This window comes from Paroedura picta, chromosome 2, assembly GCF_049243985.1.
Source record: "Paroedura picta isolate Pp20150507F chromosome 2, Ppicta_v3.0, whole genome shotgun sequence".
Taxonomy (NCBI): Eukaryota; Metazoa; Chordata; class Lepidosauria; order Squamata; family Gekkonidae; genus Paroedura; species Paroedura picta.
Genome location: NC_135370.1, coordinates 169583947 through 169727162, shown reverse-complemented (window position 1 = coordinate 169727162; position 143216 = coordinate 169583947). Strand labels below are relative to the sequence as shown.

At 46.9% G+C, this 143216-nt stretch overlaps 4 protein-coding genes across 8 annotated transcripts in view; 2 read left to right on the top strand and 2 right to left on the bottom strand.

The window, feature by feature from the left end:
• The window catches only part of ASPG (asparaginase), a 92511-nt gene extending 75206 nt beyond the window's left edge, over window positions 1–17305 (bottom strand). The window contains exons 1-3 of one of the 5 annotated variants that reach the window (XM_077323804.1): window positions 17008–17305; window positions 2778–2907; window positions 1254–1365 (exon numbers count right to left, since the gene is read on the bottom strand). In XM_077323804.1, the coding sequence (XP_077179919.1) occupies window positions 1254–1365; window positions 2778–2907; window positions 17008–17167 (402 nt within the window). In that variant the 5' untranslated portion in view covers window positions 17168–17305. Of the gene's footprint in view, window positions 1–1253; window positions 1366–2777; window positions 2908–6258; window positions 6518–17007 lie in introns of those variants that run through there. The other 4 variants (XM_077323805.1, XM_077323807.1, XM_077323803.1 and 1 more) reach the window with 4 other exon arrangements.
• Window positions 17306–28405: 11100 nt separating this feature from the next.
• Window positions 28406–130409, bottom strand: TDRD9 (tudor domain containing 9). Its single transcript, XM_077323792.1, has 37 exons — window positions 129943–130409; window positions 105256–105362; window positions 99232–99332; window positions 96041–96262; window positions 93502–93624; window positions 92764–92844; window positions 90316–90483; window positions 82441–82544; window positions 73557–73618; window positions 72204–72258; window positions 71601–71685; window positions 70469–70526; window positions 64110–64214; window positions 60476–60573; window positions 59259–59390; window positions 57711–57876; window positions 56659–56722; window positions 55424–55487; window positions 54232–54276; window positions 53595–53648; window positions 52211–52327; window positions 51215–51322; window positions 49831–49931; window positions 49195–49368; window positions 46739–46850; window positions 45116–45328; window positions 42902–42991; window positions 41757–42017; window positions 39846–40010; window positions 39243–39313; window positions 38169–38278; window positions 37933–38029; window positions 37159–37297; window positions 36128–36246; window positions 32108–32180; window positions 29247–29492; window positions 28406–29129 (listed from the first exon to the last, which is right to left on the bottom strand). Exons 1-36 carry the CDS (start codon window positions 130086–130088, stop codon window positions 29403–29405), a joined length of 4080 nt encoding a protein of 1359 aa, XP_077179907.1. The 5' UTR covers window positions 130089–130409; the 3' UTR covers window positions 28406–29129; window positions 29247–29402.
• RD3L (RD3 like) lies at window positions 114920–119410 on the top strand. The gene is made up of 4 exons (XM_077323801.1): window positions 114920–115104; window positions 115818–116146; window positions 116708–117014; window positions 118769–119410. The coding sequence occupies exons 2-4, from the start codon at window positions 116077–116079 to the stop codon at window positions 119058–119060; spliced, it is 669 nt and encodes a 222-aa protein (XP_077179916.1). The 5' UTR covers window positions 114920–115104; window positions 115818–116076; the 3' UTR covers window positions 119061–119410.
• Window positions 130410–131331: 922 nt separating the features above from the next.
• Window positions 131332–141320, top strand: ATP5MJ (ATP synthase membrane subunit j). The gene is made up of 4 exons (XM_077323802.1): window positions 131332–131489; window positions 134272–134395; window positions 138809–138829; window positions 141137–141320. Exons 2-4 carry the CDS (start codon window positions 134272–134274, stop codon window positions 141157–141159), a joined length of 168 nt encoding a protein of 55 aa, XP_077179917.1. The 5' UTR covers window positions 131332–131489; the 3' UTR covers window positions 141160–141320.
• Window positions 141321–143216: the final 1896 nt, after the last annotated feature.

The following is a 143216-nucleotide window of genomic DNA, read 5'->3' as shown; positions in this document are numbered from 1 at the left end:
CTTTGTGCAGAATATTAGGTCCCAAATTGGATCCTGCTTATCGATGCATCCCTGTCATACCTCTTCAGAACCAAAGTTATGGCTGACACAGGGGGAAGCCAGCCTCACTGGCAGGGTCCGAGCAATGCGCTGAGCCGATTGCTTCAATGTGCAGTTCCATGAATCTTAAGCTAAGTTTGAAAGCTCATTTTTAAAAGGAAATGGAATGGAAACAGCGTGTTGCCGTGGATAATGAAAGCCAGATGTGTGACCTGCACAACCTGAATTGGTGTAGTAAGGAATGGAAGAGCCTGATGCATCCTGAGAAATCCAAGCTGGGGGAGGGAGGGTGTAAATTGATGTCTGCCAGTACATAGCTGATCCCTAAGGTCTATAGCAGTTTAGCTTGTAACGTAAAAAAAAAAAATTCTATGTGTAATATTATATCCTTTGCAAGGTCAATTCTGAGGGCATTTCCGCACATCTGTAAAAATAGCATTATGCCAGCTGAATGGCGTAACGCTAAAAATAATCATGGATCCTGGCCCCTCCTCACCTTTTTCCTGTTTCGCTCTTCTCTGCCACCTTTTCTTGCTTCTTACCCTCCACGTTGCCTGCTTGAAATGGCAGAAGAGAGCAACGTGGTTTATACGTAACTCACTTCCGCCTGTCAATCAAACCTGGCAGCCAATCCCCTTTCTTCATTCTTTAAAAGTCCCACGACAGCCGCTAATTTTTCTTGTAAAAAAATGCATACTTCTCCATTGAAACACCTATGCATCTAATCACAGATGCATAGCGCTTTTTGAACGCTACTCCATACTGAATCATGAGTCTTTTTAATTTTTAAAATTGATCTCATTCCCAATTTTGGGTGGCGGGGAGGTTTAGAGGCATGCTTTGTGCTACAACATTTTTGGGAAATTCTTTCTGGCATTGCCTATTCATTGCTCCAGGTTTAAAGAACTTCTTTAAAAGACGTTCCTATCCCCAGGAGGGGGGGCGGGAGGGAGGGGGGGCGGGGCGAAGGAGATGCCTTCCGCGCATTTTAGCATCCACAACATCCCTCCACTGGCTGCCTGCTGATTGCTCTCCATTAGGTAGTGCTACATAGATTGGTGAGTCCACTTTTTGGGATTCACCAACTAGCACTTCAAAATGGAGGATGTAGCCAGCTGCATGTTGGCGACGTCATACGGAGGGGCCGGAATATAACAACAATGAAAGGTAAGCATTGCACTATTTTTAACGGGTATGAAAATCCCCTGGAATACCTGTAGACACTGTGCAATCCTGCCCCAATCGGATGGGGTCATATTTGCAGAATCCAGCAGCGGAGAAAGTTCCGTGACTGTGTAGATTATTCTTTTGTTTTCTTTAGAAAGGCTGTCACGAAAACAGAGAGACAGAGAGAGAGAGAGAGAGAGAAAGAGAGAGGGAGGAAATGTTGCCGGGTGAGTATTTTTACACAAGAATTTTACACAAGAATTCTTACCCAAGAATCAATCCCGGCTTGCCAGATTAGAAGCTGCCGCTCTTAACCACTACGCCATGCTTGCTCTCTGATTGGCCACTGGAGATCCAATTGGCTGTGCAGATTTTTAAAAGCTGCTGTCACCACCGCATTAAGGATTTTTCACTGCTGTACTTTACATGTGTGAGGAAATATTTCTGAACTATTTTTTTTAAAGGCCTCCTGTTCAAGAGAGCCTTTGCGTGAAAATTCGAAACGTGGCTAATGTTATGGTATGCATAACCGTGTTTCTCTGACGTTTTCTGGTTGGGATTGTCTCCATCTCTCACGGCGGCCATTTTGTGGCTGGCTCTACCTCCTGCAGCAGCCAATCAGTGGTTGCAGCCACCACACTGTATAAGAATTCAAAGGGCCTCACAGGCCTGAATAGCTTGGGACCTCTGCACTAGAAATCTGGGCTTGGATGACTGAGTTCCATGTGCTCTAGACCAGGGGTAGTCAACCTGTGGTCCTCCAGATGTCCATGGACTACAATTCCCATGAGCCTCTGCCAGTGTTTGCTGTCAGGGGCTCATGGGAATTGTAGTTCATGAACATCTGGAGGACCACAGGTTGACTACCCCTGCTCTAGACAGTCTCTGTCTGTCCTCTTCTTCTAGAAGAACTTCCTTTTCTAGAACTTCCTCTTCTTCTAGAACTTCCGTTTGCGCAACGTCAATGCTTGTCAAAAGCCCCTTGAGCAAACTGAGGTTTTAAAGCAGGGGTAGGGGGCTCATGGGAATTGTAGTCCATGGACATCTGGAGGGCCTCAGTTTGACTATCCCTGTTTTAAAGGAAGAGGAAATGCGCTACGGCAAAGACTGGACAACACAGAAAATTCATTCATGGGAGCCAGCTTAGGAGTGCCGACATCTAATCTGGCGAGCCGGGTTTGATTCCCCGCTCCCCCACATGCAGCCAGCTGGGTGACCCTTGTCACAGCCCTGATAAAGCTGTTCTGACCGAGCAGTAATATCAGGGCTCTCTCAGCCTCACCTCCCTCACAGGGTGTCGGTTGTGGGGAGAGGAAAGGGAAGGCGACTGTAAGCCCCTTTGAGTCTCCTTTGGGTAGAGAAAAGCAGCATAGAAGAACCAACTCTTCTTCTTCTTCTAAAGCCTTTCAATAATGAACTTGGCAGTTTTTGTGAAGGAACTTCATGTGCGCCCTCCAACTTGGAGGACTCAGCTGGCATAACTTGCAGTCATCAGACGCAACGTGAAAAGCGGAGATACCACAAAACATCGCAGGAAGAGTCAGGACTCATGAAGAACGGCAACTACATACGGAAGCACCAAAGTGTCATATCCAATCCCGAGGCGGTGATACATTTTCGTCTCCGTGGCGTAGGCTACATCATGAAGGATCGGAATCTTCGACAGAGCCCCTGCTAACTTCTTAGCCTCAGGAGCAAGACCTGGGAAAAAGAAAGGGCAAAAGAGAGCCATGAAATTAAAACACACCCCCTCTGTTTCTGCAGCCTCTCACTGCAGGGCTCCCTTTGGTGAAGAAGAGCAAACTGGTAGCCAGCCCAGAGTGCAGGTACGGTTCGGTTCAGAAATCATCTGTTTATATTTCTCGGGCTGCCACTTCCTGTGCTGTGGAGGTGGCCTAGTGATGTCATATCCAGTGGGAGTGTCTGAGTGATGGGGGGGCATCATCTGGGGATGGAATCTGGGTCACTGTGGGTGGGTATTTCCTGCATTCTGCAGGGGCTTGGACTAGATCAGGGGAAGTCAACCTGTGGTCCTCCAGATGTCCTTGGACTACAATCCCCATGAGCCCCTGTCAGCAAACGCTGGCAGGGGCTCGTGGGAATTGTAGTCCATGAACATCTGGAGGACCACAGGTTGACTACCCCTGGACTAGACGACCCTGGAAGTCCCTTCCAACTCTATGATTCTATGTCACTTCTGTTGACATCAGACTATCGGTGGTGTGTAGGAAGGTATGGCAGGCTGACATCAGAGCAGTGGTTCTCAACCTTCCTAATGCCGTGACCCTTTAATACAGAGACCTAAGCCCAAGACGGTCCCTCTGAACAGGGGTAGACAACCTGTGGTCCTCCAGCTGTTCATGGACTACATTTCCCATGAGCCCCTGTCAGCAACCGCTGGCAGGGGCTCATTGGAATTGTAGTCCATGAACGTCTGGAGGACCACAGGTTGACTACTCCTGCCTCTGAACACAACACCACGTCTCTTCTCTATGTTTTGCTTTCTGCTTTCTCAAGGGGGAATGTGGCAGGCTTAGGAATTCTGAAGGGTCTTAGGAATTCCTCCATGGCTAGCAGAGGAAGAGTCGAGTCCGAGTGAGTGCCAGCTACCATGACAAAGAAATTTTTATTTTTAAACTGGCTGAATCCAGGGATTGCTTTCATACATGCACAGAAAAGACTGACACACACCTGAGCTGTTTGGAAGCTGTGGAGAAGGAGGCTCACACTAGATCAGTGGTTCTCAACCTTCCTAATGCCGTGACCCTTTAATATAGTTCCTCATGTTGGGGTAACCCCCAGCCATAAAATGATGCAAGGGTTCTTTCACAGAGATTAAACCAAAACTGACCAATGGGTCCAGACTAATTTTTTTAGCTTTCAGGGTTTCGCTGTCAGAGGACGTAGTTACAGGAATAAACAGCCTTAAAAGAGGATTAGACAGATTCCCGGACGATAAATCTAGAGGCAACCCAGTTTTCTGAAAACCTAGTGCTGGACTCCAGGAATTTAAAAACCGAGTGCAATACCAATCTACGCTCGGATGAGCTGCGTCATATCCTCATTGCAGTTATGCGTGAAGGACAACAGTCGGTGCCACGGAAGGCAAACGTTCCCCTGCAAGGGATGGCTTGCATTGCCACAGCATGTACCTTGTGACATTTCATCATCCCAGAAAAAGGATCGCAAGGGTCATGACGCGAAACGTGCTTGCAGTGTCCATAGTAAAGAGGACCAGGAACTGAAAACCTGCTTTACAACCTTCACTTTCCAATGGGCTTCCCCCCCTCCCATCCCCTGTCTGTAAACGGAAACCAGGTCTAAATGTCTCTAGCCTTGAAAATCCTAAGGGGTCGCTGTAAGTCAGCTGCAACCCGATGTTGCTTTCTGCCACCATCTGCAAGCAGATGAGGACACGTTCACTGTTTCTGCACTGGGAACTTTGCTGCCCTGGTTCCTGTACAGCAGTGGTCCCCAACCTTTTTATCACCGGGGACCACTCAACGCTTGACAATTTTACTGAGGCCTGGTGGGGGGGGGGGTAGTTTACTCCTCTACTCTCAACCACTTCCCTAACACTCTCTGATCACTATGGTAATGTTTAAACATCCCTTCAAAATAAGATACAGACACGCCACAGCAATGAACATAAGGAACATTTTATTTTCATGGGAGACTATGACACCCAAAGTGTGTTGTAAAGGGCCGGGAGGGGGGGGATGAAGTAAAGGGGGGGAGAAGGCGTCCTTTGCGGCCCACCTCCAATTAGTCGACGGACCACATGTGGTCTGCAGCCCACAGGTTGGGGATCGCTATTTTAATGGCTTTTGATTATATAATTATAGGGTTCAAGGGGCAAACTTTTGGGGATGCAACCTTTGTTTTAATAATGTACCCTGCTTTCAGTCCTGCAGGTATATATATTTGAATAAATGAATAAGGACAGACAGGGGACATTGCTGAGTGAAGAACCCCCCCACACACACACACCAATCCTCTGAATTAGGTGTATGCTAACTCTGTGCTATAAACAGCCATGTGCCAGGCAGAAATTCAGTAGTGAAGCTTTCTGTTGCACCTAATGGATTTCTGCCTCCCGTGTGACTCGTAGAGGCTGATTCTCTTGGCTTCTTTCCCCTTCTATGTATATTTGTGTATATGTATATATGGTCCCCCATTGCGGAGAAAGGTGGCGAATAAATGAGATAAGGAATTATTTGTTTGTTTGTTTGTTTTTATTTTTATACCACCCTCCCTTACGGCTCTGGGCGGTTTACATAAAACTTTGTAGAACATTTACCTAAAACATATAACAGATAGCAATCATGATATAACCTGCCAACCAGAACAGCATTCCAACAGAACAATAACATTGAAAATCCCTGGATGGTTTGACCTCTCAGTCAAAGGGGGGGACCTGTAGGTGTTTTGAGTCGGTCAGTCTCAGGCAAATGCCTGCTGGAAGAGCTCCCTTTTGCAGGCCCTGCAGAACTGTGGAAGTTTGGGCAGGGCCCTGATCTCTACAGGGAGCTCGTTCCACCAGGTGGGGGCCAGGACCGAGAAGGCTCTGGCCCTTATTGAGGTCCGACGTGCTTCTCTGGGGCCAGGGATCCGCAGCCAGTTGGAGGTGGCGGGGCCTAAGGCACTTTTGGGGGTATAGGCAGGGAGGCGGTCTCTCAGATACACTGGGCCCAGACCTTGTATGGCCTTAGAGGTGATTACCAAAACTTTAGCTTAATCTGGAATTCATCTGGGAGCCAGCCGAGTTGTCAGAGTACCAGCCGGATGTGAGACCTCCATGATGTCTGAGTGAGAATCCTGGCAGTGGCATTCTGCACCAGTCGTAGTTTCCAGATCTAGGATAAGGGCAGGCCTGCGTAGAGCAAGGCGGAGAAGTCCAGCCTAGAGGTGACCGTCGCATGGATCACTGTGGCTAAGTGCTCTGGGTCCAGGTAGGGGGCTAGTAGCTTGGCCTCCCGTGGGGATGGGTGGATGGGTGGGCAGCATGGCTACCCCGAGGGAAATGTGCCATTTGTAAGCCCTGTTGCTTACCTGCTTTATCGGCAGCTGTGCGAGCAACTTGAATCATATAACTCTGGAAAACACCATCGTCTGTCAATCACTTGGCAGGCTTCACAGCACTATGCAAATACCAAGTATTTTCCCAAGGATTTCACTGACTGTAACAAATGTTGCATTAAAGGCCTCATTAAACACTCCTCGAAATACAGTCAGGCAGTACATACTGGACTATCCAGTTTTATTTCACTGAGCTTCTCAAATCTGCCCAGAGCTTTATAACTTTGGGGCTTTATGATACCCTGAAATAGATCCTCAGCTTTTGCATTAGCGGAAGACGCTGCCACTGGCTGAACAAAGCAGGGGGAAAGAACTATTCATTTTATTTTTGTGCCCGCCTCGGCCTCTTCCGCACAGATGAACCAAAGGTCACAGCAACGCCTGGAACATTTAGAGGCCGGATCCGCACATGTTTATTTGCTAATGTGCCGAAGTTAGGAAAATATTTAACTTACAATCCGCTGGACGGTTCAGCCCAGCCTTTCTCAACTTTTTTTTTTTAACTTTGAGAAACCCCTGATACATTCTTCAGGCTGTGAGAAACCCCAGAATCACAGAATCATAGAGTTGGAAGGTACATCATGGGTCATCTAGTCCAACCCCCTGCACTATGTGCAATAGTAGAGCAGTATATAGTTGGGAAGCATAGCTGTGGACACGCCCTTCTCTTCCCACCCCCTCTAGGCCCCATTGGTCATTTTGGGAGGGGAGTGTGGGTAGACGTGACCGTACATGATCATATCGCCTGATGAATGTTTAACCAATGGTTAAAATCTACAAAAAGTGAAGTAACCCCCACACATTTGGGAAACCCTTCCAGTCAAGAAGCCCCCGGGTTTCACGAAACCAGGCTAAGAAAGTCTGGATTAACCTACTAGTGTCCTGCCGTGCTCTGTTGCCTGTCCATCATTAACTGTGGTTTATTGGTTGGTCCCAATTTCATTTTCATTTTAGGAGTTCCTCAGAAGTTCAGCCTTCAACCAGGCTAATCTAGATTAGAATCATAGAATCTTAGAGCTGGAAGGGGCCATACAGGCCATCTAGTCCAACCCCCTGCTCAACGCAGGATCAGCCCAAAGTATCCTCAAGCATCCAAGAAAAGTGTGTATCCAACCTTTGCTTGAGGACTGCCAGTGAGGGGGAGCTCACCACCTCCTTAGGCAGCCTATTCCACGGCTGAACTACTCTGACTGTGAAAAGTTTTTTCCTGATATCTAGCCTATATCGTTGTACTTGTAGTTTAAACCCATTACTGCGTGTCTTCTCCTCTGCAGCCAACAGAAACAGCATCCTGCCCTCCTCTTGCCCTTAAAGCAAAAGCAAAGAAAAATCCCTGAGTTGTCTCTCATTGACCATTTTGTGTCAAGCTGCAAGCCCGCTTCTTCCTGCTTCCACAAAGGGGAGCATTTGGCCTGGTGCACTTTGTCCGCCCCGGATTTGTGCTCCTGCATGGGATTTGTACTCCTGTACAGTAGCGATCCCCAACCTGTGGGCTGCGGACCACATGTAGTCCATCGACTAATTGGAGGTGGGCCCCGAAGGATGCCTTCTCCCCCCCCAGCCCTTTACTTCACCCCCCCGGCCCTTTACAACACACTTTGGGTGTCCTTGTCTCCCATCACTCCCAGATGGGACTATGTCGTTGCAGAGAAACAAGCTCAGGGTTCCCATTGATTTGTCATTGTCATGAGTTAAAATTTCCATGAAAATAAAATGTTCCTTATGTTCATTGTTGTGGCGTGTCTGTCTCTTATTTTGAAGGGATGTTTAAACATTACCATAGTGATCAGAGAGCGTTAGGGCAGTGGTTGAGAGTAGAGGAGCAAACTACCCCCCCCCCACCGGGCCTCAGTAAAAGGCGCTGAGTGGTCCCCGGTGATAAAAAGATTGGGGACCACTGCATTAAAACATACCTAAACAACTCAATTGTACCATTTTTGTAACCTTTGAGCAATGGGAAGGCCATTCAATAAAACAGGAGCGGCTAACAGAGAAGTCTGCATGGCATCTACCGCAGCCATGGCCTTTTTAGCCCTGGCTCCCACTGGGTGGAACGAGCTCCCAGGAGACATCAGCACCCTGGCGGAACTTACAGAGTTCTGCAGGGCCTGCAAGATGGAGCCGTTCCGCAAAGCTGAAGCCCGAGGCCCGCAGGAACACTGAGAAACCATCTGGTCCAGGCCTCCCTCCCCGTCCCTCGCCCCCCACGGGGCTAGCGGCTTTAATTAACTATTTTCAATAATTGCACCATTTTAAAGTCTTAACATAGCTTCTAATAATAAGGGTACGTCTTGGTTTTACGCGAAGGTTCCTAGTCGCAAGGGAGCCGAACAGAAGCTGCAATATAAACAAATGACAAAAATGCCCTAATGCCAATCTGAAAACGACAAGTGAGTCGTCACCAGGGTGGGTGAAGGTGGTCCCCAGGATATGAAAGCTCCCGATCCTTAAGGGTTGAGGGTAGCCTCGGAGCGGTTGACGCTAAGCACCCGATAGGTGTCAGGAATCAAAAATGGCTTTAAATGTTTCTCGGTGCTGCCCTACCTCACAGGGGTGGCCTGCATATAGCAGTTCTCCAAGCTAACACTGCATGAAGGTTGAGCGGACCAGCTCCTGAAAGGAATATACTCTCAGGCAGGGGTAGTCAACCTGTGGTCCTCCAGATGTCCATGGACTACAATTCTCATGAGTCCCTGCCAGCAACGCTGGCAGGGGCTCATGGGAATTGTAGTCCATGGACATCTGGAGGACCACAGGTTGACTAGCCCTGCTCTCAGGGATTAAATAATGCATTCCCAAAGGGGGGGGGGATCAGATCCCTCCTGGAGAGAAGCAGGAAACAAGTGCTATTGAGAAAACACCCTACAATCTTCTCTCCCATCTGTCCCGAGATCCAGAGAAACAAGTGCAGTTTATTCAGCAACAGACAGATAACAAACCATTGTCAAAGCTGCTTAGCCTCCCAGAGACAAGAGAACAAAGCGACAGACTTAGATACACGCAGAGAGCAGCAATGGATAACAAACAGCATGCCACGCTCTGGCCGGCAGGACTTCCTCCAGATGGGAAGGGGCTGACTATATGCTGGGTTTTGGCTGCTACAACAGTGATGGCACAGCCATGTCCCCGTGTGCATGCAGGCATATTCAGATCTGTGTTTCCCACTCAAACGAACGAGAATCGGTAAGAGATTTTCTAACACAAGTAGTTAGAATAATAGAATCATAGAGTTGGAAGGGACCTCCTGGGTCATCTAGTCCAACCCCCTGCACTAGGCAGGACACTCACAACCCTATCGCTCATCCACTGTCACCTGCCACCCCCTTGAGCCTTCACAGAATCGGCCTCTCCGTCTGATGGCTCTCCGGCCTCTGTTTAAAAACCTCCAAAGATGGAGAACCCACCACCTCCCGAGGAAGCCTGTTCCACTGAGAAACCGCTCTGTCAGGAACTTCTTCCGGATGTTTAGATGGAATTTCTTTTGAATTAATTTCATCCAATTGGATCTGGTCCATCCGTCTGGGGCAAGAGAGAACAGCTCTGCTCCATCCTCTACATGGCAGCCTTTTAAATACTTGAAGATGGTTATCAGATCCCCTCTCAGTCCTCTTCTCTCCAGGCTAAACAGACCAAATAGTTGCAATTTCAGTATTACGGAAACAGGGCGCTAAGAAGCTTGTAAAACGTCAGGGGAACCAGACTCAGATCCATTTTTTTCCCTTGCAGGTACCTAAAGATAAGGCCTTTATACAACCTAGCTTCTAGGGCAGGTCACTGTGAGTTCCTGCATGATGCAGGGGGTTGGACTAGATGACTCTGGAGGCCCCTTCCAACTCTATGATCCTAAATTTATTCTTGCTGGCCAGAGATTCAAACTGCGCATGATGCTGTATACAACACTGTACTCAAGAGCTATTATTTGGCCCTAAATGCAACCTCGCGGGCAACACCTCCCCTGATTTATACCTATATCTCCAGCATCAAGCGGCTTTAATGACAAAAGCATAGGATGCCATTTAAAAATAATTTCAAATAATTGTGTTTAATTAATTTTAATTGGATTAATTGAAATAATTTTTGATGGGTCTCTCGGGACTCAGCAGTCAACATTAGTTGAAAATATATTTCCGGTTATCTCCTGAAATGTATTTCTGCAGATCAAGTTCCTATTTGTGGCCATGGAAAGTACGGCCAAGTCACAATGCGCTTATTAGGGTTTTCAGGGCCACGGATGTTCAGAGGTGGATTTGCCACAGCCTGCCTCTCCTTCTCAACCCTGGACTTCCTTGCTGGTCCCCCATCCCAATATCAGCCAGGGTTCCTCCTGCTTAGCTGCCAATATCTAATAACTCAGGCTAACTTGGGTCATCTCCAGCAAGGCACCTGTTTACAAGATCCTATAAAACCTTCCAAATTTATCATAGAATCATAGAGTTGGAAGGGACCTCCTGGGTCATCTAGTCCAACCCCCTGCACTATGCAGGACACTCATAACCCTATCGCTCATCCACTGTAACTTGCCACCTCCTTCAGCCTCCACAGAATTAGCTTCTCTGTCAGATGGGTATCCAAGCCTCTGCTTAAAATTTCCAAAGATGGAGAACCCACCACCTCCTGAGGAAGCCTGTTCCACTGAGAAACCGCTCTACCTGTCAGGAACTTCTTCTGGATGTTTAGATGGAATTTCTTTTGAATTAATTTCATCCCATTCATTCTGGTCTGTCCCTCTGGGGCAACAGAGAACAATTCTGCTCCATCCTCTGTATGGCACCCTTTTAAATACTTGAAGATGGTTATCAGATCCCCTCTCAGTCGTCTCCTCTCTAGGCTAAACAGACCAAGCTCCCCCAACCTTTCTTCATATGTCTTGGTCTCCAAACCCCTCACCATCTTTGTTGCCCTCCTCTGGACACACTCCAGTTTGTCTACATCCCTCTTCAACTGGGGTGCCCAAAACTGAACACAGGACTCCAAGTGAGGAGTAACACGGTACCATCACCTCCCGTGATCTGGACACGATACTCCATTTGATACAGCCCAAAATCCCATTTGCCTTTGTAGCCACTGAGTCACACTGCTGGCTCATGTTCAATGTATGGTTTACTAAGACTCCTAGACCCTTTTCACACATGCTGCTGCCAAGACAGAAGGCCATATAATGTTGCCAGCGATCCTTTATGAGATTTAGAATTCATGAAGTTTTTTTTTTCAAAGACAGTTATTGAATCTGTATCAAATCCATGATATGAAGACTCTGCTCCATCTTTTTTTCCCCATCTCTGCTCACCCTGAACAAATTTGGGTGAAACCATTGCATTACATCAGCCTTTCTCAACTTTCTTACCGTTGAAAAAGCCCTGAAAGTTTCTTCAGGCTTTGAGAAACCCCAGAAGAGGCACGATTGTACAAAATATGTTTAATTACATAAGTTAATTAGCTCCCACCCATTTGGGAAACCCTTCCAGGGCCATCAAGAAGCCGCAGCGTTTCACGAAACCCCACAACAACTGCAAGGGTGCTATATAAAATACCTCTGGTAATGTCATGCCATTCTAATTGTTAGTTGGTGTGACTTATAGTTCCAAATGAGCTTGTTTATACATAATTGGGTGATGTTCAAGGGTCTATTTGAAAGGAATTCTAGGTTTTGTCCACATGTGCTGTCAAGAATAAGATGAGTATATATCCTACTTTACACAGCGAGAGATAAAAATATGGCATTCACTGCCAGAGAATGTTGTAATGGACACAGGAATAGCTGGCTTTAAAGGGGGATTAGACAGATTCATGAAGGATAGGTCTATCAAGATACTGGCCAGCACAGCTTGTGAATTGCAGAGATGCTTCCACGCTTGAGTGGAAGAAGAAGAGTTGGTTCTTATATGCCGCTTTTCTCTACCCGAAGGAGTCTCAAAGCGGCTTACAATCTCCTTCCCTTTCCTCTCCCCACAACAGACACCCTGTGAGGGAGGTGAGGCTGAGGGAGCCATGATATTACTGAAGAAAAAGAAGAAAATTTGGTTCTTCTGTGCCGCTTTTCTCTATCCGAAGGAGGCTCAAAGTTGCTTAGAATCTCCTTCCCTTTCCTCTCCCCACAACAGACACCCTGTGAGGTGGGGGAGGCTGAGGGAGCCCTGATATTACTGAAGAAAAAGAAGAAGATTTGGTTCTTCTATGCCGCTTTTCTCTACCCGAAGGAGGCTCAAAGTAGCTTACAGTCGCTTTCCCTTTCCTCTCCCCACAACAGACATCCTGTGAGGGAGGTGAGGCTGAGAGCCCTGATATCACTGTGGGTGAGGCTGAGTGAGCCCTGATATCCGTGAAGACGGATGGGGCAAGCAACTAGTCTCTTTTAATTATTGATTTTCACAGCTGGGAAAGTGTCTGTGATTAGTTACTAATGTGGACAGTTTTATTTCATTCATTCATTCATTCATTCATTCATTCATTGTGTTTGTTTACCACCCTCCCCTGAGGCTCAGGGCGGTTGTGAACTACAACCAAACTCAAAAGGACTGGTTGGCTGTTTTACCAAAGAATTATCATATGGTATCATATGGCTTAATCTGGATATGATGACACAGTTTACTAATTTGCCACAATTTGCTTTTGCCTTATATCTCCACAGTTCTGATGGTTGTTCGTTTAGACTGAGGAAGAGTGCATGCACTCGAAATCTCACGCCTTGAATAAGTCTTGGATGGTCTTAAAGGTGCTAAAAGGTAAAGGTATCCCCTGTGCAAGCACCGAGTCATGTCTGACCCTTGGGGTGACGCCCTCCAGCGTTTTCATGGCAGACTCAATACGGGGTGGTTTGCCAGTGCCTTCCCCAGTCATTACCGTTTACCCCCCAGCAAGCTGGGTACTCATTTGACCGACCTCGGAAGGATGGAAGGCTGAGTCAACCTTGAGCCGGCTGCTGGGATCGAACTCCCAACCTCATGGGCAGACAGCTCCAGACAGCATATCGCTGCCTTACCACTCTGCGCCACAAGAGGCTCATCCTTAAAGGTGCTACTGGACTCTATTTTTGTTGTCCTAGCCATGATGACGGAGAACGTCCACAGTCAGGGGTACTAAACCTCTGAACCTCAGAGTCAGGAGGCAACATCAGGGGTTGGCCCCTATGCCTGGTTGTTGTTCCTCCAGAGGAACTGGTTAGCCACTGTGTAAAACAGAATGCTGGACTAGATGAACCAGTGGTCTGATTCAGCAGAATTCTTCTTATGTTCTTAAAGATCCATCTTTAAGGTTCACATACAAGTAGAATAAATAAATAACCCTCTTTTAGAGTAGCATCTTACATTCAGGATTATACTTCCCCCTTACTGCTGCATATCCTCCCATGTTTTCCCTCAAGGTCCCCTGTCCCAAAGGAACATCATTTTGGGGAGTTCAGTTCCATCTTGCCACTGAAACATTAAAATTTATGCTGGGAGCCAGCTTGGTGTAGTGGATAAGAGCAGTGGTGTCTAAACTGGAGAACAGAGTTTGATTCCCTCTCCACATACAGCCAGCTGGGTGACCCTGGGCGAGTCACAGACCTGTTAGAGCTCACATATCTGAGGGACCGTCTGTTACCCTATGCCCCCCCAGAGCTTTGTGCTCTGCTGGTACCATCTTGCTTGTTGTTCCTGGCCCCAGAGAAGCTTGCCTTGGTGCAAGCAGCAGGAGAAGCTTGCCTTGCATGCGCGGGCGGGGCAGTTACCTTGCCGGTCCCCAGCCTCAGAAAGGTTGGGGACCACTGCTCTAAACAGTTTGGCCACCTACAGCAGGGGTGGCAAAACTGTGGCTCTCCAGATGTCCATGATTCCCATGACCATGAGCCCCTGCCAGGGGCTCATGGTCATTGTAGTCCATGGACATCCGGAGAGCCACCATTTGGCCATTCTTTCCCTACAGGGTTCCCATGAATCAACTGCAACTTACTGGCCCCTTTCGCCACCAACTATCTTATTGTTAGAATGCCTTGCTGGACCTCCAAACCCCATGAATATTTTAGTTGTGTTTCCCGTCCAAGGCGCCGGTTGACTGAACAGGAATGCAAGTCAAGTCCCGTGACACCTTAAAGGTGTACAGGCACAACAGCTTGTACCTTGAATCCAACTGTGTTGGTCTTAAAGGTGCCACTGGATTCAAACTTTGTTCTGTTGTTTCAGGCCAACCACAGCTACCCTCCTGCAAGCATGCGAGTAAGTCAAGTGGATGACTTAATTACTGACTTCCATGCACTAAAAGTGGGAGAGAAATGGCACAATTTAACCACCCTGCTTTGGAAAACTGTAGGCTGGCTAATATCAACACAAGCCGAGAACAGAATCGACAACGGCTGTCCAATAAAGATGCCTATTCAAAACAAAAATGAAGGCTCTCAAACTCTCTTTTTGTGGTGCAAATAACGCTGAGGAATGCCAAAACAGGTAGCTAGGTTTCTATCACATTTTCAGAACAAACCCTTCCTCACTGGCTATTCCTTTCCAACGAGCATAATGAATATTTCAAAGCCTATCTGCTTCTCTCTCTAAAGCAGAACTCTCCATTACCCTGGGAGCTTGAAGCCTATGTGATACTTTAAAGAGAAAGCGTTGTGCTCTGCAGATAGGCATCAATATTTGGAAAGTGTCTGTTGCACCACATAAAGAGACTATGAGAACTTTCATTTTTGTTTTGAATACAACTCTGATCTCGGCTTGTCTCTTGGTTGGATTGACAGTCTTTCTCCGGTTATTACCGGAAACAGATAGATCTCCCGCCACACACACACACACACACACACACATCACTTAATTCACCATTCAGTTGAATGTCTGTATGGAGCCTTCATGTATACCACTCTCCATAGGTAATCAGGAACCCAGGAAAAGTGATGTACAGAGACAACTTCGATTCACTCATTCGACTGACCATGTATGTGTGAATTTAAACCCTCTACCCACACACCCCACACATACTTGTCCCAATACTTCTGCATGGGGACTGCATTTGTCAACTAAAGGTAAAGGTACCCCCTGTGCAAGCACCGGATCATGTCTGACCCTTGAGGTGACGCCCTCTAGCGTTTTCGTGGCAGACTCAATACGGGGTGGTTTGCCAGTGCCTTCCCCAGTCATTACCGTTTACCCCCCAGCAAGCTGGATACTCATTTTACCGACCTCGGAAGGATGGAAGGCTGAGTCAACCTTGAGCCGGCTGCTGAGATCGAACTCCCAGCCTTATGGGCAGACAGCTTCAGACAGCATGTTGCTGCCTTACCACTCTGCACCACAAGAGGCTCATTTGTCAACTACCTCAGTCTAAAATTCAACACACAGATCTGTAGATGCATTGGATAATGCTCCACCTGTTGAATTTGTAATATGCCTGGAAGGAGTCTTCCAGAAGAATTTAAGCTTGGTTTTAACAAATGGAAGTTTGATCATAACAAAATCGTTTGAGGGGAAATGATTTCCTTATAAAATCTTTTTACTGGACTTTCAGCACTTTGTGTGTGAAGTCCCATCAAGTCACTTCCTGGGGCAACAAACTTTTATTACCCCGTAAATTTAAGTGAGCTCTAGCCCATGAAACCTTATGCTTAGAGCAACATCTTTTTGATCTTTAAGGTGCCACAGACTCGAGTAAAAATAGACTTAAAAGGAAGTCATATTTAGAATTATTACAAGCTTTTTTCTTTGATCTTTATGTCTGCTTATGAACCCTTGAACCAAACAGAAAAAAGAAAACCCACCACCTGTGATTGCTTATTTAAAATATACGCATTAACCTATCCAATTCCTGGATCTACCACAATGCCCATCCTTTTCTACAGTTTTTCTTGCCGGAGATTTCATCATCTGCCTGCTGGCCTGCACTATTGACACTGCTTATTGCAAAAATCGCTTTAAAAACATTAAAAGGAATTAAAGAGCCTGTGGCATGTTGGCAGGGGATGGGCAGACAGGTGGCAAAGTGGAGTGACCCCATTGCTGCAGGAAAACCAACAGGGCCCTGGGTGCCCACGAGGGTTGCCAGCTCCAGGTTCAGCAACACCTGGAGATTTGACCGTGGATCCTGAGAGAGCGGGTACTAGGGAGGGGAAGGAACTTGGGGGGGGGGGGAATGTCATGCTTCCCCCCTTCCAAAGCATCCATTTTCCCCAGGAGAAGTAAAATAAACATTTTAAGAAGAAGAGTTGGTTTTTATACTCCGCTTCTCACTACACAAAGGAGTCCGGAAGCAACCGTCCATCTCCTTCCCTTCCTCTCCCCACAACAGATACCCTGTGAGGCAGGTGAGACTGAGAGAGCTCTGACAGAACGGCTATGCAAGAACAGCTCTATCAAGACAGCGACGAGCTCAATCAAGCCCAGTTCTCCAGATCAGACTCCACCACTCTTAACCACTCCACCAACTAAATCCATGCACAGGATTTTTAGGGAGGGGGGGGAGCGCGCGTTAAGCCATACATCCCACCACCTTCGTGGAGATTCTTAATTCGCTCTCCCTCAACTCCTCCTTGGATGTTAAAACCTTTCTCCTATTGCTCAGAGGTTTGCACCGATTCAACGAGCAGATTGTGGCATCATCCATTTCATCTTTGGGGGGTTCAACCCCTAAACACGCCCCCCCTCGGCCTTGTTCACAAGCAAGCCACCCCCCCCGTGCCAGAGGTGGGTTGCCCCCTCTCCCGGGCGGCCTCCCGCCGCCGCCTGGAGGCTGGCCACCGCGGCGCGCCCCACTCACCCTCCGAGTGCGGCACCATCCCGATGGTGCCTCCCGTGTTGACCACCAGCACGCGCACCTCGATGGGCGACCGAGAGGGGGCCCCGATCGCCGGCAGCGGGCTGGACTCGGCGGACGAGAGGGCTCTGCCCAACACGCGGATCTGCCCGAAGTCGGCCATGACCGTCGGGACGCGCGGCCGGACACTCGCCCCCCCAGGCCGGCCGCGTAACGTGCGGACCCGACACCGGCTCCTGGCGCCGCCCCTTCCCGAGCCGGCCCGCTCTCATTGGCCGCCGCGGCCGCGCCCGACCAAGCCCCGCCTCCCGCGCCCTCGGTCTGCGGCAGCGCCGCAGGGCTAAGAAAAGGGCGGGAAGGCGGGCAACGGCGCCCCGGTCGCCTCAGAGCGCCACGGGGTTTGGGTCCAACGGCCCCTGGGAGGGGGGCCTCGAAGCCGGCTTTGGGGGTCGGGAAGGGGGTCTGAGGAAACGGCGGGAGAGGCGGCGTGCCTCGCCTGAGGCGGCCTCCGTGCAGGGCGGATGATGCGGGGGCTTCCCAAAGGCTCAGCTTGAAAAGAAAGGATAACATTAAAGCCTCCCAGGAGATTTGGGGGCGAGTTTAGACGCCCAATGTGCCAGCAAGGGCCGCAATAACAGCAGCAGCAATGAGGGTGATAGATTCCAGGGGGTCCCCGTGTTGGTCTGAAGCAGCAGAACAAATTTAGGGGCCAGGGGCACCTTGAAGACCAAGAAGGTTTGATTGCAGGGAGGAGGTTTCGTGGGCATGCATGCTTCCTCGGATGCAATATGATGGAATGGAAGTAAGCAGCTCATAACCTATAGGCGAAGTGTGAGGGTAAATTGACATACAGGATAATGAAAAAGGTTAACAGGTTCCAGAGGTAAATAGGAAGAAACAGCCATTTGGATTTGTTTCTGTTCACTTGAGATTGAATAGCATGGGAAACATCTGGCGTAAAATAAATATGTGAGCAACTAGGCAACCAAGTGCTGTCAGCAGTTACCTGAGGCCCTGCCTTTCTGCCCCCTGCCTGTCCTCGAAAGCATGGAAGCACCTAGGTCAGGGGTAGTCAAACTGCGGCCCTCCAGATGTCCATGGACTACAATTTTTGCTGTCAGGGGCTCATGGGAATTGTAGTCCATGGGCATCTGGAGGGCCGCAGTTTGACTACCCCTGACCTAGGGACATGATGTTCTAACCGCCCTTCAAAATTGCTCAGGACGGGTAACAACATCCATCAGGGAAGAAGCAACGGTTAGCAACGACTTCTAATCTGGCGAGCCGGTTCGATTCCCCACTCCACATGCAGCCAGCTGGGTGACCTTGGGCTAGCCAGAATCCTGTTAGAGCTGTTCACACACAGCAGTCCTGCCAGAGCTCCCTCAGACTCACCTACCTCTCAGGTGGGGCAAGGAAGAGAAGGCAATTGTAAGCTGCTTTGAGACTTCTACAGGTAGTGAAAGGTGGGTATAAAAAGACCCCTCTTCTTCAATAGCAAGAGATGTTCAGAGGTTGTTGCCTTCCTCTGTGTCACTATCCTTGGCAGTCTCCCACTGAATGTCACCAATCCTGCTTAGCCTTCATGGTCTGATGAGATCAGGCTAGCCTAGACTGTCCCATTCCACACACATTGGGTAATGCACTTTTTCTGTTTCACATAGCGGCAAAAGTACATTGAAAGTGCATTCATTCAATGTGTGTCTGGGCTTAGAAATAAAAACACAGATTGTACAACTTCCCAAACTGGTGATCTGCATTTTCAGAGCTGATATTCTATGGGGTACATAAAATGTACAGATACATCCTCAAAGCAGTTTGCTGGGAAGCTATTTTATTTGCCTGCTCTAGAGGTGGGAGAATACAACTGGAAAAACTGCAAAATAGGGCCCCAGCTGATTGAACCTGGGACCTGGGAGGAGGATACAAGATGGGAAGGGTGGGGAGAAAAGACCTCAGCAGGGTATAAAGCCATAAGAAGTAGTCAGTTTTCTTCAGGGCAACTGACCTTGGTAGTTTGTAGGCTAAATATCAGTTATTATTCCAGGAGATCTCCAGACCCCACCTGGAGGTTACTACTCAGCTTATTGGCATAAAGGCAGGCTGCAAACCAATAGGATCCTGAGAAAAATGAAGGGTTTCCCTTGGAGTCTGGTATGTTGTACTTCTGACAGTATATGGTTGAGTGGATACTCTGCCGGTGGTGCCCTTCATGTTCCACTAGGACCCTATTCACAAAACATCCTTTAGGATCAAATATTATTTCCAGCCACTGTGCTCAGATTCCTTCACTTTGAAAGCAAAGCCACTCGTGCCCAGAGAACATTCCAGCCCAGAGTCAAGGTGTCACTGGAATGCATAAAGCATTTCCATTTCCCCACCTCCAAGGCATGTTTACAATACAATCATATCTTTTGCTCCAAGGGATGCTTCATCAAGGCTACAGAAACCATTACCAGCTATAGGCAGCTGGACAACCCCAAAGTATCCTGAATTCAATAAAGGCAGCCTAAGATCTGATCCACCCAGGATGAGTCATCAAGAGGACATTTGAACCCATAATTCACGCCCGATCCAGTAACAAGTCTACAACTGCCCTACCTTGGAATGTCAGGTATTTCCTTCCTAATCTTCCTCCCAGATTTTCAAAGGGGACACCTTCAAACTGTCCAGTCAAATACAAATTCATACCTTGGACCAATCCCGACCCTGGGAAAGTGGGGTCTCAAGTCACTGGAAAATGTGGCAGGTTCTCCCACCGCTAAACCACTATAATCACCTCTCAGCTCCCTTTTTCCTCCTTGATTCTCTGTCACCTTGGACTTCTGCTGCATGGACTCCCTGTGGTTCTCAAGCCTCTCACATCCTTTGGGTGAGAAGGGAAAACATGGACACATCAGCTCCAAACAACCAACACTTTACTAAAAACAGAAAACACTGAACACTGACAAGCAAAAATGGGGAACTTATATGCATGCTCAAGACTCCTGCCACAAGACACACAATTGGCTCTTAATGGAAGCCTGTGATGGGCTCATAAGTCTGTTTGTTGATAGGCTAGAAATCAGGAATCGGTGAATCCCTGAATTCAGAATAACATTCTTTGCTTCAGGCTTGAGGTTTCTGAATGTCCACAGACACAACACTTCTTTTATTAAAACTTCCTTTAATATCATTTTACACTTCCCTTGGGAGAAATCCAGTATGTCTCAATAGGTTAACCACTAGTCTTTCGTTACAATTTCTTGTCTATAAAACACAATGGTGTTTTTAACATAATCTAGATTTATATTTATTCTGGATCTCCAAAACCGCATGTCTAATAACTTTTACAATCGACACTCACTTTAACTGTATCATACCATAAATATCCATGCCAGCCAAAACTGAAGTCATGACATTCCAATACCAATAATTTTTGTTTTTCAATAATGCCCATTCTTTCAACCGTAGAAACCAGTGTGCTGCAAAATATGTTTTAAAGTTAAATATTTTATATTTATTTATTTATCTTTATATGTTTGTGTTTCAACCTGGCTGGGCCCAGACTGCTCATCCGCTGGCAGATCCAAGGCTGGCAGAACCAAGACTACCTCTGCACCAGCGCTCCCTGGTGTCTGCTTTGGTAGTATAGCTACCGGCTTTACTAGCACGACATTATGTAAGAAAAACTGCCAAGAAATCTTGTCCCTCATGTTTTAAAGATCTGTCTGAGTAACAGAAACAGTGATTTATTTGTATACTTGTAAGAAAGCCCATTGTAATCAGGAATGCAATGGGTGCTAGGACCCAGGGAACACCGGGAGGTGCAGATCTCTCTCTCTCTCTCTCTCTCTGTGTGTGTGTGTGTGTGTGTGTGTGTGTGTGTGTGTGCATCGCAGCAAGAGGCATAGCAGGTAATCAGAGCTGGTTTGTAGGAGGGAAGCAGGGCTGGTGTGCAGTTTGGGGCAGCTCTCTCTCTGTTTGTCTCTCTCCCTCCGTTGTAGCAGGGGCGGCTCTCTCCGTGTCTCTCTCTTTCTGTCGCAACAGGAGCCATAGCAGGGCTCGTGCTTAGGAGGAAAGCAGGGCTGGTCAGCAGCTTGTGGCAGCTCTCTCTGTGTCTCTCTCTGGCTCCCTTGCAGCAGGAGTGATAGGAGGGAATGAGGGCTCGTGTTTGGTCTGGCAGGGCTCTGTGTGTCTCTGTCTCTGGCGCGTCTGAGAGGAATGTGGCTAGCGTCCAGGGAGGGAGGGAGCTGTAGGGGCATGGCCAATCAGGGTGCAGCCAGCAACTCGGACAGCTGGACACGTTCCACCCCCAGGCTGTTTCACAGAGGAACCATGGTTAAGGATAAAGCTACCTCATCCTTGTTGTCTTTTCATGTCAGATGTCCTACACTTGATTCCAAACTGACCATTTCAACATTTAAAAAGTCCAAGTATTGATGGTTGCTTGCAGCATCTGCAAATGAAAATTTTAAATGGCAGAACTGGGAGTGTTTCTTGTATTTCTCCCCTGTGGTATCACAAATAGATCAGGACTTCTCAACAGGTGCAAACTGAGCAGAATTAATCACCAACCATCAATTTTGCCCTGATAAGCGCTTAGCAACCTCCCCGTTTTCACAGGTATGAGGCAAACATGCAAAGCCAGGAAGTTTGTAAAGCCATGAGTAAATCAAAGAAGAGTTGGTTTTTATACCTCAATTTTCACTACCCAAAGGAGTCTCAAATCAGCTTACAATCACCTTTGCTTCCACTCCCACAACAGATACCCTGTGAGGTAGGTGGGGCTGAGAGTTCTGTCAGAACTATACTGTGAGCACAGTTCTAATAGGACTGTGACTAACCCAAGGTCACCCATCGGCTGCATGTGGGGGAGAAGTGGGAAATCAAACCCAGCTCTCCAGTTTGGAGCCCGCCAATCTTAACCACTGCATCAAGCTGGCTCTCTTTAAGCACATAAGTGCTCTGCTAGATCATATCAATGTATTCCAGCATCCTACCTTACAGTAGCCAACTAAATCCTCTGGAGGAGTAACACAAGGCATAGAGGCCTAGACCTTCCCCTGATATTGGCCCCTGACTCTGGGATTCAGAGGACTGGTGCCTGTGAACGTGGAGATTCCATTGGGGTTCCACTCGAAAGCACCAAAGCCAATTAGCATTCTGGCAAGGGCATTTTGAGAGGGTGGGACATAGGGAGAGGTCACATTGCACGACATGTTACAAATCCCTCCAAATCTCTATGGTAAAGACCACAAGGGTGGGCAAAATCCTCCCCCCGCCCTTTCCCTCTGCGAGATCAGAGCAAAGCCAGTGAGTGTGGAAGGCTGCAAGGGGCAGCAGGCACCCTAGCAAACCTAGCTTATGTCCCATGAGCTCTTTGTAATTATAATTGATAGCAGTGACACACAACATGGATTTTTACTCCCAGCAGCGAACACTGGCAATCAGTTTCCACTTTGAGCTTCCTGTCATTAGTTCTGGGGTATAACTGGAAGGGTCATAAAACGGAGCTCTTCCACCAGGTCTATGGTTGAGGCTGGGGTCTGCGAGGTAGAGCGTGCCCCCCTGGGGAGAGGGTCCGAAGTAGGCTTGTGCGATTCAGCTGCTTCGGCGGCCATTCCCTCCGGGCGCAGCCAGCACCGCACCGCGGAAGGGGGAGGGCGACACGGGAGGCGGCGCAATGGCGGGTGCAACCACACAGGCGTGGAGTTACGTGGTTGAGCGCACTGCCACGCGCGACGCCTTCCCCTGATGCGCCCGGAGAGAGAAATAAATCAAATAATAACAACAACAATAATAATAGCCTCCAAGCTGAAGCGAAGACATTCTAGGACTGTTCCCACAAAGTTCTTTTGCTCAGGAGCAGTCTTTTTGACAAGTGTCTACCTGGTATCCTGACATATTGATGTGCTGTTGAGCTTTGCCCTCACCTTGCTGTGATCTCTCCTAATCCTGCTTTGTGATGACCTCCACCTTGAAAAAAAACCTGAAGAGTTGCTGCCAGTCAGAGTAGACCAGGGTGGCCAAAATGTGACTCCCCAGACATCCATGGAATACAGTTACCATGAGCCCCTGTCAGCATGGTAATTGTAGTCAGCCCATGCGTGTCTGGAGAGTTACAGTTCAGCCATCCCTGGAGTAGACGATATCACCAATTTAAGCAATTTTCCTTTCTACAATGTTAGCGGCTTAGCCTTGAGGGCAATTACTCTAGCCTTGCCCACTCCACAAGATCAATACCATCTGCCAGCTTAGGAAGCAGGGCTCTTCTGCCAAAGAGTTAGTTACCTGGGATTTCTCTTCCCCACAGCCTTCTACCATTTGTCCATGGACTCCACTGTACTCTGTGCCCCCCTCCCAACCAATGGTGTTTCCATTCCAAGTCAGACAATGGTGTTTCCATTGCTGAGCAGCAGCACCCCAGCTCGAGCCTCTTCTGCGGTGAGCCCCACAAGCTCTCATGGCTCAGAGAAGAGCTCCTCAACCACTGGAGCTGTGGAACCTGGGGATCTGCTGGAATTATAGCTCATCTCCAGGATAGAGTGGTATGTTTGGCGGCTGTGGGTTTCATCTCCCCCCCTCTTCCCACCTCCCTTTATGAAATCTGAACTGGGAGAAGGGATAGGTTTTGAACTGTTTTCCCACCGTATCTTTCCTTTTCATTGTATTATGATTATTATGATGTTTTTATGCCGGGGGTTTTAATGGGGGTTTTATCCAGACTGTTGTAACCCAACATTTGGGAGTGACAGGTAATAAAATGAATAATTAACAATAACAATAATGATGAAATCAGTTCCCACGGAGAAAACGGCTGCTTTGGTGGGTGAGCTCCATATCATTATACTCCACTGAAGTCCCTTCCTGCCCCAAATCCCACCCTCTCTTGGCTCCAAGTATTTCCCAACCTGGAGCTGGCAACCCAAATTACAGCGGATCCCCAGGGCACAGGTTGGTTCCCTTGGAGGAAATGGCAGCTCTAGAGGGCAGGCTGTATGACATCGCATCCGCAGTGAGCTGCTTGCCCTCCCTCAACCTCCGGCAACCCCAAGAATTGCCTCCCAGCCTCTATGAATTTCCAAATCAGAGTTGACCTCTCCAATAGGAGCATGAAGTGTGGCGCTGTCCTTTGTGATAAGCTGTCTCTAAGCCAGGGTTTGCCCATCACTTCAAACTGCAGTTTTGGTCTTGTGTTTGCTGCTCGTTCTAATCTACTGTTGTTGCTAATAAGAAAAAAAATATTTCCGCGTCTGCACACACTTGACAAGAGTTTGCGGGATTTGTTCTGTAGCTCTGTTGGTAGGGGAAGGCACCGATTGTGTGAATGGCTTCCAACCAGCGCAGATTGTTCGCGGTGGCATTAAAGGCTACATCACAGGCAAGCATGAAGGCAAAGCAAAACAAACCGAGGACAGCGTCCAACTCAATCAGAAGAAACTAGAGAAATGAGGAGAGACAGAGGCCCAGCGGGAAGGAGGTCACTTTCAAAAGAAGGGTTCCCAATCCCCTGCGCTTCATAATGGCAAAACAGAAACAGAGTGGAAAAGGATGCGAGCTACCTCACCCTACCATACTTTCACCTCTAAGGCTCAAGACGGATGTGAGATTTTGAGAGCCGTGGGGCTGGTTTGAAAATGCAGCTCCCGATGGCATTTCAGTGCGGGCCTCCAGATGACCTCTCTAAGCACTTTTGTGGAAGCGTTACAACAGTGAAGCAGACAAGTTACAGGTTCACGCACAGTGACATTTCCCAGTGTAAGATATATAACGTTAAGACAGGGGTAGTCAACCTGTGGTCCTCCAGATCTTCATGGACTACAATTCCCATGAGCCCCTGCCAGCAAACGCTGGCAGGGACTCATGGGAATTGTGGTCCATGAACATCTGGAGGACCACAGGTTGATTACCCCTGACATAAGAGATGCCCTGCTGGATCAGACCTGCGGTGTATCGAATCCAGTATCCTGTTTGGCACTGTGGCCAGCCACACAAGAGCCCTGACCAGCGGTTCATCTGGTCCTGCATCCTGTCTCACTCAGTGGCAAAACAGTTCTTCTGGATGGCTTCCCATGATGTTGCCTCCTGACTCTGTGATTCAGAGCCTGACTGCTTCTGAATCTGGAGGTGCCCTTTAGTCACCATGGCTAATAGCCACTGATAGACCTCTCCTCCATAAACCTAATTCCCGTTTACAGTGGTCTATGCCTGTGCGGCCATCACTGCATCCTCTGGCAACGAATTATGTTTTAATCACTGTCTGTGTAAAGAAGTATTTCCTACAGTCTATCCTGAGTATACTGCCCATCGGTTTCCATGGCTCCCGATGAGTATTTGGGAGAGAGAAAATTTAATTTGCCAAGCCTGCCTACTTCAAGGACAAGTTTATATACCTTCATCCTGTCTCCCCTTAGTCATCTCTTTTCTGAATGGAACAGTCCTGGGTTCTTCAGCATTTTCTAGTAGAGATCATCTTGTTTGCTCTCTTCTGTACTATTTCCAGCTCTGCAGTTCAACAGCAAAGCATTCACAGAGGTGAGGGTCTTCCCTCTGCTGCTACTAAAATCCAGAGGTTCATTGGGGTTGCCAGCCTCCAGGGGGGATGTGGGAATTCCCCAGATCCTCTCGACTACAAAGGTCAATTCCTTGGGAGAAAATAGATGCTTCAGAGTGTAGACTCAGTAGCTTTGTAACCCAATGAGATCCCTTTCCCAGGATTCATCTTCTAATCCCCAGGAGTTTGCCAATCTGGATTTTGGAATCCTAACCCCCAGCCCCCCACCCCCCACACACACACACCTAGCAACAATGCTTTTGGATGTGGAAGTTCCTATTCAGTGGCCACTGATGGGCCTATTATCTAGGAATCCACCCATAACATAACATCAATGTATCTGAAGTATGCATGCACAAGAAAACTTATACCCACAATTAAACTGGTGCAGTGGTTAGGTGTGCCAACTTCTAATATGGCGAGCTGGGTTTGATTCCCCACTCCTCCACATGCAGCCAGCTGGGTGACCTTTGGTATACTACAGCACTGATAAAGCTGTTCTGACTGAGCAATAATATCAGGGTTCCCTCAGCCTCACCTACCTCACAGGGTGTCTGTTGTAGGGAGAAGAAGAGGTGATTGTAAGGTGCTTTGAGACTCCTTCTGAAAGAGAACAGTGGCATATAAGAACCGACTATTCTTCTTAGCCTTAAACGTGGACTCAGGCCACTGGACTCAGATTTTGTCCTGTGGCAGCAATAGGCTAGCATGGATTTTTGGAGCATCCTTGGAACAGCAAGATAATCAAATTACTAAGTAAACCCAAAAGGCCCACCAGGGGGCAACAGATTCCAAGAAATGAGGTATGATAAAATTAAAGTGTAAGTGGTCCTCCTGTCTGGAAGAATCTTATCGGGCTCCCCTTGCCTAGGGCACAAGGTACAGAGATATTAAAAGGACATATCTAGGTCTGCTATCAAGTCAGCCTATCCTTGAACAAAGTTGATGCAAATTGATTTTTAAATCTTTAGTACGGTCTCTTCCTGAGGGAGGTCTTAGGTCATGAAGGGATGAAACAAATGTTTGCTCTGAGCCACTTAAACCACGGCTTTCTGTGAAGAGCAGAAAGCAGTGGTTTAAATGGTTCCGAGCTATATAAACCCCTGCTTTCTGCTCCACATGGAAAGCAGAGGGGAGCAAAAATCAGCAGTCATGACCCCATACAAACCAATTCAACCCACAAACCAAACTCATTTGTATAGGTTTGTGGTTCAGCAACAAAATGACCATCCCTAGTCACTATGCAGAAGCCAGCAATAGCAAAATGCCTCTGAATGTCTCTTACCCTGAGAACCCTAAGGGGTTGCCATAAATCAGTTAGGACATATGGCACTTTCCAACTGGGATCTTTTGGGGGGGTGGAGGAACTGGTCTCAATTTTATTTGTTTTAAATGTTTATATGCTGCCATTAGACCCAGATAGGATCCCCCATGACAGCAAACATCAGCCTTTAAGATATTTTAAAATTAAAACATTTAACATATATGTTCAAATACATATGCACGCACAATAAAAATACATACACGGAAGCACACAACCAGCAAGGCAGCCAATAAAGGTTCTGTTGGAGGTACTCCAAGCAAAACATCTAAGTCTTCACTTGCGAGTGGAATGATGACAGGAGGAGGCAGATGGATCTCCTTGGGAAGAGCGTTCCAAAAAGTTACTTTTTCAGTTTGCCACCCATTTAGCTTCAGATCCTGTGAACCTTGAAGAATCTGAAACAGTTTTTTCTCATTGAAAAACTGAAAATTGCTTTCCAAGATGGTCTATGTTGAACCCAAGTGTGGAAGTGACTCCTCCTGACAAATCTCTTACAAGTGACTTGAAGACACGCTGGTTGAATCCTACAAAGTTCTCTGCAACAATACTTAATATCTAAGAACAAGTCCTTAAGCGAAGTCACCTTGTCTGGAAGTCTGACTCCTTAACCTTAAATGCGAAGAGAAAGATATGCCCTCAAAGTCACATGCAGCTTATGGTTACCCAGCATAGGGTTTCAACGGAAGCTGAGCAGAGATGGTTTACTATTGCCTTCCAATGAGAATCAGCATGGTGTAGCGGTTAAGAGCGGTGGCCTCTAATCTGAAGATCTGCACCTCCACATGCAGCCAGCTGGGTGACCTTGGGCCAGTAGAAGAAGAGTTGGTTTTTATACTCTGCCTGAAATCTCAAAGTGGCATACAATCACCTTCTCTTCCTTTCCCCACGACAGACATTCTGTGAGATATGCAGGGCTGAGAGAACTTCTGACAGGACTGCTCTGTGAGAACAGCTTTATAAGGTCTGTGACGAGCCCAAGGTCACCCAGAAGAAGAGTTGGTTCTTATATGCTGCTTTTCTCTACCCAAAGGAGGCACAAAGCGGCTTACTGTCGCCTTCCCTTTCCTCTCTACACAACAGACACCCTGTGGGGTGGGCGAAGCTGAGAGAACCCCTGATATCACCACTTGGTTAGAACAGTTTTATCAGTGCTGTGGCAAGCCCAAGGTCACCCAGCTGCTGCATGTGGGGGAGTGCAGGATCAAACCCAGATTGCCAGATTAGAAGTCCACACTCCTAACCACTACACCAGCTGGAGGAGTGAGGAATCAAACTCGGCTCATCAGATTAAAAGCTGTCATTTTTAACCGCTACACCATACTGGCGCTTTAACTAAGTCACAGTTCTTTCAGAGCTCTCTCAGCCCCACCTATCTCACTGGGTCTCTGTTTTGGGGGGGAGGAAGGGAAGGCAATTGTAAGCCACCCTTAGACTCCTTCAAGTAGTAAAAATAATAGAAAAACCGCCCAGCTCTTTTCTTTCTGCTTCACAGCCAAATTTATATGTAGATTTTCAACACAAAATCACCAAGAGACAGTATAAATGTTCAATAACTTTATTCTGGATAACAAAACTATAAGTTGTTACCCAGCCAGTAACAAAAGGCAAATAACTGGAACCGGCATACAGTAACCCAAAAGCAAAAAGGAAATATCAACAGCCATACAGAAAGACAAAGGATTAAAACGCAAGCTCCTTAGCTGGAATTATCAGTTTGGTCATTTGAAGAACAGTTAAATGAGCTACCCACAAACAGAATCTTCTGAACTATAGCAAAATATGCTTCTTCCTAAACCTTTAAAGAGAAAAGCAAGGACCAAACTTGGCAAAGTACCAAAGGAGTTAAGATCACCCATGTCTTTCCTCTTTGTTAAAGGGGAGAGAACAGGTATGATTTTGGGCTTCTCAAAGGCAGCATAAGACTTTTCTGGAGGTGCCATTTGCCCCAGGAGAGGTGTACATTTCCCCCTTTCTGGATAAACAGTGCTTCAAGGGGACCAAACAGATCAGGAAAACAGCACAGAACAGCCAAATCCTCTTTCTCCCACGATTACCATCCCTAAGGAATCTCCCTTCCTGAACTGCTATTTAGCAAAGTTTCAAGAGAAGGGAAATGAGACATCAGGAGGACCAGCTTTATTCCCCAAATAATCCCAAATCAGGTTTGATGGACATACTTGGTTTTTAAAGGTCAAACTGATGACAGATGGGAAAAGATACAAACTGAGAACTTTGGATGCATTGCTTAAAACTGGGGTAGTCAACCTGTGGTCCTCCAGATGTTCATGGAATACAATTCCCATGAGCCCCTGCCAGCGTTTGCTGGCAGGGGCTCATGGGAATTGTAGCCCATGAACATCTGGAGGACCACAGGTTGACTACCACTGGCTTAAAACATTTCTCGCATTCCTTTTGCACCTGAACAAAGAGGACAGCGAAAATAGTCAATGTTCTGAACTCACAATACATTTATTAGGCAATATGTTCTGTCCATTTCAATGGGATTTCCTTCCAGGAAGTGTGCTTGGAATCAGAGGCTCAGGCGTTCAACAGAATCAGCTTGTGCAACTGGTAGAGGGACGCATTCTTCTCTCGCACATCCACTTCAGACTGTTCGATGACAAACTTCTTCAGATAACGAAAAAATAAAATTGGAAAGGTGATTAACCAAATCCTAGAGTGTTAAAAGGTCATATCAAGCCATGAACATTTTTTAAGTTCTGAGAAGGAAGGAAAGCCCGTGGGGAAGGAGGATTGGGTTATGGGGAAGAGATCATAGCTTTCTATGAGTGCTCACGGCCTCCTTGAGTCTTTGCTGAAAGGGTTATGGGATACGGTGGCCAGGAGATATTGACCATATAAATAATCAGTCTTCAGAGTCAGTGGAAGAGCCCATGCTCTGGAGGCAGAAGGCTCCAGGTTCAGTCGGGGGCATCTCTGCTTTAAAAGGTTACCTAGTATCAAGGCCAGGACAGAGGAAATAAATATTGAACAAGCTGGAATTACTCAGGACATCTGTTCTTACCCCCCCCCAAAAAAAAGCATGACTGTAGTCAATTGGGATTGTTTTAGAACATGCCTGAAAAATGAGAACTGTTTTCTTTTATTCTTGTATTGCTTGCTACAAGGGTCCCCAGCCTAATGCCCGCGGGTGCCATGGCCCCTGCCAACACCTTTCCTGCCGCTTGTCAAATGTTTTTAGAAAGTGCGAGAGGCTCGATGGGCATTTGCAAAGCAGGATGTCCGACTGGCTGTGTGGATTAAATGCCATCCTGTTAAAGAGTTCCTGCCTGAAATGCTGAAAAGTTACTGTTATGGTTCTGCTTCCTCCCTCTTTCCCAGCGGCAAACAGAAACCCAATTTTCCGATGATCAGTATAATAGCTCATCAAACCCACTGCTCATGGCGCTGCCCCTCCCCTCCGCGCTGCAGCACTGGCCGCTTCAGGCTTCAGTGATCGCTGAAGCGCACCGGAGCACACAACCCTACTCATGGGTGCTTGGCAAGCTGTTCCACTCTAGTATATACTAACCATGCAGTTTGGCAGAATTGGCCTTCTGTGTATGTGTGCTCTCACGCAGCCCGATTTGAGTTCTACAACCTATCCCCCTCACCCCAAATCCTTGCCTTGTAGCTTTGCTGGCTCAGCAGGCAAATGTTCGAGAGCTAGCACGGGGTAGTGGTTAAGAGCAGCGACTTCTAATCTGGAGAACCGGGCTTGACTCCCCAGTCCTCCCGATGCAGCCAGCTGGGTGACCCGAGACCAGTCCCAGTTCCCTTAGGGATGTTCTTGCAGAGCAGTTCTCTCAGAACTCTCTCAGCCCCACCTACCTCATAGGGTATCTACTGTGGAGAGGAAGGGAAGGTGATTGTAGCCGGTTTGAGAGTCCCTCGGGTAGTGAAAAACAGGATATAAAAACCAACTCTTCTTAAAGAGATCACTCACAAATCATATAAATCCATTACAAATAAATGTTGTGCTTTGATAAAATCCACCCTTTCAGTTATTGACTAAGGGGCCCTTAATGTGCTACCTTGCCAGGCCACACTAAAACCCAGATGTCTTGATAGCGGTGGGTAATAAATCAAACCCAGTCTTCTGCACCTGCAGCCGGAGAGCCACAGCCCAGACGCAGCCCAAGAACAGAGTTGCTAGCAGTCCGTTGTCAAGCTGGGTACGAGCCAACAAGGGCAGAAGACAGAGCCTGATCTGAAAGCAAGCCAGGGGTCATGTCTGGGAGTCAGTGCTGGGGTGAGGGAGACACGTGGGGAGTGAACCCAGGTAGTGCTGGGGTTCGTAGAAGGGCCAGAACAAGATGCAGGAACGAGGGCACAGGAGACAGGTTACCAGAAGGAGACTCGCAGATCCATAGAGCAGGGGTAGACAAACTGCAGCCCTCCAGATGTCCATGGACTACAATTCCCAGGAGCCCCTGCCAGCGGTTGCTGGCAGGGGCTCCTGGGAATTGTAGCCCATGGACATCTGGAGGGCCGCAGTTTGACTACCCCTGCCACAGAGCAAGTCGAGGTTGTATCCCAGAAGACAAACCAGAAGAGCTTCGCCATGGCGAGAGAAGAGCCAGGAATCCAAGCGGAAGGGCAGGGAACACTGATTTGCACCTACAAAGAAGCTTAGGTCCTGGCGCCTTTTAAGTACAACCTCTCTGCTATAGTTAACAGCTTCGCGCTGCTTTCAGCTGCACCTGGTCCTCATCAGCAAGAGCGCACTCAGTTGTGCGCCATCTCGTTTGAGCACTCCACCTGCGCGCTGTCAAACTTCCCTGCTGCCACTGCCTCCAGCACCCTGGAGGACCCTCGGGGCTAGACAGTTGCAAGGACACTGGTACTTCCAGCAGTTGAGCCGTGGGTGACTCTCGGCTGGGGCCCGGGAGCCCCAACTCTAGGGGCCTCTGTAGGTCCCAATCCTCCTTGCCGTCTGACTCACTTTCTTCCTCTTTGTCTAGGGGCAGAGCCTTCTTACTGGAAGCTCCTTTGGCCACCTGGATGTCCTTTCCTTTCATCCCTGGTGGCAGGGGCATGAGAGACACAAAAGGCTGTGGATTAGCATTTTTGTGTGTGTGTAAACCTGGTATGGACTGAACAGACTGAGCAATCAGCTGATGTGTGCCATGTGTGAGCGCAGTAAATTCGACCGCTGAACGTGTTCGCAGCTATATTTGCAGCCTCCTTAAATGCGGCATCATGTTATTCTAACGGTCCTTCGTTGTTTTGGCAAATCTTACCTTGCCCCACTCGTATGGCTTTGCGTACCACTGAAGAGGAACTATTTCCCGAGGCTCTGATTTGCAAATCAGGCTGAGGAAGGGGAGGGGGGGGGAATACAAAAACAACGAGTAAGAAATGCACAATACAAGTAATCTCCTTATTCAGAGAACCCATTATAAATGCCAGTGAATGAGACCCAAGTACATTGCATTTCAGCATCAATATTTTCAAGAATCATGGCAGAGGTGTGTGCAGCTTTTCGTCTAGATGCTGGGATTTGGGCTGCATCCATGCATTGCTATGAACTCTGCCCTTTGCCAGAACTAAGAGCAGGTTTTCTGCACTGTTCTTTTTATCACCTGGGTGCCCATGTTGCTTCATCCCCCCCACTTTTCCTCACATTTTGCTCCCTCTTGTATTTCCCTGCACATTTAAACTTGAGGGAAATACACTGATGTAATATCAAAGCATCCATTAGAGGGAGAAGCACATCTGCAGAGAAGAAAACAACAACAAAGCAATATGGGCATACCAGCTGTTGATAAGTTTTCCAACACCAGCAATGAAGATTCAAATTTTGTGAACTACAAATGGGTTCAAGGGGCCTGATTGGCTGGTTTGGCAGGGAGTTATCATGTAGCTGTGGTTTGGATGCTGTGATACAGTTTACTCATGTAACAGGATTAACTTTTGCTTATATATTCCTACTGTTATGGCCAGTTCATAGTCTGACGAAGAGTGAATGCACTCGAAAGCTCACACCTTGAATAAATCTTTGTTGGTCTTAAAGGTGCTACTGGACTCTGATTTTATTCAGCAAGGAAGAGTGCTGAAGGCCTTGGTCGCTATGCCTTCTTGGCCCTCAAGGACCTGGTAGGCCCCTGTGTAAGATGGGATGCTGACCTAGATGGACTGCTGGTCTCATCCAGCAGGGCTCCTCTTAGATGTGAATGGATGCTATCTTGGCTTTTTTTTTTCCCTTGAAGGGAAGGAGGCCTAAACAGCTTTTGGGAATTAACCTGTCAGGAAAAGAGAATGTTCGGATGCCTCACTGTGTCCTTCTTTCTACATTCTTGATCCTGAGGGCTGGTAAAAACCAGTCCTCTCTGCTGGAAATTCTTGCCTAGCATATTCATCTGGACACAAGGAATCCATTTTTTGATCGTAGAATCATAGAGTTGGAAGGGGCCATACAGGCCGTCTAGTCCAACCCCCTGTCCAATCATATTTCGTTTTATTAAGCATAAAGATGACATTGTAAGATTACCTATGTAAACCCATAGGCCTCCTTCACAGGGGCTTGTAGGGCCAAAATGTATCAGGAAGCAGTCTCTGCTTTGAGATCAGATACAAGCACACCCCACACACATTCAATTATTCTTAGCACACTTCAGCTCACATTTGCGGTGCGTGCAGGGAAGAGAGAGCAATTGGTTTAGAAATCATTGGTACATATAAAGATATCTTGCACAGAGCATCAAACCCCTGATCAATCCAGCTCCAAATCAGTCTACTCTGATGAGTTCTTCCTGGGCATCAGGCTCCCGACACCTGACATTGAGAAGCTTTCAAATGGAGACTGCGGGGACTGATAAAGGAGGAGAGGATGGTATGTTCTTGAAGACCAGATTCAGAGATGAAGAAATGGGCTTTCTCCTACCCCCACCCTCAGCGCTTGGAGCAGCTCCATGATCCATATTTGTGCTTTGGGTGTGTGACCCTTCTGACTGTGAACCCGCAACACATATGAAAAGTGGCTGCACTGCAAAATAAGGGATGAGGCTACACAGGGGTGGGCGGTCTGTCGGAAAGCCTCTCTAGTTCGGATTAAACTGCTGGGCTGCCAGTGGCTTAAACTTGCACTATCGTGGCTTTGCTGAGAGAACAATACTGCCCTGACCTTATCTATTCAGGCCATCCGGACCAGGCAATCATTAAGATCCCACTCGACCCCTCGTGCTAATGCTTGTAACAAACCTTGGGATGTACAGGGATGTGCATTAATTCAACTACATATACACATCCTAGCCATATTTAGCATGCTTTGTCATGTTTGACAAGTTGATTCCTATGGACTCCCTGCCTGCCATCGCCTGTCTCCCTAAGTTCTGCAAAATACAGCACAGATAGAATTTAATTCATTCTGTCCAGAGCTGTTTTTCAAAATGCATCCTTTGCTCTTAAGTAGTGGTGACATATGGTAAATACAATTAACTTAAGCAATGCGGAAAAGGACGAGACAGAATTGCCCCGAATGCATGATGATGCATTATGTATTTTGTTTTTCCATCACTCTATTGTGCAAAGTAAAGCCAGTTTGGTGTAGTGGTTAGGAGTGCGGACTTCTAATCTGGTGAGCTATGTTAGATTCTGCGCTCCCCCACATGCAGCCAGCTGGGTGACCCTCGACTAGTCACGGTTCTGTTTGAGCTGTTCTGACCGAGCAGTAATATCAGAGCTCTCTCAGCCTCCCCCACCTCACAGGGTGTCTGTTGTGGGGAGGAAAGGGAAGGTGAATGTAAGCCCCTTTGAGACACATATGGGTAGAGAAAAGCGGCATATAAGAAGCAACTCTTCTTCTTCAGTAATATCAGGGCTACCTCACAGGGTGTCTGTTGTGGGGAGAGGAAAGGGAAAGCGACTGTAAGCCGCTTTGAGACTCCTTCGGGTAGAGAAAAGCGACATATAAGAACCAACTCTTCTTAAAAAAGAAACATACCACTCACAGCATCAGAGTGACTAGCAACATTTGAGATCAAGCTTTTCTTTTAAAGAGTGTCTGTGTCTGAGAGAACCACATCCATTTACTTATTATCCAGACAATAATTCATCAAAAGGGATGATACAGAGACTTGGAGCTTAAAAGATATGGAAGTGACCCCCTGAACACCTCCTGGTGTAGCCTCACTAATCATAGTAGCCTGCCCTTCCAATATGGCTCAGGGTGGGTGATGATATCATTTAAAGCAGTCATGGGGTTAAAAAATATAGACGGTCTCTAATTCCCCCAACATAAAGATCAAGGGGCGTTTCTAGAGTTTATGGAGCAGATTTTTTCTCATCTCCAGTGGTGAGTCCAACATTTCTTGATGGTTATTTGGGGCCTGGTGGAACTGCTCTGTCTTGCGGGCCCCAAAGAGCTGATTCAGAAGAAGAAGAGTTGGTTCTTTTATGCCGCTTTTCCCTACCCAAAGGAGGCTCAAAGCGGTTTACAGTCGCCTTCCCATTCCTCTCCCCACAATAGACACCTTGTGAGGTGGGTGAGACTGAGAGAGCCCTGATATTCCTGCTCGGTCAGAACAGTTTTATCAGTGCCGTAGCGAGCCCAAGGTCACCCATGTGGGGGAGCGTAGAATCGAACCTGGCACGCCAGATTAGAAGTCCGCACTCCTAACCACTACACCTAACACAAAGGTTCCACAGGGCCCTGATCTCTTTTGGCACAGCGTTTTACCAGGCTGGGGCTAGGGCGAAAAAAGCTCTGACCCTGGTCAAGGCCAATTTCATTCCCTTTGGTCTGTGGATGCTGAACAGATGTTCTCATGATCTTAGCATTCTTTGTGGGTCCTGAAGATACGCTGGTCCCAGACCGTTTAGGGCATTGAAGACTAGCACCGAAACCCTGAATCTGATCTGGTCTCCAGTGTGGAGCAATGCAGCTGGGGGAGCACTGGCGTCATCCGTGTCCTTTATCGTGTCCCATTAAGGACTTGTGCTGCTGGATAAAACAGCGGTTCTCAACCTTTTTGGTATTGTTGTTGTTAGGTGCGAAGTCGTTTCCGACCGAACGTGACCCCATGGACAATGATCCTCCAAGGCCTTCCTGGGGGGAATACCAGGGGAAGATATATTCAAAGATCGGTACCCCAAACCCCAGTCTTGTCAATGCCTTCAATGAGTGTATTTGCTTGGCTCAATGAAACTTTTACTAAAATTAGAGTTTATCTCATGGCCTAACAAAAATTCTCACAACCCATAGTCACTAAAGATCGAAATGATTTAATGAATGGGAAAAACACTAAGAAAAGAGAGCTTACCTTAAAAGGTTCTGGCGAGCAGCATTCTGTAAATGAGCAATTCTCTCTTTACCCAAATGTAACAAACCGTTAGGCCCATCACAGGCCAACTTGTTAATAGCCTTCCGTAGGATGTTTACCTGCAAACAGAGAGGAGCTGTGTTTGAGCTATGTTTATGCTCTTTGAGCCAGGATTTTCTTGACAGGTTTCTTGACAGCCGTGGAAGGGTTTCCCAAATGGTTGGAAGTTAATTTTTTAATATATTCTTAAAAGTTGTTAAACATTTATTGGGTGATGTAACTATATATGGTCAATATTGACCCGCCCTCCCCTCTCAAAATAACCAATGAAGGGCCTGGAGGGGTGGGGAAGGGCCACAGGTGGGCGTGTACACTGCTATGCTTTCCCAACCATAACTGAAGGAAGTTTCAGCGGCTTCTCAATAGTAAAAAAGCTGAGAAAGGCCGATGACTGAGCCAAATGGAGAATTTTTAAGAAAGAATGTATTGTCTAACCAGAGTAATAATGGTTAGCGCATCCAAATACAATCCTGTTTCTGCTTTCACTGACTCCACACTGGGCCAGAATTTCCCCCTTCACATGCCACTGGTGGGATATTTTCCAGGTGGCTCTTAAAAAAAAAATCAGTAAGTGTATCACTAATGTGGAAACCACGTTCACTTCTGACACCAGTCATTAGCCACAACTAAGAGGTAGTGTGTTATGGGGATCAGACTAAAATCCAGTAGACTCAGGTTTGAATTCTCTCAGCTTAACCTACCTTGCAGGGTTACTGTGAGTATAAAATCGAGGAAGGGAGATTGATGTGAGCTGCCTTGGGTTCCCAGGGGGGAGAAAGATGAGGTTTACCAGAATTAAATAACTAAATCAATCTGCCCCAGGTGGGCATGTGCAAAACTATGCTTCCCAACCATATTCTGCACAATCGTGCTACCATTTCTGAAAGGCTGAAGAATGTGTCAGGGGTTTGTCAATGGTAAAAAAGTTGGAAAAGGCTGATCCAAAGAATGAATGTGTGTTTTTTAAAAACCTGTGTTATATCATCAGCAGTAATCTGCACATCAAATGAAAGTTCCATGTCATGGTCCGGAAGGACCGGGGTTCCAAGCGCATGGTTCCATCCCAGGCCACAAAGGACACCAGTGTACCTCCTTCTGCTCGCATCAACCCTAAACAAAGCACAGAACGTTTAAAGGTCAAGTGAACAGAAGATTGTTGTTGTTGTTGTTGTTGTTAGTTGCAAAGTCGTGTCCGACCCATCGCGACCCCATGGACAATGATCCTCCAGACCCTCCTGTCCTCTACCATTCCCCGGAGTCCATTTAAGCTTGCACTGACTGCTTCAGTGACTCCATCCAGCCACCTCATTCTCTGTCGTCCCCTTCTTCTTTTGCCCTCGATCGCTCCCAGCATTAGGCTCTTCTCCAGGGAGTCCTTCCTTCTCATGAGGTGGCCAAAGTATTTGAGTTTCATTTTCAGGATCTGGCCTTCTAAGGAGCAGTCAGGGCTGATTGCCTCTAGGACTGACCGGTTTGTTCACCTTGCAGTCCAGAACAGAAGATACATCTACTTTATGAGCAGACAATCTGGACAAACCTGATGCTTAACCATAGGTTAAGGTTTTTTTTCCTAACCAAGGTTAAACATGAGTGGGGGGGGAGAAGAGAGGTGCCCCGTTGCCTCTGGACAAATAGTCTCCTTTGGTAGGTTCAATACTGCTTTTTGGAGCTCAGGAAAGGAAGTTTTGGATGCAATTTATTTGTTGGGTCGATTCGTGGGCTAATGCTTAGAAGGGAGCACATACCTTAGATCTATCACAGGCGCAAACAGAATGCTAAGCAAAGCCGGCAACCCAGGAATACGAGGCATGACGGAGGTCTCCCTCAGCAACATGGTAGACCCTGTGATCAACAAGAACACGTCTCTTTAAGAATGCATCAACCTACAACAGGAAATGAAATTACAGCATAGAAACAAATGAGCGACAGTTTTGTTAATGCACGGTCACAGTTTTTTTAAAACCACTTACGGAATACCTACCTGTTGCGTTTACCGCGATGGACACAGCTACCAGCATTTGCTGAAATGAATCCTCAGGGGCATCATCAACAATCACAGAGTTGATGCTCTCTTTCTCGACCAAGACAGCTCTAGCGGGGGGGGGGGGAGGAATAATAACAACAATGAAGAGGTAGAACTGCTCTCCACCAGGGCCAGGGCTTCTTCGGCCCCGGAATACTCTGCCAAATGTGATCAGGGCCCTGTGGGATCTTAAACTAGCACTCTAGACCTTGAGAACAGGTGTTGGAACAGGCAATGTCTGGGGTACAAAGAAGAAGAAGAGAAGACCATGCAAAGAGTAGCAAGGTGCTTTGATAGGCTACTGAGGTCAGCACCTTCTTTCCTGTCAAGCATTGATCTTTTCTCTGTCTCCAGATTGCTACTGTGAGGACAATATCTCACTTCTTCTTGCAAGTTCTATGCTTAAGTGTTGTTCCCCCTCCTAGCTAATGATGTAGTTATGATCTTATCTCTGTCCTTCCTCTTTACTATCCGGTGCTGTTTAAACACAACTGCTCCACTGTACAGACAGGGTGGCCTTTCAAGGACCAATTATTGCCCCAGGAGAGATTAGCCATTAAGGCCGCTGGGGAAATTAAGTCGTCACTTTTGAAGCTGGCACACAAACCACGAGGATGGCCATTATTTCAGTGCAGGAACCTGCCTTTGTGTGCAAATACCAAGGCTAATTCTGCACATGGAAGATAATGCACTTTCAATGTGCTTTTGCAGCTGGATTTTCCTCTGCAGAACAGGAAAATCTACTTCTAAGGTCCATTGAAGTTGCATTAACCCTTGGATGCAGAATGGGCCCAAGACTCTCCTGTTGAAAGCAAAAAAAAAACCTCCCACTGACTGAGAAGCTCCAGAGACACACGGCAGTCCTTTATATCCAGAAATAATTGCTGGCTGAAAAGAGTGTAGATTTTTGCTGCTGTCGGGCAAAAGCCCCATATTCGAGCTGCATCTTAAGACATCGGGGATGGCCATTCCCAGCAGCAAAACAGGAAAGCCCCATGTTCCCCCACAAGACGCACAACAGCGCTATCCTACCTGAAGCGGGAGATCCTGGTCATGCTGCTGACTTTCAGATTGTACGGATTGAATGGACCGAGCAGAACTGCCTTTGGGAACAAGAGCAAGAGAAGTTGCAAACTAAATCAAATGTGGGGTGGTAGGTGAAATTACTCCAGGCCAGGCAAGATTCTGGAGATACTTGGTGGGGCGATCACCTGGGCATGAAATTGGGGTCACTGTGGGTGGGCAGGTAGTTAGCTGTGAGCTCCTGCATTGTGCAGGAGGTTGGACTAGATGACCCTGGAGGTCCCTTCCAACTCTGTAAGTCTATGATTGTATATATGAATGTACGAATACATACAAATATTAGTACTAAAGCGTAGGGGTCTGTCTGTGGAAAGGCTGAAAGGGGACAGGAGGGCTTCTTCTGACCCACTATCCCTTGTAGGAAAATTGGTCTTTGTGTATTTTTTTTTTTAAACTGTCCTTCTGTAAGTCATTTAAACTGGATTCAATCACAGATGGTTCCCGATCACTCCGTCAACAGTCGGGAAATATCCTCGTCATCAGGAGGGAGACCGATTCGCTTCGGACATGGTTCTGAAAACGAAAAACGAAGTCATACCCCTCTCAACTCACCTTGCAGTTGGGCGACCCCAGCCTATTGATGGTGCAGCCGTCCAGCAACGCTTTGATCAGGCGCTCCTCTTCTTCCTCTCTCGAGTTAGTCTCCGCAGCCGCAATGCTCTTCCCCTTGTTCGCATCCGGGTTTGCAAACAGCTGCTTGAGAGTTTCGTTGCTTAACTAACAACAGGCACAGGTGGGAAGAGAAAGAATGCTGAAGTTTTCCCCCTTTGTGGGGAAACTGAGGGCATCCTGAAAGGCGTCTAACGTGCTCTGGGTCCCTAGAGAAGGGGCAGTCAACCTGTGGTCCTCCAGCAACAAACGTAGGAGAGGAGAGTCACAAATGAACTACTTCTTTACACAGAGTGATTAAAACAGGGATTCCCAACCAGGGGTCCACTGGAGCTTTAGAGGGGCCAATGTCCTTTCCCTTCCTGCCTTGATGGACTTGGCCACAAGCTGGGGAACCAGCTACTTTCATTCTACCACTCCCCTCTCCAGAGCATGAGTGTTCTTTTGTGGCTTATGTGCATAAGAAGGGTGAAGCCTGCATAACTACTTTTGCCTTAAATCACCTGCTGCCTCTTCTTCCCCAGTCCTCCTCGAGTCTGCCTGTTAAAGTGGATGGTGATGTCAATTCCAGTGGCATATCACTTCAAGGAGCGGTGGGAGTGTGTGACACGGAGGTGTGGCCAGCTGACATCACTTGAAATCTGAAAAATTATTTCAGGGGCTCCACCAGGGTAGATTGCTTTAGGATGCTTTGGGCTGATCCTGCGTTGAGCAGGGGGTTGGACTAGATGGCCTGTATGGCCCCTTCCAACTCTATGATTCTATAGGTTGAAAAAGACTGGATTAAAAATGTGGAATTTGCTGCAAGGAGATGTGGTGGGGGCCGCAGGAATGAACAGCTTTAAAAGGGGATTAGAAAGCTTAATGCAGGTTAAGTCTGTCAATGGCTTCTAGTCATAGTCACTGAAGGGAACCTCCACATTCAGAGGTTCTGAATCCAAGTGGCAGGAGGCAAGATCAAGGAAAGGCCTCGGCCTCTATGCCTTGTCATGGACCTTCCAGGTTAGCCACTGTGTGAGATAGGATGTTGGATCACATGGACCATTGATCTAATCCAGCAGGGCTCTTCTTATGTTCATTTGATTTCAACCTCCATGCCCTGTTGTTTAGTCTGATCCAGAAGGGTTCTTTTGATATTCTTCTGAAGGCTTCAGCCTCTATGCCCTATCGTTGGACCTCCAGAGGTTGGTCACTGTATGAATTAAAGTCCTGGACTAGACGGACCACCGGTCTGATCAAGCCAGGTTCTTATGTTCATATGAAAGCCTCGGCCTCTATGCTGTTGTTGGACCTCAGGGGAACTGGTGGGCCACTGTGTGAGACAGCATTCTGGACTAGATGGAACATTGATCTGATCCAATAGTCCTCTTCTTATGTTCTTAAATTAACCAATGCTCTGGACCTGTTTGCATTGTTGCACTGTTGTACTGTTTATATTGTTTATACTGTTATATTGTTATATGGTTACAACTATTAGTATTATTATTGTAAGGTATTCAGTTGTTTATAGACTGTTTTATTTATTGTTCTTTGTTCCTATCTAAACTGCCCTGAGCCTTCGGGGAGGGCGGTATAAATGAATGAATGAATGAATGAATGAATGAATGAATGAATGAATGAATGGCAATGCGTTGCTGTGACCCGTAAAAGGTACATCTGCCAGTCCATCAATACAGAGCAGGAAGGAACCCAGACCCAACTCACCAATAAAGGCATTCTATCGTTTGGCCCTACAAAACCCAGCCTGCTTTTCCTTTGCTCCTTCCCCCTTCCAGTTCTACATTCTACATTAAATAATAATTTGTTAGAAAAACACTCCAAGATTTAGCATAACTTAAAGAATGTAAGGCATACTTTTGATTCATAGGAGTCTTCTGACAACTCTGCATAGCATTCTTGAATCAGTACGTCTCGGATATTCACTACATCCATAATCCCAGAATGCCGGTATATATCCACGTGCAAGACACTGTGCACAATTGAAAAGACCTTCACTGTCAGGGCACAGTGATGGACCAACGAAGCAAACCTCTGGCTCGCTGCATAGCTCCACTGCTCTCCGCAGACTAGAGACTGCGCAGAAGGCCGCATTCTGCGCACCTTAAATTCTAAAGCCTAGTATGCACAAAAGAACAAAAATGTTTAATTTCTTCCCCCCCACATCCCCCTGTGGAAATGGAAAAGAAATTCAATTTGAAAGATTAACAGGCTTGCTTCCCCCCCCCCCCCACTCAGGCTTTCAACAGAATTCATCGATTGTAAAATTGTATTTAATGAAATAAGCCACTTTTTAACCAAAGTGCCACAAGTATATTATTATTATTATTATTATTATTATTATTATATTTTGATTTATTTCCCGCCTCTCCCAGTGGGTTACACAATAAAACTCCACAATAAAACAATGTCCCCATTAAAACTATATATAACCTGGCAGTGAAAAAATTTCCCTATCCCCTAACCACTAACAACTGTTAATCGGTGCGCCATGGGGGTACAAAAAAAAAGATAAACATGTAAAACAGCAGCACAGAGAAAACAAAACATAACTAATTTCAAAATAAAGCCAAATGAAGAAGTGGTAGCACCAACAATAAAGCCTATTTCAGATTTCTACAGTCCAAGCCCTGTTCCAGGGGTGGCCAAACTGCGGCTCTCCAGATGTCCATGGACTACAATTCCCATGAGCCCCAGCCAGCAGAGACATCTGGAGATCCACAGTTTGGCCACCCTTGTCCTAGTACATTGCTTACTGCATGTCCCATCCTGTAGTGTAGATCAGTTTTCATAACCAGGGACCAGTCAACGCTTGACAATTTTACTGAGGCCCGGGGGGGGGGGTAGTCTTTGCAGAGGGACATCACTGCCAGAGCCCCTGCTCCACTTGCTTTCCTGCTGGCGCCCCTGTCTTCCCACCGCCCATGACTTCCCATGAACTGGAAGGCGGGCCTTTCCATCTGCAATTAAATTTCAGTACAAAGGGAAAAGAAAAACGTGACCTGGAAAGGAAGCTCTCGAAGGTGGTCTGGAGTTTCCCGCAGCTGGTGCAGCATCACTTTGGATCTATTGCCATAGTCTACGTAGAAAACCTGGCCAATAAGGCGAGAGCAGTTAAAAGACTGATGTTTCTTTCTAAGCACAAAAGGAAATGGGCAGGGGGCAAATGCAAGACATTTACTTATCGTTAAGTGCTGTCAAGTCACAACTCACTTAAAGTAACCCCCCCCCCAGATTTTCAGAGCAAGAGGTGAGCACACAGGTTTTTCATTGTCTTCCTCTGCATAGCATCCCATCCAAGATCTAACCGTGGGTGAATCTTACTTATCTTCCAAGCTCTCACAAGCTCAGTCCAGCCTTGGCTGTTCAGGCTGCTGCAAGCCTCCCACTTATGAGCCTGTTAAACATTTCAACTAGGAGGCAACAACAGGTGAAGGCATTTGACTCTATGCTGACTGGCTAGTTACAACACCAGCAGCTAGCATACAGGCAGAGAGTCCCCTACGGCAGTGGTCCCCAACCTTTTTATCACTGGGGACCGGTCAACGCTTGACAATTTTACTCAGGCCACTGGAGGGGGGGGGAGTCTTCTGCCAAGGCACAACACTGGGGCTGCCTGAGCCCCTGTTCCACTTGCTTTCCCACTGGCGCCCCCTGACTTCCCACAGAAGAAGAAGAGTTGGTTCTTATATGCCGCTTTTCTCTACCCAAAGGAGTCTCAAAGCGGCTTACATTCTCCTTCCCTTTCCTCTCCCCACAACAGACACCCTGTGGGGTGGGTGAGGCTGAGAGAGCCCTGATATCACTGCTTGGTCAGAACAGCTTTATCAGTGCCATAGTGAACCCAAGGTCTCCCAGCTGGCTGCATGTGGGGGAGTGCAGAATTGAACCCAGCATGCCAGATTAGAAGTCTGCACTCCTAACCACTACACCAAACTGGCTCTCAGCGGCATAGAGGGAGCTGTGGGGGTTTGGGATCGGTGGGATGAGGCAGCCATTATCCTCTCCCTCGGTGACACCTTTAAGATGTCAGCAGAGTGCCAGGCAGGCTGTTTGGCAGTGCTACCACCATGTGGGCTGGAGTGGTCCCAGCAGGCGTTCCCGCATTAGGAAAGTCAGGCGCTCCACCCTCCCTCTGTGGCACCTTTTAGATGGCCACAGAGTGCTGGGCAGGCTGCTTGGCAGCGCTGCCGTGTGGGCCGGAATGGTCGCAGTGGGAGTTTCAGCATAAGGGGAAGTCAGGTGTGTTAGGGAAAGTCGGGCAGCGAGGAGGCAGAGGCAGCACTGTGTGGGCATGGCTGGAAGCTCGGTGGCCACCACCTGCAACGTGTCCTGTGGATCAGCTCCAGCAGCCAAGCACGCCTGTGAGGTGAGGGGTGAGCAGGTGGCGAGGGAGGGCGGGAGCTGTAGGCGACGGGCCAATCAGGTGCAGCCAGCCGCACCCTGATTGGGCCTATTCAAACTCGGACACCCCGGACTTGCTCCACCTCCAAGCTGGTTTCACAAATATTAAGAGGAACCACGGATAAGATAAGAGGAACCATGGATAAGATAAGTTATTTTTGGACTTTATAATGGAAATCTGGTTTTAGATTGTATGTAATTTTAAATGTGTTGCAATCTGCCTGAGACAGGGCGAAATAGATGCACAAAGAATCAATAAACAAACAACCCTTTTAGGATCAGAAATATATTACACATGGAGAGGGGGCTTCAACTAGGGTTGAGCGCTTCGGACACCAAAGCGCCCAACCCTAGCTTCAACCCTCCCCCCTGCTACTGTTTTACAACCAAAAATGGTCCTTGGAGGACAGTATTGGGGAAACCCATGTGCTTGTGGGTTTACTTGTGGGTTGGGCAGACACTATAGACCCTCCCTCAGTTTTCAGCTGTCATCCTGATCCTAATCATGCACCACACATCCTGGAATTTAGGAGAACCTGCAACTTACGTGTTACATCTGGCAAGGGGTAGCAGGGAAACACGGACACAACCTGTGTATGCCACCGTGTGGGAAGAAAAGGCATTCTCTAAGATATCTCTCAGAGATATTTTGATAATGGTGGAATTCATGCGATGCAGTGTATTGGCAGATCTACTTCTTCTTTATAAGTTTAATGATTTGATTGTACGTCGTATTTATTGTATTTTAAGAATACAGATTAATTTAAAAAACAAGCAACAACACACTCTACCATCAGGAATGAAAATGATACCTCGACATCCTCCCCAGACACATACAGGATCTGGGCTCTGTAGTATTTTTCGTTTTCCCAGTCTGTAAACGGTGCCATGCAAACCAGGTCCGGATAGGGACGGATCGACAGAGGCTTTAGGTCTAGCTGGTTGATCTCGGTAGACAGATTTTTCAATAAAGTAATATTTTTTTCATCGATTCTGTAACCCCAGAAGTGTCCAACCTCCACCACCTGAAAGATACATAAAATATTTTGTAATAATACAACTTTTGTAACTTTAAATTGCCAGAAATGCACAAACCCAGACAAAGTCAACAAAAGAACAAAGAACCTGGCAGGATTCAAGACACAGCTCCAGTATGCCTCTGGTCAAGTTGACATATAGCCTCCCCACTTTGGAAGGGAACCTCCCCATTTTCCCAGGCACATTGGTAACACCCAGGTGTGAAACCCATCCATCGGACTCCAAGCCTTCAAGAACTTAGTCATGCAGATAACCTCCTCTCAACTTCTCTAGCTGCTCTGGACATGAAAGTGAAATTAAACAACCCCTTACATAGCAATCCCACGATCACCAAATGCTTGTTTCACTCCTGCAGAGAACACAGAAATACAAATCATGCATACAGTGAAACCATGGCAGGGCCCAAACGCCAACCAGACATTAACCTGTGCTGTAGTGAATAAAGTCCTTTTTTCTTTTTAAGAAAGCAGACTGTGCCCAAAGTGTCCCCCTGAAGCTCACTCATGCATGTAGGAGAGAGGACCTCTCTGCCTATACATAGAAAGCCTTTTTATTGTTATTAATTAACAGAATCACAGAGTTGGAAGGGACCTCCAGGGTCATCCAGTCAACTCTGAGGAATGCAGGAAATTCACAGCTATGTTCCCACCCACAGTGACCCCAATTCCATGCACAGATGATACCCTGTCTCGGGTGACCAGTTCCCAAACTGCTGGTAAATTAGCCAGGTCAATTTCAGTTTGGTGGTTGCAGAACCAAAGACCAGTGGACCAGGGGTAGGAAGTGGTCCTGTCTCAGACCCACACTTCCCTCTGCACTAACAGGACTGTATCATGAGAAACATCACCACAAAATGGCTGTCAGGTTTGGTGGGACCACTCACAAAATGGCTGCAAATGGAGGGCAATTATGAGAATTTGGGAAGACTGAAGCCAACTATAAGGAAATAATTATCTATGGAAAGAAACAAGAAGGCACCAGGAAACACCACAGCAGACATATTGGGGGCTACTGGTGCCATGTTGGTGATCAATGATCTAAACCAGGGATAGTCAACCTGTAGTCCTCCAGATGTTAATGGACTACAATTCCCATGAGCCCCTGCCAGCAAATGCTGGCAGGGGCTCATGGGAATTGTAGTCCATTAACATCTGGAGGACCACAGGTTGACTACCCCTGATCTAAACAATTCCAATGAGCCTCGGCCAGCATGCTGAAAGGGGATCATGGGAATTGTAGTCCATGGACATCTGGAGAGACACAGTCTGGCCACCCCTGATCTAGACAGTTTGGGGTCAGACCCATTCCCAGATGCCGAAGCCCAAACCTCCCATTGTTAGAATACCCCACTGCCACTCTCTGCAGTGGTATAGTTTCTAGTATAAGGACATCCCTACCTCTGTAACATTGATTGACAGATCAAGGCTTGTAATGGTCCGCAGTTTTTCGGAAGCACTGCAGAACTTTTGCACAGGAGCCACCGTATGCTTCTGAAAGTCCACCTTCACACTATACAAGGAAAAACAAATGCAGAACTGGTGAGCCAACAGCACAGAAGCTTCTTTCCAACTCAAGACGTTTTAATAACCCTCTTTTCTCTATCCGAAGGAGTCTCAAAGCAGCCTACTAACACCCTTCTTTCCCCTCCCCATGACAGGCAACTTGTGAGTTGGCGGGGCTGAGAGAACTGGGACTGGCCCAGGGTCACCCAGAAGACTTCCTGTGGAAGAGGAGCAGGGAATCAACCCTAGTTCTCCAGATTAGAGTCCACTGCTCTTAGCCACTATGCTGTGCTGGCTTTAAAAGCATTCTAGCATGATCCCATCTGGCTATCGTTTAAAGGAGACAACTGTTCACCATTACATCATTGCAGAAGGCAAAAATCATTTGAGAACAAGGGGAGAAAAAAACATTATTGATCTTTGGAATCATAGAATCATAGAGTTGGAAGGGGCCACACAGGCCATCTAGTCCAACCCCCTGCTCAATGCAGGATCAGCCCAAAGCATCCTAAAGCATCCAAGAACAGTGTGTATCCAACCTTTGCTTGAAGACTTCCAGTGAGGGGGCGCTCACCACCTCCTTAGGCAGCCTATTCCACTGCTGAACTACTCTGACTGTGAAAATTTTTTTCCTGATATCTAGCCTATATCGTTGTACTTGAAGTTTAAACCCATTACTGCGTGTCCTCTCCTCTGCAGCCAACAGAAACAGCATCCTGCCCTCCTCCAAGTGACAACCTTTCAAATACTTAAAAAGAGGGCTATCATGTCCCCTCTCAACCTCCTTTTCTCTGTTCCACCTGCTACGTGAATATCATGGGGGGGGGGGGAAGACAAATATATTTATATGGAGAGTCAGCTTGATATATAGTGATCAGAATGCTGAACTAGCACCTGGGGCACTCAGGTTCAAATACCAATCTGCCACAAAATCTCATTGGCCAACCATTCTCTCTCAGCCTAAACTCCTCACACGGTTTCAACTACAAGGGCAAAAGGGAGACGGAAATAACAATGTTGTATGCTGCTTTTGAGCCCCCCTGAGGAGGAAAACAGTAGCAAGTTTACACAGAATTTGCACAGAATTTGCTTTCTCTCATTTTGGACATCCATGTTATTTGTAAATGTCTTTTTCAATTACATTTTTAAAAGCAACAGTGCGTATTCTGTTGACTGCCTTGTTCCAGGCATCCACACTGCTCTTTCAGCTTTCACAACTTTACCCCCAGCTAGTCAGTTCCTACCACAAAGCGAGATTCCTTTGCTCTTCTTTTCTTATGGGCCTTAGAAGAAAAAGAAGAAGAAGAAGAAGAAGAAGAAGAAGAAGAAGAAGAGTTGGTTCTTATATGCCGCTTTTCTCTCCCGAAGGAGGCTCAAAGCGGCTTACAGTCGCCTTCCCTTTCCTCTCCCCACAACAGGCACCCTGTGAGGTGGGTGAGGCTGAGAGAGCCCTGATATCACTGCTCGGTCAGAACAGTTTTATCAGTGCTGTGGCAAGCCCAAGGTCACCCAGCTGGCTGCATGTGGGGGAGTGCAGAATCGAACCCAGCATGCCAGATTAGAAGTCCGCACTCCTAACCACTACACCAAACTGGCTCTCCTAGTAGAATAGGAAGTGGGCTCCGCAGCAAATACTATGGACTTTTTGTTGTTTGTTTTATTTCTATTGCTTCTAGGGGTGGGATGGGGTGTTCTGTGACATATGACTTTAGCTCCCTCTAGTGGTTGATGCAATATTACATTGCTTTAAAACCGGCATATCTCCCTGCAGGCTTTTATGCAGGAAACAACACTAGCGCTCAAGTGTGGAAAGTGAGAATGCAGAAAAGTCTTCTCTAGCACACATGGAACTCCCTCGCAGAATCCGACCTTACGTTTCACTTCATGTGCTGGATGTGTGATTCAAGCAATCAAATCTTTTTTCAAAGATTTGTCTTGGCATTTGCGTATTGTGCAATGCCACTGAAGCATAATTCAGTGCTCAGAGCACACTCCGCTTTCATTTTCTCACCAAAGACTGTTTCTAGTCATTCCTACCATAGCCTGAAAGAGCACAGACATGGACCATGCCTGACAAAAACCTCCAAAGCCACACGGTGGGCTGAAAAAGATTTTCAGTGGGCAGCGCTCCAACTCTGCGCTTAACTCCATAAACCAGCAGAATAAATAATGTAAACTAAGGAGCTATGAGCACATTTTTCATTCATTTGCAACACTGGCTCCAAAATCCAGCCTTGCCTTCGGAATCCCCCCCCCCCGCCGCCAGCTAAGAGTAGTGCAGTAACCACAACTAAAACTGACACACAAATCACTGCCCATTCTTTAGAGAATCCAACCCATCTGCATCATACCGTGTGTCCCGCACTATCACACTTATTCCCGTGTCCATGTTCTCTTCAATCTCTTCTGGCAAATGTACATTAAGTTCAAATTTATTCCGCAGTTGTGACATCTTCAGGCCCATATACACAGCAGGAAGTGTCTTAAAGCGTTCTGTTGGATTCCGGGAAAACTCCACAAAAGCTCTGTTTTAAAAGAATTTCGGAGGGATGTGACCAGAACTGACAAAATTGTGACAGTCCCCATCATGCTTCTAGAAAGAAGTATAATTCCAAAATTGAAACGCAGCTTGGAAAATTTCAGGACTTTTCACTTTAGAACATCACGCCGTAATTATCAGAAATGTCAAATTCGTAAGCAAAGACTAGCGTATAACTGCTTGTAATTGTCAAATAATATAGTCATCTTCAGGTATTTATTGATACGTTTCTAAGTACTCCACGAAGAATCAAAGGTGGCCTATCCAAAACATTATAAAACAGCCCAGAAGCATCACTAATCAACTTTAACATAGATGCCAGCACTCTAAAACTGAAGAACAGGAACAACGAATTGGCAGTATGATAAATCTTCTCAAACCAGCAAGCCACCAAACCTGAACACATTCATGTACAGTCAATCTTAGAAGACACTAAAAATTGACCTACTTTGTTCCATCATAAGAAATAGATTTCACTTGGCCACATTGTCTAAACATCGACTGCAGTTGTTTATAGTACAGGAAGCCGTAAGGGGGCATGCTCTTTAACTGTTTAAAACAACAAAACAAAAGGACGATCAATGAGTACAATGTTGTCATTTCAAAGCACATGAATCTCTGAGCATGTCAATATATACAAAGCCTTAGAAACTCACTGTTTAACTGACCACGGAAAGTGGTAATAAAAACTTCGGATAAGCTATGGAAAATCCAACTCTTCCCTTCCCTATGTGGGAACTTCTGACTCCCTGGCTCACAATCTATTATCACCCAAGGCTGATTCAGATTTACAGAAGCCATGTTCCCCCTTGCCCCCCTTAATCAGATGCATTCTGGGAATTTAATTTCCATGCACCAACCTAAGCCAGGTTGCTGAGTGCCTGAAAGAGGAGTTCCCAGCATGGAACTCCAGGGACATTGCTGAGAGAGCTCTTACAGGACTGCTCTGTGAGAACAGCACTATCAGGGCTGTGATGGGCCCAAGGTCACACAGATGGGTGTATGTGAAGGAGCGGGGAATCCAACCCAGCTCGCTAAGTTAGAAGCTGCTGCTCTTAACCACTCCACCATGCCGGCCCCTAAAAAGGTCACAGCACACTTGTGTCATTTGTAATGCCCCATGGTCTTTGACATGCTCCCAGGAAATTGGGATGTACAGCTCACGAAGTCACATAAAACTGCCTTATACTGAATCAGACTGCCTTATACTGAATCAGTTCACCAATGTGAACATTTGTCTAGTCCATGGTTTTTTCAACCTGAATTTTGTGAAACCCTGGCGTTTCTTGACAGCCCTGGGTTTCCTGAATGTGTGGAAGTTAGTTTTTTTATGTATCTTTAAAATTTGTTAAACATTTATGGGATGATGTGAATATACATGGTTGTTTCAACCCGCTCTCTCTCTCAAAATGGCCAGTGATGGGCCTGGAGGGTGTGGGGAGGGGCGTGGCTGGGCGTGTACACAGCTATCCTTCCCAACCATATTCCGTGTGATTTTGCCAATTCTGGGGTTCTTTGAAGCCTTATGAATGTTTCACGGGTTTCTCAATGGTAAGAAAGTTGAGAAAGGTGGGTCTACTCAGATTGGCAGCAGCACTCAAGGGTCTCAGGCAGGTCTTTGGCATCTCCAGCTGCCTGGCCCTTTTAACTGGACATGCCAGGGATTGAACCTGGGCCCTTCTGCATGCCAAGCAGAGGCTCTTCCACTGAGCCACAGCCCTTCTTGCTCACGTGAGGCATATTGTATATTTTGGCTCTGAAGCACAAAAAAGTGCAAGCCATAGCGGTGGTTATCACCTGCAGACTGGGCGGTCCGAACGAAATTCACCTACCAGAACTGTTGTTTTGGGATCTTTGCCCGACAGCTGCCTTGCGGCAATTTCTTCATCATGTTGCCCCAAACAAAAATAATTTGGGTAGAAAGCACCAGCCATTACGACCTGAAGAACCAGAGAGAGCAAAGCACAGGAGTTACAATTCTCTCATGGAGACCCACATTCTCCACTGTGGGGCTGTACTAGTGATTGTGAATCACCTGAGCCAACTGCAGAATTCTTCAAACAGGAAGGCAGCATATAAATCAATTAAATAAATATGACACCAACCAGATGATCCCACATTAGTCCCACACTGTTTTGTGACTCTCTCAGGCGCCCTTTTATGGGGATTCTATCGTGTGGTATTGATGTTACCCACCACGAGCCACCGTGTGGGAGTGGCGGGCTACAAATTTAATAATCTTAACACAGCCTGCGGCGCCGCGGGCACCGCGGACTAAATAAAACAGTAAGGCCTTGGGAGGCAGGATGTGTCCGGGATGAGGAAGGGTGTCGATTGGCCCCTTCCTCCGGACAGACTATTGGAGAGACCAATCGGCAGGCACGAAGCGCCTGTCGATTGGTCCCTCCGATTCCCCGCTGGAGCAACTGCGTGGGTGGGTGGGAGCGTGTCCCTTACCCTTCCCCCTTCTCCCCTTTCAAAGCCCATTTTTACAAATGGGCTTTGAAACTAGTAAATAAATAAAATATATCCCCCTGTATTGCTATGGCCCACATAAGGCAACAATGATAGAAATGATACCGTGCTTTGCCTTATTTCCCTAATTGTGATGGGGCTTTGCACACCAGACCCAGGATGAAAAGAAAAGGTGACCTTTTCAAAGTTCTTGTATCTTTAATTGCAGAAACCGCATGGACAACAAATGCTCATTAAATTGACATAAAAGCTATCTGTACGACTGTTAAAGTTCTTGTTTTGTTAAATTGCCAAGTCCGGTAGACAGTGGTCTTCTGTAAGTTGCACTCCACACGTGCAAGTTCACCTGATACCTGCAGAATGAAGCGCTGCTTATACACGTAGTCACGATCCATGGCAGGGGGCTGTGGGTTCACGTTCATGTTGAATTCGCTGACCCTCTTTTTCAACTCCTCGTACAGCTCAGCCACCTAAAAGAAGTTTTTCACTCAAACACCAGCTCCACCTTGGGGGAGATCTGGCAGCTGTTGGGGGCCCCTAAGGGCAAGACCATCTTCCCCGCCCATCCCATCGCCCGGAATGCCTTCCCTGCCCAGAGAGGCAAAAGTCCGGAGCTGGCGAGGAAGATCAGCAGGAAGACGTCGCTGGCTGCCTACTTGAAGCCGCAGCACATTAAGTGGAAAATGGCCAACAAGTATCCAGGCTCTGCAGGAGAGGGAGGCCTGCAGTGACTAAGGATTGGCGCAGTGGCCCACGGGCAACTGGATTTGGGAGGAATTTGTCAAGCCTGTTTGGTGGTTGTACTTGGAAGGAAGATCGGAGACAGAGCACTTTATGCACCCAATGGGAAATGGAGGGATCAGTCAGAACCTGATTGTACAGGTTCTCATAAAATAATAGAGTTGGAAGGGACCTCCTGGTTCATCTAGTCCAGGGGTAGTCAACCTGTGGTCCTTCAGATATTCATGGACTACAATTCCCATGAGCCCCTGCCAGCAAATGCTGGCAGGGGCTCATGGGGATTGTAGTCCATGGACATCTGGAGGACCACAGGTTGACTACCCCTCTGTACAATGCAGGACACTCACAACCCTGTCGCTCATCCACTGTGCCTGCCATCTCCTTGATCCTTCACAAAATTAGATACACCTAGGAAAGTTTGCTTGGTTTAAGAAGAAAAGGTCAAAACACTGTATTTACCAGCAGTCAGGCCTGGTTTGGGGCAGGGTTGGGTAGAAATGCCCCCGTTCCCACTACTAGGCCCCCTCTTGTCTGCCCACCCATGTGCCCCTCCCACCTCCCTATGCAGGAGGTAGGTGCATCTAGGAGTGCTGTTGTCAGCAGTACCAGAAAATGCTGATGATTTCTGCACCACCCAAATGTCCTTCTCCAGCAGGGCCTGGTAGCACTTCCAGCTGGGAGCACAGGTGATAAAGCACTAAAAAGGGGGTAGTGAGAATGCAGGCATCGGAGGAGATGCGGGAAGCTATATCAGCAGCAGTGGGTCCAGTTAAAACCCATGGGGCCCTGGCAGTTGGCCACATCTCAAGGTATGAATCTGTGGCCCAGGTAAGACCAATCCCACCAGGGCTCAAAAGCTAAGCAGGGTTGGCCCTGGTTCTTACTTGGATGGGAGACTGCCAGGAAATGCCAAACCTCGCGATAAGCCATCTGTGTGATATACATACACAGAGGGAGGGGGAACGGGGAGGGGGGCAAGAAATGTGCTCAGCTTACCTCTCTAATTCTTTTTATATGAATGTACTTGGAACGACCCCAATCAAGTTCATCCTGGGGGGAAAAGGGCAATTATTTTTTAAAAGTGTTTCTTGTAATTCACCAAAAAAAACTCCTATAGTGACCCTCCCTTCAAAGAGCCCTTCCGGAGTCCACCCAAGAACTTGGGATTCACAGCGCACTACTATTACTACAAGGGTACTGTGAGAATCCCTGATTACTCCCAATAGCCAGGCTTCTTTTTAAAAAGATAAATATAAAATCTATTTCATAAAAAAACAAGTTACAACTTATTGAACAGGATATAACATTACAAAACTCCCAATACAAAAGCCAATATAACATTCTAATACGACGTCAGCTAACGCAGGGGTAGTCAACCTGTGGTCCTCCAGATGTCCATGGACTACAATTCCATGAGCCCCTGCCAGCGTTTGCTGGCAGGGGCTCATGGGAATTGTAATCCATGGACATCTGGAGGACCACAAGTTGACTACCCCTGAACTAACAGACCAAGATCGGTTTATAATTGGTACTGCACTCACAACTGACCAGGCTTCATTTAGGAAAAGAAAGCACTTTATTGAAGAGAAGAGGATTAGATCATCATGGGGCCCTAAATCAAAGAAAAGCTAACCTTGGGATGTCTGAGCTTTCCTTTTTGCCGGCTTTCCTGCCACTCCTAAAAGTAACAAAGAGAAAAAAAAGATTTGATAAATACAGGATCATTTGTGCTGGGAAACAGAGACTCGAAGGCTGGCTTTCTCAACCAGGGTTTTGCAAAACCCGTGGGTTTCTTGACAGTCCTGGGCTTAGTCTGCACACAATAGATAATGCACTTTCAATGCACTTTATAAGTAGATTTTCCTGTTCCGCACAGGAAAATCCAGCAGTCAAAGCACACTTAAAGAGCATTATCCTATGTGTGCGGATGGGTCAGGTCAACCTTCCCCCCCAATGGCCGATGAAGGGCCCCGGGTGGTGGGAAGGGGAGGTGCCCCAGGTGGGCGTGCACACAGCTATGCTTCCCAACCGTTCACAATCGCGCCTTTTCTGAGGATTCTCAAAATCCGAAGAATGTTTCAGGGATATCTTAATGGTAAACTGAGAGCCAGTTTGGTATAGTGGTTAGGAGTGCGGACTTGTAATCTGGCATGCCAGGTTCGATTCTGCGCTCCCCCACATGCAACCAGCTGGGTGACCTTGGGCTCGCCACGGCACTGATAAAACTGCTCTGACTGGGCAGTGATATCAGTGCTCTCTCAGCCTCACCCACCCCACAGGGTGTCTGTTGTGGGGGGAGGAATGGGAAGGCGACTGTAAGCCGCTTTGAGCCTCCTTCGGGTAGGGAAAAGCGGCATATAAGAACCAACTCTTCTTCTTCTTCTTCTTCTTCTAAAAAAAAAAATTGAGAAAGGCTGCTTTAAGGTTTAAGGAACACATTGGCACAGGATCGCTACAAACAGTCCTCTCTATAAAAGCCAGGCCGAATATGCACACATTGGATAATCCACTTTCAATGTGCTTTTGCAGCTGGATTTTCCTGTGCGGAACGTACATTATCCACCGTATGCGTAACGGGCCACAGTCTCCTAGCCCAGTCTTCCTTTGTGTCTTGCCCTGCCGCTCCCATAGAACCTCTGTCCACATGACACACGCACAGAGCAAGCCAGTCCTGTTTAAATATTAGCAACTATCTGCCACAGCAACCGTGGCAGCAACCGTATCCCCCTCCCATGCTCTCAGCCAGATGGCAACACAATGTGCAGACCCTGAGGCTTGTTTAACCTTCCCTGGCATCCCTGCCCAACGGAGGAGGGGGAGATTACCTTAAATGCCATGACGAGTGCAATGCAATCGCTCTTGCTGTTTCCAGAAAAATGGAGCTTATTCCTGCAAGTCAATGGTTGTCACAAGCGAGTTTTAAAAAGGCGGCGTGTTTAAAAGTGTTACTGCTTTTAAGTATTAAGTATCCGTGGGTGGGGGGGGGGGGGGCTGCAAAAAGGAGCTCTTTCAACCAGGCATTCGGCTAAGACAAGTGAACAAGCCGCTAATAGCTGGCCAGAAGCCCCATAATCTGCACTGACAGAAAACCAGACCTCAATGCAGACAGACCAAACTGTTGTTTGTTACTGAATACTGTTATATCACACTGTTCATTGTTGCTGTTATTAAGTACTGTTGCTATATGTTTGATACAAGTTGCACTGTTAAGTAAGTTTTATATTGAATGTTCATTGTACTACAGTGCATATAAGAGAGTTATAACGTTATAACTCTTCTTCATAAGTGAGAATGTAAACCACCCTGAGCCGAAAGGGAGGGCAGTATATAAATGTGATAATAAATATTTGCTACTGTACTGCTTTAAAAAAAAAGAAGGGTAGGGTATCAAGCACGTTATAAAAATACATGGAGCAGGTCATGTTTCCTTTTTTATTCCCCCGTCAAAGGGGGAATAAACCCACCACCTACCGAGGAAGCCTGTTCCACTGAGGAACCACTCTGTCAGGATTTGGGGAAAAGGTTTTAAAAAAATCATAAATCAAAGCACACCGGGTGACACTGTACCACTTTATTTCAGAGGGGCAGCAATGCAAACTAAACCGGAATTTTAGGGGGCCTTAAACACAAGTTTGATTTTATTCCATCATAAACTTTTACGAGCTAGAGCCTGGATTCAATTCTTACTAGGCAAACCTTTGTATCTATGTAAACCTGATTCGCACTGGAGAGGAATAGATTATTCCTATGGATTTATTAAATGTGCACATGAATCAAAACAGTAGTTCTGAAGGTACTTTGCATATCGAAGTCTGTTTGATCTTAGAAGAGGTATTCCCACTTCCGCGAAAGAGAAAGGGAATGCCTCTTCTTGCTGGCGCTCCCTTCAGGTTTGTTTTTTTTAAAATACTTGTTGCCTGTCACATTTTCTCCTGGCCTTCCTTCCCTCCAAGGAATTCAGAATTGCATACATTCTTCTCTCTCTTCACGACAGCCTACTGAGGGGAGTTAGGCTAAGAGAGGGGGAGTATAGGAGAAGGCACAATCTCAGCAGAGCTACCTGTATCCATCCAGATGCTGCCTGAAAGGGATCGCAAAGAAGTTGTTCAAGGAAAGGGCTGCAGCTGTGGAAGAGAAATGGAAGGTTAATTCTGAGCGTCGGGATCCTGTTTTCCCATCACAAACAGACCCAGAGCCATTTGCAGATATTAATCAAACAATAGTAAAATCATATAAGTTATCAGAGAAACGAACATGTTTAAAAAATGCATCATTTCCCCTGCAGCCGGGATACTGTCTGATAAGGAAGGTGCCCATGAAAACGTCTCAGCCCATATGGGACAGAGCTTGTGAGTCACTCATGATGAGCCACAGAATTATGTCCTCTAATCCAGTGGTCCCCAACCTTTTTATCACCAGGGACCGGTCAACGCTTGACAATTTTACTGAGGCCTGGGGGAGGGGGTAGTCTTTTGCCGAGGGACGTCACTGCCGCCGTCTGAGTCCTGGTGCCCCTGACTTCCCACCGCCTGCTGCGGGGCGCTGCCAGCAGCAGCTGCGCAGTGCCACGCTGAGGGGGAGCCCCAGCCACGGTGGCCGCTGGAGAGCACCAAAGGTGAGCTGGCGGCAGAGTGGCAGGGCAGCAGCCGGGGAGGAGGAGCCGCGGCCCAGTACCGGCTGATCCACGGACCGGTCCCGGTCCCCAGACCGGGGGTTGGGGACCACTGCTCTAATCTACATACACAGCTTGTATATAGCAATGGAGGATGCTGAAGACTTTACTGTAACATACCTACCTATTGTTATCCTTGCACTGGTGGTGGTAGAAAGTGCCATTAAGACCCAGGCAAATTATGGTGATCTGCTAGGATTTTCTGTGACATTTCTCACGTGCTAAAAGTGGAGGAATTTTTTTTTTGGCTGCATCTTTCCTTCACACCATTCTGTACTCTCCCTGCTGTCAGTCTTCAGAAAATAAGGCCTCTATCTTACCTGGCAACTGTGCTTTGGATATTCTAGCAGTAAAACAAACCCCATCAAGTTAACTGGGCATTGTGGCCAATAGAAAGACAGGTTAATCACACTTACTCTCAAGTCCGCCAGCTCACTTACCTAATATGAGACATTCATCCAGGCACCCAAAGACGTTGCCAAGGACTATCAGTTTGCCAAGGTGCTGGTCTACAGGCAATTGTGCCAACACCCTTCCCAGGAAGGTCAGGTCACCATCGTAAGGATTTGCATCATCAGAAGGGATACCAACTGCAAGGGCTCCTATCTGTACCAAAAGAAAAGCGAGGATACTGACTGATTTATCAACAGCCAAGAGGACTGAAATTAAGTTTTTGCTTAGAAAAAGAAATATCCAGACTTTACTCCCACAACCTAATACTAGGCCTGCACAGCTAGTAAGCTACCAAGATAACCAAAAAGTGATTTGAGTAGTAATCATCCTTACCATTTAGTGGCTCTAATATTTCATTAGAGCCGCTGTAGGCGGAGCGTGTCCGGGATCAGTTTCCGGCTGTCCAGCCTGCACTTCCAGCTGGATATGCTCCATGAGCCAAATCTGGGCTGCCCAGATTCGGCCAGCCCCTAGAGTGCCCACCCCCCACAAGGCAGTCACAATGCGCTCAGGAAGCCTCGTGACCAGACACAGCCTGTCCACCAAACGGAGTGCACCCACACCGCCCTGTCCCGGCCACAGCTCGCCCTATCTGCCATCATGCTGGGTGGCTGCAGAGGGGTCAGGGGGCCCATGCCACAGGACTGGCAGTCTTCCACATCAACTGGCCCACCTGTCGCAAGTGCAGCGAGCAGGTAGGGCGACGGCATCGACGGGGCCCGCCACTAGCTCCTGTTGCATTCCCGAGTGCTACGGGCTTTCTGCCTAGTGTAGAAAATAGTTTCCAGCGCATTATGTGGCCTTATTCTCCAGGAACTCTTTTTAAACGTAATTTGCACTCATCTTTTAATGCCCTGATACGTAGACATTGGCTATCACCAATGCAGTCATGCTTTCGGGGCTGCCCAGTTAAAACAAGTCCATCTGGTAAGCATAATTACCCCTGTCTTATCTGATAAAGTTCAACCCCAATGACAATGCTTCCACTGCCCCCGTCAGCTGAGTCTAAGTGTATGGCATCCAAAGAAAGGTCCCTCTCAGTTGTGGTGCCAAAAATTTGAAACTCTCTCCCCTTTGTCATTGTCTCCTGCCAGCAGGTGAAGATTTTTTTGTCTTGCGTGACGCTTTATTGTCTCTTAATCTATACTGTCTGTGATTCACCAGTTTTCCTTCCCATGAAGTCTGCTGGATGATCTTGGGTCAGTCCCAGTTCTCTCAGAACTCTCTCAGCCCCACTTGCCTTACAAGGTGCCCGATGTGAGGAGAGGAAGAGACGGCGATTATAAACTGTTTTGAGACTCCTTAAGGTATAGAAAAGTGGAGCCTAACAATATTCTTTTCTTCCCTTCTCCCTGCTGGCCTTCTGTCTGTAAGTTGGTATGTTTTTACAGGTATTGTTAAATATTCTATAAACAATATATATATATATATATTTTAAGTGTTTTAATGCCTTGCTGTTCACAGCCTTGGAGACCCTTGCAGAAAGGCATTACAAATTTCTAAAACAAATTAACATGCCAAGGAAAAGCACCTACCTCCTTGAGCAGTAGAATGGTACGTTCAATATCACTGATATTGGGTGGGGACAGGGCTGTGGCCAGCAAAGCTCTGGGTTCCCCCATGTCAAGCAGTTTGACCTTCAGCACGGTACTCTCCAATGGGCAGCGCTGAATGGATTAAACAAAATGGAAACCATGAAACACACCAGTTAAGGATGGACATGATCCATATTTCTGTGGTTTGGTTCAGTTCATGATTGAACTATGAAGCAAACCACAAAACAATATGCCCGTTTACAAACTGAATTGGTCTTTAAACCCCTCCTTTTCTGCTACCCAATGCTTTTTGTGAGGAGCAGAAAGCAGGGAGCCATTTAAATCAGTTGAGTGGCAGGGAGTAGAAAGCAAGAGTTTAAATGGTTCAGCCTGCCTTCTCCTCCCTGCTGCTCAGCTGTTTTTTGTGAACTCAAAGCCATTTAAACTACTGCTTTCTGTTCTTCAAAACTTGCATAAAAATTAATGGAAGTTCATGGCAGCTCTTCAGTTTGTGAACATCGCTTCACAAACCCCAAACCAGCCAAAATCCATGATGAATTTTAGTCTGTGAGCCGGTTTTTGCCCATTCCTAATTAAGAAGGCTCATGACCAGGCTTTCTCAACCCTGGTTTCATAAAACCGTGGGGTTTCCTGACAGCACTGGAAAGGTTTCCTCAGTGGGTGGGAGTTAATTATTTTTTAATATATTTTAAAAATTTCTTAAACCTTCATCAGGTGATATGCCCATGTATGGTCATGTTGACCTGCCCCCCCCCCTCCCAAAATGGCCAGTGATGGGCCCGGAGGGGATGGGAAGGGGAGGGGATGGGAAGGCATATATGCAGCTACACTTCCCAACCATATTCTGCATGATCATGCCACTTCTGGGGTTTCTCAAAGCCCAAAGAGTGTTTCAGGGCTTCCTCAATGGTAAAAAAAGTTGAGAAAGGCTGCTCATGACAGTCAACCAGCTGGTGGGCATTAGCTACATCAGCCATTCTCAGTGGGGGCCATATACTTCCATCACTGTCTCGACAAACTGCTCTTGTAGGCTTCTGAAGCATGACCAAAACCTTCAATACCTGGTGGACCAGGAATGACAGTGGGAGCGGGAAGGAGGTGAGAATCTTCATCATGAGCAATGTGAGTATTATACCACCTCATACAAAAGCTATACATCCAGGCTCAAATACACAAACACTACAGGTGACGTTTACCGTCATCTCAGGGACAGAGCTGTCGGGTATGCAGTCTTTCCAGAAGTCCTTGTAGACTAGCCTGTAGCAGTATCCTTTCGAAACACGACCGGCACGACCTTTGAGCAACAGAAGCAGAATGTGCAATTTGTAGGTGGTTTTTATCACGTAAACAGGCATTTTTAGATTTTGCGCATCTAAAGCCAGTTTAGTGTAGTGGTTAGGAGTGCGGACTTGTAATCCAGTGAGCCATGTTAGATTCTGCGCTCCCCCACATGCAGCCAGCTGGGTGACCTTGGGCTCGCCACGGCCCTGATAAAGCTGTTCTGACCGAGCAGTAATATCAGAGCTCTCTCAGCCTCACCCACCTCACAGGGTGTCTGTTGTGGGGAGAGGAAAGGGAAGCGACTGTAAGCCGCTTTGAGCCTCCTTCGGGTAGAGAAAAGCGGCATATAAGAACCAACTTCTTCTTCTTCTAAAAATGGAACTCAGACAGACAGGTTCATGGTTACTTTCGATGTGCAATCAAAAACCACATTCTCGGTTAAACCCAAGAAGAGTCCGAAGGCATCCAAATAAAACAATTTGAAAACTCAAAATTTTGCTGGCTCAGACCAATGATTCATTGAGCTCACCATTCTATTTCAAAACAGCATCCAACCACACTGTTAAAACCATGCATTTCTGCTTTGGCCATTTGTTGTTTTCTCTCTGTTTTTTCATTCTGTATAATTGATTGCCTTAGATGTGAATGTAGCTGGTTTCGGGTAATGTAGATTGCAACGGGAATTCTGACTGTGATGCTTTGATGTGTGGGTTTGCGTTATCTCTCTCCCCTGCCTTGGAGCAGGATGAAACGGTTGTGACTTTCTGGCCTGGCTGTGGGAGTGGCATATGGAGTGTTTCTTGCCAAAAGGGCAGGTGGCAGAAACGGGGGGAAGGGGGGCTGTTGAAGGTTAAGACAGAGCAATGGTTTCTGGGTGTTAAGTCTCAGCAAGGATTTAGAGATGTTAGCATCGTTGTACCATCAATAAAGTGATTTTCTTCAACAAAGTCTTCTTTTGGGGAGCAATCATCTGGACTCACACAGAGACCTGAGCCAGATGGTTTGCCCTTTTAAGAAATAGCTTCTTATGTCCATATGCCCACAATTTTCCTGACAGTCCTGTCCCTTGTGACTTCTGTCGGCATGACATTTATGATGATGCAACTGTCCCTTGACAGATATCACCCTGTAATATTATTTTGATATCTGGTTACTAAAATCCCTGCTTTTCCATTTAATGCTGTTTTAATAGCATTTTTTTTCTTTATGAGCTGCCCCAAGTAGGCCTCTAGAGAAGAAGAATATTAATTTTTTCTTAATAATGACAATAAATATCAGAACTCTTTTTAAAAGGAGGATAAGAGGACAGGCTCTCCTGTGGATTGAAATCTGGTTAAATGACAGGAAGAAAATCAACAGACAGCTTTAACAATGGATGAAAATAGGGGTGGGGGTCCCACAAGGATCGGTACTGGGGCTGGTACTATTTTATGCAGCCTTTCTCAACTTTTTTACCATTGAAAAGCCACTGAAACATTCTTCAGGCTTCAAGAAACCCCAGAAACGGCCCGATGCTGCAGAATATGGTTGGGAAGCAGAGCTGTGTACATGCCCACCCAGGGGCCCTCACCTTCCCACCCCATCATTGGCCATTTCTGGAGTGAGTGGGTGGGTGGGCCAATTAACATATATGGTTAACCAAGGCTGAGTCGTGTGGTGGCCACGTTTGCAGATGACATGAAATTATTCAGGATGGTGAAAACCAAGGCTGACTGTGAAGAGCTCCAAGGGGACCTCCACAAACTGGAGGAATGGGTAGCCATGTGGCAAATGAAGTTCTAAGTTGCTCAGTGTAAAGCAATACACCTTGGAACAAAAAAAAAATCCCAACTTCAAGTATAGGCAAAATGGGTCTAAACCTGCTGAGACTGACAGGGGAAAAGATGTTGGGGTTGTAGTGGATAGCCCAGTGTATTGCACCGGTGAAAAGGGCAAACTCTATGCTAGAGATTATTAAGAAAGGATTTGATATTAAAATGGTGACCATTGTAACCCCCCTGCATAGATCTATGGTATAGCATCATCTGAAATACTGTGTACAATTAGAATCACAGAATCATAGAGTTGGAAGGGGCCATTCAGGCCATCTAGTCCAACCCCCTGCTCAACGCAGGATCAGCCCTAAGCATCCTAAAGCATCCAAGAAAAGTGTGTATCCAACCTTTGCTCGAAGACTGCCAGTGAGGGGGAGCTCACCACCTCCTTAGGCAGCCTATTCCACTGCTGAACTACTCTGACTGTGAAAAACTTTTTCCTGATATCTAGCCTATATCGTTGTACTTGAAGTTTAAACCCATTACTGCGTGTCCTCTCCTCTGCAGCCAACAGAAACAGCATCCTGCCCTCCTCCAAGTGACAACCTTTCAAATACTTAAAGAGGGTTATCATGTTCCCTCTGATTACTGTATCTTGGAAAAGACGTTGCAGATTTGGAAAAAGTACAGGGTGACCAAGATGGTTAAGGGGTTGGAACACCTTCCCTATGAGGAAAGGTTGAAGAGTCTGGGACTTTTCAATTTAAAAGCGACAACTAAGGAAGTGCATGATGATGATGATGATGTCATCCGATCTGTCGTGTCCGACCCTCGGCAATTCTATAAGAAAGTCTTGGCCAAGTGCCCCTGTCTCTGACTGCTTCTTTCAGTTGGTTCATGGTCATCCCTGTGTCGGCTTTGATTGTGTTGAGCCAGCAGATCCTTTGGTGACCACGTTTCCTTTTGCCACTGACCATGCCGAGCATTAATGATTTTTCTAGCGAGTTTGATCACATGATACAGGGTTATAAAATTATGCAAGGGGTAGAGACTTGGCCAGGAGAACGTTTCCTCCCTCTCCCAAAATACTGGAACTTGGGGGTAAGCCAAAGAAACTGATGGGCAGTAAAAGTTCAGGAAAGACAAGAGGAACTACTAGTTTACACAGATTAAAATATGGAATTTACTGCCAGGGAATGTAGTGATGGCCAAAGGCATAAGAGGCTTTAGAAAGGGATCACACAGATTAATGGAGGATGCCTATCATTGCTTATTAGCCACGGTTCCTGGAGACCCTCCACATTCAAAGGCACTAAAGCTCTGAATTCCAGAGTCAGGAAGCAACACCAGGTCATGGCCTCTCTGCCCTGTTGTTGACCCTCCAGAGGAACTGGTTGGCTACTATGTGAGGCAGGATGCTGGACTGGATGGACCCCTGGTCTGATCCAGCAAGGCTCTTCTGATGTTCTAATGAAGGCCTCGGCCTCTCTGCCCTGTTGTTGGCCCTCCAGAGGAACTGGTTGGCTCCTGTGTAAGGCAGGATGCTGGACTACATGGACTACTGGTCTGATCCTGCAGGGCTCTTCTGATGTTCTTAAGTAAGGAATTCCTCTTGACTGGAAGCTTGGCAAGCATGAACTAGGACTCACAGGATCTGGAAGCCATATAGAAATAAATTTGTACAGATCCTGTCTGAGGACCGAGTGGGGGGACAAAACCACTGGATAACCCCAGAGGGGAGTGTTGGAGAGAACCCAATACCCGGAGTCTCTGATCAACAAAGAAGATATCTTACCTCGCCTCTGATTACAGCTATTCTTAGAGGTCCAGCACAGCCGCAAACTTTGATAATTGGTGTCTTCGTCACAAACAAGCATTCTGGTCAGACAGAAATCGATGACTGCGGTGATTTTTCAAAAAAAAAAAAAAAGGAAGAGAATGGAGAGGAAAAAGGAGATGTTTCCACATAACAATTAAAATGTTTATCAGTGTCCTAATCTGAACAGTTTTAAAGTTTTTTTTTTTTAAGGAGACAAATATACAGCAACAGATAAGGGAAGTTCTGAACACACTTCAATAGAATGTTCTAAAATAATCAGCACAGAGTTGGAAACGAACCTCAGAGTTTAACCTTTCCCCAAAAACACAACTTAAACTGTCTGAATATTGGATCAGGAAGACCTTTTTTCCTTTGCATTTATGATAACGAGAAAGGTGAGAGAAGGGCCACGCTAGAATTCTCTCCACGATGGTCTTGTTTACTACATCGGACAGCCCTGCAGGTTTCTAACTGGGATTTTCAGGGGCAGTTTATGGAGGGAGAACTAGTAAGTCTGGACTCCCCACCTGCAGCCTGAAAGTGCCATCCCCTTAAGCCAAATAAAGCAGGCCCCAACCTTTTTTGTGCTTGTGGGCGCCTCTGGAGCTTCAGAGGGGGGTAATCAGCATCAGTGCAAAATGGCTCAATCCAAAGCAGCTGCTGCAGGAGGTGGAGCCAGACCCAAAATGGACGCCACAGGAGGCAGACCAAAATGCAACATGTCCCTGCTTCCTTTGCAAAAGGACTATAGGGCAACCACACTAAATGCATGAGGTCATCTTATAGGCCTTATCTTATTGGTTAAAATCACCAATAACGCTCGTTGCTGCCGCTATTGCGGGAGCATCCTGGCCCAGGGCTACAGAAGGCCCGCAGTAAGTGACCGCGGGATCTTCTGCAGCTTCCTGGATAAGCCGGGGCTGCGGCAGGCCGGCGCTGTGCGTAATCGCCAGTGCCGGGCTTGTCGGCCTGCCCAGCCCCAAACCTACTGTGTCCCTTGAGCCAGGGACACCGCACGTCCTTGCGGGCTGTGTGGAGTCACGGAGCTGGCAGGAGCGGCCCCCTGCCCTCCCCTGGGAGCTGTGACCCCCTGGCCCCCCCCCTTGGCCTGGCATCTCCCCACCTCCCCCACCCCGTGCCCCACCGCAACAGCATGGCGCCATCGCGGGGAAGTTGATGCCGTGCATGAAGGGCCATTCCGTGGACTAAATAAAGCTGTAAGGGGTTCTGGGGTGGGATGTGTCTGGGATGAGGAAGGGTCCAGATTGGACCCTTCCTCTGGACAGACAATCGGAGGGACGAATCGGCAGGCGCTTTGCGCCTGCCGATTGGTCCCTCTGATTCCAAGCCCCGAGCAACTGCGAGCCGCACACAGGGCGGCTCGCAGTTGCTCCTTTGCCGACTGCCTGATGCGTCGGAGGCACAAAGCGCCTCCGACGCATCAGGCCGCCTGCAAGGGAGCCCCCGGCAGCCGCGCAGAGCGCGGCTACCGGGGGCTCCCTGCCTGGCAGCCTGACGCGGTGAGAGGCGTGAAGCACCTCTCGCCGCGTGAGCCTGCTGCCCGAGGGAGCCGCCATGTGGAAGACAGGAAACAGCCTTCAGCTGAAACAGCCTTTGTCCTTCAAAATCGACTGCGCCTGCGGCCCTGCAATGAAAGGTCGCCAAACTCAGTGTCTTCTGGTTCCTTCAGGACCAAAAAGAATTTAGCAAGACAGTCCAAGCCCCCGGCAGTCGCGCAGACGGAGAGAGAGCCGCCGCCGTCAGACCGCCGCCCTGTGAGTATCTACCGCCCGCCTTAGCTCCAGCCGCGCCACAACAAGCCGCTTCTGCCTCCTGAGTCCCCGCCGGATGCGCCGCCGCCACTCATGGCGCCCTCATGGAGCCCCGCCGCCCTCATGGCGTGCCCTCCTAGTGCCCACTGCATATATATACATACACACTAGTAAAAAATACACACTAGTAAAAAAGCCCACTGCAGTCAGAATGCAGTGGGCACTAGGAGGGCACGCCATGAGTGCGGCGGGGCTCCATGAGGGCGCCATATATATATATATATTTCATGTGTTCCAAGATGTTCTACCGCCTCATTCCTCTACAGGAGCAGAATCAGCTGTAACATCTCAACAATGTATTCAATTTAGATTCCAATTTTCAACCAGAAGAGTCTCAAAGCAGCTTACATTTCAACATGCCATTTATACTAAGCCCTCCTACTTCTGCGTTCCCAATATAATTATCTCCTTTTGGTTGAACTGGGGAGCTCTCTCTTTCCCCACCACAGAGACTCTGCTGTTGAGGTCCTCAAAAAGGCGGCTGCTCGGGTAATGCGAGTTCTAAATCCTTCCTCCCGGGACTAGAACACCGGTGAGAGATCTCCAGTAAGTCTGGAAGCCAAAAGCAGATCTACATCCCCACAGAAAATATGTCCTTGAGAGCCTTTCCGGAACCCAAGCAGCTCCTGCTGATGGCTGCCCATATCAATCGCGTTGGGAAACAATGTGACTGAGGTGACATTCTCTTTCGTCCCTGGGCCATGCCTCGCCAGGAAGCGGGATTCACACAAAGGGTCAGGGAGCTGGTCAACTCTGAAGTGACAATCAGAGAGCAGCAGCAAGGGCCTCCTCCTATGTATATGGGGGGAAAGGGGGGGGAAGGTACCAAAGGTCAATATAGACATCTATTACCGTTCACGCTCATTAAGAACAAAATAAAAAAGGAGTGGGTGGCTACCCCAGGAGGAAAAACCACAAAATGAAGAGACTGAGGAGGACTGGGTTTGATGTCTGCATCATGAACAACTCTGTAATAAGGAGAGTGGAAAGTGCCACGCAGGATCTTCAAGGCAAGAGGTGTTCAGACTGCGTGTGTCTGTGTGGCAACCCTAGACTGCCTTGGTGGTCTCCCATCCAAGTACAAAGCCAGGCTGACTCTGCATAGCCTCTCAGATCTGATGAAACCAGGCTAGCCCCCCAGAAAACATTCTGAGATCACTGCAGAGGAGCGTTTAGAGAAAGGTTCTAGACCAAACGTAACCTTCATAGCTCTAGATTCAAATGGGTAGCCGTGTTGGTCTGAAGTAGCACAATAAAATCTTTGTTGGCCTTAAAGGTGCTACGGGACTCTGATTTTATTATCTTGATAGCTCTGTTAACTCCTAATTGTCTCGCCAGTGAGTCCCTTCTGTTTGAACGAGGAAGAGGAAAAGGAATCAAGTATTTGAGAAGAATATGTAGGCATCCCATAAATGTGTGGGATCATTTCATTTGCCATTGTATCTCCTTCCCCAAACTATTTCCTTTCTCTTCACCTGACAGCTCCCGTATTCTCTTCCATATCCCTGCTTCCTTCTCACCTTCCCAATTACCAATCTTTTTCTATCCTCAGTATCCAGCTCTAGTATTTATTTACTCTCCAAAGTTATAAGGCTGGAAATACCTTTAACAGTTGCCTAACAACCACCACAGGACACCACTAGTTTTTTAAAAATAATTAAATATCTCCTGGTCCAACGCACAACCAATGCAGTGTAGTGATTAGATTGATCGTCTAGGACAGGGGTAGTCAAACTGCGGTTCTCCAGATGTCCACGGACTACAATTCCCAGGAGCCCCTGCCAGCAAATACTGGCAGGGGCTCCTGGGAATTGTAGTCCGTGGACATCTGGAGGGCCGCAGTTTGACTACCCCTGGTCTAGGATCAGGGAAACCAAGACCAAAGCTGTCCTTTTAATGAAACAGTTAGTGACCTTGGGCCAACAGAAGAACCACATTTACTGTCCTGAAGTTCTTGGGTAAGAACTTACTGGTTAATATATTTTTGGTTACTGGTTAATACTGGTTAATATATTTCACTCCTGGTTAATACTACTGGTTAATGTATTTCACTCCTCTGAATGAGGGGAAAGAAGAAGAGTTAGTTTTAATATCCCACTTTTCACTACACGAAGGAGTCTCAAATCGGCTTCCAAATGCCTTCCCTTCCTCTCCCCACAACAGACACCCTGTGAGGTTGCTGGGGCTGAGAGCTCTGAGAGAACTGCGCTGTGAGAACAGCTCTAACAGGACTGTGATTAGCCCAAGGTCACCCAGCTGCCTGCATGCAGAGGAGCAGGGGAATCAAACCCAGCTCTTCCAGATTAGAGGCTGCCGCTCTGAAGTTTGCAAATCAAGAAAGCCTGGTTTTTATTAGCATCCCCTGCCCTTAGAAACCAAGTATCTGCTGCACCCTGATGCAGGCTACGCTCCCCAGCCCCTGAAAAGGGACTCAGTGAAAAGCTGTTCTCCTGAAGATAAACGCTCGAAGAGAGAGAAAAGCTTCTCTCTGTCCACCGCAGCGCCTGTTGTGCTTTAATCCTGCAGCGGAGAATTGATCGGGACAAGGGCACGCAACATTTCCCTTCTCTGCCTCACGGGTGTTGTGACAAGAGGTCACGAGAACATCGCAAACTAGGCCTGGGGCGGCTGCCAGCGGAAAGGTCAACCCCGATACTCGACCGGCAGGCAAGCGCCCACGAGCGGGGAAATGCGAAAAGAAGTGTCTTTCCTTCCTGCGAGGGACGCGGAGGCCCCTTTGCCACGCCAGCCCAAAGGTCTTTGTCTTGCATTTGTATCTCTTTGCATAATTGTTTCGATGCTTTGCGCCTGACGCCGCTGCTTGACCCCGAGTTTGCACTCCTCAGGCTCGGAGGACAAGTATTCGCTCTGCAAGCATCAGAAGTGGGCTTTGTTGTTAAAAACTTAATTGGGGGGGGGGGGTTGAAAGGAACGTGGGCCCGATGTTTTTGAGAATCCGTTGGTCCTTAGGCTTCTAGTTTTGAGAGCTATGAGCACAAGGACATAAAGAGCAAGTTTATGAAAGGCTTCTCCAAGTCACGGTGGGTTTTGGATTGTTATTTAATTCATTTACACCCTGCCTTTCTACCCAAAGGGGACTCAAAGTGTCTTTCGTCATTCATAGGACCAAGCCCTATGAAGATAGGTTGAGGGACTTGGGAATGTTCAGCCTGGAGAAAAGCAGGTTGAGAGGGGACATGATAGCCCTCTTTAAGTATTTGAAAGGTTGTCACTTGGAGGAGGGCAGGATGCTGTTTCTGCTGGCTGCAGAGGAGATGACCCGCAGTAATGGGTTTAAACTTCAAGTACAACGATATAGGCTAGATATCAGGGGAAAAAATTTCACAGTCAGAGTAGTTCAGCAGTGGAATAGGCTGCCTAAGGAGGTGGTGAGCTCCCCCTCACTGGCAGTCTTCAAGCAAAGGTTGGATGCACACTTTTCTTGGATGCTTTAGGATGCTTCGGGCTGATCCTGCGTAGAGCAGGGGGTTGGACTAGATGGCCTGTATGGCCCCTTCCATGATTCTATGATCCATTCTCCTTTTATCCTCACAACAACCCTACGAGGTAGGTTAGGCCTAGCTTGCATGGAACTGGCCCCAGGTCACCCAGCCTGGCAGAGTGGGGATTTGAACCTGGGTCTCCCAGATCCTCCTGTGGCCACTATAACGACTACAACACACTGGTTTTCTTACTGTGGTGGCAAGATATATGGGATAGGCGGAGATTTACACATCCTAACTTTTGTCACAGAGTCCATCACTGCTGCCTATCATTCCTAATCTTTCTCCTTTTCCAACCTCTAATCCCCTTAGGCAGGGGTAGTCAAACTGCGGCCCTCCAGATGTCCATGGACTACAATTCCCAGAAGGCCCTGCCAGCATTCGCTGGCAGGGGCTTCTGGGAATTGTAGTCCATGGACATCTGGAGGGCCGCAGTTTGACTACCCCTGCCCTTAGGCATCTGTCATAGAATCACAGAGTAGGAAGAGACCTCCAGGGTCATCTAGTCCAACCCCCTGCACAATGCAGGAGCTCAAAACTACCTGCCCACTCCCAGTGACACAAATTTCATGCCAACTTAGACACCTTTCCCTCTCCAAGCATGGCACTGGGAATTATGCAGATTGCATGAATCACAGCAAATTACAATACTTTGCATCATTTAATCTGAAGTCATTGTTAAAAGCCGTAAATAAAACACACACTCTCTTGACCCAGTTTATGAGTTTCCTTGGGGCAATATATCTTTTTCAGCTTTTTTTTTTTTTTTACACAAAGTATGCCCCATCTCTATACGTGCCTGGGAAGAGGGTTTTGAGAAAAATTCAGTATCTCAGCTGGCATCTGCCATAAAGAGGACCCCAGGAACCTTATTTTCCAAACTAGTAAAAACTGTGTAATTGATGGATTTTAGCAGCTGGCAAATCAATAGTTGACAAATGGCAAGGAACACAGAGAAAGAAAAGTATCTCCATTAATATTATAATATTTAAACGCTCACCGTATTTGACATCTGGAACAGTTACGGAGCTCTCGGCTATGTTTGTAGACAGAAGGATCTATAAGGAGGATTTGGAAAAAAAATAAGTATTCAAAGAAAGAAAAGTTCTTTAATGGTAGAATCCAGTGAGCGTTGTCTGAGCGCTTAATGCAACAGAGATGCTCAAACTGATCAAAGCATAATGAAAGCCTTATTCAGGAACTAACATGCTTAATAGTAAAAAGCAGCGGTAGAGGCAAGTTTCAAAAAAGGACGTGGACAGAATGGAGACTGTGCAGAGGAGAGCAATGAGGATGATCTGGGACCTGGGGACCAAGCCCTATGAAGATAGGTTGAGGGACTTGGGAATGTTCAGCCCGGAGAAGAGGAGGTTGAGAGGGGACAGGGTGGCTCTCTTAGAGGAGACTGTCACTTAGAGAAGGGCAGGGAAATGTCTCTGTTGGCAGCAGAGGACAGAACCCGCAGTAATGGGTTTAAACTATGTGTAAAACAATATCACCTAGATATCAGGAAAAACAATTTGACAGAGTAGTTGAGCAGTGCCTAAGGAGGTGGGGAGCTCCCCCTCACTGGAAATCTTCAAGCAGCAGCTGGACAGATCCTTCTCCTGAATGCTTGAAGCAGATCCTTCACTGAGCAGGGAGGGCTGGTCTAGATGGCCTGTGTGGCCCCTTCCAACTCTAGGACTCTATGATTCAAGCTACATCACCAACAGAGAGAGGAGAGGTGGAGAGCTGGGGAGCTTCTGAGAAGAATCAGGATACTGCCCTAAGAAGAGCAATCTGGAGACAGACGAGGAGTGATGCTTATTGGGAAAGAAAGTACAGCACTTCACTACCCTGTCTCCAGGAAAGAAGGTAGCGGATGAAGATCTACTTGCATCCTACTGCTTTCTGTAAGGACCCAGGCAATCATAAGCATTTACCACTTAAAAGGCAGGATCTAGGGTTTAACTAAACAGCCATCTCTTTATTTTTTCCTCTCTCTGCATAACTGCAGCTGGTCTTACTCTTTGCACCATCCTTCAACCATTACACTACTCCAACCCCACACACACACACACACACACACACACTACCTCTTAACCCACTCATCTACCACAGCAACACTTGGACAGTTATTAAGAACTCACTTTTCGGTAACCAGGAACCGGAGCTAGAAACACATTATTCTGTTCTTCCAGCGTGACACTGGAATGGAGTGGATAGACTTGCAACCTAAAGAAAAGCAGTTGAAAAAAACTCTTGCGCTTATTTCAAACGGACAGGTTGAAAGGCATTCCCAAAACAGGGGACTGAAAAGAATTAAGATTAAAAACTACAGCCCTAGAGACCAGTAACAAGTAAATAAACGTTACAAAACATTAATATAAAACATCTGATTGAAGGCCTCCTGGAAAAGATGACATAGGTAGAGCCCTGCTGGATCAGACCAGTGGTCTTTCTAGTCCGGCATCCTGCCTCACAAAGTGGCCAGCCAGTTCCTCTGGAGGGCCAACAACAGGGCATGGAGGCAGGGGCCTTCATTAGAACTTAAGAAGAGCTCTGCTGGATCAGACCACTGGCCGATTATGTGAAATTACATCTAGACCCCCCTCCCCCATCCTTCAATTTCACCCCACGCCTTCTATTGAGCATGGTTAATGCAGGGCACTAAAGAACAGAGAGTGCCATTGTAGTTCTACTGGGTTAGGACCACTGTGCTCCCATGGATTCTATGCTGAATTTCAACCCACCTTTTATGAATCATATTTGTAAGTAGTTCGTGCATGTAGTTTATTTCTGCCAAACCTAGAAGATTAAAAAACAACAACAATTTATCTGGGTAGCTAAATACTGATGAGAAAAAACTGGGCTGTACCCAGCAGTGTACCAACAGAACAAAAAGAGGAAGCATTCCAGGTGATAGGTGACTAATTTAGTATACAAAGCCCCTATGCGGTTTACCATGCAGGCTTCATCAAGGGGGAACAGAACATTCTCCTGGGGTGAATCTGCACTTACTTTGTTTATTCCGTTGTGGATCTTGCTGAATCCAGATCGGGTCTCCCCCACCCCTTTGAAGCAGAAAAGTGTTCTGCACATGGTTAGGGAAGCTCAGAAGTGGCGGGGGGAGCCAAGCGCAGCAGGAGCCTCTTTCTTTTCTTGAATGGGGGAGGGGGGAGGATTGGAGACAGCAGAGGAGGAAGAAAAAAACCAAGAGGCAAATCTCTACTGAGAGAAGTTTAGGCTTCTGGAGCTTCTGCTGAGAAAAGTTAGGGCTTCCCTTTTAAGCTTGGAAACCAGGAACTGATGCCCTGGCCAATCAGGGCTTCTCTACCATGGAGTTCCGGAACAAATTCAAAACAGACAGAGCTCCACATGCTTTCTCAATCAGATTCTTCAAATATTGAGGGTTATATCCACTCAAGGATATTGCAGGATTGTCAGACGCACAGGAAACTCACAACAAAACTTATTCAAAAGAAAATAGTTTTATTGATTAGCACTATACGCATTGGACTGAAAGTCAAATCTGACTCGAAGCCAGATTTGCCTCAGCTTATCAATACATTTCTCCCGCCCAAAACTTGACAGTTCCCAAGGAGGGGGGTTAGTGAGAAAGAACATATGTGAAACAACAACAGGATTCCAAACTCCCATCCTTGAGAGAATTGACAACAACCCTGTGTGCCCATAACAAGATAAGGTTAGAATAACATCACTATTCTATTTTATTGCTACAAACTACAAGGCCGGGGCTAGCAGGCGCCAGGTTCAATTAAGCAGTATAACTGACATGGAGGAACTCAGGCTAATTTATGACAGAGATTCTACAATCCTGACAAGGATAAAGGTGGGCTCTTTCAGCCTCACCCACCTCAGAGGATGTCTGTTGTGGGGAGAGGAAAGGGAAGGTGATTGTAAGCCACTTTGAGACTCATTCAGGTAGAGAAAGTGGCATATAACAACCAACTCTTCTACTTCTTGTATAATGAAGTGGGCATTTTAATAAAATCAAACTAGCTGTCAAAAAAGGAAAAAAAAGAATTTCAGAGCCAGATGGCCTGTATGGCCCCTTCCAACTCTAGGATGCCATGAGAACTCACCTGGTAAGAACACCAACACGCTGCCACGATCTGACATAAGGTCCAGACAGTGCTGCTCCATCCTGATATTCAAAAGTTACAGTTTGGGTTAGTTTCATACTCCATGGCCCACATGGCTTAAAGCAGGGGTAGTCAACCCGTGGTCCTCCAGATGTCCATGGACTACAATTCCCATGAGCCCCTGCCAGCGGTTGCTGGCAGGGGCTCATGAGAATTGTAGTCCATGGACATCTGGAGGACCACAGGTTGACACTCCACTGGCGAGCATTTACTTATTAAGATTCTTTGAGTTGACACTCACCCAAAAGGTCTCGGGGTGACTTACGTAATTAAAACCAATATGGTCAAAACAACACTACAACCAATAATGAATATGAAATATAAACACTAAAATATTAAAATATGTGGCTATCAACATCCTGTTGAACAAATGTGTTTTACCAGAAAGACTGCTTTGAAAGAGCACATGCGCAAACATGGAAGAACTAGAAGCCACCAAAAACCTTTCCAGCAGAAGAAGAATACGGACAAGCTTTCACTAAACAGAATTCTTCCTACTTTGCTTCTTACAGCGTTTCCTAACTTTTTTATCACTGAAAAAACCTAGGAAACGTTCTTCAGGCTTTGAGAAATCCCAGAAGTGGTGCAGTCCTGTAGAACAGTGGTCCCCAACCCCCAGTCCGGTCTGTGGATCAGTCGGTACCGGGCCGCAGCTCCTCCTCATCCTCCTCCCCAGCTGCTGCCTTGGGGGCTGCCCTGCCACTCTACCACCAGCTCACCTTTGGTGCTCCCCAGTAGCCGCCATGACTGGGGCTCCCCTTTGGTGTGGCACTGCACAGCTGATGCTGGCAGCACCCACCCAGCAGACGGCAGGAAGTCAGGGGCACTGGCGGGAAAGCAAGTGAAGCAGAGGCTCAGGAGGCGGCGACATCCCTTGGCAAAAGACTACAGCCCCCCCCCCCCCCGCCTCGGTGAAATTGTCACTCATTGACCGGTCCCTGATGATAAGAAGGTTGGGGACCACTGCTGTAGAATATGACTGGGAAGCACAGCTGCATACATGCCCATCTAGGGCCCCTCCCCTTCCCGCCCCCTCTCGGCTCTTCACTGGTCATTTGGGGAGGATTTGTTTTGACGATTATGCCGTTTTTTAGCTCGTAATGCTGTCTCAGGGACACTGTAGTCGACAGGCTGCATAAAAACGGCAAATCACATCAGGGAGACGTCCAGTCTGTGTGATCCGAACCAGCACGGTGCAGTGATGGGGGGCATGGTCCAGAATCTGGGACACTCAGGTTCAAATCTCCCCTCGGCTACAGCAACTCATTGGGCCAGTCACAGCCCAACCCACCTCGCAGGATTGTCGTGAGGATAGCAGCCTTGCTGGGCCCCTACTGTGGAGAAAGGTGGGGAATAAATGAACTAAAACCGCCTTGTGGTTAGGCCACCTTCTATTGCAGACCCCCTATTCATACTCCACAGTGTCCCCAAGGGTCCACTAACCCAAGGGGGGACATTTTGGGAGGCAGAGCAGGCTACAGAGGGAGAAGGGAGGCCAGGAAAGCTGTTATGAGGTAGGATAAGCTGAGAGAGTGACTGGCCATGGTCACCCAGCAAGCTTCCATGGCAGAGTGGGGTTTTGAACCTGTGATTCCCAGATCCTTGTCTGACACTCTTGACTACTACCACTGGTGGTTGATGATAACACCGGAGCCAAGCCATGGCCCCCATGGCAGAGTCTATTTCCACCCTCCCCACTCAGCGAACAGAGAAAATTAAATTTTGTAGCAGGAACTGAGGCATTAAAAAAACAGAACTTGTTCGAATTTCCACATTCTGGAGAGTATAGTGCTACAAAATCCCATACTCCATTAACGGAAAACAGCTGTTCATATTGTTTAATCATTATTATTATTATTACTATTACTATTATTATTATTATTATTATTATTATTATTATTAATTAGATTTATTTCCCGCCACTCCCCGTAGGCTCGTGGCGGGTCACAACAGTCCTATCCCCATTAAAATAGCCATTAAAAGACTTTAAAACAACCCCAACATGGCAGAAGCTCTCATTATTCCCACCCCTGCTATCAGAGCAGCAGGGAGGGTGGGGAGGAGATCTAACTTACTAGGTCCGGGGGGGTATGTTGGCACTCATTCGCTGATTATTATTTAAATTAAAAATATTAGTTTTATTCAATATTATTTTATTCCCTTCACAAGCCCCCTCTGGCTGTTTTGTAGGTAGGAGAGTGGGAGAGTAGGAGATAGAAGTCTTCCAAATGCATCTGATCCTTTTTACTGTTTTTTTTTTCTTAATAGGACACAAAACTCAATCCTGACAAATCATGAAGCTAAATCCCTCTGACAAAAGACATTTCCCAATTACAATCCTTACTGAGGGCTCCTTAAGGAAGAACTACCGCTGGCTGGCCTCATTATAGCGGAGTACAAAAATAAATCAGTTTTAGAGGAGAGCAGAGCCCTTTCACTTCTGAGAAACTATTAGAGCATAGACCTGAAATGCCATCAATATCATCTCATTTTTGTTTTAATTGATGGCAGTCCAGAAGCAAAAACATTTAAAGCAATGAATAAGCTTTACACTTCATAGCACAGCCACCGAGTTAGAATAAATGCTACATTTAAAAAAAAAATTACTATTGGAATGGGAGAAGTGAGGCTTGATATATATATATATAAAATTCACTGGATATGTTTATTTGTGAAAATAAGAAATGTGATCAGGGAAGATGTATATCGGAGACTTCGAAAAGCTACATACCAAATGGACTACAGCGGGGGGCATGACTTTGGGAAGTCAGCAAAGCGTAGAAGTGTTCAGTCCAGATGTAGAGGCGAAGAAGAAGAGGAAGAGGAGGGAGGGAGGAGGAGAAGTAGGGGGAGTTGGTTCTTATATGCCACTTTTCTCTACCCGAAGGAGGCTTACAATCATCTTCCCTTTCCTCTCCTCACAACAGGGGAGGTAAGTGAGGCTGAGAGAGCCCTGATATCACTGCTCAGCCAGAACAGCTTTATCAGGGCTGAGAAGAGCCCAAGGTCACCCAGCCGGCTGCATGTGGAGGGGGAGCGCAGAATCGAACCCAGCTCACCAGATTAGAAGCCCGCACTCCTAACCACTACACCAAGCTGGGCTACAAAACCCCCTGGGCAACTGTGAGCATTTCTCAGGTTACCAACTCAGGATTATTCTAAGACAGGATTTTTCAACCCTGGTGTTGTGAAACCCTAGGGTTTCTTGACGGCCTTGGAAGGGTCACTTGAATGGGTGGGAGAATTCATTAAAAAAATATTTTTAAAAATTTGTTATACATTTATCAGGTGATATGAGTATCTATGGTCATGTCAACGCATCCACCTCCTCCCAAAATGGCCAATGAAGGGTGGGGAGGGGAGGGGACCTGGGTGGGCTTGTACACACCTGTGCTTCCCAACCACGTTCTGAACCACTGTGCCACTTCTGGGGTTTCTTGAAGCCTGAACAATGTTTCAGGGAGTTCTCAACAATTAAAAAGTTGAGAAAGGCTGCCCTATCTGGAGGCCAGCAACCCAATTAAGGCAAGTAAACGGACGGTGGACGGAAAAGTCTCCGAGCTCTTGAAAATCTAGAAAGGTACAAAGGTTTGGGGCATGCAGTCCTAGATATAGAACTATACCAAGAGCATCAAGGAAATGCCTCATTTTCACAGCTGGCATCTAAAAGCTATTAGCCTCGTTTACAGATTCTCTTGTCTCCATGAGACACATTGGAGGGGAAAACAAAGAGTTCAGGGACCCAATTTAGCAGTAGCTATTTCATACGGTATTTTGTTATGACAATATTAGGTCAGAGAGACACGGGTGGGTGTGGGGGGAGAGTAAGCACACTTCTCAGCCGAAAAAGGTCAGTTTTTTTTCAAGATACACAAAGTATTATCTGTGTATGTAAGCTTTCTGCTTTGCTGTTCCACAGCCTGGCACAGCTCAGGAACAAAACTGCCAACATCCAATTTTTTAAAAATACACAAAGAAAGTCCTTGCAACATCTGAACTGTCTGGAATTATAAGATAGTCCACCCCTCCAAGACACTTTTACTGAGTTACTTCTCCTCAATGCATCTTTTTATTACAGAGCTAGTCGATGCGATTTCTAGTACACAGCCCTGTGATTCAGAATTCTTTCAGTATGGTGCTTCTAAATTTCTGTGCATGCCTACTCAGATGAGAAATTATGCCACGAAATTCTACGAGACAAAACTATGCTTTAATCTGCTCTGCGCTCTGAACTAGCACAGACATTATGCATAAAACCCAGATTAAAAACAAGAACGAGCATCACCAGTTTTTGCCAACCGAATAGGAAAACTTTCTTTAAAATGGTTCTTAGTCTGTCATGATTACTTCTGACCGCTCGTACAGAGTTTTGCCCTGCAGTAATAACGCTACACTTTCATCTAGTACAGCTTGGAGAGCCATGCAAGCTGTCCTTGGGAATCTTCTAAATATCGAAAACAATTTCTTTTTAAGAACAGTAAAATCTAAGTGCAGATTCGCCAGAGCAAAATTCAAGGCAGTTGTTCAGAACCCAAACCAAGAAGGGATGAAATATCAGAACCTGTATTGGAATGGAAACAGCTGGACGGCAAAGACCCGGGTTGTTTGATTTGGACTTTAATGTCCAGAGCACCTAGCCACAGTGATCCATGCGATGGTCACCTCCAGACTGGACTTCTGCAACTCGCTCTATGCAGGCCTACCCTTATCCTTGATCCGGAAACTACAACTGGTGCAGAATGCCGCGGCCAGGATTCTCACTAAGACATCATGGAGATCACATATCCGGCCGGTACTTCAAGAACATGGTTGGCTCCCAGTTGAATTCCAGATTAAGCTTAAGGTTTTGGTAATCACCTTTAAGGCCATATGCAGTCTGGGCCCAGTGTATCTGAGAGACCGCCTCCCTGCCTATACCCCCAGAAGAGCTCTACGCTCCGCCACCTCCAACTGGCTACGGATCCCTGGCCCTAAAGAGGCACGTCTGGCCTCAACAAGGGCCAGAGCCTTCACGGTCCTGGCCCCCACCTGGTGGAATGAGCTCCCCGAAGATATCAGGGCCCTGCCGGAACTTCCACAGTTCCGCAGGGCCTGCAAAAAGGAGCTCTTCCACCAGGCATTTGGTGGGGCCAACTGAGCAATAACACCTACAGGTGCCCCCCAGACTGAAGGAACGAACTGACTGATTGTCAAGTTATTGTTGAAGTGCCGTTCTAATTGTTCCAGTTTATATGTTGTTGTTATTGTTATATTGTTATATTGATTTTGATAGTGTTCTATGTGAATGTTGAAAAATGTTTTATGTAAACCGCCCAGGGCCGTAGGGAAGGGCGGTTTAAAAATATAAATATATATAAAAATAAATATAAATAAATGTTCTGTTAAGATGATTTTCCAATGAAAGATGATATCCCTGGTCCCAAAGAAATCTGCCTGGCCTCAACTAGAGCCAAAGCTTTTTTCAGCTGTGGCCCCAACCGGGTGGAATGAGCTCCCCAATAAGATCAAGGCCCTGTTGGAACTTCATCAGTTCTGTAGGACCTGCAAAACGCAGCTGCTAGGCTTTTGGATAAGACCACCAACGAAGACCCTATCACTGACCTCATCGCCAGGAAGCATAACATCAATTTCTAATATGTCCCTTTCAAATGTTACATCAGTGGTCCCCAACCTGCGGGCCGCGGCCCGACGCCGGGCCACGAAGGCCATGGCGCCGGGCTGCAGCTCCCTCTCCCCGCCCCCCCCCCCCGCAGTAAAAAACTTCCCAGGCCGCAAGCTTGCGGCCCGGGAAGCTACTTACTGCAGGAGGGCGGGAAGAGGGAATCAGGGCCGGGCTGCGCCCGTGCAGGCCGCGCCCGTGGGTGCGGCCCGATCGGTGGGCGCGGCCCGATCAGTGGGCGTGGCTCGCGGGCGTGGCTCGCGGGCGCGGCCGGCCGCAGCTCGATGTGCAGGCGCGGCCAGAAGCGTGGGCGCGGTCCCCGTGGGCGCGGCCCGATGCCCTGCCGGTCCCCAGCCTAATAAAGGTTGGGGACCACTGTGTTACATTGTTCCTGTTCATTTGCGGTATACTGGTTCAGTGGTCCCCAACCTTTTTACCACCGGGGACCGGTCAACGCTTGACAATTTTACTGAGGCCCGTGGGGGGGAGGTAGTCTTTTGCTGAGGGACGTCCCTGCTGCCGCCTGAGTCCCTGCTCCACTTGCTTTCTCCCCAGCACCCCTGACTTCCCACCGCCCGCTGGGGGGGCACTGTGCAGTGCCATGCTGAGGGGGAGCCCCAGCCATGGCGGCCGCTGGAGAACACCAAAGGTGAGCCGGTGGCAGAGTGGCAGGGCAGCCCCCGAGGCAGCAGTCGGGGAGGAGGACGAGGTGGAGATGCGGCCCGGTACCAACTGATCCACGGACCAGGACTGGTCCACTGACCAGGGACTGGGGACCCGTTTGACTGCAATTATTTCCTCGCTTGAAATAGTTATGAAAGTTCAATGCATTTTCTTGTTCCTGTTCTGCATACACTGCCCCGAGAGCTCACAGTGAGGGGCGGTATATGAGGCAAATGAATGAACAAGTAAATAAATGGTGCTTAGATAAGGGATATTTTTCAGGGGCCACCTGCCTTCGGTGCACTGGACAATAACAATAAAAACAATAACTTTATTTTTTGTAGCCCGCTCTTGAAACCACACCTACTTGCCAAAAATGGAAAGTGAAGAGAAGAAGAATGCTATTCATGTTGAATATGGCCAAATTTAAGAAGAGACAATTTGGAGCAGGCTGGACAGGGATGCTTAATGGCTTCCTGGCTGGAGGCTGACACGGACATATTCGTGCTGGGAGGAATGAGATCACAGTGTTATTGATTTCAGGTTTCTTTGGTCGTGGCACCACACAGGACTGGGACAATGAGTGCAGTCGACAACCCATCTGCTGTCAGCAGCAGCACCCTCCCCGCCCTGCCTGCTGGTGCATTTGGGGTCACAGGGGGGTGTTAGGCCTGGAAGTGACAGAAACCACTATTCCTAGCCATCTCTATCGTCTTTGGGGCGTTCCTAGCCCAGGGGATGGATGTCCTGTGGGCACACACACCCCGCGACCCCCTTAAGGGACTCCCAATTTGGTTATGGAAGGCCCCTTTCCTCCACATGTTCCTAAATGCCCCAGGAGGCAGGCAACTTAGCTTGCTTGACTCCATGGCCAAAGCAAAAGAACCAGTGATCACAGAATTGGAAGGTAACTCCAGGGTCATCGAGTCCAACCCCCTGCAGAATGCAGGAAACTCACAACTGCACCAATCCAGCTCAGGATCCACAAGCCATGTCACTGCCCTCTGTGAGGTAGCGTAATCCACCAGGTGGTCTGCAAAACTGCTGGTGGAAAAGTTCTAATCTCTCAGTCACCTGGGCTAGAAAAAGGCTCAAAGTGCCCTGTAGAGCAGGGGTAATCAACCTGTGGTCCTCCAGATGTTCATGGACTACGATTCCCATGAGCCTCTGCCAGCATTTTCTGACAGGGGCTCATGGGAATTGTAGTCCATGAACATCTGGAGGACCACAGGTTGACTACCCCTGCTGTAGAGGCACACACTATCCAGCTGACTTGGAGCAGAAGACCCAGACGTCCAATCACGGACGTTCCGTAGGCTAAAGCCAAGAGAGTGTCCTTGAATGCTAAGCACCTCTTCAGCCAGCTCCCTTCCATCTGAGCTGTTTGCCAGGACAAGCCTGGAAGACTGCATGCCTCACTCGTTCCATGACGGGCTGACTTCTGGGGCTGACTGGTTGACAGCTGGTGCTGGACCCAAATCATCCTTGACCATACCCCCCCTTCCACCCACACAGACAAAGAGTGCTTGCACTCGAAAGCTCACGCCCTGAATAAATCATTAATGGTCTCAAAGGTGCTACTGGACTCTGATTTCATTAAGAAACCCCAAGGTTTCACAAAACCCTGGTTGAGAAAGCCTGCTCTAACCAAACCAGGGATTCTCCCACTCTTTAAAGCTATCTCCTTTTTCAACTGGGCAGGGAATTACTTCTCTAAACTAGCAGCTCTGTCCCTTTTCTTTGACCAGACTGGAAGTCTTCAGCATTCCTCCCACTCCTCCTTCCCACCTTCCCAGTCCTCAGTCAGTGATAAACTGAATTCTTTTCAGCAGTAAATTCCCAGCTCTTTTTCTTAACTGACTCTGTCCAATGAAATGCGTTGGAGCAGTCTGTCACTCAACAGCTCTCCGAGGCATTAATCCTTCAGTCCATCACATGTTTATACAGCACTTGTGAGCTTTCAAAGCACAGTCTGTCTTGCACACAAAATTCAAGTATAGAACCGTGGATTCCTCAATGTGGACTCAGAAGAAAAAAGGAAATCACGAGGCACAGTGATACAGTTGTCTTCTCTATGTTTATAGGTGAAAAGGTTATAACATAAAGTCATAAAGGGTCAACCAAAACGGGATCCTAGGTTAAGTGACCCGCTTTCTGCTTTATCTTCGCCAGTGGTTGCTCTTCCAATATACTGTCATGGTAGTAGTCGGAGTATCACATTGGCAAAATGCTCATAATCGTCTGGGGGTTTCATAAAGTGCCCCAAAATAAAGTGCACACAAAATTAGCCTTCTCCAACACATGAGTTTTCGATCTGCAAGGGCTTTTTCTACCTAAACGAGCTTCCTACCTAAAAACAAGATTGCTACATTACTGCTATCTGAGATAAAAAGAATAGTCTCTGATTTCCATTCAGCACTTGCACAGAACTCTAGCCTGCTAGCAACTAGATTTTATTCACTTACTACACAAGGAAGCAGGCAGTACTCAGCAGCATCTTACCCGCTCTCCCTCATTTCCAGCTCGTCAAACCACTGGATAAGAGCGACTGCAGCTTTGTACATATCTTTGTGTATCAGTGGCTCCTCAACGACCAGTTGGGGAATCTACGGAGAGAAAAGAAAACTGTTTAACTGCTGGTGATTCATTGTACTTCGCCAGTATGGTGAGCAGAACACAGAAGTGGCTGGCAAAAAGCTACGGAGGTGGATTAACGGAATTGGGCAAGCAATCGGAAAGAAGATGAAGAAGGAAGTTCGGAAAAGGTTTTGGTAAAAGACCTAATAAAAGACTGTGGGGTTTTTTTTTTGGGGGGGGGGTGTTTTTTGGTGTTATTCTCTTAAAATATCCCCCAGAGAGGAAAGGAAATGAGGAATGGATTTACAAACGACTCTGACAGAATGGAAGCATCTGCGGTAAATCCGGGGTAACCTAAGATGCCCAAGAACAGGGGTAGTCAACCTGTGGTCCTCCAGATGTCCATGGACTACAATTCCCATGAGCCCCTGCCAGCAAACACTGGCAGGGGCTCATGGGAATTGTAGTCCATGGACATCTGGAGGACCACAGGTTGACTACCCCTGTCCTATGAGATGAGGCTACTCAGCAGGACCTTCCCACATCTGCAGCGTTCTTCAGAATCATGGATGGTACTGGTCTGGGAAGGGGGCCGCCACTCAGGATGCTCCCATGGTTTCCCCCATTACTCTGGCAACAGAGGAAGGAGCAATAGTATACCCTTCTACCCTGCTGGCACAACATGAGGAGGAGGAGAAGGAGGGGGAGGGGGGAGGAGGAGGAGAAGGAGGAGGAGAAGGAGGAGAAGAAGAAGGAGTTGGTTTTTATATGCCGCTTTTCCCTACCCGAAGGAGGCTCAAAGCGGCTTACAATTGCTTTCCCTTTCTTCTCCCCACAACAGACACCCTGATATTCCTGCTTATGGGGGAGTGCAGAATCGAACACAGCATGCCAGATTAGAAGTCCGCACTCCTAACCACTACACCAAACTGGCTCTCTTAGAACCCAGTCTAACCCTGGAAGCAGCGGAGTGCAATAGTGCAGGAGCTCAGCGGTGTGCAGTAGCTCAGAGATGTGCGTGAGAGGACAGGGTCAAGAACCATGGAGATGCCAGCAGACCACAGACTCAGCTAACAGGACAGGATGTCAACGTTGTGGAATTAATGCTCCTCAGGACACCAAAGTCTCACTCGGTATGGGAGTGAAGCAGAGGCAGACTGGGGGACCCTTCAACCTTGTCTCCTGCACTATTTTCCCAACGCGATAAGGCCACGGAAGAAGGGCTGATCCTCTGTGGGGCTCCATGTATGGCGACTGCAGCACATGGCACCCCACAGCAGGCAAAGAGGGCCCCCTCCCTGACCTCTTCATCTCACGAAAATGCTGCAGAAAGGAAGGCTGAAATCCAACCCTCCCTCTCCACATCTCAGCTTGGTGGTTTATCCTGAAGCAGCTAGAGCATTCGCCTGTGGCTCTTCATAGAAGGGCTGCAGGCTCATCTCAGTTCAAGGAATTTTCCATGCGTCGGAGTAAAGTCATCGGCTGAAGTTCCTCGGCTTTGAGAGCTTTCAGATCTCATCTTCTCACCTGGCTGAAGCTCCTCTGCTGTCTTTCTTTTGCTATCCCTTAACGTGACAGTGCTGCCACATTGCTTTATGAAGGGAGGTTGCGTTCTGACAAAAACGAAAGTCCACAAGGGTTAACGCCACTGACTGGAGCAACCCATGTCAGAAATGCTCCCGATGAACTCCGTTTCACTCCTTTGTGCAGCTTTCGTACCAGTACAGTAGAAAAATCAGGGGAAAGGAGTGAAACTTGGCAAACTCTCTCCCCCCCGCCACTCCCCACATCTATTCAACATGGCACAAGAAAGGACAATAGACCAGGTGAACAGACCTTCTCACCTGTCTTGGTGTATGGTTAGGAGCACAGACTTCTAATCTGGTGAGCTGGGTTTGATTCCATGCTCCCCCACATGCAGCCAGCTGGGTGACCTTGGGCTAGTCACAGCACTGATAAAGCTTTTCTGACCGAACAGGAATCTCAGGGCTCTCTCAGCCTCACTTCCCTCACAGGGTGTCTGTTGTGGGGACAGGAAAGGGAAGGCGACTGTAAGCCACTCTGAGACTCCTTTGGGTAGAGAAAAGCGGCATATAAGAACCAACTCTTCTTCTTCTTCAGTAATCTCAGGGCTCTCTCAGCCTCACCTCCCTCACAGGGTGTCTGTTGTGGGGAAAGGAAAGGGAAGGCGACTGTAAGCCACTCTGAGCCTCCTTCGGGTAGGGAAAAGTGGCATATAAGAACCAACTCTTCTTCTTCTTCAGTAATATCAGGGCTCTCTCAGCCTCACCTCCCTCACAGGGAGTCTGTTGTGGGGAGAGGAAAGGGAAGGTGGATGAATGTCGCTTTGAGACTCCTTTGGGTAGAGAAAAGTGGCATATAAGAACCAACTCTTCTTCTTCTTCAGTAATATCAGGGCTCCCTCAGCCTCACCTCCCTCACAGGGTGTCTGTTGTGGGGAAAGGAAAGGGAAGGCGACTGTAAGCCACTCTGAGACTCCTTTGGGTAGAGAAAAGCGGCATATAAGAACCAACTCTTCTTCTTCTTCAGTAATATCAGGGCTCTCTCAGCCTCACCTCCCTCACAGGGTGTCTGTTGTGGGGAGAGGAAAGGGAAGGCGACTGTAAGCCGCTTTGAGCCTCCTTCGGGTAGGGAAAAGTGGCATATAAGAACCAACTCTTCTTCTTCTTCAGTAATATCAGGGCTCTCTCAGCCTCACCTCCCTCACAGGGAGTCTGTTGTGGGGAGAGGAAAGGGAAGGTGGATGAATGTCGCTTTGAGACTCCTTTGGGTAGAGAAAAGTGGCATATAAGAACCAACTCTTCTTCTTCTTCAGTAATATCAGGGCTCCCTCAGCCTCACCCTCCCTCACAGGGTGTCTGTTGTGGGGAGAGGAAAGGGAAGGCGACTGTAAGCCGCTTTGAGCCTCCTTCGGGTAGGGAAAAGTGGCATATAAGAACCAACTCTTCTTCTTCTTCAGTAATATCAGGGCTCTCTCAGCCTCACCTCCCTCACAGGGTGTCAATCGTCTACAGCAGCAGTCCGCAAGCTTGCGCCCGCTGCGGACCGCTGCTCCGGAGTCCGGGGAGAAGGTGGCCCGGGGGCCCGCGCATGCGCGGCTGCCCCAACGCAAGCGCGCATGCGCAGACTGCCGCACATGCCGGCGGCCGCGGCTCTCCCTCCCAGCCCCTCCGGGCCGCTAAAGCGGCCGATTAGCTTGCGGCTCGGCAAGCTTCTCTTCCCTCCTCCCCCCCCCCCGAAGCGAGAAGCTTGCCGGGCTGCGAGCTAATCGGCCGCTTTGGCGGCCGATTTGCTCGCGGCCTGGCGAGCTTCTCGCTTCGGGGGGGGAGGGAAGAAGGAGCCACGGTCCGGCGCCAAGGTCTTCGCGGCCCGGCACCGGGCCGCGGCCCACGGGTTTGGGACCACTGGTCTAGAGGAAAGGGAAGGTGACTGTAAGCCCCTCTGAGACTCCTTTAGGTAGAGAAAAGTGGTATATAAGAACCAACTCTTCTTCTTCTTTAGGTATGAGAGTACAGCTTTTGCCAGTTTCAGGAGTCCCCCTCAAAACCACACCACAATCTTGGAACCTAAACCGCATTTGAGGCTTCCAAGTGCTTCCTTAAAAATAACAGGGGCCAACTACTACTAAAAAAGCTCTTTCCTAGAAACCACAAGCAAGGAAAGATCACGTGAAACCATCCAAGAATTGCTATGCTGGCAACTTAGTACAACACACCAAACTCATCCTTTCTTAATGAACAGATCTGCCACAATTCCACAGAAGACTCCCTGTGCTATCATGTCGACTAGTTCTCAAACATCAGAACGCGCAAAGCTATGCTTGGTTTGTTTCCTGAAGCTAATGTATGCAGTTTCCTGCTATCAGCTCCTTTGCATGCTGCTAAACCAATGACAATGATAAGAGCCTCTTGTGGCGCAGGGTGGTAAGGCAGCAGACATGCAGTCTGAAAGCTCTGCCCATGAGGCTGGCTGGGAGTTCGATCCCAGCAGCCGGCTCAAGGTCGACTCAGCCTTCCATCCTTCTGAGGTTGGTAAAATGAGTACCCAGCTTGCTGGGGGGTAAACGGTAATGACTGGGGGTGGTTTGCCAGTGTCTTCCCCAGTCATTACCGGTTACCCTCCAGCAAGCTGGGTACTCATTTGACTGACCTCGGAAGGACGGAAGGCTGAGTCAACCTTGAGCCGGCTGCTGGGATCGAACTCCCAGCCTCATGGACAGACAGCTTCAGACAGCATGTCGCTGCCTTACCACTCTGCGCCACAAGAGGCTCATGGGGTAGGTAGGGGGAGGGAAAGCAGTGAATGTTGTGAATACGGCCAACAGGCAATGAATTTCAAAAGAGTGGCTCAATTAAGTAAGGTGCTTGCCTTGCAACCACAACTTTATGAGTTCGAGTCTGGCTGTGGATCCTGAGATTGATTGATTGACTGACTGATTGATTTGCCGCCGCTCTTCGCAGGGACTTGCCATAGTTCACAACAATAAAAACATTAAAACACAATAAAACACCCCTTCCAACAAATGTCGGCAGGCGATAAAATATAGCCCCTTCTTATTACTCCAATCCCCCTCCCTCCCCCGTTCAGCCGAAGGCCAAGTTATCTCCCATTGTGGGTGAGGTGCCATGTCAGGTTGTACTTTAGGGGGGATCCTCAGTTCCAGCAGGGCCCTCAGCTCTTCCAGAAGCTCAATCCACAGGTTATCAAGCCTTCAGTCCTCTAAATCAGAGGTAGTCAAACCTGTGGTCCTCCAGATGTCCATGGACTACAATTCCCAGGAGCCCCTCTTGCAAATGCTGGCAGGGGCTCCTGGGAATTGTAGTCCATGGACATCTGGAGGACCACAGGTTGACTACCCCTGCCCTAAATGGAACAACACCATCCTCCACCGGAGTTTTCAAACCATTCCGCCACACAAGCTGATCCAAAACTCCTATAAGAGGGCAAAGCCTTTGATGCATAACTGCAAACACAACTCTCGATTTCCTTTTTCTTAGGAATTCCAAGGGTGTATTTTTTTTCCTCCCTCCCCCCCCTTCAATCTATTTCAACCTTCCTGAGTTGCCTGAAGGTCCAAAGCCAACTGCCTCTGCTGTCACATTGGTTCTTCCCCGCTAAGCAACCAAAAAAGGATGTGGCCTGAAAGGAGGGGGAGGGAGGAAAATACAGTAGGGAGAATTAAAAAAAATATATCCTTGGAGGATTAATACTGAAATACGTGCGATCTTAAAGAAAAATAAAATCAGAAGAATTAAGATTCCGGCGGACGTTCACAATGGGGGGGGGGGAGGTCAAAAGGTACGGCAAGCTACTGACTGCAGAGACCGAAGTGGAACTGACAGATCCAACTTGATCGAAAGAGAACTTCCTGGCTCTCTTGTAGCGGCCCCCAGTCGTCAAGAATCTTTCACAGACATCAGACATTATATAATCTCTCCCTCCATGCTGTACATGGGAGGTGACATACCACTAGCACCTATATGAACACTGACAGGCAATTGTTATAATAAGAGGATTTTCTGAGGTTTCAGGTATTTGGTTTATTTTTTTTTTAACGTATCAGGATTTCAACAGCTGCATAAGATTATTAGTGTTCTTTCGACTGTCGTTGCATGTATAATCGAATGTGTTTCCTGATGCCCCTTCCCTTCCAATAAATTAATCAAATCACTGATTAATTTGCATTAAACTGACAATCTAGAATTTTTAAATCCGGTACTTTTTAACGTATTTATTAGTGATCTAGATGAGGGGTGGAGGGACTACCCATCATCTCTGCAGATGACACCAAATTGGGAGGACTGGCAAATACTCCGGAAGATAGAGACAGAGTTCAACGAGATCTGAACACCATGGAAAAATGGGCAAATGAGAACAAGATGCAATTTAATAAAGATAAGTGTAAAGTTCTGCATCTGGGTCAGAAAAATGAAAAGCATGCCTACTGGATGGGGGATACGCTTCTAGGTAGCACTGTGTGTGAACGAGACCTTGGGGTACTTGTGGATTGCAAGCTAAACATGAGCAGGCAGTGTGATGCAGCGGTAAAAAAGGCAAATGCCATTCTGGGCTGTATCAACAGGGGCATCACATCAAAATCACAAGATGTCATAGTCCCATTGTATACGGCACTGGTCAGACCACACCTGGAGTACTGTGTGCAGTTCTGGAGGCCTCACTTCAAGAAGGACATCGATAAAATTGAAAGGGTACAGAGGAGAGCGACGGAGATGATCTGGGGCCAAGGGACCAAGCCCTATGAAGATAGGCTGAGGGACTTGGGAATGTTCAGCCACAGAACTGAGATTTAAATCTTGGCTTAGAATCCTGGTTCACGAGCAGGAAACAAAACAGCAATTTGTTCAAGCATCCAGATTTGCATGTCACAACAAATTGTGGCTTACTGAATTCCTGGTTTGCCAGATCAGTGCTTTGTGCATGAGGATCGGTGGAGGGAGCCCTTGAAGGCAGCCAATAGAATAGCATAATGTACGCTTTATTATTATGGCCACAGACCAGCACAAATCTGAACAAAGCCAGGCAATATGTTGTAGCAGCTGGCTGAGAGAATAAAGAAAGGAAACATGCTGGAGGTGGGAGGGACGGCAGATAAAGAGAATAAAGTATTCATCTAGGAAGTTATATTAAGAGAGACAGACAGAGAAGGAAGGAGATAGGAAGTGGAGTTTGTCTCTATACCTCACTTTTCTCTACCTTAAGAAGTCTCAAAGCAGTTTACAATCACCTTCCCTTTCTCTCCCCACAGCAGGCGCCTTGTGAGGCTGATAGAGCTGAGAGAAATGGGGGAACTGGGCACTGGCCCAAGGTCACTTGGTAAGCTTCATGGAGAGGAGTGGGGAATCAAACCCGGTTGTCCAGATTAGAGTCCACTGCCCTTAACCACTACGCCAAGCTACCTCTAAGGAAGGGTGGAAAGAAGCAAGCAAACCTGGCCCCACTCCCTTGGTAAAAACACTTGGTGGGCCGGGCCCCAGGAACAGTATTTGTGGATGCTGTGGCACCCCGTGGGCAAGGTGTTGGGGACCCCAGATATATATAATATATAATGAAGAGAAGAAGAAGAGTTGGTTCTTATATGCCGCTTTTCCCTACCCGAAGGAGGCTCAAAGCGGCTTACAGTCGCCTTCCTATTCCTTTCCCCATAACAGACACCCTGTGGGGTGGGTGAGGCTGAGAGAGCCCTGATATTCCTGCTTGGTCAGAGCAGTTTTATCAGTGCGGTGGCGAGCCCAAGGTCACCCAGATGGCTGCATGTGGGGGAGCGCAGAATCGAACCCAGCATGCCAGATTAGAAGTCCGCACTCCTAACCACTACACCAAACTGGCTCTAATAATAAAGCTGTATCTGGGCAACAAACAAGATGTAAAGCTATTAAGGGAGCCCTGTAGAGAAGAAAAATGTCTTTAGACACAGGAGGGAGAGGGAGAGGGAGAGGGAGAGGGAGAGGGAGAGGGAGAGGGAGAGGGAGAGGGAGAGGGAGAGGGAGAGGGAGAGGGAGAGGGAGAGGGAGAGGGAGAGGGAGAGGGAGAGGGAGAGGGAGAGAGAGAGAGAGAGAGAGAGAGAGAGAGAGAGAGAGAGAGAGGTGATCAGGATTTGAAGCTAGGGAATTTGCACACATCAAAGTCATGAAAGGAAGGATACAGATTAGTGAGGAGAGAGAGAGAGACAGAGAACACAGAAGGAAGCACCCAACATAATTTGGCAGTCAATGACCAAGGGTTAGGGGAGCAGAAATCAATGCTCATTCTTTGCCATACCCTGATGTGGCCGAAGATGGGTTTCAAGTCATCCAGGTAGTATTCTTCAATTGCATGGGGTTTGCCTTCCACTTCAAACACATAGGCAGGACACAGTTTGTTACGAACCGGTACGGCAAAGTAGTCAGCAAACTCCTGGCAGTTGATGGTTGCAGACATCAGAATCACCTAAAAAGAAAAAGAAAATTAGAAATCAGCAAGCCTGAATTAAAACGATTCGCTGAACTTCCAGGACAAGATTAATGCCGCTCAGGAAGAACATCTGATTTACAATTATGGAGTCCATGTTAATATGAGAAAAACTTGGCAAGCATCTTCTGGATTCAGAAGGGAATTCAGTATATAATACAGAAACAGTTTCAACAGAAAAGAAGAGTCTGAAAATCAAGAACACCAGAATAAAAAACCATGGGACTCTAAAAATGCCTCACAATAGTTCATCAGATAAGACAGATGATACCTTGATTAGTGGACTTTCTAATGAACTCTACCCAGACACAGGAAAAGCACTTCCTAAAGCCAGTCCATCCCCTGGGAGAATCCCAGATAGGGCAGGAGTGTCATGTTAAATTCTGCCCCCCCCCCTGAAGCAAATAAAATGCCCAGCTACTGTTCACACACTTTGGCACGAAGAGATTCCCATCTTGTTGTGTCCTACCTTTAAAGAAGCAAAAATGAATGAACTGGGAGGGGTGGGTCCCAGTGAAGAGACAAATATAGAATAGTACAGACGCACTGGGAAACCAATATGGCAATAAAAAATATCCAATATCTATTAGAACCTAAAGGATTGAACAATTTGTTAGACTTTCGTTGTTTTCTATAATCCCCACAATTTGGCTCAAGATTCTGTAGTATCCCAGCTGTTGATAATTAGAGAGGGTATTTAGCATTCTCCTCTCCCTGATTCAGGTGCGTCTGAAATGCCACAAGCTAAGTTTAGCTATTGTATGACCTTGTAAGTCTCTGTTTCATCTCCCTTTCTTTATAAGCCTAATGCTATAGAATCATATTAGCTTGATATCTTGCTTACAATCATTGTGAAGTACCTTTACTCCTGTTTTCATAATAATTCGAATATTGTGTATTTCTATTTTAGATACTCTGTAAAGAGGTTTCTTAATAAGTTGAAGCTGGTCCTTAAATATAAAGTATGTATTCATCACCATTGCTTGTTAAATTTGCTAATATCAGTGTGGAACAACTACTAATTTTACTTTTGGTGTTTTTCAAGAACCGTCCCTTGAAAAAGCTGTAGGCGAAACGTGTCGGGACTTGTATGAAATAATTAAATAACTGAAACTGAAGAGAGACGACTCTATATAAGTCCAATTTGGATATTTTTTATTGCCATATTGGTCTCCCAGTGTATATTATTCTACCTTTAAAGAAGCCAGCCACAATTACTAACGAAACATCAGGAACTAAAACTACTAAGACCATGGCCACACAGCCTGGAAAATCCACAACAGCCGGCATCGTTTTATTATTATTATTATCATTTTATTTGTATCCCACTTCCCCCTGAGGGCTCGAGGCGGCTCACATCTCAGGGAAGAAAGTGGAATAACCTACACACAAGCAGGAGTGTATGCAGGATGTCCAAAGAAACACAGAGAGAGATGGATGTGAGCGTTCTGCTTAAATAGGAAAACTATGACCTCGGGGGGGCTAGGTAGGGTTTGAATCAATCACACCAGTCAACTAGAGGGGACGGTAGAGCTAGCAAGATGGACAAGGCAGATTCCTGTGTATCTCTCCTCTTGTCTCTTCTACTGTTTCCCTTCTTTAGAGAGCCAGTTTGGTGTAGTGGTTAGGAGTGCGGACTTCTAATCTGGCATGTCAGGTTCGATTCTGCGCTCCCCCACATGCAGCCACTGGGTAACCTTGGGCTCGCCACGGCACTGATAAAGCTGTTCTGACCGGGCAGTGATATCAGGGCTCTCTCAGCCTCCCTCACAGGGTGTCTGTTGTGGGGAGAGGAAAGGGAAGGCGACTGTAAGCCGCTTTGAGTCTCCTTTGGGCAGGGAAAAGCGGTATATAAGAACCAACTCTTCTTCTTCTTTACCCAGAAAGCTTATCACATAGATGTCACATCCTGCATAAAAGAACCAACTCTTCTTCTTCTTCATCCTAGCCTGAAGCTGGCCAACAAACCACGCTGGCTCGCCACAGCTTTGGATAAAACTCATTCAACTCACACATATCCCTACTTTGTTCCACCCCTAATTTTCAGCCCAATGGCAAACAAAAAAAGAGTTGGTCCAGACACAACACACACACAACCTGAGGTGAGATTCCGATGTTACAGAATGACGAGCTGAGATCACACGAGATTGTGTCACCTCTGGTTTTAGGATCGAAAGGGGTAATCTTTGCATAGCTGCTCTGGAGGATAGCGAGCCAGTTTTGCATAGCGAGCCGGTTCAAAACCCATATCCCGCTCACCTTCACAAATCGCGAATTGGTGCGCAACAGTTTACGAACCACCAACAGCAAGAAATCCATATCCTCCGTGCGCTCGTGAACCTAGAAATGATGATCAGAGAACAAAGGCAAGAAATGAGGGAACTCACCAGCAGGGGCAGCTCTCATGCAGCAGCAGGGATCTGCAGCCTCCGAGCCTCGGAAGCAAGTGGAAGAAGGAGGGGTTGTCAGGGGTAGGGGACAGAAGGCAATTGGCTGGCTGCTGGACAGACAGGCAAGCCAGTTTGAGAAGGAGGCACACAGCAGTGGGACAGCCATCCTGAGTGGGTGTGGTGCTTAAGCCATGAGGCATGCTCCTCCTCCAAGGCCTTACCCGAAATATTGTGGAACAGATTGTATTTTTAAAAATCTATTGCATCATATTTTATTGTTGTCAGCTGCTACAAGCCACTAGGTCAGGAGTGCCGGCCTATAAGTATAATTAATGAATTATGCATTTTTGTCCTTCACACTGGAATTTGGCTTTATACATTGTTGTTATTCACCCTGTGAGTAGGAACGGCAGGATCCCCCCCAGAGGTAATGCAATCTAATGTAAGTTAGAAATTGATGGGCATTTGCTTTTTAAGAACAAGATCCAAGTATTTGTCAGAGTGATGCTTTTTAGCAGAGGGCAACAGAGAGATGAATTTTAAGAATCTCCAAACAAATAGCCAGCCTTGATTTGAGCTCCCCCCCCCTTCGCCCCCCAAAACTTACTTCATCGATGAAGATGTGAGTGAACTCTGCAAGGCTTTTGGCCCCAACTATTTTCCGAAGGAGAACTCCAGTCGTCATGTAAATAAGTCTTGTGTCTTTTGATGCCACTTTTTCTAAGCCAACCTAGAAGAACATCGAAGACCACCACTTTAGACTACGTTAAAGAAGAAGAAGAAGAAGAAGAGTTGGTTCTTATATGCTGCTTTTCTCTACCCGAAGGAGGCTCAAAGCGGCTTACAGTCGCCTTCCCATTCCTCTCCCCACAACAGACACCCTGTGGGGTGGGTGAGGCTGAGAGAGCCCTGATATTGCTGCTCGGTCAGAACAGTTTTATCAGTGCCGTGGCGAGCCCAAGGTCACCCAGCTGGCTGCATGTGGGGGAGCGCAGAATCGAACCTGACCACGTCTTTAGGTGCTACCGTAAAAACAAGTGAACATGTGCGATATTTCCACTGCTCACATTTCAAAAGTGCTAAATAAGAATCCAAAAGTATCTAAACCAGGGGTAGTCAAATTGTGGCCCTCCAGATGTCCATGGACTACAATTCCCAGGCGCCCCCTGCCAGCGAACGCTGGCAGGGGGCTCCTGGGAATTGTAGTCCATGGACATCTGGAGGGCCGCAGTTTGACTACCCCTGATCTAAACCATGAGTGGCCAAACTGTGGCTTTCCAGATGTCCATGGACCAGCATGTGCTGGCAGGGGCTCATGGCAATTGTAGTCTGCCCCTGATCGAAACGAGTCCAGGTGACAAAAAGGCTGGTTTGAAAGACAACACAGACTTAAGAATCATGCTATGTATGTCCGCCATAAGGATTTTCGGTCCAATGTGAATGTAGATCTTCTTGCTGAGCGCTCAATCATAGAATCATAGAGATGGAAGGGGCCATACAGGCCATCTAGTCCAACCCCCTGCTCAGTGCAAGATCAGCCCAAAGCATCCTAAAGCAGTATCAGTATCCAAGCAAACACAAGACTGACTCAATTTAGGACCATGGATGCAACACAAGACAAGTTTCTGATGCTGCCCAGTCTTTCCCCCCAAAACTATAATGACCCCAAAGCGTGTTGTTTGCTACATTTGAACTCAATTTGAAAAACTGGCTCACTCACATCAGAAACAGCCATGCATTTTTCCCCAAAAAAGGTTTATTTAAAAACATTTCTATGCCACCTTTCCACCCAAACAGGGTTCCCAAAGCTGTGCACATTAAAAAAAAGAAAACATTTGGACAAATCAAAACGCCATTTAAAATTATACAAAATCAAAGCACATCACCAGCAACCAGAATCGGGAGGAAAAGGCAGTAACTGTAAATGGGGGTATGCCAAACAAAACAAAAAAGTCTTAAAGTGCTGGCAGGACACTCTGATAGGGAGAAACAGGTGAATTTCTATGGCGAGGGAGTTCCAAAGTTTCAGTGCCATTGCAAAGAAGGTCCATTCTCGGGTCACGACCCATCTAGACTCAGTCTGCGAGATAAGGCTGAACATGCAAGTTCAGGGGTCGCCAACCTATTTGAACCTTACGGCAGGGGTAGTCAACCTGTGGTCCTCCAGATGTCCATGGACTACAGTTCCCATGAGCCCCTGCCAGCATTTGCTGGCAGGGACTCATGGGAATTGTAGTCCATAGACATCTGGAGGACCACAGGTTGACTACCCCTGCTTTACGGCACTTATGGAATTTGGGCACAGGATGGGAGGTACTACTATAAAAAGGCTGCCGCTGTAGGCGGAGCCAATCACAACAGTTCAGGGAGTGAGGGGGTGCATAACTCTAATAGTAATTTTCATATTTCAGGCAGAAGCTCTGCTTTGCAAGATGCCTTCTGAAAACGAACCTTGCTTGCATTAAGCTTACTTTCAATCAGCACAAACAACCTTATGTTGTGGTGACAGTTGCTATGCCAAAGCAAGAATTGTCGCCCCTCACTGGCAGTCTTCAAGCAAAGGTTGGATACACACTTTTCTTGGATGCTTTAGGATGCTTAGGGCTGATCCTGCGTAGAGCAGGGGGTTGGACTAGATGGCCGGTATGGACGCTTCCAACTCTATGATTCTAGGGCAAGAAATCAGCACCAAAAGAAGCTCCAACCTGGTGGAATGAGTTGCCGTCAGTGATCCAGGCCCTAACAGAGCTCCCAAAGTTCCAAAGGGCCTGCAAGACGGTGCTCTCCCACCAGGCATTTGGTTGAGGCCAAGGTTGCACTCTTCCCACTCAAAGGGCCCCCCTTGCCTAATCCCCTGCTCAGGGGATTTTTTGCCTGAACCATTCCCCTCCCATCAAAAGCAGGTCAGTTTTCTTAATGTCACCAGTCTCAACATCCAGCCTGGGAGATAGTATAAACTGATTATAGTGTCTTTTAGTTGAATTTTAAGCTTTTATTGTAAAATTATTTAGACTGCTATAAGACCGAGACCTTTTTGGAGGGGGCAGCCTAGAAATCCAAGGAAATAAATAAAGAGGGGATGGTAGGTGCATTGCCCATTTCAGAGATACCGTAAACTTTAAATTATGCAGACTGCACAACCATACCTGGTATCCTACAAGTTCCCCGAGAGGCAATGACCTCTGTTTGCTGATCCATCTTGCAAGGCTGCTGGCACCGATCTTCCTGGGCTGGGTGACCACAATGTTGCAGTAGACAGAACGCTGCGTGCAGCGATCCAAGACGTACTGAGGAAGCTGGGTGCTTTTGCCACTCCCGGTGGCTCCGCGCACAATTACCACCGAGTTGCTTTCGATCAAGGAAATGATCTGAATAAAAAGAAGCGGTAAAAAAAAAATTTAAAACTGGACCTCACCGCATGTCTGAAGGATGACGGGACAAACCTAAAAATCATCCCCAGTTTGTTTTTGTCCTCTTTGCTACAGGACATGCAGTAATGGGTTTAAACTTCAAGTGCAACGATATAGGCTAGATATCAGGAAAAGATTTGTCACAGTCAGAGTAGTTAAGCAGTGGAATAGGCTGCCTAAGGAGGTGGTGAGCTCCCCCTCACTGGCAGTCTTCAAGCAAAGGTTGGATACACACTTTTCTTGGATGCTTTAGGATGCTTAGGGCTGATCCTGCGTTGACCAGGGCCTGAATGGCCCCTTCCAACTCTATGATTCTGTGATTCTGTGATTTGAATATCCACCCCTTTCCCTTTGCTTTTGCACTCCATTTCCCTCCGGGGTATTTTTCTCTTCTGCATGCCAACTCACTTTCATTCTGCAGGTGGGTCGGGCTTTTGTTTTGCTTCTGCATTGAATTAAGCTCCATTGAGGGCTCAGTTTGTTTCTTATCACTGTTCGTGATAAGTGTTCGATTATTTCTGAAATCCTATTGCCCTGGTTTTCCCCCTTTCTTGGTTTCCAAGGCCAAGGAAATAAGCAAGCAGAAACTGCTCCAGATTTTCTCCCCCACCCCGCATGGTTCCACCACAAACAATTTCTGCTCATTGGTCAGTTTCAGACAAGGGGGTGCCTTTTGAAATTTTAAGGAGGGATTCTTAAATCTGCTTTCAATTCTAGGTTGCCATTTTAGTGGAAGGCTTTTCCTCTTTCCTCTTGCCTAAATTCCTGCATTGAATAAGGAGTTATAGTCTAAAGTCTTGTGACAATTGGAGCCCAGCATTAGTGTCAACTACAGATGTCAAGCTTTGTGTCACCTGTGTCATCTCTTCCCATTTCCTCTTTTAGATGTTACGGGGGGGGGTTAGGAGGTTGAATTTACTGCGGTGTTCCTTGGGATATTTGATTCTTGCTATATGATTTTTATGTCTGAGTGTGTTTTAATGGGGTTTTATTGGTGTTGGTGTTTTATTGCAGACAAATTGTACCCCACCGTGAGCTGGTTCTGGGAGTGGTGGGAAATAAATCTTAATAATAATAAATAAATAATTATAATGACGATAATAATAATTCAAACAAGCCTTTCTTATCTTTAACTGCTCCCACCTCTTCTTCCTCCCAACATGTGCATCACACAGTGGGGGGGGGGGGAGTCAAAAAACGCTCCCCAGAGTTGCCCTCTGTCCTCATACCCCCATCTTGTTTCAACGTGAAGTGCAGAGTGGATAATACTGTTAGTGAGATGGCAGCTTGAAGACCACAACATTATGAGTTCAAAGCTACCTGTGGGTGTTTTTTTTCCTTCACAGAATTTTTTTGTTTTTCAAAACAACAATTAGATACTTACTGTGAAGAGTCCTTCTCCTCTGAGGGGGAAAAAGAGGACATCCCCTGGGTGATTTCCACTGTTCCATCTGGGAGGCAGGACTTATTTAAATTTCTCCTTCCTGTTAGTTTCTAGTGGGAGTCACCCAAGCTCAGTTCAGGAACTCTAGCAGTTCCTATAACTTAACTATTAACTCATAACCATTCACACAACTAACAAGAAGAAAATAGTCAGAATTAGTGAAAAAACAAACAACTGGGGGAAAAAACGTGACAGCTAGAGCAGACCCCACTGTATATTAAGTATTCTTCTTCTCTTTTCTCTACTGATTTGCTCCAAAACAATGATGAGGGAGGGATGAAAATGTCCTCTTTTTCCCCTCAGAGGAGAAGGACTTTACAGTAAGTATCTGTTTGTCTCCCTTGTTGTAGCTGTGTTTTCTATTATTGTAACCCCTCAAAAGGACGGCCTATTTTGCTGCCAATAAGGTCTTTTGCCTTCCTGGCGAAATCTAGGTAGGGTGTTTTGTGTTCTAAAGGTGGAAGATGAACCAGTTTGATATCTCCTGTCAGACCTCCTCAAGGTTCTGGGCATCACTTCTTTTCATCCCTTGTTTCCACTAACACCCACTCTGAAGCCTGTCCAAATAATTTCTCACCGCGGAATGGGTATGCCATCACAATCGATTTGGCCTTCAAATCTGCTTGCCATGCTCTCAACCAAAGTGTTCTTCTGGCAGTTTAACTTGTTGCTATGGCTCTAGCTGTATGAATAGAAGTGTCTAGAGATGTGTCAGCCAAGAATGACACTGCTTTCAGTACCCACTGCACACCTTCTGACAGTCTCCTGTCTTCTGGAATTAATTGGGCCACCTTACGCATCCATATGAGCCTCTTGTGGCGCAGAGTAGTAAAGCAGCAGAAATGCAGTCTGAAAGCTCTGCCCATGAGGCTGGGAGTTCGATCCCAGCAGCCGGCTCAAGGTTGACTCAGCCTTCCATCCTTCCGAGGTTGGTAAAGTGAGTACCCAGCTTGCTGGGGGGTAAACGGTAATGACTGGGGAAGGCACTGGCAAACCACCCCGTATTGAGTCTGCCAAGAAAATGCTAGAGGGCGTCACCCCAAGGGTCAGACATGGGAATTGTAGTTCATGGGAATTGTAGTCCATGGAGAGCCACAGTTTGGCTACACCCTGCTATAGGGCAATTTTTACCTCTCCATGTGAAACGAGGGATGTCTGGCCTCTCTCATAATACCAGCCAGCACACAGCAAGCCAAGGCCTGCGGAACAGAGTTCAAATTCCTATATATTAGCAATCGCCTTATTGGCTAAACAGAGAGAGGGAGGCTTTGCAGTGCATAAACTGCATTACTAGTATACACACAAATATACAGCAATCCTAGTCAAGTTTTGTAGCATAGTGGAGGAAAGTTATACATTGAGACACAACTTTTCTCAAATTCCTCTCGCAGATAATCAAATCAAGCCACACGCCAGGGTGGAGAGAGTGGTCACGGTTTAGTTTTACAACACCAAGATTGAAACCAGATGAAACGCCATTTACCTCTTCCTTGTACTTTGAGATGGGTAAACTGGGGTATGAGTAATGGTTGACTGGTTTGCAAGCTGCAGCATTGGAGTCACTCTGCGATGGCTGAAGCAGAGCTGAAAACAGAGACACAAACATATCCTCCCAAATCAAAGTAAACTCAAATTTTCCAGGTAGACACCACCTTTCAGAGGAAACAGTTCCCAAGGAGAAGGCCAACAATGGACCTTGGGAACAAGACAACACAAAGGGGTCAAAGTACAAATGGCAACATGCCTACACTTAGTATCCCTCCCCATGTTGGATATTGTGACTCTGCAAGCAAGAGGATCTGAGTGGGAAAGGGCTAAGATAATTGTCTCACTTCAATACCCTCTAATGTTGAGCCTCTTTGGTCCTTGATCACCTTTGGTTTCACCACTTTGGGTTCACCGGAACCAGTTTGGTGTAGTGGTTAGGAGTGCGGATTTCTAATCAGGTGAGCTGGGCTCGATTCCTTGCTCCTCCACATGCAGCCAGCTGGGTGACCTTGGGCTTGCCACGGCACTGATAAAACTATTCTGACCGGGCAGGAATATCTGGGCTCTCTCAGCCTCACCCACCTCACAGGGTGTCTGCTGTGGGGGGAGGAAAGGGAAGGCGATTGTAAGCCACTTTGAGCCTCCTTCGGGTAGAGAAAAGTGGCATATAAGAACCAACTCTTCTTCTTCTTCTTCAGTGATATCAGGGCTCTCTCAGCCCCACCTCCCTCACAGGGTGTCTGTTGTGGGGCGAGGAAAGGGAAGGCGAATGGAAGCCGCTTTGAGACTCCTTCCGGTAGAGAAAAGCGGCATATAAGAACCAACTCCCTGGACTTGAGCAAGTTAAATTCGTTGAAGTTAATCCGTTCACAATAAATTAACCATACCTACACGAGTACGGTATGTCATGTAGGATGTGCTTCTATTTTTAAAACTAAAATTTCTTTCCATACCCTTAAGAGTGCAAAATTCAGTTTTACAAGGCTTTCTGGCCAGGTTTCTGAAATATATTCCTTGGGAAAGCTCATGCACACCACGGCACACTGTCACCCCTGCAATGCTGGCTGGCTAGCCTCTGGCAAGTTCATAGATGTCAGTACAGAGACATCAACCGCTCTGCATGATCTGACCAATGCTAGAGGAGATTTCAAGATGCTGAGGTGGTGGAGAATAAGTTTGAGGCAGAGTTGCCGAAATTCCCAAGAGCCTTGACGCTAGCGTGTTTGAAAACACCTCAGAATCAGAAACAAAGTAAAATTGCACTGTGCAGGACTGGCAGTTAATAATTTTGACATTTGAAAATCTTGGCAAGGTAACCCTCTTTCTACTGCCTGCTTGCAAGGATTCCAGCGTAACACGATCTGTTCTTTCCACTGATTACCAATACGTTTTCGTGCTCTTTGACTACCAGAAGAAGAGTTGGTTTTTATACCCTGCCTTTCACTGTCTGGAGGAGTCTTAAAGCAGCTTACGATCGCCTTCCCTTCCTCTCCCCATAACAGACACCCTGTGAGGGAGGTGGGGCTGAGAGAGCTCTGACGGGACTGCTTTGCAAGAACAGCTCTAACAGGACTGCGACTAGCCCAAGGTCAGCCAGCTGGCTGCACATGGAGAAGCGGGGAATCAAACCCGAGTCACCAGATTAGAAGCCACTGCTCTTAACCACCACACTATGCTGGCTATCATGGCCTTGGAACCTCATAGCTGTAAGACCACCTCGCCCACCTGCGTTCCACCATGACAGCTTCACTCACCCAAGCACGGACTTCTTCAGATGCCAATACGCAAATGGGCAAAATCATAAATGCTGCCCATAAAACATCCTTGTATGCTGTGGCCCCTATCTTGCGTAATGGCTTGCCTATGGAGCTCAGGTAGGCCCCTGCTCTCCTGGCTTTCAGCAAACTATGCAAAGCCAAATTACTCAAGAGGGTTTTTCTATGCAGGGTAGCACTGTGCAAACAAACGGCTTCACTGAATTACTTGGACAGATTATTAGGGGCTGTAGTCCATACTACTGGGAACGGTTTACCATAAGGTGGACCCTACAATGTAATTTTGCATCGTCTTAGCACTTATGCTTTGCCTCAGTTCTGCTCTTTAGCTCTCTGGTTGGCTCAAAACCGAAATACTACTTCATTGTTCATGGAATGTCTCCTCCTGTTAACTGCATTGTCTTACTCTGTGTACTCTGCCTTAACTCCCAGTGACAAAGTAAAACTATACATTCTACTATTCCGCCAGGCCTATGGTTGAGGCCTAAATCCATCTGATCTCCCAGCCTCACTGTCAGAATCCACTAACCATCTTATGAACCCCAACTTTTTCTCCTTTGGTAGAGATAATCAAGGTTTCATGAAACCCTGGGGTTTCTTGACAGACTTGGGTTTCCCCAATGGTTGGGAGTTAATTTTTTATATATTTTTAAAATGCGTTCAACATTAATTGCGTGATATGGCCATATATGGTCATGTCAATCTACCCCTCCCCTCCCAAAATGGCCAATGATGCACCTGGTGGGGGTGGGAAGGGGAGGGGCCAGGATGGGTGTGTTCTCAGCTATGCTTCCCAACCATATTCTGCATGATCGCACCATTTCTGGGGGTTCTCAAAGCCTGAAGAATGTTTCAGGGGTTTCTCAATGGTAAAAAGGTTGAGAAAGGCTGATATAAACAACTGCCCACCATCCTATTTTAACATTATAATTTAGTCTATTTATTCAAATCTATGTTTTTGTAAAGCAGTCAGAGACAGGGACGCATGGCGAAGACTTTCCTATAGAACCGCTGAGGGTCGGACACGACTGAACGGATAACAGCATCATCATATTTTTGTATGAATTTTATATGTTTTATTTCTATTGAAAACTTCCCTGAGTCTCATGAGATAGGGTGGTTATTAAATGCAATAATAATAATGGAAATAAATATTAAAATCCACCTCAAAATGATACATCATAGCATTAAAAATAATTTTTCTTTCTTTCTTTATTCATATTTTTATACCGCCCTCCCCGAAGGCTTGGAGCGGTTTTAAAATGTATGTACTGTATTTATCTTTATATAAAAAAACAGATCACCCGATATTTCTTAATCCAGGGTTGGCAACCCTTCATCTTTGGGAGGCTGGAAAAGCCTTCTCCTCCTTGCTCCCAGCCATGGGATTTTCCATTGGTTGCTTCTCTCTCTTTCACTCTCTCTTTCCCCATTTGCTTTTTCCCCCAAAGTAGTTTTTACAAAGCTATTTTTTTCCAGACTAAAATATGGCTGCTGCACAAGGAAGAATCTAAGAAGTGTGGACAATATAGTGTGTTTTGAATTTGCAGTAGGCCCAACACCAGGAAAGAGGTGTGTGTTTGTATGCACGGGTGGCCAACTACGATGTGGCCTCAGAGCCAAGGGGGAAACAGCCCCAAAGGGGTTTGGGAACCACTGGCTTAAATGAAAATCACTCGAAAGGATTCTGCTTAAAAAAAAAAAAGAAAAACTCCAATGTAACAAAAACCCAAACCCAGCCAAAATATAATCAGGAAAAACCTCCTTGAGACAAAGGAGATTTTACTTCAGAAAGCTGAGGTAAAAGCTGACTTAGGGGTACAAAGCATCAGATCTCCTAATCTATCCCTCTCTGCCTGCTGGTCTTTCAGCAATTCTTTCCTGCCTTATCAAAGAGGGTGCCTCTAATTAGTGGTCACAGGACTGGGCCCACCTCTTGTTCCACTGTGAGGAATCACACCCAGTCAGCCAAGGATGCCTTTTCCTTCCACACGAACAAGTTCTGTACGTCCCCTTCTCCCATCCCTACTCAGGCAAATACAAAATTGAGACTTCTTCCTCCCTTGCATCGCTTCAAACCTTTCTCTCTTGCTAGGCCGCAGCAGAATATTAGCCTTGGTCCCACCACCACTGATAGGGAGGTCCTGGTTGGAATCATTGAACCACTGAAGAACCATCTTCTAATTGTTTAGGGTTCATTTGGGGGGCGCTGACTAATTAGAAGAAGAAGAAGAAGAAGGAAGAAGGAAGAAGAAGAAGAAGAAGAGTTGGTTCTTATATGCCGCTTTTCTCTACCCAAAAGAGTCTCAAGGCGGCTTACAGTCACCTTCCCTTTCCTCTCCCCACAACAGACACCCTGTGAGGGAGGTGAGGCTGAGAGAGCCCTGATATCACTGCTTGGTCAGAACAGTTTTCTCAGTGCTGTGGCGAGCCCAAGGTCACCCAGCTGGCTGCATGTGGGGGAGCGCAGAATCAAACCCAGCCATGGCGAGATTAGAAGTCCGCACTCCTAACCACTACACCAAACTTAGCCCATAGGCACATCAAGTATACAAAGATGCTCAACTGGGACATCACCCCATTCTGTTATCCAACTCAAAAAACCACAGAGAATAATAAAGGAAACTGATGGGGGATGGCAATAGTTACTATCCAGCATTGTATACAAGTATAATAGCTTTTGCAAAAAAATGTATGCAAGGGGTAGGAGTTCCTAATTGTTGCTCCAAGCCACCCTTAAAAATCTACGTTTTCTGTAAAGGCATATTCTCCTCTCTGCCCAAACCATGAATTTCAGGGATTGGACTTTCAGAGCCCTCTGCTGGCCGCTGCTTCTAAGGTTACCTTAAGAAGGAACAACTGATTGGTGATGGAGGGGAAATTCAGCCCGTTCCATCCCACCCATCGCAATTCTATCCTGGGTTCAAAGATGGAATTTAACTAAGCAGGGGAGGCAAAGACAGGCAAGAGTGTACGATGTCTTTTTTGTGTATTATTACGCACATACGAATGTGCATGAATATGTATTTATTGTGAACATTAAGGAAATTTTACACCAAAAAAAAAAAAGTAACAGCTGGATGCAAATAAAGGAATTCCTGATAGCCCATCCTATAGGGCAGGGGTAGTCAACCTGTGGTCATCCAGATGTTCATGGACTACAATTGCCATGAGCCTCTGCCAGCAAACGCTCATGGGAATTGTAGTCCGTGGACATCTGGAGGACCACAGGTTGACTACCCCTGCTATAGGGGAAACATGAGATGGGGTGGGGGTGCTAATCCAATATTCTTTAAGTTTGGTGCTTGCTATGGGACGCAGTGGGGGTGCTAATCCAATATTCTTGTTTGTGCCCCAAAAGATAATATACTTCAGAAGATAAATACAATTAGGATTTATTCGACTTCGGGGAACACACACATAGCAGCTACCTGCATGATGATTTCCTTTGTTAAGTCACAGCCTACGACTTATATATACATAGACATATATTCCAATAGAACAGCCTTTCTGAACTTTTTTACCATTGAGAAACCCCTGAAACATTCTTCAAGCTTTGACAAACCCAAAAATTGGCACCATCGTGCTGAATATTGTTTGGAAGTATAGCTGTGGACACGCCCACCCAAGGCACCTCCCCTTCCCACCACCTCCAGACCATTTAGGGAGGGTGACATGACCATATATGGTTATATCACACGATAAATGTTCAACAAATTTTAAAAGAAATATTAAAAATGAATTAACTCCCACCCATTTGAGAAACCCTTTCCAGGGCTGTCAAGAAACCCCAGGATTTCATGAAACCCTCACTGAGAAAGCCTGACATAGAGTAAAGTTTGATTCTAGTGGCACGTGAACATGAAAGCTTTAATTTTTATGGTCTTAAAGGAACCACCAAACTCAAGGTTTGTTCTATTGCTTCAGATCAACGCCTGAATATACATTCCTTACTTGTACTTTCACGCTGACCTGGATGGCCAAGCCAACCCCAACCTCAGAACTAAGCAGGATCAACTCTGATGGGAACTTGGAATGTGGATCCACCAAGGAAATCCAGGACTGCTACACACATGGAAAGCCACCTCTGACCTTCTCTTGCCTTGAAAAATCTACGGGGTCACCGTAAGTCAACTGCAAAGTAACAACATTTTCCACCACCGCCTAAACTTTTGCCACAATCATCTACACTATGTCATGATCCAGTCTTACAATTCACGCAAGACTGCGCTGATAAAATTTACCTGGTTCACGTGGAGGACAGTTGCAGTCTGATGCACCGAGTTCATTTGCCTCCAGTCGTCTGTATCTCTCCACATATTCCGTGCCAGTATATTGCTCGGGCTGAATGCTAAAAGGGAGGGAGGGAGGGAAAAAAATCTTACTCTCTTAAAAAAATCAGACAGCCTTAAGGAACCTGGAGGAAAATGAACCCAAAAGAGCTGGCAGCGGCTTTCTCCAGACCTGCAGCACCAATCCTGCCCCTGTGGTGCCAAAAACAGAATCAAAGCACAAAATACACGGCCCGTCTCCTCAGTGGTCCCCAACCTTTTTTTTATCACTGGGGACCGGTGAACGCTTGACAATTTTACTGAGGCCCGGGGGGGGGGGAGTAGTCTTTTGCCAAGGGAAATCACTGCAGCTGCCTGAGCCCCTGCTCCACTTGCTTTCCCGCTGGCGCCCCTGAGTTCCTGCCGCCCACTGGAGGGCGCTGCCAACAGCAGCTGCGCAGTGCCACACAAAGGGGGAGCCCCAGCTATTGCTGCCACTGGAGAGCACCAAAGGTGAGCCGGTGGCAGAGTGGCAGGGCAGCCCCCGAGGCAGCAGGCAGGGAGGAGGACGAGGAGGAGCTGCGGCCCGGTACCAAATGATCCACGGACAGGTCCCGGTCCCCAGACCACTGTGGTCTGGGGACCACTGTGACAAAATGCTCCAGATCTCAAGTGCGCCAGAATTACCTACAGAGTACAAAACCATAAGGGACAAAACATTTATTTACAGCGATGTTTATTAATAGCAACAATCCCAGCAGTATGACTCATGCTGTTTCCTGCCCGCTCCTGTTCATTTGAATCCTAGAATCATAGAGTTGGAAGGGGCCATACAGGCCATCTAGTGCAACCCCCTGCTCTACGCAGGATCAGCCCAAAGCATCCTAAAGCATCCAAGAAAAGTGTGTATCCAACCTTTGCTTGAAGACTGCCAGTGAGGGGGAGCTCACCACCTCCTTAGGCAGCCTATTCCACTGCTGAACTACTCTGTGAAATTTTTTTTCCTGATTTGCCTTCATTGGTTAATCAAATATTTCTACCTCTGGGACTACCTCCCAAACTGATACGACAACATTGTTATTTTCTCTGTTTATTGCTATTATTATTATTGTTGCCTTTCATACGATATAGTCACTGAGTTTCATGTATTGCTCTTGTTTTTGTTCCATGCGAACCGCCCTGAGCCTTAGGGGAGGGCGGCATATAAATATAATATATAATAAATATTTCAGCAAATCTCAGAGATGTGACCCAAACTATCACTTTCTTACCACAATCATGTCGATGTCAATAGTCCTCAAGGAAGCAGGGCAGTTGGGACACGAGAGTAGGCTTTCTCAACCAGGATTTCATGAAACCCTGTCCAACTAATTCATGTTTGTTTATTTAAATATTTACGTAACACCTTCCTCCAGTTTGGTGTAGTGGTTAGGAGTGCGGACTTCTAATCTGGCATGCTGGGTTCGATTCTGCGCTCCCCCACATGCAACCAGCTGGGTGACCTTGGGCTCACCACAGCACTGATAAAACTGTTCTGACCGAGCAGGAATATCAGGGCTCTCTCAGCCTCACCCACCTCACAGGGTGTCTGTTGTGGGGAGGGGAAAGGAAAGGCGACTGTACGCGGCTTTGAGACTCCTTTGGGAGAGAAAAGTGGCATAGAAGAACCAACTCTTGTCCTCCTCTTCTTCTCTGGAGAGATCTCCCAAGATGGCAGAATGAACGCCTATTTCAGTCTGATGACATTCAGAACCTTAAAACAGCACCAAACTTAAAGAAACCGCACATACCATCCTAGCCCTTCTGCATCGCTCAAGATGCTGGTATTTCGTCTATAACGCTCTCAGAAACATAAAGCAACAGGGTGCTAAAAACAGCAAGCGGAGTGTTTAAGTGGGGAAAAATGAGACGTCCCAAAACCACGGGAAATCACTCTCCGAACGCAAGCGCTAGTGACAGCTGTGCCCTCTTCCACAAGCCTCGCGTATTTCCCAGGCCCTTATTTTTCCACTTTAATACCCCATCTGCCATTCCTACATAAACGTTCTTGTTAGTGACGGGAGGGAAAGCCGCAATGAAAAGCCAGTTGTAGCTAACCCAGAGGGCAGGCGCTCCTCCATAGGAATGCTCGTACAGACCCCACTGCAACCTCCGTGGCCGCCAAGGAGTGACATCACTTTTTGTCTCAGCTCTTACAATTCTGTGTCATGTTGTGTGTGCGGTGCTCCACGTGGGACTACTGCGGAAAACAGAACTCCTGTACCGAATCCTCTTCCTGTGATATATGCGCACACTTAAGTAGGTCATCGCTTCCATTGGTGATGCTCGCGCAGTGGCGCAGAAGCCCTGTGTAGCAATTTGACACGGCACCCAAGGCCAGGGCCGGTCTATCCATGTAGCACGTTTACGGGCCCTGCATGTCCAGGGGCCCCATGCTGTGCTTTCCCCCCATAGATCAGGGCCATACCTCTGTCATCCCCCCTTTCCCCTATTTAAGGACACTTGGAGTGACACCCCTTTCCACTATGGGGGGGTCCTTTGCCCCCAGCCCGGCTGCTCCCACCACAATTGTGCTCTGCCAGGGCCCCGCAAATCCTTTAACCAGCTCTGGTGCATTGGGCCCTACGAATCCTGAAACCACTGCTGCCCATGGCCCTTCTGAGCACTGATCCTGAATGTGGCGCATACCCCATTTTCAAGTGGATAAGGTAAGGTGACCAGATTGTCCCACTTTTGGAGGGACATCTGGGGGTACCTGGCAAATTGTACTTATGTTGAAATTAAGTATCTTTAACCGCTCCTGGCGGAGCGGAAGAAATAAAACAGTAAGGGCCCCGAGGGCAGGCCCTGTCCGGGATGAGGAAGGGTGCCGATAGGCCCCTTCCCCTGGACTGACAAGCAGAGGGCCCAATCGATTGGGCCCTCTGCTTGTCAGTCCATCCCCAATCTGCCAATCAGCAGCCGCGCACAGCTTTTTTCAAGATGGAGGGGGGGGAAGGAAAAAAGGGGCCTGAATAGCTTTTTCCCAGATTGGGGGGGGGGGAAACTTCCCAAGCCCCGGGGAAGGCAAACCGCAGCTCCGCGAGCCGCGCATCACCTTCCCCAGGGCCTGGATAGCTTTTTTCCAGATGGGGGGGGGAGGAAAAAAGCTCCCCAGGCCCCTAGCGCCCGCTGAATTTTGGTTTCAGCGGGCTCTACTACTAGTATATATATATATATATTACAATACTATTTTTGCGTTCTATGCGTTCTATGAAACTTTCTGTTGCTCCATATAGACCAAATTTTTAATCAAGACCCCCACCCCAGTCAATGGTGTCCCACTTTACCAATGTTAAAATCTTGTAACTTTAGGATTAGGCCACCGCATAGAAGGACTTCTGCTGATTGACCTGGGGTGCTTCATGCTGAAGGGCCAGGGGAAGGCAGCCCGGGAAGCCTTTCCTCTTACACATGGGACTGGCTAATGCTCAACACCGGTGGAAAGGGCAACCCTCCATGCTCAGAGGTTTTTTGGTAACTTAAAAGGTTATGGCTTTCATTTACATGGGTGGTCGGGGGGCACGCAGGCAAACTGGGGCCACGTGGCTTTTGGTTGATGTAGCTCCCCTAGGGTTGATGTAGGTCTGCTATGAACCACAGAGATAGTACTGCGTCAGTCACCCAGCAAGCTTCCATGGCAGAGTAGGGATATGAACCTGGGTCTCTCAAACCCTATACTGATGCGCTAACTCGGCCTTTTTTAACCTTTTAACCATGGAGGAGCCCTTGAAATGATTTTTCAGGCTTCAAGGAGCCCCAGAAGTGTTGTCCACTGGCCACGCCTCCCTGCCACGCCCCCCAGAAGTGACATGTCCCCAGAAGTGACATGACCGCCCACGTTACGAGACAGGCTTGAAAAGGACTGAATGGGGAGTCAGGAGGAAGCCTAAAGCAGGAGTAGGCATGTAGGTTCAACCCCTCCCAGACACAAAAACCATGTGAGAGCTCACTTGTCTTCAGACAAGTCCATTAAGGCAGGGGGAAAGGCCGTGGTTGGGAATCCATACTCTAACCACTACACCACACTGCCTCTTATTGATGCATGCAGTAGCTTACTCAAATGCATAATAGCTTGCAGGCACACAGAGTATGCACAAGAGAGATACCAACTGGTACCAGTCTCCCCAACTTTAAATGGCTTTGACAAGACAGTGAAAGGTGGAAATCTAGCTTGCCACGTTGGGGGACATACCTCTCTTTGCTCAAGCTCGGTGGCTAATGAGATTTTAAAAGGGCAAGGATGCCTGTTCCAGAGCCCTAAATGCGAAGAATATAATCATCGCCCTTGGCAGAACGCAGTTCTCTTGGAAGGAATGGGTCACATTTGCAGCTTTAAAAAAAGCAACGCTCCCAAGTCCCCTCCCCTTCAAAACAAGATGGCCATCAACTTAACCTTGTCAGTCAGTTGTCATGTCCAAGCCATCACAGGGGTGCCCAGAGGCGGTACCCGACCAATACATGCCAATCACGAGCCCCATCCAGGGTGATTGCAGCATACAAGCGTAATAGAAGGCTGGGACACCAGCAGAACCAATTTGTCCACGGATTAGAGGTGAACAACTACATCAGGAACAGGTGAGACCACAGCAGAAAGCAGAACGCTTTATTGACACAACACAGAGATTGCTTGCCTGAGCTCCTTCTGCACTCCAGTGCAGCTACACAGCAGAAAAAGAACAAAAAAGTGCTTTATTGTCACAGAACAGACAAAAATTCCTTGCCCGGCTTCCATTACTACTAGGTCTGCAGCACAAATCGGAATGACGTTGTTCGGGAAGGCACACAAAAGCTCCTTTGCCCTAAAGAAAGCTTTATGGCCACTAGGAACGGAACCTGAGTCTCTCCCATGCCTACTCTGATCTCCAATTGATCATAATTGGAGCCAGTTTGGTGTAGTGGTTAGGAGCATGGACTTCTAATCTGGCGAGCTGGGTTCGATTCTGCGCTCCCCCACACGCAGCCAGCCGGGTGACCTTGGGCTCAGCACGGCACTGATAAAACTGTTCTGACCGAGCAGGAATAGAATATCAGGGCTCTCTCAGCCTCACCCACCTCACAGGGTGTCTGTTGTGGGGAGAGGAATGGGAAGGAGATGGTAAGCTGCTTTGAGACTCCTTTGGGTAGAGAAAAGTGGCATATGAGAACCAACTCTTCTTCTCCTTCAGTAATCTCAGGGCTCTCTCAGTCTCACCTCCCTCACAGGGTGTCTGTTGTGGGGAGAGGAAAGGGAAGGCGACTGTAAGCTGCTTTGAGACTCCTTCGGGTAGAGAAAAGCGGCATATAAGAACCAAATTCTTCTTCATAAAAACCCACCAGGCAATCTGGGGACAGCATTTCAGCCAAGCCTGCTACTCCCTTACCCTAGCCTACTACACAGGGTTGTTGTGAAGATAAAATGGAAGAGGGCGGGAAATTATGTATGCTATCCTGGGCTTCTTGGAGAAAGGACAATGAAAACATTACAGGCTAAAGAGGGGAAAAGAGCTTTGTTCTCTTGCCCTGCAACTATTATGTTTTTAAGAATGTACAGCTATTGGACCAAAGGACCCAAGGTTATTTTGTTAAATGGGGGGGGGGACCAAAACCTAATGTTTACCGATTGAAACTTTCCATCTGCCATAAAGTGCAAAAGAGCATATAGCTTTAAAAAGTGACAATGATCAAGTTAAGCATCCAGCTGCCCAGAATGATACGGACACAAGCTTGTGAAAGTAAAGAGGCCAGGTCTAATCAGTGCTCTTGGAGAAAGGATTTAAAATCTTTTTAATGCACTTCAGGCCATGAGTCATTTCCAGCTGAAAGCTGGGGGGACGGGTTGTGCTATTGAGAGTATCAATATCTGAAAAATACCGGGCAGGGGGCAAAGACATCAAATCCGGTGCATCCAAGAATTTACTTGCTGTAGAACTCTGATTTATTTATTTATACCTTGCTTTACACCCTGATATGGAACCCAGAGCTGCTTACATAATTCACCTCTCCTCCACTTTATCTTCTCAACAACCCTTTGAGGTAGGTAGGCTTAAACCTGCAACCGGCCCACGGACTCTCAGCAAGCTTCCACAGCAGGGTGGAGATTCGAACCTTGGTCTTCTAGATCCTAGTCTATCAGTCTAACCCAGTCCTTCTCAACGTTTTTACCGTTGAGAAATCCCTGAAACATACTTCAGCCCTCAAGAAACCCCAGAAGTGATACAATTGTGCAGATTATGATTGAGAAGCCTAGCTGGGTACGTCATAGAATCATAGAGTTGGAAGGGGCCATACAGGCCATCTAGTCCAACCCCCTGCTCAACGCAGGATCAGCTACCCGGGCCCTCCCCTTTCAACCCCCTCCAGGCCTATAATTGGCCATTTTGGTGGGGGGGTCAACATAGCCATATTTATTTATTATTATATTTATATAATATTATTAGATGGTCATATCACCCAATGACACATTTAAAAAACTAATTTAATGTTTATTAAACCCCACCCATTCAAGACACCCTTCCAGGGCCATCAAGAAACCTTGCTCTAACCACTACATGGCGTTTTGCTCATACAGTCATAGAAAAATACAGTTGGAAGGGACCTCCTGGGTCATCTAGTCCAACCCCCTGCACTCTGCAGGACACTCACATCCCTATCGCTCATCCACTGTAACCTGCCACCCCCTTGAGCCTTCACAGAATCAGCCTCTCCGTCAGATGGCTCTCCAGCCTCTGTTTAAAAATCTCCAAAGATGGAGAACCCACCACCTCCCGAGGAATCCTGTTCCACTGAGAAACCGCTCTGACTGTCAGGAACTTCTTCCGGATGTTTAGATGGAATTTATTTTGAATTAATTAATCCCATTCATTCTGGTCTGTCCCTCCGGGGCAAGAGAGAACAACTCTGCTCCATTCTCTACATGGCACCCTTTTAAGTACTTGAAGATGGTTATCAGATCCCCTCTCAGTCCCCATCCCAGTTTCATCTCCATCCAGAGGGGGGCGAGCATCTTGAACAGCAGACATCTTGGGGAGCCTTGCAACCTTAAGAAGCACTGATTGATAAAAGTCGGTATCGTCTATTCTGACTGGCAACACTCTTCAGGGTCACTGGTTAAAGGCCTTTTATGCCACCCATCTAGCTGGAGACGCCAGGGACTGATCCTGGGACCTTCTGTGTACAAAATAGATCATTGTCAGCGGTGGATTACTGCAGACTAGCGTGGCCTGGTATCATCGGCTGTGAACGGGTGGGAGGACGGAAACAGGTTAGGTTTTTCTGCCATGAGGATTGCTGTTTTTGCTGTTGTTTTTTCAAGCATCCCAAACCTTCTGGCGAGCCATCACTGTAAAGACACAAGGCCTTTGACTGATCCAGCAAGGCTATTTTTACAATCGTGGAATTTGCTTAGGGAAGAGTAGCAGCATCTCACTCAGAATCTGAGAGACTGTCTCTCTGCATAGGTTCCCCAGAGGGCTCTTCCATCGGGCAATGCTAACAAGCTGAAGATGCCTGGCCCCAAGGAAATACAGCTGGCCTCAACTATAACCAGGGCCTTTTCAGTCCTGGCTCCTGCCTGGTAGGACAAGCTCCCAAGTAAGATCAGAGCCCTGCTGGAACTCTCTGCAGAGCCTGTAAGATGGAGTTCTTTCACCAGGCCTATTGTTGAGGCCAGCTAGACAGATAGATATACAGCTATGTAATACCAATAGCAAATCCGGGACCTCCTTCCAGCCTCCTCTGCCCTCTTTTTCCCTCCCCCCTTCTCTAATAGGCCATAACTGACCTTCAGAAATTCAGGATCATTGCAAAAGTGTTAAGATGTGGTTTTATACTACTTTTAATCTGGTTTTCCTGACGATTCATTGTTTTGTCATTGTTTTATGGAGTTTTATGCTAGGTACACAGCCCCAGACAGGTAGCTGAGAGGGGCAGCATATAAACCGCAAAATAAACAAATAAATAAACTGAACCTAACTGTCCACAGATGGCAACCCACGAAAGGGTCTTCTCCATTGCAGCACCAGTGTCTTTTGCCAGTGGGTGAAGACTTTTCTTTTGTTCTGCTGGACATACCCCCAATGAGAGTCATTGGCTTTCACCCTGGTTTTGGTACTGTATGTTTATGTGTTTGTAGCGAATTATTTTACAAATGGGAAAATAGCCCATTGCATCCAGGAATGCAACGGGAGCTAGCAGAGGGCCCCGATGGAGGGGCGGGCTTCAGCCCTACCTTGAGTTGTGGCTGGGGCTAGTTGGACGGAGGTGGGCGTGCTAGCGGCTGGGGCGAGGGCAAGGCGGCCGGGTGTCAAGGAGCGCGGCGGGAGAGCCTGTAGGCCTGGGCCAATGTTTTCGGAGGTGGCCTGGCCGGCCCAGCCACTGGCAGGTGCATCGGGCCGGCAACCAAGACAGGTAAGCGGTGGAACGGCGTCCTCGGCAGCCAGGCAGCATCTGGCCAAGGCTGGTTGCGCGGCTCATGGCCGGCCCAATCCTGTCACGCCCAGTGATTAGTCCGTGCAGGCGGAAGCACAGTCCGGACACTGAATGTGTCCCGGACAGCACTCTGCCCACAGGGGTCTTTCCCAAATATTAGGGAGATCAAACGGTAAGGATTTTTAAAATCTGTTTTTAACTGTTCAAATGTTTCTTTATGTTTGCAACGACCCTGAGCAGGTGGAATAAATATGAAGTTGCAAGGTTTAGTCTGCAGCTCTGCTTGCCGTCACCCTCCTGTTTCTCCTACTTATGACAATGTACCTATGTAGGAGAAAGAGCCCTGACCGGGATGGCCCAGGCTAACCCAACCTCATCAGATTTCGGAAGCCAAGCAGGCTCAGCCTTGGCCAGTATGTGGATGGGAGACTGCCAAAAAAGTCCTAGGCTACTGTCCAGAGGAAGGCAATGGACAACGACCTCAAGAAATCTCTTGGCTTGAAAACCCTATGGGGTCGCCATAAGTTGGCTGCAAAAAACAAAGCAGGACAAAGTTTTAAAAAATCAAAGATCCTCATGTTGCCATCACAAATACAGCAAGCAAAGGATTCAACCGGTCCAAACTCCTATTTGGGTTCACATTTATTAATTCACATTTTCAAGACTGGGCAAGATCAGAGATTCCAGACCTAGCATCTATCGTCAACAGATCTATCACTGCATATTAGCACCCCAGAGTTTACCTACTTGATTCTCTTGCAAAATCGCTCTCCAAGATATTCTGGAACAGTTTTACACTGATGCGATAAAGGGCGGGGTGGGGGTTGTAAATACAATAGGTAGGTGACCAACCTGGACACTGCACTGGACAGGAAGTGGCATGAGTCTCTTTAATTTCATCCGAGATTCTGTGCTGGCAGTTCTGTCCTTGCAAGTCCAGCTACATCTCCTTCCCCGCCTATTTCCAAGCACCACATACAATGCAACGAGAAAACCTCCCAAGTGAGAATGATTAATACTGACACCTGATTTTTCCCAACATATAAGTAATATCAGCTTTAATAACAACCACACACGTCATCATTTTACATCTCGTGACATCTAGACTGGATCCACACAACCCCTTCTTCTACCGCGGTTCAATACCATAGTCAAGGGGGAGGGGCCCCAAGGGGGGGGGGGTTGACGGAGAGAGACCAATACATATACAAGAATATTGTCACTGAAAGTAACAGCCAGGCAAGAAGACCTGAACACACAAAAATGGATCGTAAAGCAGATATTCCTCATCTGACTCATCGGCCTCAAATCAACGAGCCAGCAAAAGCAGACTAAAGAAATGCCTACACTGCAATGAAGGAGGAAAAGTCTACGGTAAGATATTAATACTCTGTTTCTCAACTGAGTGGAGATCTAGTTTTGCATTTACTACCTGTTTGGTCCCCAATTAGGATTTTATTGCAAGGCTTTTTTTCCCCCCATGGAGATCTTAGACAGGCTGCTTCCTTAAATACCTGCAAAATGTCAAAAAAAAAAAGTTAACAGCTGTGGACTATAAATAAAACCTGCGCAAATACTAAGAGATTAATTTAATCAGGGAAAGTAAAAGCTAAGAATCTCTCTCTCCATACAGTGCCTTGTAAGTAGGTACAATTTGACCAGCCAAAATCCACAGTGCTTTTGCAAGGCACTCCATGGTAACAAAGGAGAAAAAAATATATTGGTACAGCTGTGGAGAGGTAAACAAAGCAGCCCGAACCATTTTCTCCCCACATCCCAAGGAGAGACAAAAAAAAACAAAAAAAAAACACCAAACATCCAGCATAAAAAGAGCCTGAAAGTTTAGTTCGACAACCAAAGCAATGCGGTTATTTTTAGAGCGCCACAGGACCAAAAATACAGCACTACACTGTGACCTCCAGCTATGAACATCCGAGCTACGCATCACCCAATGGTCTTAACTTCAACCAAAAGCCTATCTGACGTGACTTTGTTATTAACCCAGCTACCGACAATACTTTCGTATGTGCATAGCAGCCTCTGAAACTGTTTTCTTTTCTGTCCCTTTTCCTAAAACCGCCACGCAGAAACTACTACGAAAGGGTCAAAACTCTGGAAGGCAGAATCCTCCACTGGACTACCTGGAAAGGATTTGGGGAGAATCCATGCTCAAGCGTAACTGGATTTCTGTTGGTATAAAGATGTGAATTAAGCAGTCCGTGAAGCCAGAAGGGATCGAAAGCTGTACGTTGGCAGTCTACTCTACACCGTTCGAGGGGGGTAAAAAAAGAGCAATACATCTCTCTCTTTTGACAGACAAGTTCGGCAAACGGAACATGCTGGGATATGTCAACTAGCTTCACTCCAGCTCAAACGCACCCTGGGTCACAATCACGCTTCCCGAGAAGTACGGCAAGTAAGTGAACCATTTCATTCAAAAAGGAACTTATGAAATCCTGTTGCAGAAATTGAGCAAGCTACTCACAAAGGGCCGCTGTTACTTACCCCCCAAAATCGGATACTTTGCATGAGAAATCTGGGGACTAGAACGATTTGGGAATTAAAAAGAACTATTGAACCTGCTGGTTACAATACAGTGTGTAGATCCATGTGCCGTAATGAGACAGTTAAGAGAGAAAACTGGAATAGTTTTATTGCAATGGAAACCCTTTTCTGTCTTTGTTTTTAAGACATTAAGTCTGGGATTGTTGGGGCATATGATGTCTTTAATACATTCCATAAAATTCACCCAGCAGTGCATCGTCCAGTAAAGGCCATTTGGATGATAGGGGTTTCAACTTTCCCATTGAGATAAAGTGTTACAGAGATTATGCTCTAAAACATGTTGGATATTAGGGCAAATTGACACAGCATTCACGAGCTGGATTTGAAAGGAGACTAGAAAAGTTAAGAACGACTTTTCAATTGGGCTTGGTAGCGTCAATAGTTTAATTGTCTTTCCCCCTCCCTCGATCAGTTGTCACAATGCCGTTCTTTGGCTGGATGAAATGGCCAAAAAACTACTCTTATAAAACCGGACAATACCCCGGCTCGGAAGTTGTGACCAAGACTCTCTTGAGGGAACTGAAATGGCACCTCAAAGAACGTGAGCGGCTAGTGCAGGAGATAGAAAGCGACCACGGCGTCCAGAAGGCTGGCACAGATTACAACTGGCTGAAAAGCTACCAGAACCCTCAGATTACTATTCCGGCTACCGAACAAAGACAGCTCGAAGTTCTTTGCTCCCAAATCCAACCGTGCCAAACCGGAATCATTCTCAGCAGGTAACGTTGCTTTTATTGTTCTAGGACTTGGGTGGGGGAACGACCGTAGAATCACAACCAACTGAGGGAAAGGTTTTACAGTCGTGGTACAGTGGTGGAAAGCCCCATCAGGTTACAGCTGGCTTACGTTGACCCTGTAGGGCAGGGGTAGTCAACCTGTGGTCCTCCAGATGTCCATGGACTACAATTCCCATGAGAATTGTAGTCCATGGACATCTGGGAATTGTAGTCCATAGACATCTGGAGGACCACAGGTTGACTACCCCTGCTGTAGGGTTTTCAAGGCCATGGATATTCATAAGAGGTTTGCCATCTGCTCAGGGATCCTGGACTTCCTTGGTGGTCACCTAACCAAATACGAACCAGGACCAACCCTGCTTAGCTACCGGGTTCTGATGAGAACAGCTTCGCCTGGGTTTTCCAGGTCAGGGCTCTATGCCTCTATATACCTCTGAAAGAAAAACAAAGCCATTCTTTTGCAGAAAGCTCTTAAGATGGCTTACCAAAAAGCAAAACCCATTGCTTTAAGCCTGTGGGGAAGATTCATATAAACTACAATGCTCAGCCCCTTGGGAAAGACTGAGCAGATTTATGGTCCTCCAAGGATATGTAAGAACTGCAACCCCTATGAAGTTCCCCCAGGCTCAATATGGTTCACTCCCAAGTAATCCCTCGCAGAACTGTTGAACAGTGGTATAACTTTGAAAAATTTGTTTCTAGAATAAGGTAGAAAGTCTGGCTCTTAATAATCTTCAGCTTCTCATATAGACCCTTTTTAGCATCACACAGGGAACAGCGGCCCCCTTCTTAAGCCCACTGCCTTCAGCTGACTTAGAAGGCTGCTACCTTAGCTTTGCAATTTAATGCAACGCATCCTGATCAAGGCTCTAGTTTGTTCATTTCACAGTCTTAACTGTTCAAGGAGTTTGGTGTGACACCAAGGGCTGCAATCCTATGTAGATTTAATGAAGAGTAAGCCCCACAGTCCAATGGGATTTACTTCTGAGTAAACAAACTTAGGTTTGCAGTAATTATACTAAGCATTAATGCTCCAGCCTATTAATGAATTGCAATTTTACTCTGTGTGTAGAACTCCTTAATACAATTTACCATGGAGAAGTTAATGGCTCAGACCCCTTTCACATACATTCTGTAACGGATGAAGCTTTTATACCATAATAATTGAAGTTTATATCACAATAAATCTAGCAGTATAAGAGAGCACGAGCCAGTAGCACCTTAAAGAGTAGCAAAATTTAAAGGGATATTTTTTTTAAAAGCCTTTTTATTTAGTCATAATAAATTGATTAGCAATCAGGGTGCCTCTTTGTTGTGGTTCTGCTGTAACAAACTGATATGGCCACCCCTCTGGAATTCTGTAAGAATAACCAGTTTAAAAAATAACTACTCTTTAAAATCTCCAGTAAATTATTTCTCCACATACCATTCCCCCCTCCCAAAAAAAAGGCAGAATAAAGAAAGCAAAACAAACCTATGCTCTCTTTGTGAGGCCAGAAAGCATCTGGAGGGCAATGTCAGTTTGAATCAGCTTCCTCAGATGGCTCAGTATAGGGGAGGAGGGGAGAAATAGCTTCCATCACTGTAGTGTCCAAATGCATTTTAAGTGCCTTCCCCCGCCAATTATGCTTTCTAAAATAAAAAAAGAGTATGTTCTGCTCCCCACGAGAGAGAAAGAGAAAGAAGAAAAAGAAACGGGAATGCACTGATAGTTTCTTTTTTTCCACTCTTTCCAGATTTCGAGAAGTCCTGGCGGAAAATGACGTTTTGCCTTGGGAAATTGTTTACATATTCAAGCAAGTTTTGAAGGAGTTCCTCGCCCATCCTGAGAAAGAAGCTTCGCAGGACAAATTGGATGATGCCTGGAATACGAACTACTCTGTGAACTTGGCAGGAAATGAAGACGGGGCCAGCGAAAAAGAGGAGATCCCGACAGTATCCAGTTATGTTGACAAACACACGCAAGGCATGTTCCCAACTTTCTCCCACAGAGTCTGGAACCTCCCCTATTACTATCCGTCAAATTAAGTTCTCCCCTTTGCTTTGCTTCCCCAATTATATATGCACCTCTCCTCGCTGATCATCCTACTTCAAAGATCTGAAACTCCAAAGGACTCATATAATTGCCTGCTCCCTCCCCCCTGTAATGCGAGTTCAGAATTTTAAACCGATTACAGCTTGCATATAATTTCACGGTACTTAGAATAATTAATGACCTTTCTACTGTTCCTCTAGTTTATATTGTACAAGGGAACCTTCTGACCAAACACATAGTTTAGATCTTTATAAAAATTATATTTAAAGTGTGCTGTTTATATGACTCCTGAAAGCATGCACGGTTTAAAAGAAACCTCGGTTGGCAATACCTTCAAAATATAATCACCCTGAAGAGCAAGAATGATGCATTTTTTGTTCCGGAATCTGCATACACACCATCTTCCCCCCCCCCCTCCACCCAAAGGAAGCCATCAGCTATCTGAAATGAAGATCCAACAGTTGTTTTGAAAAATTTAACTTGTTTTTGTAGCACCGCTGTACACTGTACTTTACAGATTCGTGAGCAAAAAGACCTGCCCCAAGTAGCTTACAGTCTTAAGTAGACAGACAATGGAAACAATGACCGTTTACGCACTGGAGATTTCATGCCGGGCTGCAGACTGGAGTTTTTGTCGTGGCAGGTTGCCCCACCTCTTCCTGCACCCACATGGGGGAGCATTTGGCCAGGTGAGCCTTATCCGCCCCCAATTTGTGCTCCTGCATGGGAGCTGGGACAGTGAAGTTCCCAGTGCATAAGTGTTCTATGCCACAAAGAAAGGAATGACAAAGTGGTAAACAATAATAAATACAAGCAAACTATAGACCTATGGAGACAGATTCAGGTGATGAGAGATGTTGGTCTGAAGCAACAGAACAAAGTTTAGGTCCAGTGGCATCGTTAAGGCCAACAAAGCTCCAGGTATCAGTTCTCGTGTCCATGGAGGAAAGCTTCTGCCCAGAATTAAACTTGGTTTATAGGTGCGACTCGACTCAAACTTAATTCTACAAACATGCTGCAGTATTAGTACATGTGTGTAAAGTGCTGTCATACCACAGTTGACTTACGATGACCCCAGCAAGAGGCCTTCCTCCAGGCAAGGGAGAAGAGATCATTTGCCATGGCACTTATCCGCACAGACTTCCTTGGTGGTCTCCTTTCCAAGTGGTCCCTGTCCCTGCTTAACTTCAGAGGTCCAAGGAGATTTAGGATGCTTTAGGATGCTTTGGGCTGATCCTGCGTTGAGCAGGGGGTTGGACTAGATGGCCTGTATGGCCCCTTCCAACTCTATGATTCTATGATCCTATGAGATCCGACTATATCACATCATCTTCTGTCCCTCAAGATTTGTATAAAGTCCTGAGCTGAGGACGGTCTAACAACAACAAGCTTGTACAGTCTGAGTGTAAGAAAAACGGCAGTGTGATGCTTGACCGTCATTAGTTATGGAACACAAAGACAAGAAATACTCAGCACTCTGCCCAAACTGCTTGAGAGTCCTATCACCCCCATGGAAAGCATTCAAAGAATCCTAGAGTTGGAAGGGACCTCCTGGGTCATCTGGTCCAACCCCCTGCACTATGCAGGACACTCACATCCCTATCGCTCACCCACTGTCACCTGCCACCCCCTTGAACCTTCACAGAATCAGAATATATATATTTGGAACCCAAAGCAACATAGAATATCGTGCTCCCCAACTCCATTCTCTAACCATGTTCCTGTGAAGGCAAGCCAGGCTGCGAGTTTGTGGCATGCCCAAAATTGCCCAGCGACCTTCCATGGTAGAAGTGGGGATTCGAACCCAAGTCTCCCAGGATCCCAGTCGAACACTCTATCCAAGGAGCTACATTAGCTCTAGCAGCTAAGAAGGTAGTGCTGATCCCCTAAGATTTCAACCATTTTTCCATCTCTGTTGTTAGGTGTAAAGTCGTGTCCGACCCATCGCGACCCCATGGACCATGATCCTCCAGGCCTTCCTGTCCTCTCCCATTCCCTGGAGTCCTTTTAAGTTTGCACCCACTGCTTCAGTGACTCCATCCAGCCACCTCTACTGTTGATTTTAAAAGGCTTCCGCTTGGAATCACTCCAAGCCAGGGGTTTTCATTTTTGATTTAAACAGACATTCATCTCCTTAACGGTTAGAGTCAGGTTTTTCAAACACAGAATTATTTACATTAAAACAATCTGTTCCCTGCACACATTTATGATTAGATAGGAGAGAACAGGTTGGAATATTCATACAGCATAATAATACAAATATGTTTTTGCCCCAAGCATCCACTACGAAGACCATACGGAAGACTTTTTTTTATTTTATTTTTTGAAAAAGCAGTTTTCAAATTGACATGTAGGAACAGTGGCTGCAACCGACATAAGTAGAGCAGAAAATCAATGAAAATAGTTGCTAGAATTGACTTTCTGCAAACACATCCAAGCTAAATTTAACTCGTACCATTAGAGAACAAAAACTGTACCCTGTCACGGACTACATTTGGAATTACTCGTCCTAAGGTCGTATCACCAGGCAGCAGGGCAATGCGTCTCTGTGTGTATATAAGTCTGACACGGTCTTTATTAAGGTGAGAGCGAATTTTGCCAGGATTAAAACCTTGCTTTTAATACTGAGGCAGGAGGGAGGGGGAATAGATAGCCTTAAAGTTTAAACTATGGCTTGGATTCTGCCTACAATTTCCACAGATAAAAGGATTTCCATCGGCATGGCATGATTTTTCTTCCACTGCAGCCCAAAGAGGGGACCCAAAGGAATGGGAGGAAGGTATCCACCATGGAAGCCAGCAAAAATTACCCCTTCCTTTCCCCCATTTTGAGGATGGATTCAAACTAATGGCCACATTCAGACCTCCGTCTGGCTGCGATTGGGAGACGTTTGGCATTCTGCTGTGTCTCTGCATGATCACACCACTTCTGGGGTTTCTCAAAGCCTGAAGAATGTTTTGGGGGTTTCTCAATGGTAAAAAAGTTGATAAAGGCTGCTGTAAGGCTAGAGACAGATATCAATTTTTAAGAGGTGAATAGTGGCTTAAGGGGAGATTAGAGGGAGGTTCTCTTCCCACTGTTACCTCTGGACAAACACTTTGTGTAGGTTTTTGAAGCAATACAAAAATATATCAGATGTGCTCACCAGATGAGTAAAGGTAAAGGTATCGCCTGTGCAAGCACCAGGTCATGTCTGACCCTTGGGGTGACGCCCTCCAGCGTTTTCATGGCAGACTCAATATGGGGTGGTTTGCCAGTGCCTTCCCCAGTCATTACCGTTTACCCCCCAGCAAGCTGGGTATTCATTTTACCGACCTCGGAAGGATGGAAGGCTGAGTCAACCTTGAGCCGGCTGCTGAACTCCCAGCCTCATGGGCAGAGCTTCAGACTGCATGTCTGCTGCCTTAGCACTCTGCGCCACAAGAGGCTCTTTTACCAGATGAGTATAGCACCAAATAAGACCCATTTTCAAATACTTTGTGAATAAAACCCTACGGTTTATATACACACAGAGATGCATGGTTGTGGACCTGACATCTCTACAGCTTTCCCTCTTCTTCAATTTGAATTTTCTCTGTCGTTTCCACTACTGTGATACTCCAGCATCTTGCTTGAGTGAACTGCAGGGAGTCAAAACCATCTTCTGCTTTCCCTCATGCTCAAATAAGTGCATAAATGTTATCATTAAAAACCGCAAACAAGTTATCACCCAGAGACATCTGTGCCCAACAGGCAGCAAGATAGTTTAAAGGTCCACTTATAAGCAACACGCAAATGCATATAATCAGATTGCAATTATTTTTATTCACCTTTCTGGGTTGGGATCATTGAGAATACAATTGGTTGGCCAGCTGTTTAGCCACTCCTACCCAAAGGTGCTTTAGGATGCTTTGGGCTGATCCTGTGTAGAGCAGGGGGTTGGACTAGATGGCCTGTATGGCCCCTTCCAACTCTATGATTCTAAAGCAGTCTTCAGGCAAAGGTTGGATACACACTTTTCTTGGATGCTTTAGGATGCTTTGGGCTGATCCTGCATTGAGCAGGGGGTTGGACTAGATGGCCTGTGTGGCCCCTTCCAACTCTATGATTCTAAAGCTTGCACTGATTCCTTCAGTGCAAGGTTACACATTTATGTCTACCCTCACAAACCTAATAGGCATACCTTAGAGCAGGGATTTCTTGAGTCTGTGGGCATCATTGGACACACAGTGATGGTCGCCAACACAGAATGGATGCCACAGAACTGTAATAACAATAAATCTACAGCATTTCAGTTTTGTCAGGCAGTTTTAAAATGAAGGTAGTGTTTTAAAGTATTTTCTTGGACACACGCCTTGCCTTCAGTAACAGGGGCACCAAACTGGGGACCCTTGCCTTAGAAAGCCCTTGAAATGACCTCAAATTGAAATGTTCAGTTCACTGCCATGTATTTAGCTACAATCAAATAACAAGGATTGAACGGAAATCAGCCTTCTCAGATAGAATCATAGAATAACAGAATTGGAAGGTACCTAATGGGTCATCTAGTCCAACCCCCTGCACTATGCAGGACACTCACAGCCCTATCGCTCATCCATTGTAACCTGCCGCCCCCTTGAGCCTTCACAGAATCAGCCTCTCCGTCAGATGGCTATCTAGCCTCTGTTTAAAAACCTCCAAAGACGGAGAACCCACCACCTCCCGAGGAAGCCTGTTCCACTGAGAAACCACTCTAACTGTCAGGAACTTCTTCCTGATGTTTAGACAGAATTTCTTTTGCATTAATTTCATCCCATTGGATCTGTTTTGTCCCTCTGGAGCAAGAGAGAACAATTCTGTTCCAACAATTCTGTTCCATCCTCTACATGGCAGCCTTTTAAATACTTGAAGATGGTTATCAGATCCCCTCTCAGTTGTCTCCTCTCCAGGCTAAACAGACCAAGCTCCCCCAACCTTTCGTCATACGTCTTGGTCTCCAAACCCCTCACCATCAGATGGTTCTCTCTGCATCAGAGCCTCTCTGTCAGATGGCTCTCCAGCCTCTGTTTAAAAATCTCCAAAGATGGAGAACCCACCACCTCCCGAGGAAGCCTGTTCCACTGAGAAACCGCTATAACTGTCAGGAACTTCTTCCGGATGTTTAGACAGAATTTCTTTTGAATTAATTTCATCCCATTGGGGCAAGATAGAACAACTCTGCTCCATCCTCTACATGGCAGCTTTTTAAATACTTGAACATGGTTATCAGATCCCCTCTCAGTCATCTCCTCTCTAGGCTAAACAAACCAAGCTCCCCCAACCTTTCCTCATACGTCTTGGACTCCAAACCCCTCACCATCTTTGTTGCCCTCCTCTGGACACGCTCCAGTTTGTCTACATCCCTCTTCAGCTGGGGTGCCCAAAACTGAGCACAGTACTCCAAGTGAAGCCGGACCAGAGCAGAGTAAAGATTCTCAAAGTATGACAAGGGCCTCCGTACAAGGCACCAGAATACAGAGTTCGGTGAAGCAACTAAATTGAGTGGGAGCTGAGGCGACATGTCTAGGTCACTGCTGGCTGAGGCTAAAAAAAAAAGAGAGGGAAATTATTGCCAAGTGTGGCAGCCGTGTAGCTCCTGGGCATCTCTTGTGGTGAAACGGTTTATCACAGTGGTTCTCAAGGAACCTAATTTGGATGTTTTGTTTAAAAATGTGCAGACACCCAACAATCTGTTTTATCTTTAGTTTTAACTGGGGATGCTTCAACAATTATTGTAAGCCATTCTCAGCCAAGAGGAAAGGCGGGAGATAAATGTTTTAATTGAAAAATGGCTTAAATTTGACCTTCACTATCAAGGACTATCAAGGCTGCAGTTTGACTACACCTGGACTAAAAGGACAACTGGCCTGATCCAGCAGGACTCTTGTTATGGTCTCCACCAGGCTTTCCCCCAGTCCTTAAACCAGAAAAACCAAATTCCTAGTTAAGAAACATGCCCAGTATTTTAATATTAACCAGTCCAGCCACATAGACTTTGTTTGATCTTCATGCCTGGAGGTGAAAACTTCATTATTACAGTTCATATTATATATTCAGTAGGGAACCTTCTAAATCCATTGACTTCAATGAACTTACAAAGGTGCAACTCTGCTTAAGATCAAATCCTTATCCATGGTTGCTCTATATATTTGTGAAACAGCCTGGGAGTGGATTGTGTCCGTCTGTCCAAGTTGGAATAGGGCCAATCAGGGTGCAGCCAGCAATGCTAGCTGCACCCTGATTGGCCTTGCCCCTACAGCTCCTGCCCTCCCACTAGCCATTTTCTTCTTAGACATGCCAGAGACAGAGACAAGAGCCCTGCCAGATTGAACACAAGCTCTCATTCCCTCCTATTGCTCCTGCTGCAAGGGAGGCAGAGAAAGAGGCAGAGAGAGCTGCCCCAAGCTGCACACCAGCCCTTCTTCCCTCCTACAAACCAGCCCTAATTACCTCCTATGCCTCCTGCTGTAGAGACACACAGCAAGAGGGGGAGGGGGAGAGAGATCTGAACCTCCCGATGTCCCCTGGGTCCTAGCGCCCATTGTATTCCTGGCTGCAATGGGCTTTCTTGCTAGGATATATAGTAAATATAAATCAGATGTCCATTGTTTTTAAAGAGCAGGATTTACTCTTGACTTTCAAGTAAGACTGGGCTATTCAGTCTCACTGAGTTCAACAGAACTTCTTTCCTCACAGATACTCATAACAGTACAGCCAAAGTCTACTCTGAAATGTAGCTACCAAGACTTTCATAACTAGTGACTGGCTAAGCCTGTCTGTCTTCACACTGCAAGAAGCACTGACTGCTCCTTTTAACTGGCTGTCCAGTGCTTCACCCCAGTTAGAGGAACTTCCAGATTTATTGATTTGCAACATTTATAGTCCACCTATAAAGGCAGATAACACAGAGGGCAATACTACCAACAGAAAGGTAGATTCAACATGGGCATGTAATAGCTACAGTATGAAGGGAGGAAAATCCAGAATCCAGTTTCTGGGTAGAATTTGGGTTGTTACAACTTCTGTAACTAGGGAGATACTACAGAAGTCATGGCAAACACACACATCCAATGAAGAATACAAAAACTCATGCTCATTAATCTATGGTATTTTTCTTGATCGTAATAAAAAGCTTATGTGGTACTATAGTATCTGGCTTAAAACCTGCCTACCAGTGGAATCCTAAATTATCCCACTGATTTTGGTGTTCTTAAAAGGTATAACTCTTAGAATTGAAGTGGGAAAGCTGATTGGTTAAGAACACTTCTCAGAATCACCCCCCACCCCATACAAACACACACTATAGAGAGAAATAACATTCGGTGTTTGGTTCAGAATATTTGTAATTTTAGTCTACTTAGTATGCTGGTCTATGACCGTAATAAAACTAACATGTTGTAGTCCACTTAAATCTACAGTTTTTATTTCCTAGCAAAAAGATTTGGCATTTAGCAGCTTAGCAGCATGAAAATTCAACAGGTACAGACTTCCCTCAATTAGAACAAAGCCATTGCATCCTGTCACGCAGATATTTTAAAAAATTAAGCAGCCCCTCCCACAATCCATTATACACACATTACTCGAACATTTTTTTTAAATCTATTTTAAAACCTGAAAAATCTATTCCAACAGGAAGTGTGCAAGATGACCTTGTCAGGCCCTCTCTCATTTTAACCTTTCCTCCACATAGTTCAGCATTCATGGTTCCTCCCCTCACCCACACCCACCCTATAATCTTTACAATTATGTGTGTGTGTGTGATGGGGACCAAAACTGTGTTTTACACAACCTGCGTATGTAATTAGAATCAGGTGTAACCATGTTGGTCTAAAGCAGGAGAACAAAGTTTGAGTCCAGTGGCACTTTTAAGACCAACAAAGATTTTTTTCCCCCATGGTATGAGCTTCCATGTACATCCACACTTTCGTCTGCAGCGTCAAAACCAACATGCCTACCCACCTGAATCTATCTTCATGGAAGGCACCTGACAAAGAAACGTACACAGGTACTGAGGGATATTCCTTTCTTTCACTGTGGTGTGCATGCATATAAAAGCTCATACCTTGAAAAGAAAAAAGGTAGGACCTTTCTTGGCCTTAAAAGTGAAAGGGATTCAAACTTTGAATTGGTTTTTATATCCCACTTTTCACTACCCAAAGGCGTTTCAAAGTAGCTTACAAACACTTTCCCCTTCCTCTCCCCACATCCTGTGAGGGAGGTGGGGCCATTATACACACATTGCTGCTCTGGGATAACTGCTCTGAGAGAACAGCTCTAACAGGACTGTGACTAGCCCAAAGTCACCCAGCAGGCTGCATGTGGAAGAATCAAACCGAGCTCTCCAGATTAGAGGCCACCACTCTCCAGATTAGAAGCTACCACTAAGTTGGCTCTCAGCTTTGCTCTGTATGTGGAATTGACAGAAATGGAGGAGCCTTCCCAGGATTCCTCAGGCAAGCCCATCCCAAAAGGGGCCCCACAGAAAATGCCCACTGAGGGGCAGTTATCAGGCTTAGTTGCTGGATGGCCCTTTAAAAACTGCTCAAAGGTCAAAGTCTCGGGAAGCGCAGCAGGAGATGCAGTCCGGTGGATATGAAGGGCTTTGAATACAATAATAAGCACCTTGCATTTTATGAGAAGGGGCTGGAGTTCGGTGGAGTAGTGTAGTAGTAGCACACAGAAGGCCCCAGGTTCAATCCCTGGCATCTCCAGTTAAAAGGATTAGGTAGCAGGGGATGTGAAGGTCACTTCTTTGCCCAAGACCCAGGAGAGCTGCTGCCATTCTTAGGATACAATGCTTTATTTTTCTCCCTCTCAATACAGGCTTTGATGGACCAAGTGTCTGATTCATGTGTGAACCCAGTAACCCAATGATCGATTGCACATACTGTGGCAAATTGACTACTGACTTGCTGGTCTTTGACCATATAATAAATTAGGGGGGAGTGGAGTGGAAGAACTCTGCAGACAGCCTCTCATCCACCCCAGGACCTGGAAAAGCTGCAGGCAGCTGTTAGGGAATTCACCAGCAGGGGCAGCTCTGCTACATGGGCAGCAGAGATCTGCAGCCTCCGAACCTCGGAGGGAAGTGAAAGGAGGAGGGGTGGAGGACAGAAGGCAATTGGCTGGCTGCTGGACAGACAGGCAAGCCAGGTGGGGGAGGAGGCACTCAGGGGCAGGACAGCTGTCCTGAGTGGGTGTTAAGCACTGAGTGGCACTTAAGTCATGAGACCAGCTCCTCCTCCTAGGCCTTACCAGAAATAGATAGTGGAAGAGATACCTATCGCATCTATCATGGCTACATTATATGAACAAAAACGGCTTCAATTTTAGGGATACAAGTCGGGGGAATCCCCTGGTATTATAGCTCCTCTCCAGACTAAAGAGATCAGTTCCCCTGTAGAAAATGGCAACTTTGGAGGGTGGGCTTCATAGCACTATGGCCCACTGAGGGCCCTCCCTGCTCTAAATCCCACCCACTCCTGGCTCCACCCCCCAATTCTCCAGGTATTTCCCAACCCGGAGCCAGCAACCCCAGGGCTATTGGATGAGGGCAGTAATTAGCACAGAATGTCTCTAATGACTCAACCACCTCTGGAGCCACATTTGAAAATTTGGCACCTTAATTATGTTTACAGGGAAGTATCCCTTTTCTTGCTTAAACGGTGTGGTTGGAGGGTCCACAATAGCTTTTCTTGTGCTTCCAACCAGGTTTCCAGAAAATCCTCGGGTTACAAGGTCTTCTGTGGAAGTTCAGATGGTTGCTGACATCACAGAAAGGAGGAGTTGGTTTTTATACCCTGCTTTTCACTGCCTGAAGCAGTCTCAAAACGGCTTAGAATTGCCTTCCCTTCCTCTTCCCACAACAGACACCCCATGAGGCAGGTGATGTTGAGAGAGCTCTGAGAGAACAGCTTGGTCAGAACAGCTGTATCACGGCTGTGATAAGCTCAAGGTCACCCAGCTGGCTGCATGTGGAAGAATGGGGAATCAGACCCGGTTTGCCAGATTAGAAGCCGCCACTCTTAACCACGAAATGTTACTGGAGCCGACTTCCCCTTTTGGTCTACTAGCCTAGTCCCTTTCTTCACAATAGAAATGGTAAATAATCGATTGATTGATTAGCTCCCACATCCACCACTAAAAAATATTTCAGATCCAAGGTTGAATCAGAGCTTCAACTGGCTTTAGGCAACTAAAGAACAGAAAAGAACAATAGACCAGCTGACTGGGCTGGCTTACTTGAGCCACCTATATGTACGAACTCAACACGTAAGAAGCTAGAGATACCAGGCAGATTTGCTGGGAGCGGGAGCAACTTAATCCTGGGGAATAAAACCCAAGTCAAATAGCTTAAAACAGGGGTAGTCAAACTGCGGCCCTCCAGATATCCATGAACTACAATTCCCAGAAGCCCCTGCCAGCATTTGCTGGCAGGGGCTTCTGGGAATTGTAGTCCATGCACATTTGGAGGGCCGCAGTTTGACTACCCCTGCCTTAAAATGGATATTCTTGTGTCCTCCTCTAGAAACTGGGTCCTCACCATTACAACGGATTTAGGCTCTCTACAGCTTATTATAAGGTGACCAGATTGTCCCACTTTTGGAGGGACATCCGGGGGCACCTGGCAAATTGTACTTACATTGAAATTAAGAACATATATATTACGCTACTATTTTTGCGTGCTATGAAACTTGGTGTCCCGCTTTACCAATGTTAAAATCTGGTCACCTTAACTTATTATGTATTTATTCAAACTTCTCCTGAAGAAAACGGCTGGGACACCCTCTCTTCCCCCCCCCCTCAAGCTGCGCCCACTAACTCTCCAGGACTTTCCTCACCGGGAGTTGGCAACTGTAAAATACGCTCCATACTTACACTTTGGCGGGGGGCGGCCGCTCTTTTGCATCTCCGCCGCCAGATAGGGCCGCCCGGGGGTCGCCCCCCAGGAACTCCACCCCGGAGACGGCCTTGCCAATGGTGAACCAGTCGTTGATCTGGTCCACGGTGAGTTTCCGCAGCATGGTGGGACCGAGGCGCGGACAAACGACGGCCAAAACCCCGGCCGAGGGGCGCGCCCGCGTGCCAAGCTCCCGCGCAATTTGGCGCGCGCGCGTCGGTGCGCTTTCGTTTCTCTCTTTTTTTCCTCTGATTTACGCGGCTCCACCTGCCAGCGCCCGGGAGAACTTGGCAATTCCTCGAGGTCCTTCCCGGCTTTGATTTTAAAGCCTGCGGGGTGCATCTGCCCCCCCCCCTCCAGTGACTTTTTGCATAAACCTCCCGCCCTTTTTATTTGCTTCTCTGCAAATAGCTTTAGGTTGCTTAAAGGGGGGGCGGTGATAAATTTCAGGGTCTCGCGCTGCTTTAATTGAACACGTGCCTATCTAGAGATGGATGGAGCCCAGGTAACGGTGCAATGAGTTGCAATGAAGGGGCCGGGCTTATTTTTGGGCCGCCCTCCCCTGCAATTAGGCTGATTAATTTAGCATGAGACAGAAGGGAAGGGGGAACGGAGAACGTGAACTGCATTTTGTATCCGTTTCAATGCTGGTGTTTTTTTTTTTTCCCAAGCTGTTGTAAAGTGTCTTGTGCGCGCTTGCAAGTGAAGGGACGGGATGGAAATCAAATAATTTTGTTATGGTTGTGTAGCCTGCTACATGGATATAGTAAAAGCACAATTGGGCGATGATCGGATGAGTCGGGTTAAAATTGAGAAAGGACGCTTTGTGATTGTTCAGTAGCAGTGGCCTAGGGAAGAGCCAGCCATGCATCCCCCTTTGTTCGGCAAACTTCTTTCCGAATAACTTGCGTTGGGTTTTACTTCTGTGGGTCACTGTGGGTGGGCAGGTTGGTGTGAGTTCTTGCATTGGGCAGGGGTGACCCTGGAGGTCCCTTCCAACTCTGTGACTCAAGCTCTCATTTACTCCAGGCAATGCTTTCATGAGCCAGAGCTCACTTCATCAGGTGCATCTGGAACAAGCAGCGTTGCCAGCTCCCGGCTGGGAACAACCTGGAGACTTTGGGGTGGAGCCTGCAGAGGGTGGCCTTTGGGGAGGGATTTCAATGGGGCCATAACGCCATCCAGCCCACCTTCCAAGCGGCCATTTCCTCCAGGGGGATGGGTGTCTGTTGCCTGTAGAGCAGCTGCAGTGAAGGAGGATTCCCAGGCCCCACACCCCTATATAAGATGGATAAGCCGCCTTCGTCTCCCGCCTGATTCCACCTGCCCGGAGCAAAAGAGCAGGCTGCGTCGAAGCGCGAGGTCCTCCCCGGCAGAGGGCGCTGCCACCGCGAAAGACGGGCGCTCTGGGCAGCGCTCTCGTTGCTCTCCCGGCAAGCCTTGCGGCGGAGCGGTCGGTGGCGGTAGAGGCGGTGGCGGGTGACCTTCCCCGGCGTTTCCGGTTCGTATCGGCGCCGGTTTCAAGGTGAGGAGGGCGCTTGGGGTCCGCGGGCAGGCCTGGGGATGCGCTTCTTGAAGCGGTCGTACTTAGGCCTCGTCGCCAGCTCCGCCTTGGAGGCCTGCGGGAGGGAAGGGCCCGGGTTCGGGAGGGGCACGTGTTGCTAGGAGACCGCGGGGGTGGGGGTTGAGCTTTGTTCTTGGAGGGGGGCATTATGGTTGCAATATGTTCTTTTTAAGCAGGGGTAGTCAAACTGCGGCCCTCCAGATGTCCATGAACTACAATTCCCATGAGCCCCTGCCAGCTGGTAGGGGCTCATTGGAATTGTAGTCCATGGACATCTGGAGGGCCGCAGTTTGACTACCCCTGTTTTTTAGGAATTGCTGGGTCTTTTTATTCTCCTGGTATTTTGCTTTTCCTGGATTTCACTCATGCAAAAATAAAAGAATTGCAACGTGATCATGCACAGGTTTGCCCTAAATCTTGCATAAATCTAGCCATTGTATCGTATTTACTGACACGTACATTGTGTATGTCCTGCGTAGGGTTGCCTGGTTCTCCCAGCCATGAAATAGATCTTCTAATGTTCTCTAATATACTTTGTAGGACTGTCGTGATAAAAAAGAGAAGACAATGAGTGCTGTTATATCCAAATAGTCCAAGGCGATAGATTAAAAACATTGCAAGTTGTAGAACTAATGTGGAGATGGCCACTAGCTCAGATGGCTTGTTATCATTCTCCCCCACACCAACCAAAAAGCTATAGCGTATCTCTGAAATATTGGCCGCCTTACTCACAAATTTGATCCTTTTATTCAAGGTATGTCATAGATGTTGATAATGCTGTTTTTGTTCAGGGTCCTTTTCTTACCACTGACATTCACTCAACAGATTTCCAGGGATGGGTAATAGTTTGTTTAAAAAAAAAGAGTTAGTGAGTGGCTGAAAACTAGGAGAATTATCCAAAATGGCAAAGCTATAGCCAGCTTAGTGAACAGCAGATTAGAAGAAGAATTTAAAGAACCGTGCAATTACTACACGGACTATATACATAGATAGTTACCAAATGTATTAGTTGAAATTGGGCTATCTATAACCAATGGAGGTGTATTCTATTATATTACCTTTTTGTTTTATGTTATAAAATTAATAAATTATCAATAACTAATAATAAGCCCTGAGCCTTCAGGGAGGGCGATATATAAATCTAAATAAATAAATAAATAACAAATAAAAGAGTTACTGTGAATTCATGTAGTCAAGTCAAACTTTATTGCACAAGGCCATAGGCCATCACAAGTGAATTCATGTAAAATTACAGCTGGTTTCATCTGTGCCCTTCTTGTGAGTCTTCCAGCCTGGCTGCTGCTGTTTGTTTATTTTTCGATCTATATACCGCTGCTTGACAGTTAACAGAATAAAATGTTAAAAACCGGTAAAACCCCATAAAACCCCTACATAACAAGCAACAACAACTTCTGATTGATCAGTCCCCTCTTATCTTGTTCAGCCAGAGGCTGAACAACATTTTTAGACTACATGAATCTTTGGCCCAACATAACAGATTGCCGTAACAAGATTGTGAAACTATTTGACTTCATTCTATCCTAAAGGGTCCTTGTGTCTAATAGTTTAAAAATCAAAGATGAGAGCTGCATTCTTAAATTTAAAATTCAGAGTCAGCAGAAATGACACATTGCAGTTCTGTCATGCCAACAGTGGTCAGAATTTCCACATGTATTTAAAGTATTATTATTATTATTTATTAGATTTATTTCCCGCCACTCCCCGTAGGCTCGTGGCGGGTCACAATAGTCTTATCCCCATTAAAATACCCATTAAAAGACTTTAAAAACAATCCGAACATGGCGGAAGCTCTCATTATTCCTACCCCCTGCTATCAGAGCGGCAGGGAGGGTGGGGAGGAGATCTAATTTACTAGGTCGGGGGGGGGGGGAATGCTAGCACTCATTCGCTGACCCCGGCTTCAACCAAAAACCTGGCGGAAGAGCTCCGTCTTGCAGGCCCTGCGGAAAGCTGGTAAATCCTGCAGGGCCCGCAGCTCACCCAGGAGCTCATTCCACCAGGTAGGGGCCAGGACCGAAAAGGCCCTGGCCCTGGTCAAGGCCAGGCACGCTTCTCTAGGGCCAGGAACGATCAGGAGATTCTCCCCCACTGAGCGTAAAGCCCTGCGGGGGATATAGGGCGATAGGCGGTCCCTCAGGTATGTGGGTCCCAACCCGCGTATAGCCTTAAAGGTCAAAACCAGAACCTTGAACCTGATCCGGGCAGCAATTGGCAACCAATGCAGCTGCCTCAGCACAGGCTGGATATGGGCTCTCCAAGGTGTACCAGTGAGGACCCGAGCAGCTACGTTTTGCACTAGTTGGAGTTTCCGGATCAGAGACAAGGGTAGGCTGGCGTAGAGCGAGTTACAGAAATCTATTCTGGAGGTGACTGTTGCATGGATCACTGTAGCCAAGTGGTCAGGGGACAGGTAGGGCGCTAGTAGTCGGGCCTGGCGCAGGTGGAAAAACGCCTGACCTGCTACTCTCTTGACCGAAGCCTCCATAGTCAGGGAGGTATCGATGGTCACCCCCAGATTCCTGGCCTGGGGCACGATGGTAAGTTGCGCTCGCGCTGCCTGTGTAGACTTATGGAAGTATACAAATGAAATGGAATCCTGATTAGGGTGATTTTTTTTTTTAAGCTCATTTGTAATGGGCCTTAAGTATAGGAAGAGTTGGGACTTTGATTTCCTTTTCAATCAAGCACTAAAGTTATTAATAGCTGTGTTGTAATTTAACAGATGTGGAGAGCCGCATTAAAAAAATTCTGGGAACCCCAGAAGATTTACTACACAAAACTTTTCCAGGAACTGTATGTTGGACTTGCTATAACTGGCTATATCTTTTACAAAATTTCATATGGAGGTAAGTTTTGTGTGTCATTTTTCAGGTGGGTCCTACAAGATTCATTAAAAGAACCATGTTACTTAAACTGCTGGATCATGGCTGTCAGAAATTTCTGATTCTGTGTAAATAACTTCAATTCAGAAGCATTTTTTGTTCATTCAAGCCCTGAAGCCCTGCAGGGTCAGCCTTAGAATATTGCTTTGAATTAATGGAGACTTGTTTCAGCTATTGGAATGAAATCAGGTTTTAGGAAATTAACTAATCTCTGGGAAAGCCTATGCACATGTTACATTTGGGGGGTGTCTGAAATGCTGACTTCTGCAAGGAAAAAAAAGGAATTGCACCTTACAGAATAACTTTGCACTACAGATTCCAGGTTATGTAAATTAGCGATCCCCAACCTGTGGGCCACGGACCACATGTGGTTCGTTGACTAATTGGAGGTGGGCCGCGAAGGGCGCCTTCTTCCCCCCCCCCCCCCCGGCCCTTTACTTCATCCCCCCCCCCAGCCCTTTACAACACACTTTGGGTGTCATTGTCTCCCATCACTCCCAGATGGGACTATCTCGTTGCAGAGAAACAAGCTCAGGGTTCCCATTGATTTGTCATTGTCATGAGTTAAAATTTCCATGAAAATAAAATGTTCCTTATGTTCATTGTTGTGGCATGTCTGTATCTTATTTTGAAGGGATGTTTAAACATTACCATAGCGATCAGAGAGCATTAGGGCAGTGGTTGAGAGTAGAGGAGTAAACTACCCCCCCCACACACACACACACCGGGCCTCAGTAAAATTGTCAAGCGTTGAGTGGCCCCCGGTGATAAAAAGGTTGGAGACCACTCATGTAAATGACATTGTATTATTCTGTATTTACAAAATTTATACTCCACAATTTTGCCCTCATCAAGGCCGCTAAAGTGGCTAACAGATTAAAGCCAGACATAATAAAAACACATTTTTAAAGTCGAAGCTAAAATAAATGGGCAAAAACATGAGTAACAATTGAAACATCATGCAGGAGGGACATGCCAGGTAGAGCAACAAAAACTGACAGAAGATGTCAACAAAAGGGGTCTGATGAATCTCCCTGTGGAGAATGTTCCAGAGTTTTGGTGCCAATGAGTTTTTAGATCCAGCTTGGTGGTTTTTAGATCCCCACTCCACATGGAGCCAGCTGGGTGACCTTGGGCCAGTCACGGTCCTGTTAGAGTTGTTCTCAGAGCAGTTCTGTCAGCGTTCTCTGAGCCCCATCTACCTCTCTGGGTGTCTTTTGTGGGGGAGAGGAAAGCAGCCTTTTTTCTAGAGCAGCCTTTTTCAACCTTTTCACTATGGAGGAGCCCCTGAAATTATTTTACAGGCTTCAAGGAGCCCTGGGAGTGGTGTCAGGTGAGCACACCTCCCTGCAATACCCCAGTTCCGACCAGAAGTGACATCACTGCCTGCATTAAGAGGCAGGCTCCACTTCCTCCCAGGAGAAAGACCGTAGACCCCTATCTGGAGCTCCCATGGACCCCTGGTTGGAAATTCTTGTTCTAGAGGATTGATAGGTATGATACTAAGCAGATCTTATGGAGAAGGAAGTTCCACAGTTTTGGGCCAATCACAGAGAAGATCCTGTTCCTTGCCAAACTTCAGAAGATGGGGATACACAAGGCAGGTTCTCTGCAAATGATTTTAGTTGTTGGGCAAGTCCTGTTGTTACAGCCACTTGAAGGTTGCTGTGCTGATCCAACGCAGAGAGAAAACAAAAGGTACTTGAATCGCTTTGATAAGACCCACCAAAATGATGCAAAGTATCAGATTCTTGATGCTGCTTCCCCCCCCCACCTTTGTAGCCCACCTTGCCCTCTGCTCCCAGCAATTACTAGACCATAGGAACAGTGTGGAGGGAAAGTGGGAGTCCGCCAGTAATGTGTAGCCTACCACGGCTATGCCCCTGCTGTATCATGTACTTAACCATAGCGTTTCCAGTAATTCTTAGAGCTGCCTTTTGTCTTTTCCTGGTTTTGCATGGAAGTGACATAGCAACATGGGCAATGTCACTCCCTCCCTCCATGTTGTTGTCCCCAGGCCTGGCCACCCTATCCCACATTCTGTGGTTAAGACCCAGGGTGGTGCTGGACTGAGGTGATGACAGGCTGCACTAGGCGAAAGAAGAAGGAAAAGTGAAAGCCTCCAGTTAAAAATGCAAAGCCAGCATTTGATCAAATGTGTCTCAGACACCAAACAAGCTCCATAGGATCTTATTATAAAAACACAAAGCCTTCCTGGATCAGACAGTGGTCTATCCAGTATCCTGACTCACACTGGCCAACCAGTTCCTCTGACGGCCAACAACAGGGCATAGAGCCCGAGGCCTTCACCTGAATGTCTGAAGTTTCCCTTCAGTCACCGGGTCTAGTAGTCACTGATAGACTTCCCCTCCATAACATTCTCCAATCCCCTTTTAAAGCTGCTTATTTCTCTGGCCTCCACTACATCCTCTGGCAGCAAATTCCACATTTTAATCACACTCGATAAAGAAGTGAAAGGTCAGAAGCAGGGTTAAAATGTGTAGAGCCAGCTTGGTGTAGTGGTTAGCAGTGCAGACTTCTAATCTGGCGAGCCGCGTTTGAATCCGCGTTCCTCCACATGCAGCCAACTTTGGGCTCGCCACAGCACTGATCAAGCTGTTCTGACTGAGCAGGAATATCAGGGCTCTCTCAGCCTCACCCACCTCACAGGGTGTCTGTTGTGAGGAGAGGAAAGGGAAGGTGAATGTAAGCTGCTTTGAGCCTCCTTTGGGTAGAGAAAAGCGGCAATCAAGAACCAATTCTACTTCTGTATTCTCAAGAAAATGTTAATGGATATTAATTTTTCAGGGACTGAAATACCTCTTTTCTCCACCCCCACTCCCTAGGTTGTTTAACTTTAGACATAGTCTGATAAAAAGCTCTAGAAAAATCAAAAACCTGCACAGTGGCTTTTTGTTTCTTTTTGTGCCAATTCCAATGAAAGGTACTACATGGCTGTTATAAGGCAGTGGTCCCCAGCCTTTTTATCACCGGGGACCACTCAACGCCTTTTACTGAGGCCCGGTGGGGGGGTAGTTTGCTCCTCTACTCTCAACCACTGCCCTAACGCTCTCTGATCGCTATGGTAATGTTTAAACATCCCTTCAAAATAAGATACAGACACGCCACAACAATGAACATAAGGAACATTTTATTTTCATGGAAATTTTAACTCATGACAATGACAAATCAATGGGAACCCTGAGCTTGTTTCTCTGCACCGAGATAGTCCCATCTGGGAGTGATGGGAGACAATGACACCCGAAGTGTGTTGTGAAGGGCCGGGGGGGGGGGGTGAAGTAAAGGGCCGGAGGGGGGAGAGAAGGCGTCCTTCGGGGCCCACCTCCAAGGACCACGTGTGGTCCGCGGCCCACAGGTTGGGGATCGCTATTATAAGGGGTAAATTGCTATGAGGTGTTTCAACCTGGATCTTACATTATACCGCTCTGAGCCTTTGGGGAGGACGGTATATAAATATGAATAAATAAATAAGCACAACAGTATTTAAGGAAGAAAAAATCCTGATACTGCCTCCTCCCCCCCTCGTGTAGCCTATCATGCCCTCTACTCTAAGGTGACCAGGTTGTCCCACTTTTGGTGGGACACCTGGGGGTACCTGGCAAATTGTACTGATGTTGAAATTAAAAAAATATATATTACAATACTGTTTTTGCATTCTAAGTGTTCTATTAAACTTTTTGTTGCTCCATATCGACCAAATTTTTAATTAAGAATCCCCCCCCCCCCCCCCACGATCAATGGTGTGCCACTTTACCAGTGTTGAAATCTGGTCACCTTACTCTACTCCCATAAGAGCCTCTTGTGGCGCAGAGTGGTAAGGCAGCAGTCATGTAGTCTGATAGCTCTGCCCATGAGGCTGGGAATTCAATCTCAGCAGCCGGCTCAAGGTTGACTAAGCCTTCTATCTATCCAAGGTCGGTAAAATGAGTACCCAGCTTGCTGGGGGGGGGGGGAGGTAAAACAGTAATGACTGGGGAAGGCAGTGGCAAACCACCCCGTATTGAGTCTGCCATGAAAACGCTGGAGGGCGTCACCCCAAGGGTCACGCATGACTCGGTGCTTGCACAGGGGATAGCTTTACTCTACTCCCAGCAGCTGTTAGAGTAGTAGTTACTGGGAATGGAGCGGAGGGCAAAGGGAGAGCCTGCATTGGGATGTGACTGTGTAATTTGGCAAAAATCCCTTCCTCTGCAGGCATAATTTCCATTTAGAAGTGGGAAAGGAAAAGCTAGGATCATTCTAAGCTATGCTAATCTCATTTCAACCGCTTTAGTCAGCGGTTTCAGTGTGCCTAAATTGATAGGGAAAAAGTTAACGAGTGCCGTTTTTAATGCAATCTGTTTTGCTTCTTTTTAGGTAAAAAGAAAGTGGAGGACAGTAAGTATGAACATTGCTTGTGACATGAAGTGTTCTTTACTCAAGATGAATTTTTTTTAAGGGAACTGGGGGGGGGGGAGTTCCATGACAAGGCTGCTAAGGAGTGTGTATGGTTCTCTGAAGATGCAGCTACCCCTTCAAAAGGCTTTCTTAAAGACCAAGGGAAAACTGCTGTTTTACAGAGCCTAGATCGGTTATATTTTAAATTTTCTAGATCATGGCTTGTTTCGTTATCTGGCTACCGTCTCCTTTGTATAGGAAAGTAAAGTTTTGGAGTGCCACCGTTTGTGCATAATGTTTCTCCAGGGCTTGAGCCACAAATCCATTTCATTTCACCGCTAACCTCTGAGTCCTGATAAGAGACCCAGGGCATACCTGGAATCCAGGTGCTGCAGAGACCAGAGCCTAGGCAATTCCTCCCCATGCTGCTGTGGCTTGTTGCATCAGTCACTTGCGAGAAGCCTTAATCCCATGGAATTAGGTTCCATCTCTTCAAGCTAAGAGCCACAGGGTCCTTCTCAGAAAGCTACCTGATTTTTGCTTAGGCTTAGCTAGAGAGGTTAAGAGCCTCTTGTTGTGCAGAGTGGTAAGGCAGCAGACATGAAAGCTCTGCCCATGAGGCTGGGAGTTTGATCCCAGCAGCCGGCTCAAGGTCGACTCATCCTTCCATCCTTCCGAGGTCGGTAAAATGAGTACCCAGCTTTGCTGGGGGGTAAAACGGTCATGACTGGGGAAGGCACTGGCAAACCACCCCGTATTGAGTCTGCCATGAAAACGCTGGAGGGCGTCACCCCCAAGGGTCAGACATGACCTGGTGCTTGCACAGGGGATACCTTTACCTTTTAGCTAGAGAGGGATCATTTCTGGGAATTTTGAAGCCACAGAGGCAAACATTTAAATGAAAATGGGGGGGGGGCTTGAAATACATGCAAACCGGCTGTCCTATCAAATCTAATTTTGCCACCTCAGCAACACAAAATGCATCATAACTTGCTTAGCCAGTGAAATTGCAATATTTTACATGTATAAAGTTTTAAATTTATAGATGCATTAGATTTCTACAAGCAAAATTGAAAGTACTCCCAATACTCCTGAGAAAACTGCTAAATTTATCATATCAGTTCCAGCTAGATTCCGCCTTCTTCCTTCTGTGGCTACTGGTTAGAGAGAACATGAGATTTTCTCTGAGGCCTTAATGAAATTTCTGCCATCCCTCCTTTTTCTTTTCTCTCCAGCAAGGTAGGGCAATAAGGTGCTTGTTCCCTAATCTGTGAGTTTTTCAGATAGATTCGAGTCCAGTAGCCACAAGATTTCCAGGGTCTAGGCACATGCTGGCAGAGGCTCATGGGAACTGTAGTCCATGGACATCTGGAGAGGCTCAGTTTACCTACCCCTCGTATAGGCTTTTGAGCAGGAGTAGTCAAACTGCAGCCCTCCAGATGTCCATGGACTACAATTCCCAGAAGCCCCTGCCAGCATTTGCTGGCAGGGGCTCCTGGGAATTGTAGTCCATGGACATCTGGAGGGCCGCAGTTTGACTACCCCTGCTTTTGAGAGTCAGCTTCCTTCTACAAGTAGGAAAAGCTGTATGTGTGTTTATGGATTAAGGGAGAGGCAAAGCAGTCAACTGCACGGGAAGCATCGGGGCAAGAAAACAGAAGGCTGAGGATCAATTAAATCCCTGTAGGCTTCCCTAATGAAGATTAGGGATCCTCCTTTGTGCAAAAGGGCATGGATTTAAGAGTTGCATATGTCCGCAGTCTTCCCACTTCCCTCTTTTGAAAGAATTTCACTCCTAAAAGAGTGAATATTTTATAAGATTCAGGCTGTATCAGTGCCACAGAGCAGGAGTGACTGAGCTTCTTCCTTCCAGAAATACAGTTAATAACATGAGTTGGAGCCAGCCTTAAGTTTTCCGCTAAGCGATTACATCAGCGGAACAGGAATAGCATTTGGGATGAAAGGGAAGGTCTTCCACAGGAAGGGAGAATTGGCAGAACCTGTACCTCCCCTTCTATCAGTGGAAAAAACAAAGATTGACTCCTTTTTTGATATGCATAACAAGAGGGAAACTCTGCTAGAGAAACTGAATGATTAGAGTGTACTTACAAAATTCAGAAATGTTGTCGGGCTTTATAGGTATTCCCAGAGCTGTGGACAACCACCAAACTGACTTCATTGTATTTCATGGATCAACCAGTACTATTTCGCAGTTCTAATAAGCTGCTAAATCTAGCTATACAGCGTTCCAGAGGCAAACATCTTGCTGTATTGATTAACTGCCTGCGTGTGCATCTGTTGTTTCAGAACCCACTCCTGCCCATCATTAAACAGCTCATTCCTCGCTCCGAATTTGGTGAAACCGTCATCTTGTCTGTAGGCAAAGCAAGCTGCCACCCTGGGAAGTTAATTGTACTGTAAGCCTTGTACGGCATCAGCTCAGTGGTAATCTGCCATCTGTCATGGACTGAATAAACACGTTGTTCGGAAATCGTGCTGAGTGTATTACTGGTACAACTCGCATTGTCCCTTCTAGGTGTGTTTGACATTTTTTTTTTAATGCATAATTTCTTTTGACTATTTCCATTTGTGTGCCAATTCCTGAAGTGGCCCAGCGTTAACAGCACATAGTTTTGATCTCTTGGTAGGGCGTTTATTTATTGCAGTGGTTCTCAACCTTCATAATGCCGCAACCCTTTAATACAGTTCCTCATGTGGTGGTGCCCCCCAACCATAAAATTAGGCAAGGGGGATACATACTAACTCAGAGACCTCCAACATTTGGGAGGCTGCAGGCACTTCAGAATTCTGCCTCTACTGGGGGGGCACAATCACAAAATGGCTGCTGCAGAAGGTGGAGCCAACCACAAAACATAAAGGAGCAAGGTTATATATAACTATAATAGGATCTCCTTGGCATTTCATGCAGGAACTCTGTTTAACACAGTGGTTCTCAACCTTCATAATGCCACGACGCTTTAATGCAGTTCCTCATGTGGTGGTGACCCCCCAACCATAAAATTAGGCAAGTGTTCTTTCACAGAAATTAAACCAAAACTGACCAATGGCATGAAAATCCACTGTTCATGATTGGATAGAAATTGTTTTTTCCCCCGAGGGTTTCTCAGTTCAGCTCTGCCTCTTGTCCCACCATGCCGATCTTGCTCTTTTCTGCTGCTGCCGACAGATGAATACTCTATCTCAATCTACCCCGCAAGGCTGTTGTGTGGATGCCCCCCCGCCAAGCTGCTTGCCCTGCCATGATCCTTGTGAAAGGGTCATTCGACCCACAAAGGGGTTCTGACCCCCAGGTTGAGAACCACTGTTATTGGGGGGGGGTGTTCCTGTGCAACAAGGGTTGATGTGATATGAGGAGAGACTGATACCGCAGCAGAGGGCCTGATGCATTGGCCAACATTTTGAACTTGAGCTAGTATACTATTTAAACCTTTTCGTTTTTCCTCCGTCCGGTAGAGTTGAATGGCAGCCTGCTCTAAGTAGGATTTGCTCATTGTTGCTCATTGTGTCCCTTTTGGCCCCTAAATTTCCAAAGGCAGTCAGCAGAATTTGATCCAAACCTTTATGGGAATCTGCCAGTGAAGAATGTTTTAGTGGGACTATTTCACTAATGACTCTACTTTCAGCTTCCCACATTTGACATCTTTTGATAAATTGTACCTGGCTGATCACTCTTCCCCCCTCATTTTTTTTTAAAGATACCTTGCCAGTTTGGTGTAGTGGTTAGGAGTGCGGACTTCTAATCTGGCATGCCAGGTTCGATTCTGTGCTCCCCCACATGCAACCAGCTGGGTGACCTTGGGCTAGTCACGGCATTGATAAAACTGTTCTGAGGGGGCAGTGATATCAGCGCTCTCTCAGCCTCACCCACCTCACCGGGTGTCTGTTGTGGGGAGAGGAATGGGAAGGCGATTGTAAGCCGCTTTGAGACTCCTTCGGGTAGAGAAAGGAGCATATAAGAACCAACTCTTCTCCTTCTTCAGTAATATCAGGGCTCTCTCAGCCTCACCCACCTCACAGGGTGTCTGTTGTGGGGAGAGGGATGGGAAGGCGACTGTAAGCCGCTTTGAGCCTCCTTTGGGTAGAGAAAAGCGGCAATCATTCTCAAGAAAATGTTAATGGATATTAATTTTTCAGGGACTGAAATACCTCTTTTCTCCCCACTCCCTAGGTTGTTTACCTTTAGACATAGTCTGATAAAAAGCTCAAGAAAAAGCCGCTTTGAGCCTCCTTCGGGTAGGGAAAAGCGGCATATAAGAACCAACTCCTTCTTGCCATTTTTTTTTTACCATGATAAAGGAAAATACCAGTTTTCTAAATTGGCACCTGTCGGGTGGGAGAGAATATATAACGTGGAAGCTAAGCAGGG

Bases quoted from the DNA above. Each gene is read 5' to 3' on its own strand.
- RD3L (XM_077323801.1), top strand. From the start codon at position 116,077: ATGTCAACTAGCTTCACTCCAGCTCAAACGCACCCTGGGTCACAATCA. The intron at 116,147-116,707 runs GTAAGTGAACCA...TCCCTCGATCAG, and splicing joins CTTCCCGAGAAGTACGGCAA to TTGTCACAATGCCGTTCTTT. The intron at 117,015-118,768 runs GTAACGTTGCTT...CACTCTTTCCAG, and splicing joins ACCGGAATCATTCTCAGCAG to ATTTCGAGAAGTCCTGGCGG.
- TDRD9 (XM_077323792.1), bottom strand. From the start codon at position 130,088: ATGCTGCGGAAACTCACCGTGGACCAGATCAACGACTGGTTCACCATT. The intron at 51,323-52,210 runs GTATCAGGTGAA...CTGGTTCTTCAG, and splicing joins AGCAGCGCTTCATTCTGCAG to GTCGTAATGGCTGGTGCTTT. The intron at 40,011-41,756 runs GTATGCCTTACA...GCCTGTTGTTAG, and splicing joins AAGACTCCTATGAATCAAAA to TTAAGCAACGAAACTCTCAA.
- ATP5MJ (XM_077323802.1), top strand. From the start codon at position 134,272: ATGTGGAGAGCCGCATTAAAAAAATTCTGGGAACCCCAGAAGATTTAC. The intron at 134,396-138,808 runs GTAAGTTTTGTG...GCTTCTTTTTAG, and splicing joins TTACAAAATTTCATATGGAG to GTAAAAAGAAAGTGGAGGAC. The intron at 138,830-141,136 runs GTAAGTATGAAC...CTGTTGTTTCAG, and splicing joins TAAAAAGAAAGTGGAGGACA to AACCCACTCCTGCCCATCAT.